The sequence below is a fragment of the Anser anser genome (assembly GCF_964211835.1).
Source record: "Anser anser genome assembly, chromosome: 3".
In the NCBI taxonomy this organism is placed as follows: Eukaryota; Metazoa; Chordata; class Aves; order Anseriformes; family Anatidae; genus Anser; species Anser anser.
Genome location: NC_139722.1, coordinates 6,116,017 through 6,259,629, shown reverse-complemented (window position 1 = coordinate 6,259,629; position 143,613 = coordinate 6,116,017). Strand labels below are relative to the sequence as shown.

The 143,613-nt window shown below is 42.0% G+C and overlaps 4 protein-coding genes across 20 annotated transcripts in view; 3 read left to right on the top strand and 1 right to left on the bottom strand.

Moving 5' to 3' along the window:
• The window catches only part of RCAN2 (regulator of calcineurin 2), an 81,899-nt gene extending 73,150 nt beyond the window's left edge, over nt 1-8,749 (top strand). For all 5 annotated transcript variants that reach the window (XM_083831776.1, XM_083831778.1, XM_083831777.1 and 2 more), the window contains one exon: nt 1,612-8,749. In XM_083831776.1, coding sequence (XP_083687902.1) covers nt 1,612-1,772 — 161 coding nt within the window. In that variant the 3' untranslated portion in view covers nt 1,773-8,749. The remainder of the gene's footprint in view (nt 1-1,611) is intronic.
• Nucleotides 8,750-9,332: 583 nt separating this feature from the next.
• ENPP5 (ectonucleotide pyrophosphatase/phosphodiesterase family member 5) lies at nt 9,333-21,068 on the top strand. Its single transcript, XM_083831749.1, has 4 exons — nt 9,333-10,456; nt 14,061-14,951; nt 17,985-18,161; nt 19,729-21,068. Exons 2-4 carry the CDS (start codon nt 14,066-14,068, stop codon nt 20,100-20,102), a joined length of 1,437 nt encoding a protein of 478 aa, XP_083687875.1. The 5' UTR covers nt 9,333-10,456; nt 14,061-14,065; the 3' UTR covers nt 20,103-21,068.
• Nucleotides 21,069-26,964: 5,896 nt separating this feature from the next.
• Nucleotides 26,965-33,376, bottom strand: ENPP4 (ectonucleotide pyrophosphatase/phosphodiesterase 4). Of its 2 annotated transcripts, XM_083831757.1 has the most exons (5): nt 33,273-33,376; nt 32,388-32,492; nt 31,015-31,876; nt 29,937-30,107; nt 26,965-27,709 (listed from the first exon to the last, which is right to left on the bottom strand). In XM_083831757.1, exons 3-5 carry the CDS (start codon nt 31,832-31,834, stop codon nt 27,345-27,347), a joined length of 1,356 nt encoding a protein of 451 aa, XP_083687883.1. In that variant the 5' UTR covers nt 31,835-31,876; nt 32,388-32,492; nt 33,273-33,376; the 3' UTR covers nt 26,965-27,344. The 2 variants fall into 2 exon arrangements, with proteins under 2 accessions (XP_083687883.1, XP_083687884.1); XM_083831758.1 differs by lacking the exon at nt 32,388-32,492 and having other exon boundaries at nt 33,273-33,362.
• A 3,059-nt stretch (nt 33,377-36,435) lies between these two features.
• CLIC5 (chloride intracellular channel 5) lies at nt 36,436-118,398 on the top strand. 12 transcript variants are annotated; one of them, XM_083831771.1, is made up of 10 exons: nt 36,437-36,826; nt 40,102-40,256; nt 40,559-40,797; nt 41,475-41,587; nt 43,717-44,138; nt 85,545-85,654; nt 85,980-86,105; nt 87,473-87,579; nt 106,740-106,921; nt 109,391-118,398. In XM_083831771.1, exons 5-10 carry the CDS (start codon nt 43,803-43,805, stop codon nt 109,556-109,558), a joined length of 1,029 nt encoding a protein of 342 aa, XP_083687897.1. In that variant the 5' UTR covers nt 36,437-36,826; nt 40,102-40,256; nt 40,559-40,797; nt 41,475-41,587; nt 43,717-43,802; the 3' UTR covers nt 109,559-118,398. The 12 variants fall into 12 exon arrangements, with proteins under 12 accessions (XP_083687895.1, XP_083687897.1, XP_083687893.1 ...); XM_083831767.1 differs by lacking the exon at nt 40,102-40,256 and adding an exon at nt 39,889-40,054; XM_083831768.1 differs by lacking the exon at nt 40,102-40,256 and adding an exon at nt 39,889-40,054 and having other exon boundaries at nt 43,710-44,138.
• Nucleotides 118,399-143,613: the final 25,215 nt, after the last annotated feature.

The following is a 143,613-nucleotide window of genomic DNA, read 5'->3' as shown; positions in this document are numbered from 1 at the left end:
CCTTCTATATTTTAAGCAAAAATGCAACGTGTTCTCTCGTCCTCTAGTCCCAAGCCAGCCAGTCTTATTTGGACCGAGAATTTTTCAGCATAAATAGCGTGTGATGACAGTCTGCGTGTGCTAATGCGGACCTGCAGCACCTTACTGGCATGCGTTGCTCTGCCACAAAGCCGGGGATAAATACAAGTCCAAATTAATAACACGAGCAAACTGCAAGTGCTTTGAGGTAGGGAGTGCCATCTCACTTTCATTGTACAGCACCTAGTACTCTCAGTTCCTGCCTGCGATGCAGGTACTGGGAGCTGCTGTACCACAAGTACAGGTCAGCTAGATATATCGGGACCTTCCTCTGCCTGCAAAATAATCTGCCTTCCTCATCACAGACTATTTTGCAGGCAATATGCAGTGGCTTTAGAGCAGCCTTATGAAAAAAAAAACAAGCTGCCAGGTATATATGCGGTCATTGTCAGCCTATCTGAACTTGAAGCCAGCTTGTGGGGCTGGGAGACGAGAGAGATGACAAATAGTCCAATTTATAACCGCGCATTACCTGGAGTGGTTTCTAGTTGTCAGTGTCTGTCCCTTCTGAAAGAGCAGTTCATCCTGTCAGAAATGTTAGGACTTTTTTTTTCCTTTCCAGTCTTAATTCCTTGTAATTTAATAACCAGTACCACTCACATGCTGTGTACAGTCCGACACGTGTAGTGCCAGCTGACTGAATGCTGGCTTGAAAGTCCCGTGTCTGATCCTCGTTTTCCTTTGTGTATTTATTCAGGTAACCTCGTTGCATCTGTTTCCATTTAAGACATACTCATCTTCCTCCTTGGAGTGCTGGGTGGGACTTCAAGAAGGAACGTAGACAGTTTGAAAATCTAATGTACCGTTTAAGCATTTAGCCTGCAAATGAGCATTTACAGAGAGTACTCTGATCTTATCTATAGAGACAGAATTTGTTAGAGCCCCAGGTAAGGAGCCTTGAATCTCTAAATCCATCTGGTATCTGTATATATATTTATTTGTGGAGATCCCTTTATAGACAGCTACATTGGACCAAGTTTTGATGTTTCAGTCTGGAGCTGACAAGCTGCAGAATCCAGTGGACCTTCAGGTGTTACTTGAGCAATTCTAGACCGAAAGAGAAAAAAGTAGCCCCACCCCAGCAGGTCTGACATACGGCTTCGGACCAGATACATCTGAGGTTCAGTTCTAGTCCCTCTTCTTACCCATGAACTTCAGCTTTCTCTCTTCTCTTCATGCATTTATTTCTAGCGCCATTGGCCATTACTACTGGTGCAAAACACCACTGTAAACACCAGTGGTTTTTCACTTCTAATTGGTTTTCACTGGGCTCCTTTTTGCTCCATGAGTCCCAGCCTGTTGCTAGCTTTTATTATTTCAGACCAACAGCCAGTGCTTGGGGGCAGGATCCCCAGAATCTGCTGTGACAGTAGGTACGATGTAGCAGGTGTAATCTAGCCATGCCTGCCCTCACCTACGGGTAGGAGCAGCACACGAACATCTGCCCTACGTGGTGGTAGGAATCTGAAAGTGCCACGATCTGTGCTGCTGCTCAAACTGTTGGCCTTTGATCTGTTTTTCCTCTGCTTCCAGGAGAGAAATACGAGCTGCACGCAGGAACGGAATCCACTCCCAGTGTGGTAGTGCACGTCTGCGACAGCGACATGGAGGAAGACGAGGACCCAAAGAATTCTCCAAAGCCAAAAATCATTCAAACTCGGCGCCCTGGTCTGCCACCTCCTGTATCTAACTGAGCCTCTCCAGCAGAAGCAGCACTTCTCTCCTCCAGCACAGCTCTTGTGGTTTTTCGTTTGCTTTATTATTATTGTTTTTTTTTTTTTTTGAAAGGCAGCCATCGCCTTTTGAGTACCAGGACATTAAGCTCATGGAAATCCCTTCTCAGTAATCAAGCCTATGTAACAAAAGGGCTAGGAAAAAAAAGAGATCTTTGTAATATGTAACCATATCACACACCAACTAATAGGTTTTCTGGAAAGGACAAAACAAGGCTGAAGCAGGGAGGGGTTCAGTCTGAGGATTTTCCACAGCTATAATTTGCATGCTGAAACGCCACCACCAGAGAGATCGGTCGCGGCGGGTGATTAGGCTGGTATCAGGCTTGATATTGAAACTCCCACAATACTTGCTGCTGCCCTTCATCAAGGAGCCTGCTTCTCTGCCCTCAGTTCCCCAGCAGACCTCAGTTTTTTTTTTCCCCTTTTTTCTTTTTTTTTTTAAGGGGAGTGAATTGTTTTTAATCTAGCAGTTTGGTGGCCTTTCAACCCCCTGGATTTTTTTTTTTTTAAGGAATATTATCCTTGCAACCTTTTTAGAAACAGAAAAATGCCCTCTTCCACCAACAGCTGTAGAGTGAACCGGTCCTTAATGGTGGTAGGGATGTGACACAGAGCTCTCTGGGCTGAGGGGAGAGGCAGCAGCTTGCTGAAGGGTTTGGTGTCTTTCAGCCTTTCTCTCTAAGGAGGAGGGAGACAGAATATCAGTAAGGATTGTCATTTTATCTTCCGTAAAGGTCTGAGTGGTACTTCTCTCTGAGTTTAAGGAAGAAAGAGAACCTGTCTGCTCATTTAAGATGGGATTCATTGCTCTCTGTCATAGCTGTAAGTTCCAGTAATGATTAAGGCTGAATGCTTTCCTAGTGGTGTGTTGAATAGCCCTGAAACGTAGTAATTACTTGTACATCCCTAATAATCAGTCCTTTCCCCTCCCCGTTTCCTGTGCTTTAAAGCCCTTCTTGAGCTGTATGCAGTTTGGGTTTGTGGAGGTGAGGAGAGGTTAGTTGGTGTTCTTTTGTTTTTCTTTTTCTTTTCTTTTCTTTCCTTTTTTTTTTTTTTTTTTTAGGCCAAAGAAAACAGGACCATAATTACACACTTGAAATTAGACTGCATGCAATCGAGTCCCCTTTTTTCACTCTGTCCTGCATGTTTCTTTCACTTGCAATGTATACTGGGTTACAGAAATTGTTCTGTGTTTTCATCATGGCCAACGGCAGACAGATACTGGATTCCCTGTCTGGTAGACCTTCCATGATGATTTTTTTTCATGTGTATTTGTCATTTTGAGAACATATTTTCTAGACATTTGAGCTCAGATTTTGCATATACTTAAGCATGCGCTTAATTTATGCACATGAGTAGTTCCACTGAAATTAATACTGCAGAAAATTGAGCATATGTGTAAGATACAGTGGGATTTTTAAGCTAATTAGCTGCAGCTGTACTCCCGAAAGTGACTATAAAATGGCACAGTGAGATTCCAAGGTTTAAAGTCTTTTACAAGTTAAAATAAGCATATAAATCTTGGAAGCTCGCTCTAGGATTGGAAAAGTCAGCTTAGGCTCCGTAATCAAGATTTTTCTCATAAAACCTAACGATCAGGGTCCCGAGGGAGGGTTCCTTTCCCTCCTTAGTGAGGCTACAAGCTGCGGAAAGGTCAAGTCACCCTTGTCGTGGTATTTATTGGCTCTGCAGTACTTCCAAGAAGAAAAGTGTGTTGCTTTATTGGTGGCGACGGGAGATGCCATTCTCGATCTTGCATGGGGAGGACATTTTGAGAAGTAAGGACTTTCCATTCTCATATAGTTTATTCTCTGACCACCACAGCCCCCTGAAATATTCCTGTTGAAGTTAGTGCTTTACTTAGCGTGTATCTATAACGTGATAACTGTTACTACTTTATGGACATCGTCGTGTGTGTGTTACACTAATAGAAGCACGTTAAATACAGCAGAGGCTGAACCAAAACGGGGCTTTAGTATCTCCATGATATCTGAGTAAAGTTGTCTTCAAGTATCTCCTTAGAGGTGTCACTTGGATTATTTTTCAGTGCTGCACTTAGAATTGATTTAAATAAATCATCTGTTACTGATTGTCCTAGGACTCGAATTTGATGTTCCTATCGAAGATACCTTCAGAGGCCACCTGCGGTATTTCAGGAGTAACACCACTGTCTGGTTTGAGAACATACAGAACGCTGAACTCCATTGGTTTTAGACTAATGCAAACAGAGTAAGATCTAAATGCTTAAGATTTTTTTGTTGATACATGCTGTATGAAAGAAATTCTTGGCCACATCCTCAACTGATGTCAGTGACCAGAGATCTTCTCCAAAGTCGATACTTTAGATTTTTTACATGTAAAAATGTCAGGGCTGAATCTAGTCCTTATATCCATGTACTCAAACTTTGGAGAGATTTGGTTCTGAACTGTGGAATTTGGCCTCCAATGATGTAAAACTACACTGCAAATAAAGCACTGGGTCTTAAATGTTCTTTCCCAAAAGTGCATTTACAGACAGGTTTAAAAACAGGTCTGATTCAATGACTACTCTTCATAAACTATGTAGCACTACCCAGGAGGGAGCAGAACACAGCTTTATTGATTAAAGCACAGGAACAGAAATGCAGTTACAAGCCTGAAAATGCAGAAGCCTGTTGTAATAATGATAAATGTTTATATCTCACCGTTATACGGTTAAACATGGTCATCACAGATTATTCCACAGTACCTAAAAAAATTATGGCCCTATCCTAAAAGTAACAGCATTTGTGACTCTCTTAAGAGCACCTGGTATTTTGCTAACAGCTGTTTCTTGTCTGGTACGAAAGGCTTCCTTCAGAAAAATGCTGACCATCTGGGAAAACAAATGTCCTATTTAATTCAGTAATTCACAGACACAGCCCCCGCTTCGGGGGGAATCTTCTCCTGTGTAGCATCCACCAGCTCTGTCCCTGTGACTTGCACTTTTCCTAGGGTGTCCACAGAGCTGAAGTACTCTCCTGTAGCAATATAAATGGGAGTGAAATCTGTGTTACATTGCAGCCTGTGGTGCACGGTGACATAGCTGACATCTCTTTAATTTCCCTTCCCGAGCCTGGGCAGCGATGTGCTGGGGCCCTCTGCTGGGTGGCTGCTGCTGCTGGCTGGAAATGAAAGCAGGAATTACCAATGACTTCCTCAGTACAGCTAACAGCACGGAAACATTTAAAATGCACGGAGAAAGGGCGTGTTGGAATCTGCTTTTTCATTTTCAGATCAGAAGGATACGGAATTTCTGTGGCCTTGATTTTTGGACGTAAGCTAATACAACACCCCCTTCCGAGCCCAGCTGTACGACTCACCTACACTTTGTTTTCATCAAGAAAACACGGCAAGAGCATCCCTTCCTCAGCCTTAGCAAGAGTACAGGCGTATTTACTGTAACATCCTTTATATTCTAAAAATGTGCCCAATAGATAAATTGCAGTCCATTTCTTTAACAGTTATTGGCTCTAAATTGTCTTGGGGGGGGTGAAGAGGTTGTTTTTATTTTGCTCTTTTTCCCCCCACACTCAGCAGCAGCGAAAAAGCTTTCTGCAAAAAGACTGTTCTTTGTACAGAGTAAGTGACAGCCGTCCTGCAAGACGCGAGTACAGTGGTACGTCCGAGCACTGTGACAAATCACGTTAGCTTTTCCATTACGGTGTACATACTATCGAAGTATTCTATTTAGTCGTGTTTTATAGGAGTGTTCAAAAGCTATTGGCTAATTAACCACTTTTACACTTGTATAATTCAGAGCTTAGTTTAAAAAATAAATATGGCAACAATATTTTCGTGTTCTGTTTGTGCTGGCATTTTGAAAAGCAGCATTTAAAAGACGTAAACCACGATAAACTGACTAGGGCGATACATGCCACTGCCCTCTTAATTGGTAGAACTGAAATGGCTGAAATGTTTGACAGAGGTCAAACTCCGTTTCAGTTGAAATTAAAAAATTAGGGGGCAAAATAGCCCTGTGATTGGCAGGGTCTGCCAATTCCATTTTAAACTGCTGCAGTTTCACTGAGTCGTGTGAACTTGCACTGGTTCGCTGTGGATTTGGCTGGGTGTATGCTAACAAAGAATACAGCATGGTCCCGGGTGAGAAAAGCACATCTCTGGCAGACAAAGGGGCTCTTTCTGTGCTAAAGAATGATAAATACAGTGGGCAGGAGTGTTTGACTAAGGAACATGGCATCCAACTAATGCCGAGGCCGTGGGAAAAGTTCTGTTAGCATTAATCATTATAAAAATTGGAAGTGACTCTTTATAGTGTCTTGTGTTAATTTGTAGTGGATCTTCCAAACGATTGGAAAGCAGGAGATGAGTTTGTTGAGTAACCCGCTCATGAAGTTCTTATATTTGATCTTATGACGACCCGCACTTAGAAAAAAAAAATAAAAAATCTGGGTGTCCAGCTGAAAAGACCCAGTTTCTCCAGGGATCATTATTCATGACTCTGAAAATTGGATTTCTTGAAGACGTCTCATTGGAAATGTAAGCCCTAAGCTCACTGATTCCTTTTGAAAAGACAGGCCTTAATATGTGTTTTGATTAGAACAAGTGTTAATAGTCATCTCTTTATGGAGTCCTTTAGAGATAAAAGGCACCATAGAAGGCCTGATTATTCTTCACGTTTGAGCAACAGATGAGTTTTCCCCAACCACTGTAAGGTTCTGTATCGGATGGGACTGAAATCTTGCATTGCCTACGTGCTGATCGTGGCTTCTCTGTCTTGCTTGGCACTGGATGCAACACCTGGAAATAAGTTTCAAGGCTTCACTTGTATGCAGTAGGGAGCTGCGTGGCCAAAGGATCTCAAACAGCTTCAAGGAAATTATGGCTGTATGCGTATGGCTTCGGTACGCACTTAATTTGTACCCACAAATAGGCAATATTTATTTCTACTGGGCATTTGGGCATGCAAGTGGTAATGTGCAACCTAATCCTGCGTGACACCGAATAATGGGAGCTGGAGGTATTTCTCCCAGCTGCAGCAGGGGCCTGGTGCTTGCATGGCTCATGCCTTGACTGCTTAACAGCTGCAGCTCTGTAGACTTCATTACTGGTAGCGTGGCTATTGCTGTTCCTTGTACAACAATTTATTTTACTTATTTTTTGTCCTAAAGTTAGAGTCAAAGCAAGAGAAGTGGTGAGTTCAGAATGTGTTGAAGGTCCGGACTCCACACTACAGCTCTGTAATGGGGTCTGTAGTTATCAGCTCACCTCCTGATGATCAGCCCAGCTTTTTCAAATGGATTCAGCAGCTCACAGGGGCTGAGTCCTTCATTATTTTACTGCCCAGCGATGAAATCTGTAGGTAGGACTACCAATAGACTTACTGAAACAGCTTGCTTGTAGGGAAGGCAGTATCTGTCGTGGATCTGGGGGACTGGAACCAGCTGTCTGTGGATGAGGGGAGACAAGTAAGCTATTACAGATACCCTGATCAGAGTGCTTTTAGATTGCCTCTTCTAAGCAATCTTTACTGAATTTAGTTTTGCTCCTTCAATGTGCACATTTTAACACTAAGCATTTAGCCACTTTTTGCTTTCTATCATTTATTAGTGTGAATTTAAGACCTCTGCAATTCCTCGATTCCCCTCTGCCCAAGAAATCACATTTAGTTCTGTTGTACCACAAAGCAAAACCAGGTATGAAGTCCTAGACAGACCCTCACACTCATCCTCGTGCAACTCTTCTTGAATAACTAGTTGTGTTAGAAAAAAGACCCAAACCAAACCAAACCAAGATGTGGCTTTTCTTGTTTTAGCACATCTGGGAGGAAGTTCAGCGGTTTTCATTATTCTGGGCTCCTCTTAAAAGGAAACTCTTTTTCTAAAGTGAGCTGTGCTCTATTTTTAAATACATTTAGACTGCTGCATTCCGGGGTAAAATTACAAGGGAGGAAGTGTTGTAAAAGCTCTTTCCCACATGCCTTTTGACATGTCAGGTGTACTTGGCTTGGAGGGGAGGGGAGCTTGCACTGTTGGAGGCAGAATAGCGGCAGCACTCCTCATGCAAAGGCAAGAGCCCCAAACTGTCTTCACTGCAGAGATGCTCGGAAAGCATTTAAAAAACAACAACAAACAAAAAAAAACCACCTTAATTCATCTCTTCCCCCTTTTGTCAACTTGTTAGTTGCTACACAGAGCTTCTGGGGCTGCGGTATGAGTCATCTGTGGATCCTTTTACTACAGGATTGGGCACTGGTGCAGTGGCTACAAATCCTAGAATCTGGGACATTTGTCGGTGAGATTCTTGCTAGAGTAAGGATGAAAAGTGCTGAGCAGCCTCAAAGTTAATGGAAAATGAAGGCATTCAGGACCTTAAGACAGAATTCAGGATTTAAATCCATGTATTGAGAGCTGTATTAAGAAGGGCCCATTGCTGTCCCTGAGCCAGGGGCTTCCTCGCTCACCTCAGTAAGAGTATCCACCAAGGATTAAACTTCTCTATTATCACACACCAGAACAGCAGCCTTGTTTTAATAAATCATTGTAACTGATCATTAATCTCGTACGAGAAAGTCGTGTCCGCATTAGTGTCAGAGAGATGTGTTCTCTTCACTGTTCGGTTAATGGAGGTGAATGTTCTGAATCCATTTTGGAGCAGTTTTTGTTCAGAAACTTTTGAAAGGAACGTCATCTGTAATGACGGATGGGTCCTTAAGTGTCGACTTGGCAACTTGTCCTACTGTGGGTAGCTGCAGAAATATTTCATGTATGTTGTTGTAGACTTAAAAACATTAATCATGTTCTCATTCAAGTGTCTGCATTTCTGACACAGATGTGACATATCTGTATATATTATAAATCAATACTATTTTTAACCACATATTTTGTACAAATATTCACATTAGCTCTGTACTTCAGTGAAAATCTATTATGGTATTAAACATTTTGGTGGAATTAGCAGACTCGTCTATGCTTTATTTTCATTTTGTAAGTATTAAGCGGATGATTTATTTCTTGCATCCAAGACAAGTACTACTATTTCCAGGTATTCAGAACAGTACCTTAAATCCATATAGACCTGTACCTCTAGTGACTAACTCCAGCCACTGCCGAAGTGTGCAGGTCACTACTGCAGTGTCCCAGACCCCTTGATCCGAGTGATGGAAGGCCAGAATTCAAGTTGAACTGACAGTGAATGTGAGTGCTATTTTTCCTAGTTAATCAGAGCAACAATGGGAGACAGCACACTGCAACGAAATTTCAATATACACGGTACACACAGGTGCAATTTTATAATGTCTTTTTCCTTTTTACCCCTTTCTCTGAAGCTTCTGTTGTCAGATCACTGTCAGGAATCAGATGCTGAGCTTCATGCAACAGGTAAGGGCTAATTCAGTTTCCCATGTACAAAAGCCTCGTGCATACAGCTCCTGCCAATGCAAGCAGCAGTACGTATTTACAGTTTTCTACTAGTCTGCCTTGTATCTTTAGCAAAACAACAGCAACAAGGAATTAAATATATATATATATATTTAGAAAACAAAAGATTCTTGTCCCTTACTGTAATTAATTAGAGCTGGCTCTAAGTGGAGGAAGGTATCAGCCTTGTTTTAAATGATTAGGTACAATGACCAGACATTGCCACTGCCCCAGGCTTGAGCGAGCCCGTTACTGCATAAGCCTGGCCAGCTCAATCATCGCAAGTTCATGAAGCCAAGCCCTAACTTTACACAAAAAGGAGGGGGAAAGCCAGAAACTTACCTGGATTACAGCCCTGCATGCAACCCTTTTCTGCCACGTTATTAATAACGGAGCATTGGAGATCAGAAGCCTCCAGTAGGTTTACCACCAACAAAAAAGCAAGTTCATCCTGTGTGGACTAGTCAAAAAAAAAAAAAAAAAAAAGACTCCAAACCACCACAACAGCAAAAAAGTGTCTTCTTTGCTTGTTTGCAACTAGAAAGGCATATAAATTAAGCAGTGCCAGCTATAAAGTGGTTAAGAAGTAGCATGTTCCTACGCATGAGTGAAAGCTATAATAGTTTCCTACCACCTGCCATGAAGCCACATCCTGCCGTGAAGCAGGATGAGATTTATGTGCAGATATGCAAGGTGTGGGGTTTGAACCTCTACATAGTACAGATCCTCAAATAGTAAAGATGGTATACCCCTTCAGTTCAGTTTCTAGAGAGATTAAGAGAATAAACTTATTTTCCTCTACATTCCAGGGCATGGTTATGGGTCTTGAACATCACAACATGGGAAAAAGTATGTATCTGCCTGAACAAAAATAGCAAATTTAGAGCCTCAGAATATAAGAGGAGAAAAGGAGAAAAAAAAAAAAAGACAGAAAAACACCTGGATTAATTTTTTTTCTTTTTTTTTTTTTTTTTCCCCAACTGAAGAAGCACTTGCAGACATGCAGAAACTGAAAGCAAATTTTACTTCTTGCATTTACAGTCAGTTCAAAGTACAGCTAGCCTGGGTTGGGCCCTTGTTTACTGAAAGTAATGCCATGGGACGTCCTGGCACCGTAACCCTCAACTTCCCCGCCTTTGGCCCTGTGCTGGCATCACACAAGTCTGGGCTCCTGAAAGCTGGAGAAAATCGGGACGTGAGGACACAGCAGCGCAGTGCGGCCAGGCAAAGCTGCCACTGCCTTGGGTACGGCCTGGCACAGCAGGCATCTGCAGAGAGGGGGGGGAAAGACGGAGTCATGGGGTGAAGGCACTAATTCGCGCACATGATGGTGAATGACAGGGTGCTCCCTGCTCTGCCATCTTGGCAGGGCCCCAGGGCTGCCACCCCGTCCCCTGTGGCAGTGCCAGAATGCTGTGAGCTCGTATCAGGGCATGGCTGAGGCTGGGCACACCCCTGGGTGCCCCTGTCCCCCCCTGCCCCAGCAGGGTGCCCAGCCCCACGGCCCTGGGCTCGGGGAGCTCTCCAAGGAGCAGCCCCCGGCCCCTCTCGGGGCAGCCTGTGCCAGGGCTCCGGCACCCGCCCGGCCCAGCAGTGCTGCCTGAGGGGCAGGGGGAGCCGCCGGGGCTCCGGGCTGGGCCCGGGGCCTCTGGGCCCGGCCCTGGGCACCGCCGAGCAGAGCCCGGCTCCGGCCTCTCCGCACCTCCCTGCGGGTCCTGACGGCCATGGGGGAGCTCCCCCGGAGCCTCCTCTGCTCCAGGCCCAGCAGCCCCAAGGGGCCTGAGCTCCCCCAGGTGCTGGCACCTTGAAGTGGAAAGCTCGGAAGTATGGCCCCAGTTTCTCTTGTGAGGGGTTAAATTTGTGCCTGTCCTTCCCTAGACTTGCAGCTCATCCATGAGGACTTGCAGCTCATCCATCCAGTAGGCTTCGTGGGGCAGGGGGAGGTGAGGGCAAACGGGCCCCAAGCATGTGCGCCCCGTCCTCTTGGAGCTCCAGCTGAAAGAAGTCCTGCAGGGAGTGAGACCGGGCAGTTCTGTCTTGCAGAGGCCAGTGAGGTTCAACATGGCTAAGTGCCGGGCCTTGCACTTTGGTCACAACAACCCCACGCAGCACTACAGGCTTGGGGGAGAGTGGCTGGAAAACTGTGCAGAGGAGAAGGCTCAGGGGGTGCTGACTGATGCTCACCTGAACATGATCCAGAAGTGTGCCCAGGTGGCCAAGAAGGCCAAGGGCATCCTGCCTTGTATCAGGGATAGTGCAGCCAGCAGGAGCAGGGAGGTGATCATCCCCCTGTACTCGGCTCTGGTGAGGCTGCACCTCGAGTACTGCGTTCAGCTTTGGGCCCCTCACTACCAGAAGGACATCGAGGCCCTGGGGTGTGCCCAGAGCAGGGCTACGAAGCTGGTGAAGGGCCTGGAGCACAAGTCCTGTGAGGAGCGGCTGAGGGCACTGGGGGTGTTTGGTCTGGAGAAGAGGAGGCTCAGGGCAGACCTTATTGCTCTCTGCAACTGCCTGAAAGGAAGGTGTGGGGAGCTGGGGGTCGGCCTCTTCTCACAGGTAACTAGTGATAGGACTAGAGGGGATGGCATCAAGTTGTGCCAGGGGAAGTTCAGGTTGGAAATGAGGAGACATTTCTTCTCAGAAAGAGCAGTCAGGCATTGGGACGGGTTGCCCAGGGAGGTGGTGGAGTCACCGTCCCTGGGAGTGTTCAAGGAAAGGTTGGACGTGGTGCTTAGGGACATGGTTCAGTGGGTGACATTGGTGGTAGGGGGATGGTTGGACCAGGTGATCTTGGAGGGCTTTTCCAACCTTTATGATTCTGTGATTCTGTGATTCTGTGATTCCGTTGCCTTTGGGTCTGCGGTGCGGGCCAGCAGCAGGAATATGCCTCTGAAGGGTCAGTTTGTTCTTAGCAGGGTCCAGGCTAGGATTTCAGGAGACATACCAGTCAGGGCATGCATAGGGGGAGAGATTTATCTGGGGAATGAGAGCCAATGGAGTATATCTTGTGTTCTACCAAAATGACAAACACTTTTCCATCTTTGTAGTAATATCCAGGTGCCTGTTACACTGGCTTTTCATATTAACCAGGGTATGTATGCACCCAGAATATTCATGCAGATTTACTGGGTAGCACACTGGTGTACTGAGTGGCACAGTCACTGGTTTCTAGCTGAATTTCAGTAGTGACTGGTTCAAAAGGATTACTGACAAATGGGAAATTCAATGGGAACTGTGTGTAGTATGAGTAAAGTTCATGTGCAGGATTAGATAGAACAGTATCTGGTCTTGTGGTTAAATGATGCTGCTGAGCAAGAAGTAGGGAACACACTTTTCATCAGCATGAAATTTTAGGTTAGTTATGGATAGGGAAATCCTCCTGCTTGAGTGTTCTTACAGGGAATATGTCCTTGCTTTGAGTTAGGTAACTGAGTTTTGAAAAGAGCGTGTTTGGAAAGAGTTGGGGGAACCTGAGGCAGGAAATACAACCCTTAATACTGGGGTGGAGATCAAGTTAATTGATACGAAATTATGTATCGGACTATATCATGCTATTAGATAATGAATGCCAATCATAGATAAGATTAGTCAATATCCTTGAGTCACATGATAGGAATTAGTGCTGCATTTCTATCTAGGGAGCAAATGCTTTAGGGTACGGAGTCTAGTGGTCACCGTCCCCCGCAAAAATTTGCATCAGTGGTCTTGTTACCTGCCATACTTTTCTTGCTGCTTTTGCCCTCAGCTAGTAGTGGTGTTTGACTGGAATGGATGAGCGATGAGATTTATGCTTGCCTGAAAGATGTAGTACAGTGGTAAGCCATCTAAAATACTACTGACCGTTTCAACCACTTCTTCCCAATCCATTCGGAGACCGAAGTGGTTAATTGTAAGAACTTAAACTGCACCCTGACTTGTATGACTTGTGTACATTCTTGTTTGTACTGCTATCTGTACTGCTATCTGCAGTAGGGTAGGAAGCATCCAAACTAGTTGATCATGAAGAGCCCGGTTACACAGGGAAGCTACGATCAGGTTAGAGATGAGATAAAATGTTGGGAATATGATGTTCATGCTATTTGCTTGTCTAACAAACAGATCTGACACCTTTTAAGCTGCAAAATCCTTTATTTGCTATACTGTTGTATCTGAAATGCAAAGCTTGCTTGCTCACTTCCCCGTTATAAATTGTACCGCACACACTTGGAGATCCCATACAGGGTGTTGGGGCTGAGAAGCTGGAGTGGCTTCTAGCTGGGAACCCCTCCCTGACAGGAGCTGTGCAGTCAGCGTGTACTTCTGCTCCTGCCTGCCGTGTTACCAGGTGATGCTAGCGTGCCTGCTGCCGCACTTGTGCAAGAGAAGAAATGCCCCAAGGTTTTATATGAGGGTTATAAAGTTCTGGTGGTAATGGACTTTGGTATTCTCAAGGCGAGAACTGCCCCTGTTTACATCTTAAACTTTTTCAAGCAAAAGCTTTCTCGTAGGACAGTTTCTCACAACTTTGGATACGGAAAATACTTTAGAATTGTCAAGTGGTAAGAGCAGAAGTTCTGGTATATCAGGAGCATGGGGAAGAAAGGAGGAAGATGGGTGGTGGTGGTGTTCATAAGGAAGTTTCTTTGTGAACTGTATTTCATTCAGCAAATTATAGTGTCTTACTGTTCCATCTCAGAAATTAGGATATCATTAACTGTTAAATAAATGGTCTTGTTCCTGTTTGGAGTTCCCAGTGTTAGTAAGGCAAGCGGTATGCATATATAAGGAATATTTTAGCTAATCATTCTTAAACTGTCATGGCTTTGACAAACAGGTCAATGCAAATAAACCTTCTGTATTTACCCGGCAGGTGCCATGTTGCCTCAGAAGAGGGGAAGAACACGTTCCAGCATAGCCATGAACTGCTGTTGGAGAGTCCTGGTGACTTGCTTACTATTTCTTCCAAGTGCTTTCTCTCTCCAGCCAGACCATCCCAAGGTGTTGCTGGTATCTTTTGATGGATTTCGATGGGATTACATCTATAAAGTCTCAACTCCCAATTTTCATTACGCCATGGAGAATGGTGTTCACGTTAAACAGGTCGCTAACGTGTTCATAACGAAAACGTATCCTAATCACTATACAATGGTGACAGGTCTCTATGCAGAAAGCCATGGTATAGTTGCTAATGAGATGTATGACCCTATTCTGAATGAAACTTTCTCTGTGAACAACATGGATAGCTCCATTCGGGAAGGTGGGATCTATAATTCCAAGTTCTGGGAAGAAGCCAGCCCGATATGGGTAACAAACCAGATGGAAGGACACAAAACCGGAGCAGCTATGTGGCCTGGAACGGATGTGAAAATACATGGAGTCTTTCCGACCTACTACATGCCCTACAATGAATCTGTTTCATTTGAAGACAGAGTTGCTAGGCTTATCGGCTGGTTTAAATTGGAAGAACCCATAAATTTTGGTCTGCTCTACTGGGAACAGCCTGATGAGATGGGCCATGTTCTGGGCCCAGAAAATCCACTTATGGGACCGATAATTAGTGATATTGACAAGAAGCTGGGATACCTGATGTTTGAACTGAAGAAAGCGAAGCTGTGGAATGTGGTAAATGTCATAATCACGAGTGACCATGGGATGTCACAGTCATCCTCAGAGCGGCTCATTGAGCTTGATCAGTATGTGAACAGAGAGCTCTACCGAGTCATTGACCACTCTCCTGCAGTAGCTATTTTGCCAAAAGAAGGTAGGAGCTGTAGCACTAAAATTCTCAGAAGGAAATATTGAGCATTAGAACTTTACAGGCTTTTTCCTTAACTGAAGTGATAGTAGCAGCACTGATGCTGATAGGGCATCACCCTTGAACAAGGAGTATTTGCAGCATCACTGCCTTGTTATTTTTGATAGCTCTGTCCAAAGCCTGGATTAACTTTCTAAAATGGAAAGTGAGCAAATCTGCGTGTGAGTAATACTGCCACATATCCTTTAGGCCTTACGAGAAGTAAGATGATCTCATGGTGCTATCAGGGATGAATGGCATTCCGGATGAGTAGCCACAGAATGTTATGTGTCTTCCCTTTCATCAAGATGCTAAAGCCATAGATGAAGAACTAGATTTATAACTCAGACAGTAAACTGAGACCAGATGGTGACCTTCAATCAATAGAAAGCCTGTGTTAGCTATTTGATTGATACTTACAAGCTATTGCAGTTCACTTCAGTATTTTTTTCCTCTTGTCATGCTGAAGAGACAGTTACGTTCATATCATTTTTACTCTGATAATGTTGAACAAGAGTACTGGTGGAATTAAAACCAGAAGTCTGGTTGCAGTCATTGAAGGATTGCTGAAGTGCCAGTTGTTTGTTTAACCTTCCTGATGTAGAGGTGCTGCTCTTTATTTTGATTCCAAGTGATAAGACGAGGGGAAATGGCCTCAACTTGCACCAGGGGAGGTTTACGTTGGATATTAGGAGAAATTTCTTTACTGAAAGGGTTGTGTAGAGTTGGAACAGGCTGCCCAGGGCAGTGGTTGAGTCCACATCCCTGGAGGCCTTCAAGAAACATGTAGATGTAGAGCTTAGTATCATGGTTTAGTGGTGGACTTTAGTACTAGGTTAGAGCTTGGACTAGATGATCTTAGAGGTCTTTTCCAACCTGAATTATTCTATGATCAAAAGATATGACCGTGTGGGGCTAATGCATTAGCCCGGAGAACATAGGCAGGGGCACTAATTTGGAAGTTGAGTTATAAGATGGCCTTCTGAAAAGGTGTGTTTTAAAATTTGTTTAACATTTGCATCACTAATGGATAGCATGCAGCATTTAATGCACCAGCAGGGAGAGTACTTTGTGAACTTAAGTGACCTTTAAATGCGTAAACAAGTGCCTGCTGCTGTCATTTTTAGTTTGAATAATACTCCTTTACTGATGCAGACTAAAATGTCAGTGTGGGAGTCTGCAAAATGAGATTCATTTGCAGCCTAAGCACACTTGTGTGCTCGTAGCTGGGCGCTGTTTCTCTCGGTGGTGACAGAAGAGCAGAGTTCGAGAACTCCATCCTAGTGGATGCAAACTTGGTAGTGCTGACCAGGATGTTCTCACTACCGAATAACGGAGCTATTGTAAAAGTAAAGGTTAGTGCTGAAGCATCCCTAATGTGGTAAATGAGAACTTGATGCATAACCTGATTCTCCCATCCAGTAAAATGCTTTTTTTTTTTTTTTTTAAGAAAAAAAATGAAGTATCTCTTTAAGGAGCAATTAGATGACAGAATAGTGTATAAAAAGAGAAAAACAAACCAAAACAAAACAAAAAGCTATTTCAATGGATTTCAGAAATAAGCTGGATTTGTTTTTTGCCCAGAGGTTCAGTTATCTATTATACACTAACAGTAAGCAAGAATTAGTTTTGAGCACAGCTCAAATTGCTACTTTCCGCTTTGCTAACCATGATTTTATTGTAAAACAGTACGATTCATTCTCACTTTAACTGTGAAAATACTTAAGTACGCAGGTCTGATTTTATTTTTCAACACAGTTATTTCTTTTGCGTTGCTTAAACCAAGGGAATGATAAAGCTTAGTAAGACATTCAGAAAAATTGTGAATGCTTAAAAACGCAGAGATTTCTGCTACTTTAACTGTCTGGCTGTGTATTTTTTCCCCAGGGAAGTGAATTAAAATAACCATTTAACCATCCCAGTGTATTGGTCTGTGCTGAGTTAACTACTTGAATGTTTGTGAGGGTGGTACCAATAGCACAGGTGGCGATGCTGGCTTTTTCTTGCATCGAATATAAATATATTAATTCAAATAACTAAATTAGTGTAATGACAGTTCTTATATTTTGGGCTTCTCTTCCTGATTACTTCATTCAGAGGACTGGCATAGGTAAACTAATTTTGTTACTGATGTAGTCCTGGAAGTACGAGAACGGAGTCCTTTCCTCATTGCTGTAGCTAGTGTCTATTATATCAGAATTTATGCTGCCTCACTTTGGCCTTTGTTGTGTTTCTTAAGTTTGGTGATTCTCATTTTATGCCAGTTTGAGATAAGTAACCTTACACATCAAACTATTTTCAGTTTACAGGGTGCACAGCTGGGTCTGAAGGCAGGACTAGCTAGAAATGGTAGGTCAAAGTGACAGGATGGGCCTAAATCCCACTCAGCTGCTGAAAACATCCCTATGGGTCACAGGGACAATGCGGATGGCTTACAGCCCTGCTTCAGGCCTTGAAGCACTGCAGCTGGTCTGCAGGGAGCAGCGGTGAACTCAGAGGTGTGGGTTGTGCATGGGTGTAGCTCAAGGTGTTTAAATAGCACACAGCTGAGGTTCTGTGCTGATATGCAACAGGCTTTTTGCTGAAACCACTGCACAATCCTCGGTGGGAATCTATGCTTAAATGTTAGGGGGCGGGGGAGAAATTTGCACCAATATACAGATTCCTGGACTTGTTTTTATGTTCTGGCTGTGTCTTGGCTTCTCCTTTCTGTGTGCTGGCATCCCAGCTTGTCCTGCTGCACCCTGCATGCTCACTGACTTTTACTGGAAAGCAAAGTTCAGAAAGCAGAAATAAGCACATTAAGAAACAACGTGGCACCTCTATTTGGCATTTTAAAGGCAAGGAAGTAACAGTACCCTTTGGGGAAGTATATTTTGTCCTTTTCTTTCTCCTGACAGTTGTGTTTAAAGTAGTGATGATTTCAGTAAACATATTGATAGTTTTGTCTTTTTTGTTTGTTTGTTTGTTTTGTTTTGTTTTGTTTTTGTTTGTTTGAAGGCAAACTCGATGAAGTATATGAAGCTCTGGCCAATGCTCATCCCAACATGACTGTTTATAAAAAGGAGCAGATTCCAGATAGATTCCACTACAAACACAACCATAAAATTCAGCCAATCTTAGCTGTGGCTGATAAAGGATGGGAAATCGTATTCAATAAGTCCGATGGTTTTCAGTGTAAGTATTCTGTCTTTACAGTGTTATCTTCCTAGTCGGAAACCTTACATAGTACTTTCTCTCCCAACCTCAACCAACGCTTTTTTTTTTTTTTTAAAGAGTGGGAGGAGAAATTACAAAGCTAAGTATATATAATTTATATAGTTATATAATTACGTATTTAATTTATAAAGATAGGTATAAATACATATTTTCCCTGATGGGGTAGGAAGCACACTACTGTTAAGGGGGAGGGAACTGGACTTAGTCTTTCAAAAAGTTAAACTTAATGAGATAAGATCATTCATGTGGTTTAGTGACCACATAACTTGAGGTCTTCCTGTGAGATCTAGCAGGCTGATGAGCTCTTTCTGAGAAAATGAAAGAAGTTGTAACGGAACTTGTCGAGGACGAATAGTGTCTATTTGGGAGTACTGAGCTATTGGAGAAAGGTTGGGTCGGAAATGCAAGAATATCTTCTGAAAGCCCTCGGCTTTTGTGGATGTCTACACTTAGAGCAGCCTTGTTCTATTTCTAGAAAAAGTTGATAGATTTGGATATCTTGACACTGTACAGCCATTTACCTTAAAGATTAATATGTCTTCTAGGTGATTTTGAGGAGAAATAAAAACCACACACACACACAAAAACAACCAAATACTTCACCGTCACATTCTTCACCTTGGGGTTTTGAGATTCATTGTAGTTGGAATGGAGACAGTAAGCTGTTAACTTTAGGTAGCTGGAAAGGATTGATATAAGTGTCACGGGAAGGCCGGATCTGTGACATGTTACAGGGAATACATACCATTTCCACTGAAAAGCTGAAAGAACCTTGTCCTTAAATGTGAACAAAGTGCTGAAGATGTCCAGTGACGCTCCAAATAGTCAAGTTTCTTAAGTGGTTTCACTAGAAGTCCAAGAAGAGGCTTCCAATATTGTTATTACAAAGTTATACAAGTTTTTAACTGAAATCTGTTTAAACTTTGCTGCTGAGGTTATGAAGCTTGAAAGACAACTGAGTTTTTCAGCTGCTCCATAGCTGATGAAAGCAGCTGTTTGTTACTGCACAGAGGTTTCTATTCAGATGTTTTAGAGCCTCTGCAAGGAAAAAGCACTAGAGATCCATGAACTTTTTCCTTGTTGATGGGCAGGCGGTGCACAAAACTGGTTGGGGTGTCCAGATAGTCAGGACCTCCAGTCTGTCTGCTGCTGAGTCAACCAACCTCTCTCTGCGTAGACTTTTCGAAGAAAACTCGTCCAGTTGCAAAGTGAGCGTTTTTCCTTGACCAAAATTGAGGATAGTTGGGTGTAGGATGCCATTGAAAGTACAATTACTGCCATGTGAACATTGTTTGTTTATTTTAATAAGCTCTTAAGTCTCTTTTAAGGCGTCTTCTGTGTATGTTTCTATGACCTGATATTTACTAAGGGATATTTGTGCTGTTGACCAAATTTTTCTATTAAACCTCTGCAGGAAGAAATGAGGATGGATGTTCCTTTCCTGCATTATGCTAGTTTTGGGAAAAGGTTCAGTGCTTGCTTTGCAGCTTCAGAATATTGACCTTTACCTGTCTTTTATTTCTAGTTGGTAATCACGGATATGACAACAACTTACAAGAAATGCACCCAATTTTTTTGGCAGTCGGGCCTGCTTTCAGAAAGAATGTCACCAGAGAAGCCATGAATTCTACAGATCTGTACCCCTTGTTGTGCCATCTCCTCGGCATTACCCCCCTGCCAAACAATGGTTCATTCAACAATGTGAAATATATTCTTGCTGAAAAGGTTCCTGTACTCTCGGGAGCAATTGTCTATGCTACTGTTGTCGGAGTCTTTCTAGGCAGCTTTCTTGTTATGATTTTTTTTGCACTTCTTGTTAAGCGTTTAATCCTCGTCCAAGCAAGTACCATGCAAATGCAACATACTGAGGCTGCCCAGCCACTCTTACAATATTCATAATGCTTGCCAGTGGAGGCACGGTGAAGTTTTAGAGTAACGCTTGGTACTGTTTCTTGCTTGATGCTTAAAATAAGCTTGTACAAATAAAAACTAATAGAAGAGGTTCAGCATAAACACGCCCAGTAAAAGAAAACAGATGCTGATCCATTGGTACACTGAAGTACATACTAATGACACACAGAAAGAGTGTGTTTCTGTTTCACTTTATAAGCACTTAATCTTTTGGAGGTACAGCTGGGAAGCTGTATATGTAGGCAGACTTGTAGGAATGAGATGTTGAGTACCTCATTCTGAGCTGCTTTTAGGGAAATAACATCAACTGAAGTGCATTTCAGGCTCTTTTGTGCTGATTTAATTAATATATATAAATTAATCTCTTAGGTTCTATCAAGTCACTGAATGTGACTAGGTGGTATTGCCTTTAGCAATCAGCATTAAACTACTTGAATTTTTTTTTTTTAAGGTAAATGTAGAACTTTACTATTTCCACTGTCTCCTGTACACTGGACTATATTTTCTAGGCGTTCCTAGGAGGCTGGCAGTTTAAATACACAATACAAGCACAACAGATGTATGGGTCTTTTATATTTCTGGCATAAGAAATTTTTTTCTGAATAACGTTGAATCGGTTAAGGAACAGGCATGTGCAAGCTTGAGGGCTGTTGAGCTTGTTACTGGGTCTAAAATCTGATCTGTTACCAGAGACTACTTGCTAGGGTGAGCTTGGCTTGCTGTCTCGTGCTTTATCTGATGTGTCTGGGTGGGGCCTTAGAGTTTGATATGGTTAGGATTAAACGCACAATCTCAGGAATAGCCATAAAAAAACCTACTCTTAAAACTAAAGAAGCACACTTTGAAAGAAATTACAAAACTGGAGTTTGTTCTTGCAGAGGAATGTCTTTGCCAGGGAAAGTTGTTGATTATGAGTCAATAAAACTCTGAGTCAATAAAAGTATGTTTTTCTGAGTCTTTTGTGGGTGTTGCTGAAATTAATCTTGCCCCTGTTTTTAGGGTTGTGGGTTTTTTTTTGTTTTTGTTCCTTTTGTTTTGTTTTGTGAGCTCGCTTAGATGGTAGATAAGGAGCTGCTGGCTAAGGTACGTATGAAAGATGTGATATGAAGTAAGGGAAGCTGTTTAGTCATCAGATTTCTTTACAAACCGATTGTGCTTTCCTCTGAGTTAGTGTTTGTTTGTGTTTAGCTTCCAAGTACAATGCCTGCAGGAGGGAAAAAAAAAAAAAAAAAGATCTTTTAAAATTCACAGTAATATTCGGTCTGTTATTCCCGTAAAAGCAATGTATTGCTTTATCCGCAGCATCCAGCAGAGGGCAAAGATGGGAACCTCTTGGCCTTGGAGATGTGCTGTGCCTAGCTAATGCTGTGCCTAACCAGCTCAGACGGCAGCTGGCAGGGTTGCCAGCAGGCCTAGGAAGATCTACAGCAAGCTGAGTGAAGTCCAGAGTTTATTTCGCTAAGCTTAATTCCTGACTAAACGAATGGCATCCAGGTGAGTTCAGAAGTGAGCGTACTGCCTCGGTGGCAGTTCTGCAGTGCCACACGACTTACTGCTCTGCTCTCTGCGGCGCAGTCATCTCTTGGTTTCCTCTGCCATTTCAGGACACTTGCACGGCATTCAGCTGTCTTGCAGACATGGAAAGTTTCCAGAGGCCAGAGCTAGGTGCAGAGAAAAGGCTTGAGGGGGAAGGGAGTGGATATGCCAACCTAAGGTCAAGCTGTAACAGCAGCTTTAGGAAGGCAGGAGCCCCTGGTGTGGGGATGCGAAGTGTTTTGTACCTTGAGCTAACTCATCTCTGCAGTTCTGCTGTTACTGTTCCGTGTTCTCTTTTGTTTTCTTGCCTTGCCATTTTCCTACGAAAACACCAAAGGGAAACCTCTGGGGTAGCAGTGCCTGACATTGGAAAGCTGGCCCTTACTGCAGCAGCCCCTTACGTAGGCCTTGGGTTTCGTTTGCTGACACCAACCAAAACTGAAGGATCAAGTTGAAAACTGGAGGCAGTAGTGATGTTCTCAGTAGTTTCTAGGGAGGTTTGGAAAGTCTGAGTAGCAAACCTAGATTTCTAAATTGTTACTAATCCCTTTCCCCCACCTCCTGTCCAAAATGGATGGCAGTTGACTACATTATTCTTTATTTACAACTTGAAAACTAAATACAGTGCAAACTCAGCGTGTGTTTAAAGACAGATCGACATTTTGATGTTACGGGAGTATCAATGAGTATTGGAGATGAACTTCCTCTCGAGGTGTCATAAGCCCCCCATCCTCTGTAGCTTCTTCAGTCACCCTGTTCGGGGCCCTTCGGAACATGCTGCTTTAACAGAAATTGCCTTTCTTGCAGTAGTTTCATAGCAATGCTTTTGGCAGATGTGAAAATAACCGCATTATTTTCTCAGAGACATGTATTCAACTCTTTTCTTACTGTGACAGGTGTAGTCCTACAGTCAGCCAAGGTGACCCTTGATTTTAAGGAAGGGGCAAGGTCAGCGTTACTCAGCCCTGCTGGGATTTATTCACATGACAAGAAAAGCAATTGGTTTCCACCGACAAAGAGTTTGGGAAACACGATATTCAAAGCAGGCTGGGACCGCAACCATGAGAACTCTTCTCAGTTTAACTGCCCTGTGCTGCTCTGTAAAGCCTTTCTTTGAAGAGGGTAAAATGATAGCTTATAGGAAACCGAAGGGAGCCGTTCAGCATTCAGGTATTTCGGTTTAGGTTTAAACATGTTCCCTTCATTGTTTTTTGTGTTTGCAGATATCTCTTTTGTAGCTACCTTGTGAGGATGCTTGCCCAGACAGTGCTGAACACTGTTTTAAGCTTGTGTCTGTACATTTAGTGAAATTGAAAGAACATGTGATACCACTGGAGAAAAACACCAACTTTTCAGACTTGTGATGTGAGATTGATTCTTCAGGCTACCTTTTTGGCTGGGGAGGACGTGGGGTTTGGTTTCTGTGTATGTGATACTTCTTACGATGTATGAACACGTCGACTGGAAAGTGGATATGAGTATAGCGTATACCACTTGTAGCTTAAGCTTGGGGACTGAGAAGCTTGCGTGCATGATATTGTCCGTCACTATTGACCTGTGAAGCATACTTTGAGATGCCAAATACTTCTTTCCTGCTCAGAAATGTTGAAGTTGAAATATATCTTTGTTGTAGTGCTACTGAGCACTGAGTACTTGCTCAATTTAAAAACAATGTCTTGGAGAAGAATGAACTTAAATCATATGGATCCCAAATATTTCTTCTACTCTGCATAGCATATGTCTTCATTAAAAATAACTAGAAGTGTAACAGGATTTAAGAATTTTTGGTCAAGGTTCTTACGCAAAAGACTCCCTTGCTTCCTACCTTGCTACTGAATATAGAAGTAACAGGTATGTTACCAGTAGCAGTAATACATTTTTATTTATTTTTTAAATCAAGAAATTCTTCCAAGCTGCCTTTGTAGAGCTGCAGTAATACTGTTTAAAATAAATAACAATCTCAAAAAAAAAACAACAAAGGCACAAAAGCTGGCTTTTATAAAGCAAAGAGCTGTGCAACGTGACACTTCAGGCATGTGAGACAATCCTGAGCTGCATGGGGCAGTGACCAACACGCAGTTTGAGCCCTGCTGTTAATCTTCCCAGCTTAAGTTATCACCACAGATGCTGTCTTGATCCTACCTGTGCCGATGTATGTACCTTTCAAGAAATGAAAGGTCTGTAATACAGAAAGGTTATTTTAAGCATTTATTAGAAGTCAGAATATAAAAATTGTTGGGAGCACAGTGAAAACAGTAAATTCAATAGCAGAATTGCAAATGAATGGTATTTCCATAATGCAGTCTCAGTCATACTAAGTTAACAAATGTCTACTGCTGAGTTGTTTTTCTCTTCAATAAAGAATGGCACTCTGCATATTAAAGCAAACATTTGTCCCTGTGGTCTGATCTTTGGAGGTGTAGAATCGTACTGCTTATGAAAATAAGCCAGCAACTTCTGAATTTATCATAAATTTAAACTTTTAAACAAATTTTCTGGACCTAAAGTCATTTTAAATCAGCTCAATCCTACAGCTGCGGACAAAAACGACACCACTGCAGAGGGATGGGTGTTTTAAGGCCTCTACATCCAGTGCTGAGACTTGGTTTATGGAGGTCAAGTAAAGAAATGGAACATCAGTCCTTGTAAAACGTAATTCCCAGCAGTGAGCCTCCGCTTCAGTGCTAGTTTAAATTCTAAGAACTTCCCCTAATTTAATAAGCCCTATATGAACGTAGCTGAATGCATTTAGCAAGCCGTTAATGTTACCACAAACTGTTGTGGGATGTCTCCTTTATCGCAGCTTTCAGGAAGGGGGAACCACAGCTGCTTCTGTTGGTTTGAATTTACCATTCAGAAAGAAACGAGCAGCTTATTTTCACAAGCAGTAATTTGTACGGATTTTAACTGTAAGATACTAACAGCTTTTTAAAAATGACCGTATATACATTACATTTGTCTCAAAAGAGAAAGGCCACGTTCAGGATTCTCTTGCTTTGTATGTAAACTCTCTGAAAAGCCTGGCTTTAGGGCTGGATGTGGACAAGCTCCTTTGAAACCCTCCCTGCCAGCAGCAAAGAATTGCACTAGGAAGAGTACTCAGCGCTCCCACAGGCCATATTTCATCTTCGGGATTGAAAATAACAAGCAATGCAATTGGAATGGTTTTATCCTATTTCTTGAGTAATTATTGAAGCTCTCTGACTCTTCCCCACTGCACACTGTAAGGCTTTATTCTCTGTGATAAATGGCAGAGAAGTACAGGGCAATAAGGGTTCCTGCTAGCTCGTGCTGCTCACGTTCTGGTTTCAGAGCTCAGTTGTCTGCAGCAATTCCTATTGATGGGTGAGCTGGAGCAACGCACTTAGACCTCATTTCCTCATCTGTTACAGCAGTTAGTGGAGATGAGTGCTACCCCCTGCACATTTACACTCCCAGTGATTAAAATCTGGGCGGAAACCTTGACCCTGGCCTGTCCTGGTGATGCACGTGGAGCTGAAAGCACATCGATGGCTGGGGCAGGAGGGAGGAAAGGAAGGACAGAGCGCAGCATGTGCTGTGCTAATCTGTTTTAGCACCTGGCAGAATAACCCTCACAGTCAGAGGACAGTACAGTTCAGTCTTACCAGCCCTGCCAGCAAGATGAAGATCATTCAGCTGCCGTGGCTCTCCAAATATAAGCAACACAAAGCATCTCCAGCACGTCTACCCCCCTCTGAGGATGGCAGCCTTTATTAGCAAAATTACAGGAATCTAACAACTCCCTCTGAGGTAGGAATTCAGGCATCCTCCCTTTCACAGCAACTCTAAGCCTGCACTCTACCCTGCTTAACATTCACTTTGTCCTTAGGCATTAACCTGGCTTCTTACTGTATGCAATCAATTATTTCGGATCTTCCAACAGGGACTAAAGCAGCAGCAACCTGTGTTTAATCCAGTTACCAGTATATTATACCAGCTGTCAAACATCCAGTATGCTGTCAGCAACAGTAGAGACTGAAAAATCTCTGAGGGAACTCTAGGGTCTGAGACTCTCTCAGTTCAGATTAATCTAGAGTTAAAAAAAAAAAAATAATGAAGTAGTAAGAACGGTTAGTTCAAAAAAGGAAAAAGAAAGCAGAATAGGTTCATTTTCGTATTTTGTGGTTAATCAATACAACAGAATCCTCAGATGAGAGGAGATGCGACTTTGTAAAACCTGAGCACATTTTTAACACTCTAGTTTATCTTATTTTCAGTAGGCAGTTAGAAGAAGCCCTGCCCCCCCAAGGTCCATACTTCCAATTCAGTTACTAAGAGTACGTCAGTGGCTAATACCAAATTGCATTGAATTTGAGTTTGTGAACAAGAAGCCATATTGCATGCTACCAGCTACCACAGCTCTCTCATTTCAACTCATCAGTTTGTAAAACTGTCAAACATGTAGGAAAAGGGCTTTGTAACTGTAGTTTTCTTTCTGGGTTAACGTTAACAATATCATTGCATGTTCCTTCCCCACTGAAAGATGAGGTACTGAGGTTATCTATATCAACCTGCCTTTTTTTTTTTGTGTATGGGTATTTACTAGACTCAGCGATTAAAAAGGAATCTGGAGGTTCAATTAGAATGATTCGCATTGGTCTTCAACAGAACTTTGATAAAAGGTCATCCTAACTCAGAAAAGAAGTTATAGCCTTTTCCTTTAAATTTCCAGAGTTTAAAACAAAAGTTTGGAATCCTTGCTTGATGACATTTTCAACTTGTTCCTTTTCAGGACATGACAGCCTTCAGAAGACAATCATCAGCCAGTACACAGGGCATTACCCACCTTTATTCTGTAACATATTCAGCAGTCTACGCCTGAAAAAACCTTTCACAGTGTTCAGAAGCAGCAATTTTACTACTACAGCCCATCAAGCTGAGTAACCCAAGCAAGGATTCTCAGATTAAATCAACATCCTTGAGATAAGCAAGTAGTCCTGTCTCAGCTCTCCTAGTGCAGGAACTGCAGAACTGAGTCACCCACAGACACACACGGAAGCTTCAGCATCTGCCCAGTGTTCTAACTGTTGGGCCACATACTTTATTGCTCAAGCTAGAAGTTGTCAGCATAGAAGTGACACGTAACAGTTCTTTCCTCACCGACTTCCTTTTTCCTTCTCACCAGTTACTTGTCACATTGCTGGCTTAAGGTGGAAACACAAGTATCACCTCTTCTCTCCACCCTTTCTCCCCAGATTTAAGAACGAATCAGAAGATAGCGTCCAAACTGAACTAACTTCTAACTCTCAGAAAAAAGATCATCTCTCCAATACAGCTACAAGAACACCAAAAGAAATCAACATTAATTTAAATTTAATACCAAAAATAATTATCACTTACAAATGTTAAAATTCATTTTGTCTAGTTCACAGTCTGGAATTTCATTTTAGAAGCATTCAAAGTCTTGAATGAAAAATTAAACATCTTTATTTTCTTAGTCATCTCTTCCAGCAAAAAGCCACCCGTTCAGTATTTCTTTCTGAAAATACTATTTTTTTTTTTTTTTTTACAGGACTACTATTCAAGTAACACACACAAACAAGTTAGCAGGTTCTGGCTGTACAGTATTTTACACAGATACCATTAAAGTGCATCAAAGAATGCTGTCCAGTGCAATGTTGAACTCGCCTGCTGAAATCACTATTAAGCAAGCGAGGCTCAGCTCTCTGCATGCTATCCAATTAAAGGATCATCATCGTCAGACTGTAACTGCAGTCGGGAAAACGGACGTGGAGGAGCTACTCTGTTCTTTGAGATTATTATAATGCAGGTGAAAGTAGTCAGTGCCATAAAAGCCCCAATAACTATCCCAATAGCTTCGGGGAGATTTATGCACCACTGGTCAGTGAGCAAGCACTTGGTGTTACTGAAAGTGCCATTGTGCGGCTGTGGGGTCAGTCCCAGGATGTGGCACATCATTGGGTAAATATCAACGTTGTTCATTGTGCTCTGCTTGTAACCCCGATGAAAAGCAGGCCCTCGAGCAGCCAGGAATGGATGCATGCTTGGGAGAGCGTTGTCATAGCCATGGTCACCTACTGGAGAAAGGCAAAGTCAAGAGTTAACATCACAGTTGCTGTTTGCATATCAAGTACTCCCCCCACCCCCAAAAGGCACGTATTTTAACCAAGGACTGATGCAAAAACTAAACGCAGCCCTTGGATCAAACGCTGAAGGAAACCAGAGTTCCTTCCCTCTTCCTGGCTCCCCAGCAGTCTTTTCCCATACCAGCCTTCAGCCACGTTCCTTCCCCACCTCCCCCAGTTAATCTCTTTTCTTTTTGCTCACTGACACTTCCAGTTTCCCCCCCTCACACTCCTCATGCTGAAGTTGAAAAGGGTGTTGCCACTCCACAAGTCAGTAGCTGGAATGCAAGCTTGCATTTCTTGGATTTTGGAGAGAGAGTTCCCCTTAAAAAGCACCTGTCTCATAAAAACTCGAACATTTTCCCCTTGACGGTGTTCAGTTTGTGCATATTAAAGTACTCTTAGATCATGCTTATCAGATTAGGTACCCAAACAAATCCCTACATAATCAACAGCAAAAACAGCCAAAGGATCGTGATGCCTGTGACAGACACACAACAGAACTTTGTGGCTACAAGGTCACCAGTACTTAGGCATTTGGTAGATTTTTAAGAAATACTGCGACATTTTGTGAAATATAAACAGGTAAAAAGCAGCCAGTCCAATTTCCTAGTAACACGCCTAATGAATGTGTTCTAGATGCCAAAAATTTCTCATAGCACAGAGTTTGAGTTACTGCGTTTCGGTTTATAGTTCATTTCTTAGTATCAGTTTAGTAAATCTGCCCCCAGAATTGTCTCCTTAACCACTTCACTAAAACGTTTCTGATCTGCAATGTCACGAGTCCTACTGCTTGAAGTCACACTTACCACTTTGGTATACTTTCAACATTCCTTTTTAACGTTTTGTACCATTGTGTTTGTTATTATGAAGACACAACTGCACCATTTCTCGCTTGCGATTAGATTAGATCTAATCTAATGAGATTTGATTAGATTTTTTCCTTCCGCTATTTGCTCATTTTGAACAGTGCTGTTGCAGGAGGACTCACGTGTACTAGAACAGTGTTGGTATCAGTACACTTGCCAATCATTATGCTGCCACTTTGTCCATGAGGACAATAAACACTTACATTGCCATTTAGGCTAAAACATCCCCTTCTTGCTTCTAGAAAGCTGTGGCTAGCAAAATTCTTTTGAAAAGTGACTCATTTCAACCAACACAGTACTGTTATTTCTAAATATACAGTTATTAACTATTTTTAGGTACATTACATTGAACCTAACCGTGAAAAACAAAGAGTTCTGTTAGCACTTTAAGGGGCTAAATGTTGTCAGTTTGAAGATGATTGCAGCAAACTTTGGGGGAAATTCAAATACAAGCATGTCTTACATCATAAACAGTACTTCTGTACAAATTATGAGAAAATTTGGACTTAAATGTGCAAAGGGCAGACAAGCTGGATGAAACTGGGAGTTTACACCACCCAGCACCCTGTCCTGACAGCAGTCATAACAGATAGCCTGGGAACCATGCAACAGCAGCTCTCAGCTGCTTAGAAACTCCCTGGAAATTGGTACCTTTTTATTTCATTTCTATTAATGGATTTCTCTTCCAAAAATTTGTCCAATTGCTTTCTGAACCCATATATATATATATATATATTATTATTATTAAAGCAGGAAGAAATGGCATAGCTTACGAATGCATTGTGTGAAGTAACATCTGTCACTTGTTTTTACAACATGCTATTTGGTATCTTCCTGACAGGAAGAATTCTGGCTTCTTTGACCATTATTGTTGAGCTTCTATTATTTCTAAGATTTCCTCCCATTTATTTTGTTCCCTAATGTGTGTACAGTAACATTAAATGTTTCCTCATTTACATTCCTTATATGTATGGTTTTATGCATAAGCATTTAAACCACATGCTGGTCAAAGCTTAAGATAAAGACTTAGAGTTACCTTAGGCAAGTTAGGCAGCAAAGCGTATCTCAGGCCATTAAGTTGAACTTAGCAAAGTGTTGGAGCCAACAGAACATCCCCTATAATCCTCATCTGTTAAAACACTCCAGGTTGAGGCTGAGAATGTTCTGGAAAACATTGCCTGAGATGGTCCTAAAGATGCACAGTGTGAAGACTCTACTCGCAAGCTAGGACCCGCTACAGATTGCTGGAATAACCCAAACACTTCACCAATGCAAGCCACAAAGAGCAAAAACGAGGAAATGATACTTACATTTTAAAAGAGACTCATTTTGCACAATTGTCCAGCCTTCATCTGCAACCAGGATTATGGGTTGAATTCTCTTATTATGCTGATAATGAAATCGTTCTGGAATCTCCTCTTTGAGATATGCTTTCATATGACTACTGCATTTTTTCAGTAAGTTGTATACATATTTTTTATCTGTCAAGAAAAAAAAAATGCATATGAAACAATTGGAAATTATGTCCTGCATAACGCAATTATCTGTCATTAAAGCTAGATCTCTTTTTCCCCCCAAACTACTATTTTTTAAAATGCAGAGAGTAAATGATTGTTCCATGTCCCTAGTGAAATGTATCAAGGTGGATTTCACAACTTGCTCCCATTTAAAGTCAGGCACTTTGTGTCTAGAACCTAAAATTCAACTCTGTGTTTCTGGAGAGGTGGGGAGTGGGTGCCAAATTCAAGCAGAGAAATCAAGAGAAAGCAATCACACACCAAAGTAGCCAATATTTTAGCCAAAGCAGTGAAAATAAACTTTTTGCTAATCTATAAATCATGTTGTTTGCTATAATTGCTTCGGTCTGGCCACAGCTGAGGAAACTGAGAAGACCGGCAGCGTCATGAGTCACACCTGTTAGTGACTACCCTGAGATACAGAAAACAAATTCACAGTATGAAAACTCAAGTTTCAGTCACAGAAACGGAAGCTGTAAAGCAACCAAAGTTGGTTTTAGATTTTTAGTTGGAAGTCTCAACAACGAGATATTTTATTCTGAATAAACCCGACGGTTTATTTCATGCTCACTATGAATTGCAACCTTATAGAATCCATGAGCAACAAGGGAGCAGGCACTCTGCGTGCCTAATTGCATAGGCAATTTGACCCAGTGCTCCTCATCCCACTGATTACTAAAGCAAAGTAACTTCTAAACAGACACTTTTTTTTTTTTGCTTTTCCATTAAATTACGTCCAAGTCATGCAGTATTAGGTACACTTGTCCTGCACAAGACCTGAAGGTAAGCAAGATTTAAATCTCAACATAAGACTTAAAAAACAAAAAAAACCCTCAATATACAACTTAAAAAAACAAAAACTACCACATACTCTTTTTTGGCAGCACTGCAGCAACTGGACTCTTGTCGATGAGAATATAGTTACTGCGATCAAGACAGCCATCCAGGACAATCAGCTTCTTTGGAGAACACGTGGCCATCCCATGATCACTCGTTATGATGACATTAACAGTGTCCCACAAACCTGAGGCTTTCAGTTTACTCTTAAGGAAACCAACATGATTATCCACTTGTTCTAATACTTTGCGCATGTTCTCAGTATCGTTCGGTCCATACTTGTGCCCGCTTACATCTGGTTCTTCCCAGTATAATGTAGCAAAATTGACTACTGGATCAGAGCTGTTCAGCCACGTAACGATTTTCTCCACTCTTTCCTTGAATGTTACTGAAAAATTATACTTCATAAAGAAGTGGGGGGTCGTATTGTTAATTTTTACATCAGTACCAGGCCACATTGCAGCAGCACTCGTCCCATTTCCCTGCTGTTGATTTGTTACCCAAATTGGAACCGCCTCATTCCACCAGAAGGGATCCGAATCATTGAACTGCGAAAACTTTTTCTTGGTATCCGCATCATACATGTCGTTAGCCACAATGCCGTGGCTTTCTTCATATAAACCTGTCACTATGCTGTAATGGTTTGGGAAAGTCTTGGTGATAAAAGCATTTGTAACTTGTTTTACAAGCACACCATCCTCAATGAACTCCTGAAGGTGAGGAAGATGATAGGTTTCCAAGTAATCAGCCCTGAAGCCATCAAAGGACACTAAGAGTAACCTGGGCACTGAATCACTGGGGTGACCACGACAGGTGACTATTCCAGACAGAAGCAAGGTTAGCAGCAAGCTCATTGTTGATGCTTCCAAATATTTCCAGCAATTAAGCAGATGCACCTGAAAAATGTAAAAAGACAAGACACGGTTCAAAATAAGCGCGCTGGAACCAGTTGAACTAGCCATACATCACGCACACCTTCCTCGTAGAGGTTAACTGCAGAACAACTGGTATAAACAACCACTGAGGCCAACAGAAAGTTTCCCTGCTGACTTCAGAAGTTTCCATATATTGCCATAGCTCCTCACGTATCAAAACAAACGAGCAGCGAGACATTTCTCATTGCAGACTAAATGAAAGAACTGTTTTCTCGTTTTCTCTTTTTTTTAAGCAGTTATTTCACCATTTTGTCTCCCTTATTACTATTCTGCACTCCAAGACAAACAACCTGTATTTTTCTCCCGTTCGAGCACAGGCACTAAACAACTTTGGCTCCACATTCAGGACTCCCGTTCACACATCAGTGCTCAGCCCAGAGATCCATTTCCTTTTTCATCCCCCCTTTCCTACCATCTGGAGTTGCTGGAAGGCTTTTAAGCCTTTCAACACTCCGACTGATTTACTGCTTACTCAATACAGGGAACTGCCAGGAGCTACTCTTCTGTTTTCCTTCTGAGCTGCTCTACATCGACCGTAACAGCATTTCAACCTGCTCTTTGTGTGTCATATGTCTCTCTAAAATAAAGAGCAAAAAAAAAAAATCATCATTAGTAACCTCTGCAGTGAGGGAAGTTATTTCTTATCAAGGAATTAAAGGTCAGTATGGATAGAGGGTATAATTTATGAGATTTTTCATTATCCATTTAAATCAGAAGACGCTGGCAGCAGAAAGGACATGCTCGAACTTCTTTCATGCGATGGGTGCTTGGGTCGGGGAGATGCAGGATTATTTTATAGGGTGTTAAAGAAGGAGGAAATTTGGGATTATTAACAAGAGATGTGAGATTGCCTTGCTCCCAAGGCGAGCCCCGCTCCCGCAGTTTGCTCCTTTATGGCATTTGCAGAAACCAGGTTGATCTGAGGAGGAAAAGCGCAGAACTTTCTAACCACAGCGATGTTAGATCCTCCAGGGACAGACGGATGGAAATATTTTGGGTTAACCCTACCACACATCTCCTGTCCTACCCCTGCTGTGCCCCCGGCGCTGCCTGACCCCACTCTTTGCCACAACACCCCACCAGCCCTACCTCCCCCGCACCCCCAGCAGCCAGAAGGTGCCGCAGGGCCCTGAGGCCACCCCTGGGCCCACCGGCCCCCCAAAATTTCCCCCAACACCGGGGGAAGAGCCCCTCCGACCCAGCACCGCCAGCTCAGGGGCACCCCGCTATTTTTGGGGGACAGCCCCCGAACACCCCGGATCCCACCCAAACGCCCCCAAATTCCTCCTCAACGACCCCCAGACCCCCTTCACCACTCCCCCCGGAGCCTCCCCCGGCGGTTTCGCCCCGAGCCCACCGTGCGGTGCCCGCCGAGCGGTCGCGGAACGGCGGCGGCCGGGGAAGGGAAGGGGAAGGGGCCGGGGAGGGGAGGGGCAAACGGCAGCCATCGGCGGGGGGGGGGAGGGGGGGAGAGCGGCGGAGCGCCGGGGAGGGCTGCGATTGGTCGGGGAGCCCGCTGGGGGCGGCTGTGATTGGTGGAGGAGGGGTGGGCGGGACGCGGGGAGGGAGGGAGGAATGGGGGGGGATGAGGCGAAGGGGATAGGGCTGGGGGGGTGGTAGGGGCGGGGGGCTACTGGGAGGGGTACTGGGGGCTACTGGGAGGTACTGGGAGGTTCAGGTTGGAAATGAGGAGACATTTCTTCTCAGAAAGAGCAGTCAGGCACTGGGACGGGTGGCCCAGGGAGGTGGTGGAGTCACCGTCCCTGGGAGTGTTCAAGGAGAGGTTGGACGTGGTGCTTAGGGACATGGTTCAGTGGGTGACATTGGTGGTAGGGGGATGGTTGGAGCAGGTGATCCTGGAGGTGTCTTCCAACCCTAACGGCTCTGGGATCCTATACTGAACGGGAGCTGGTAGGGGCTGGGGGGAGCAAGGCTGAGGGGCACTGAGGGGAATGGGGCTGGGGGAACTGAGGGAAGTGGGGCTGGGGGGGCTGATAGGGGCTGGGGGGAGCAGGGCTGAGGGAAGTCGAGAGCTGGGGTTGCTGAGAGGAATGGTGCTGGGGGAACTGAGGGGAGCTGCTAAGGGCTGGAGGGGCTGAGGGAAGCTGAGAACTGAGGCGAGCGGGGCTGAGGAGAACTGAGGGGAGTGAGGCTGAGGGGAGCTGTAAAGAGCTACGGGGCTGAGGGGAGCTGCAGCAGGCGGCTGTGGTGACTGGGGGGCCACGGCGTTCATTGTCACCCTGGGCTGGAGTGCCCATGAGGTGGGATGCAGTGGGTTGGGGTGGGGTGCTTGGCCGTCAGCAGTCTGGCATTATCCCAGGGTGCTGCAGCAACCCCCGGGCTGTGGGGTCATCAGTGCAGCTGCAGATCTCTGCTCTCCTCCATTGCCTCTCCCTTTCCGTCACACAGCTCAGAGAGCTGGCTGTTCATGCGCTTGTCTCTGCATGACCTCATCGTGCTCTCGTGACAACACCTTTTTACCCTAAAACCCAGAATGCATGCATAATGAAAGCATTACTGGATGTAAGTGCTGTGCACGCCAGGGCTGCTGGTAAGAAGGCAGCGTGCGGTGTGATGTGTTCAGGCCTGTTCTGGGTTCTGGTCAGTTTGCCTCCTAAGTTCAGGCAAGCAGTTTGCATTTTGTCGGTTAACCTTTTTGTTATGAGAAGTGATTAGTAATTCTGCAAAACCTGTTAAGTTACTGGTGCTGAATAACAATGAAATCATCTCCGTGTAGAGAGAGGGAAAATGTGTCCTTTAACAGAATACAGCAGAAATCATAACTCCGTTTCCAATTTCATCAAAAAAAAAAAAAAAGACGTCTATAGCTTCATAGCAGACTTAAGCAGAGGATCTAAACTGCATGCTGTTTGCCCTGCTAGCCTGTTTATCCTGAATGCTGCATACGTTTCAGCTTGTTTCTTCCCAATGGCTTTCACATATGTATGAGTTCAACAGGATATGCTACCTCTGGGTGCCAGCTGTGGCATGCTTTTAAAGTTGAGGCTGTTGATTTACAGGTGCCAGGAGAAAACTGCTGGACAAGGTGACATGCCTCTCTGATTCACCTTGATTCATGGAATGTATTAAGTGTGGCAAAGCACAGGATTGTTTAAAAAGAAAAAAGAAGAAAAAAAAAAAAAGGTAAACAGTGAGCCAGTTAAGACTTCTTGCAATTCAGATGTAAAGTTCAAGTCAAGGTTGTGGTGTGGGTTGTTTTTTTTTAGCTATGCTAATGCAGCTCTGTCAATATGCACACGATCACGTGGGAAAGGGCAATATCCTTTATCAATTACTGTACTGCATTTGCTTCTAAAAAATTATTGTGTGAGTGAATTAAAGGTCTAGGGAATACATAACATGCAATTTTTTAATTTGTCTAGTTTTGATTCAATTTTGTATAATTATGACTCAGGTCTTGTTACCAACTTTATTGAGAGATACAGACATAATCATCAAGGGTCATTTGTTGACCTAGTTCAGCAACATACTTACTCAGCTATTCAGTCCTCAAAGGTGTGAGTAATCTCTGTTTACCCTTTGAAACCTATGTACAGTATTCACCTGTAATGTGTCCAATTTGACACATCATAAAGGCAGTGTACCTTACCAACTGTGCGCTTCTGAAATGTGCTAGCCAACACGTCTCACATTTAATGCAGGTCTCAGTTCTGTGTACAGTGCCTACAGGAATTGGATTAGTTATGTATATAGTTATATTAAAAGAAGTAAAACTGGGAACTACCAAGATGGTTACCTTTCATCACCTTAATCCCTCTCCGTACTGTATTTCACCCCACGTTTGTCTACAGACTGTAGTTCTCAGCACTAGATGGTACTAAATCCTGCCAGATGCTTCAGATGGCAGCTTTTTGCTGCTGTAGTGGAGCTGAGCGGTTGCAGCTTGAAAACCATGATACACATTTGTTTGTCTTTGTGGAATTTACTGAATGACAGGAAGTAAAGGGTAGGCAACTACAAAATATTCTCAGTCTTTGGTTAGGTTTAGTAAAATATTTGATTTCCAGATGGGCAACCATATTCTCCTATTGGTAGTGGTGTGGAGGGAAAGCAACTCCTTTTTATTCAGGTGGAAACGTCATGTTGCACATGAATAGTTTGTGTACTTGTCTTCATTTTTTAAGAAAATGCAGGGCATTTTCATTACTTCCAGTTAAAATAACTGAAGTTGAATATTGAAAGAGAAGCATTTTCCTGTATTTTTCTATTTTTCCCCTCAGTTTTATCCATGACAAATCTCCATGATCAGTTTTTGCTGATTTACTCAGCTTGCTGAGTAGCTTTTTAAATCAATTACTTTTAGCATTTTGATGCACTTTATATAGCGGAGATGAAGAAAATCGTGAAGACATTTCATAAAACCATAAAAGCTGACGAAGCGACTAACAGCTGTTAAAGTTTATTAGACTCTCAGCTTCTAGTGCCTATTTCATCTGAAGAATAGGTTGTATATGGAGACTATAAACAAAATGAAGCTCCTAACCGCACAGTTTCTCAGACTGTCTATGGAATGGTATCCCTGAGGCTGTGTGGTGGGGTGATACAGAGCAGTGTGGTGTCACTGCCTTCTCTACTTTAGTCACTAGAGCCTCCGCTGTATAAAAGCTTAAAGCCTGGTTGCTGGGCTTCCTATGGGTGCTTAGTTTCAGAGGTAAACAGGGATGTTGAAATAATGCCAGATTTTAAAGGCAAACAAAGCTGTTTTCCTTGGAGCAGTTGCTTTGGGCAAATGAAACATCAATATTTTTAGGCGGTCAGGTATTCTAATGGAATTTCTAACTGTGGAGTTGGAGGACAAACCAGACAAAGCTTTATAAAAGGAACTGAAAGGCCAAAATTCAGGGTTTTGGAGCATCTGAATCAGTAATAATTGTTTAGGCCCTGCAGCAGGTAAGTTGAAAAATGTCTGTTGACAATGGCAAGGCCTGTTATTTTTAACAATGAAAATCTGTTTATAACGTGAAAGTTGAGTGTCTGGTGCAAAATAATTTTGTATTGTTTGTCCAGTTTCTCGTGGAGAAGTGTCTGTTTTATGCAGAGTTAAATTTGTTGGTGTGTTGGCTTTAAATAGGTCTGTTGTACAGTATTAGTAGCAAAGAAAAATCTGGGTGAAGGTAAATGACCATTAATACAGTGAGGTAATCACAGAATCCAGGTAATTGAGCAGCAAATGGATTTCTGGAGGTCTCCTTCAAGGACATGTTGACTCGTATAAAAAAACATGCAATGATCCAAGGCTTCTACCAGTCCTCTATCTTCTGAAATGTTTTTTTTTTCTGTTTTCTTCCTGTATCTTAAATAGAATAGAGATACTGCTATAGCTGCACATATCAACAGTTAAAATGAAACTGAAATGAAGTAAGTTTCACACGATGAACTAACTCTATGTGCACATAAAATACAGCTACATTTTCTGTGCAACTTCTTGTCCTCCACAATCATCTCTGTGATCTTCTTGGACATCCAAAGGTGACCATCCCAATGCTGGAGGAGAACAATGCCATACTGAATAGCCTTGTTCGTCCTTTTGAACCAACCCATACCCAAAAATTGTGGAGAGCTGAAGGTGCTTGGACCTGTTTTTCACAGTCTGTTCCTGCCATACACCTCCATGAGTGTTAATGGCTCTTGGAATAACTGGTGCAGGATCTTGTGGCTCTCATTCTTGTAGAGAGCATGGATCCAAAGTAGAAAAGTACCCTGCATGGAGACTTCCTAAGATTTGAAAGCTACCTAAAGGTCTTTGCCTCGCGTTGTTCAGTGTAAAATCAGTAGTGAATAAAACATTACATTTTGGGAACTGTAAAGAGATGAGGTGCTGATGACTTAAGAATAACATGGGACTGGAAATGTCCTTAGAAAGTTTAATTGGTGGTGTTTTCATCCAAGTATTCAGTGCGGTCAGGAGTCAGAATGAAGTGGTATGATTTTATTGTGATTTTAGTGTAATATGTCTGTAAACTGTAAACAATCTTCCTCCCAGAACCCACAGTGTAGCTGTGATAATGTATTGGACTGCATGTTGCAAAGCTGTGGGAATGTTAGAGCTGTCATAAATGGTGTTTTTTTGGAAAACCGGTGTCCTGAATGGCCAGGAATACTCATGAGTTTTGCAGTGAGTGCTGTCAAGTGCAAAGGGCCCTTACTCTTTGGATGCTAAGATCCCTCTGTTCCTACTGACATTAAAAAGCATCGTTTACCATCATCCAGTTTGGGTCCAGCAGTTTCCAGCAACTGTGCGTGTTTTGTTTTATTCCATTGTCTTGCCCCTCTTATGGCCGGAAGAAGATACTTTAAAGCAAGCAAAGACATCTCAGTTTGCTTAGGTTATCAAGAAAGATTTGTAGGTTCTTGCTTAGACTGTGTAAGTACCTTCACAGAGAGACAATAAAACTGAAGGACTCGGTAACTAAAGCGTGAAATTGTAGTGGGAGCCAGCTGGAGGTGACTTCCTGAGAAACTCCAGTGGAAGCAGAGTGCTGTTCCTAAGCAGGTCTAATAATTAGTGGAGCTACTCGTGGAACTGATGGATGGGGCATCTCTTGAAGCTTCCAGTACTATGGTGGTACGATGGCATGTCTAAAAGACGTACAAGTTAGTGGCTTAAATAAAGGGGTACCCAGGTAAAATTCTTGTTGTACTGGGAATTTAATTAGACAGTGTAATGTTGCTTTTTGCCTTTAATTATTAATCTATCAGAAAATGGGAGGTATGGTGTCGAGGGGTCTGATGTTGTTCTTACTGTTCCTTCTTCACATCATTCCCTTCTGCTCTGGAGGTGACCGATAACTGACTCTAGCAGTGCAGGAATTTCGGTATAAGCTGGTCTTCAGCTTGACATTTTCAAATAAGCCAAAGCTGGAGGTGGTTATTTCTGTTAGGATTACAAGGTGAGCAGATACAGTTTCAGTAGTAGCTTCAGTAGCTTCTGATTTTAACATGCTATTCTAAGTCTGTCAGAGATATAGTTTATCCCTGGGATAAAATGAAGATGGTCTAAGCAAACAGCTTAAATACTAAGAAATGTCTGTGTGTGTTTGGGTTTTTGAACTGAGCTCTCTGTATCTCTGCAGAGTGAATCTAGGTTCCTAATGTGAGTTTTGATGCCCACTGTTGTGCTCCCAAATGTAGGTGAATTCCAAGCTTGCTGTCTAAAAGACTGCTGTTTTAGGGAGCTCAGGTGACTGAGGATTTGCAGTACTAAAGACCATTGCCAGAATGCACTTCATCTTCTGACATCATTCATTCTACCATTGCGTTATAGAAGGAATCAGCAATGAACTTAATCTAGATGCTGAACAACAGACAAGTAAGCTTAGCAAAACCAAAGTTTCTAAAAATGAGACCTGCTAGATTTTACCGGTTGACAGTGACTTGCGTCTTATGTACGCTAACTGAAAGTTATGATCAGAATCATGTTAATGCTGTTTCTTCTTTTAAAAAGAATAAAGCTAGAGTGAAAAAGACAAAAGAAATTCAGTCATAAAGTGAAAAACAAAACAAAACAAAGCTTGAAAACAAATACTGTTGTTGCTCACGTTCTCCATCCTTATATGAGCTTTGCTGCTTATGGTTTACGTGGTTATTTCTATTTTTGCAAAGCAAGTGACCAGTGTTATCGGGTGGCTCACTGATGACACACGTAGTGAGTGGTAAGTGACAATTTGAATTACGGAACTAAAAGCAGAAATTATTGCTATGCTAAGTATCACGTTAATTTAACACCCTCTAGATTTGGGACCAAAGGAATTTGGGGGAAGGATGAAATTGGTGATCTCTCTTCTTTGTAATCTTCCATTCTGGTGGTTGTGGGGCTGGGACGGGTGCCCGGAGGGCTTCATTTTTCAATGGAGAATGGAGTGCAACGTGCTGAGATTTTTTCTGCTCTCTTGCCTCTGCAGAGTGCAGAATCATTTGCCTCATACGCCCTCCTTCCTCTCACTTCCCTGCAGGAGAGAGGTCCCTTTTCACTGCTGCTCTGCCCTACTCCTTTGCTGGAGATGAAGACCTTTTTGGCTGGGGACCGGAGGGAGCAGCGCGCAGGAGAGCAGGCCACAACGCTAGAGGCGTCCTAGCTCACAGTGCAGGCACCTCCGTTTCAATCACCTTCGTAATCAGGTAACTTCCAAATTGTGGCACTAAAATTCTTTCTGTCTTCCCTGCAGATGAAATGTAAGGGTTGTAAACCAGCAGCGGGTTCATATAATGCGATCTGAAACACACCTGGTTTTCACCTGTGTAAATTCTGGCTGGTGGCTGTGCTCCCTGTGGGACATTATCTCTGGCACAAGAGTGAAGTCTGGGACCTTGGAGCTGCGTGGTATTTTCCTTTGCTCTTGGTGGGGACGCAGGGAAAAAGAGAACGTGGCTAGCTCATGTTTTTGACTAATGAAATCAACACCAACTCCATTTTTTTAAAATATAATACTCGTATGTTACTCTTTTATTATATATTTTACCTGTGATATTTTATACCCTCCAGCAGGTGCTGCTGCATCCTGCTAATGTCTTTGTGGAGGAAAAAAAAAAAAGTCGTTCATTGTAATACCACACAACTGTCCTTTGCTCTTTGTTTTGCTCCTAAGGAGTTATGGGTGTGTCCTTATCCTTTTCTTCCTCAAGTGATTTTCCATCACGACTGATTAAGGAGGGAATTTTTATGATCCCAGAATGTTTAACCCTGAAAGTGCCCTGTGTGAGAAAGCTTTGAAAATCAGTAGGAGTCACTTATCGAGGCCATGCTCAGAAGACTTTGACCAGATACAGATGGAAATACAAGTGGATTTCTATAAAATGTGAAGAAATATGAGTGCTTTCTTAAAAGCAAAAAATATTTATTGAAAAAAAGTTATAGGTTCCTAGTAAGTTCTTTGATTTTTCCTAGCTTTCTTTCACTTCACATCTCTTTACTATAGTGACAAACTGTAGACTGTACCGAAAACAAAAGATGCAGGAAAAATTGTAGATTTATGAACTGGAACAGTTTTCTGGGGCAGCACTTTCTAAGCTCTGAGCTAAACATGGAGAAGAGTGCTACAACCTCAAAGGTCTGTAAGGTTATTACTAAAATAAAGTTTTTTGCCTCACTGACAACTTTGAGGAGCTGTTTTCCTTCTTTGCTGTTTGTCTTCCCTTGAGTTACAACTTGAATTTTGCATGCTAATGCTGGGTTAAAAGCATCTGATCTAAGAATCAGTAAGAGAAGCAGAAGAGGCTGGAGGTATAATTCTGTTTAATTCTTTGAGTCAGTGGTTAGAGAGCCCCAAATTGTTGGAAGACTCATATGACACAGCAGGTTTCTGGTTTTCCATAAAGTTTCTCTCTCTGACAGTGCTGTTGTATGTCTGCCATCCGTAAAGGGATGACTGTAGGTTTAGTGGCAGATCTTTCAGAGCCTGTCATTTAGGTATTTACTCCCTTGCTGCTGTGCAGGAGGTCCCACAGCTTGCTCCTCTGTGCAGTTCTTTCCTCTGGATTTCTCTTTCATCTGCTGCACGATTTCACTAATTCCACTGTCACTGGGACTTTCATATTTCAGATAAGGGAACTGGATTTGTCCAGGAAAGTGCTCTTGGGCCTCTAGCTTCCTGTAGGGAGCTGTGCACAAAGAGAATCCCGTAAAATCCCAATTCAGACTACATTTAGACAGAGGTGGTTTTTTTTTGTTTGTTTTGTTTTTGTCCCTAATAATACTGAATTTATGTTGTCCCTAATAATACTGAATTTATTTTCACTTGATAGGAAAAATCCTTCAACAAAACCAGAATTTAACTTCTGTTTTACTTAAAGCACCAGTTTCTGGATATAAATCATTCTACAGGCATCTCATAGTAGAAAAGTTAAGTCTGTAAGTTTGCTTAATGAACTAAATGTCATGACAGCAGTAATTCGAGCAGTAATTTAAATTCATTATTTTTACATTTTTATTGGTAGCCTAATAGCTGACTTTTAATGCTGGGAGTTTGCAATATGGATTACACAGCACACATTTCAGAATCATTTAGGTCTCGTGCACTCGTGAGCGACAAGATCTCATTGATCTCTGATGCTTGCATCTTTCTATGATATTTCTGGTTCCATATAGAGAATTCAGATTCTGCTGTAGTGGTTTTCCTCACTGTTACAGTGATTAAACACGGATGTGAGTATGATTTTGGTGCTTTCCAGATTATCTAAGAGCCTTGGAAGGTGAAACCAAGTTTAATAAGCTGAATTATTGGTTTGCTTTTGATATTTAACTTTATTAGCAATCTAAAAAGTTCAATGTAAGAATAATGACAGTAAACTACAGTCATAAATCTCAGGCAAGGCAGCAGCTGTTACTCTACCACGTGAAACAACATGCATTCCCCTGGTTGTTCTGGTTGGAGATAGATAGCTGGAATCACGATCTTTCTCTTTAACCTCTCTTCTGGTTACTTTTAGAAATCCAACGTAGCTGAGACAGTTGCATCTCAGGAAGTTTTAAGGATTTTAAGTGAACCCTAACCTCAACATGATGGGTCAAGAGAATGACCCCCGCCCCCCACTTTAGTTTTTTTTTTTTTTTTTTGGCTCAAACCCATAAGATTAAACATAGTTAAATTCAATGTATTTTCTTAGTAATCTGCATAACCAAGAGGCAGTAAGCATATAGGTAAGAAATCTTTAGACAGTAAGATCTGAAGCTCTCATAATTCTGGTAAATTCAGATCTAGGTCTTTTAGAGGTCAGAGCATCCTGTCCCAAAGCTGGTTGTATTCATCCGCTGAAGATTTTGTGGAGATTTGTGAGTGTCTCCATTCCTTAGAGAAAAAAAAAAGGTGGATAACTAGATTGCAAAAGTCAAGTGGAATTAACCCAACTTTGGAAACTTGGGTCTATGTTTTATAAATACGGAGATATGCAAGGTAAATGTGATTAGAAGTAATGACTTACTAAACTGTAAGTGTACGTGATAATAGTTAACACTTACTCAGTGCTTTGTTTTCCTAGACTTCAAGGCTCACAAGTCATTTACAGTTTGGGCCATAGTTTACAGATGAGAGGATGAAGGTGATAAAAAAAAGGACCTGGTTCAAGGTCCTAAAGTGAACCCGTGGCAAAACTGGAAAGTGTTAAAGTATGTTGTCTGTTTCTTCTGGATAGAGCATTTTATGATTTAAAAAAAAAATTGTTTTATTTATAATGATCATTCATGATTTGTTGATGATATTGATGATGTTTTAAGTAACCACTGAAATGCTGCAGATTGCTCATGTTGTTGAGGCAATTTTGCCTTGCTTTTCCTTGACGCTAGGCTTTAGTGTGTTGAGAAGATGAGTAAATGAGTGAAGTCTGCATTTCTACCTCCTTACACAAGTGAAATACTATGTATTTTTTACCATAGCTTTCTAATATTGTTAGGTGCTTCAGCTTTCTTTTCACTCTACTTGCCCAGGAGATAAGAGGAACAACAAAAAGTGATTCTAAAGCCTAAGATATAATTACCAACAGTCAGATCAAGAAAGGGGTTAAAAGTGAGACAACCGTATCATTTACTTCAGCGGAAGTGTAGTTGTTGATTTAAAGGTCTTAGTAAATTATTGTTGGAGATCTGTCATGTGTAGCAGAGCATTCAAAAAGCGTACCGCAGACTCTGCTTCCTCCTAAAGAGCGTTTATCTGTCAACATCTCACTTTAGTTGTAGTCTTTTAAGGTACCAGAAGGCAGGTAAACTCACCAGCCAGCAGTCATGGAAAATCAGATCTCTACCAGCATTGATCAAAATGTTAATGACACCAGTATCTTTGAGATTCCAGACTATGAGGAAGACAAAGGGGATCATCTTTACAATCATGTCGCTGAAGATCCAGCTTCTCCTTCTTCCACCACTACTGACGCAGAGATGATGGATTGTAGTCAGGAGAGCCCAGAAAACAGCCGCAGTAATTCTGTGGCTTCTCAGCATGAGGCTGATGGGGAGATTGGATCTTCCTCTGAACACAGCGCTGAAGATGACCACCCGTTCCAGGGGATGGATCCGATGAGCCCAACTCAGGAAGATAAAGATGTGGAGGACAGAACATTTGAGAACAACATTTTTTGTCCTCCGGGCTTCCAGTTGCGTCGGAGCCAGAGCAATTCTTCCAACTCTCCAACTTCCCTCAAGTTCCCCCATAGCAGTAACTTGAGAGAAACTGACAACTTTGAGGAAGATTATGAGATTTTCTTGTTTGTAAAGGTAAGAGCTTGGATGCTTTTCAGAGTACACTAGCTTTAAACCCCAAATCAGTCTGTGTGTTCTCCAAATCAGTAAAACATAGCTACCCACAGCTTTGTTCCCAAGTCTGCTGCCTGCTTGCTGCAGGAGGCCAAGCCAGTCTTCTATCTCTTACATCTTAAGATACAGGAAGAGAATACTTGTGTGGAGGTACTTGGGATTTCTGCAGCTCAACTGAAAGTATGAGTATGCTGGCAGTATTCTGGTTGTGGCAGCAATTCATTTATTCTGCAAGATCTCCCTGCCGTTACAGCTAGACTACTACTTGAACTGATTCAGTTGATCTGGTTTAACTGTTCCCCTGTTTTGCTATCTAGTAGCTCAAATGTCATAGTTATTAATGCTATAGATAAAACAAAATATATAGTTTAAATAAGGGCAATAAAATCTCCTGAGGTGCTCATCCCTGAAAGATGTCTGTCTTTTAATTCTTTCAATATTTAGATTTACATATTTTTGTGATTCGAGAACTGTTTTCAGGGTTCTTCATTTATGGCAGATTTAAAGACCAAGATGCAACACACTCAAGCTAACTTGTCCATAGCTGGAAATGACTAATGGAGAGCCAATAGCCTAAAGAGATACTTCTTTGGATTGTTTTAATGAAATTGATGGATGTTTTTCTCTCCCGATAGTCTTATTATTTAAAGCAGTTTACAAGTACAATCAACTACAGAAATATTGCTCTGGAGTATCAAGTGATTGAATAACGTGACCTCCAGCCTTATCTAGACTACCTCTAATAAATGCTTTTATAACTTTGAAAACATTCAGAGATGCAGAGTCAGCACTTACACTGATTAGTCTCTGTCAGAGTTCCCCAGTAAAAGAGGGACATGGAGCTGCTGGAGCGAGTCGGGGGGGGGGGGGGGGGGCACCAAGGTGCTACAATTTTCCTCTTTTCCTGGGAAAAATACTTTCCTTTGTTAAAATTATCTTGCTCTCAGTCATGCTGTTTTTTCTTTTTAATAGTTAGGTTCTTTATGTACTGGAAGAGAGATATCAAATTTCTTTTATTTCTTTTTTTCTTTCTTAAACTAAGCAAATACAGTTCCTCCAGCCTGCCTTCAAGCATGAGTTGGGATTTTGAGGCTTTGAGTGGATAGGTGTGGTGTGGGGTTTTTTGTTTGTTTGACCTCTTCCAGGCTCTCTCCAGTTAATCTATATATTCCTTCAGTTCTGGTTTTCAGGTACAAGTAGTGTATTTAGTGGTGCCAAATAAATACTACAAAAAGTGCCTCTTTAATTCATCATTTGCCCAAGTCTCTAGTCAGGATGCTTCATCTGCTATACTTCAGCATATTTATTTGTCCTTAAACATTTAGGATGACAAAGTTCATCTTCCAGCCCTGGAGTTTCCCCAGCCAAGGTTTCTGTAACGACCTAGACCATGCAGTACTTGCCTGTTTGCACGTAGCTGTAACTCAGCGCTACCGCACGGATTGTGTCTGCCGTTTGACTTCGAGAGCATTAGGTTTCTCTTAGGGATGTGACCTGACCCACCAGTGAAAACAGCGTGTTTTTGAAGGCAGAGAGTTACTCTGGTGTAAATACGGGGTGAAGGATACTATCACCAGTGCTTTTGCGCTCACACAGACAATACTGCTCCGTCTGTAACACACCTGCACCATGCCATGCAGGCGTAACATGGCTTTGTGGCTACCTGGTAGACCCTGCCATGGACAGGAGGCTGGTAAGCAATTAGGTTTTAACATGTAATCCTAGTAGGCATGCAACCTTTATTTCTGAGGAGAAAAACCGTGTTGCGGGTCTCTTCATAGCTTGATTTACACTTCCCTAAATTATTCTGTCCGTACGTGTGAAAAGCTGGCGAGTGGCGGTTCTGTTACAGATAACATCCAGCTCCCCGCCCATCAGTCATGAACAGAACGCGTGCTCTAACAGCAGCTCGCTTAATCTTTTGGATACAAGGGGTAAAAGTTGTTGCTCCTGACCTCTGCCAAACCCCCGCCTTGCTTGTGCACCCTTTCGGCCGGTGGAAATGACCGTGAGCCAACGTGCGGCCGCCCCTCCTGGGCCGCCTTCGGCAGCGACTGCGGCAGGGTACAGCCCAGTAACGTAGCAACAGCTTCAAAATAGGGACCCGCATTGTCTGGGAAATGTTACTGCGCAGTGATTGCGGCCAGAGCAAACACAAAGCACATATGTAGGTCATACTAAGAGAAAATTAAAAAGGGATTTATTTACTGGTTTCTTTTTTGGTGGTTTTTTTTTTTTTTTTTGACTCCCTTTTTGATGTTCAGAAAATAAAGGTTGTTATCCAAGCCCCTCTTGTTCTTTTCTTTTGAAACATTTTGTCCTTTGTTACGTTTTAGGAGAGGAAAATGATTGGATTTGTGGATTGATTACTTTTTTGCTCATGCAATCCCTGACAACTAGCATTGCAGTCCGCTGTTAAATGGCTTCTGTCCAGTATAGAGTAGTTTTTTTTATTTAATTGTTTATTGCAGAAACAATACCCAAAAAGCAACTCTACTGAGACTGATGTTCTACAAGGACGAAGTAATAGATAGTCCCAGCAGAGCAGTTGGTAACAATATATGTAAAAAAAGCTGCTTTTCCTCCCTGCTCCTTGTTTTCTTTAGATACAAAGGATTGGCTTTGGCTTACCTAACCTAACTTCAGGTGTCTGTAAGCTGTTAACTGTGTCTCAGCAGGGTGCCTAGGCTCCTTTTGCAACAAAAAGCTAACTGAAATAGTGCAGCGGGATGCTCTTTCGTGTGGCCAGGTGTAGGCACCAGCTGCAGGGTAATGTTAGTTGTTCTGCAGACTCCGTTAGTTGTATCAAGTAGTGGCCTAATTCAGTTTGCAGTTTTGGATGCCTTTTCCCTCCTGAGCTCCAGCTGCCTCTGCAGAAGGCCGTGAGTGTCCCACATATCCTTTCCCATATCTGTTTATGGATTTCTCAGCTCTCCTAAGGCCTCTCAGGCGGTGCTGGATACCAAGACTGAGGCAGCTGAATCAAGCCATAGACTCCTCTGAACGCAGCGGGGTGACCACCTGAAGTTAAGGAAGCTGAATGCCACCAGTTTAAATAAGTTTTAAAGCTTGGACGACCAGTTAGACTAGAAGCTTATTCTGGTAGTAGGTATCATTAGGTATTTCTCACTCTAATCAGTCTGGAAAAAAAACTCCACACTGTTTTTTTTTTTTCAGGCTATTTAATTTTCCTCTTTTTCTTTCAATGTCTATACACAGCAACAGTTGAAGTGCAACGGTGAACAAACATCGTGATGTTGGACAGTTCAGTGGACAGTGTAAGGGATAAAACCTCAGACATCTTAGCCTCTTTCCAAGACGGAGAACCAGCACTCTTTTTTAACTTTAGTCAACTCTTATCCTTTTTATTTATTTATTTATTTATTTTAACAGCAACCCCCATACATGTGTATTTCAACTATCTTTGTTTTATAGTTACTTTTTATTTTAGACACCAGCATAGAAGAGAAAATCCAAATGAGTTTACTAGGTTTGCTATCTTAGGTACCAGTTCAAATGTAGCTGAAGATTTTAGTCATGAACAGAAAACCTGTTTTGTGTCTTTGGATCATAAGAGCCTGCATCAGAGGGGAAATTTCCACTGTACCTGTATTTACTGGTTCTTTCAGAAATATTTTCAATGTCGTCTTATACACTCTCATAGCTGGAAAGGTACACCTGAATACGTTTCTATATCAGTGTTATTTTTTTTAAAAATACTTACAAGTGCTTAATGGCAAATGTTACAAACCTGTATGAAGCTATCTTCTATGGGGGAAGAAAAAAGGAAGAGGCATGTGTCTCATGAGTCATTGACATGTTATCTGCAGGTATGGTTTTCTTATTTAGACCTCCAGGTATCCTATCGATGAGTGATACAACTGTGGTTGACATTTTAATGTTGGTACAATTCTGATAATGTTGCCAAACATTGGTGAGCTTCATGAAGATATAACAGCACAATTAGAAATAGATGAGAAGTAAATTGCTTAGTGCGTAGGTCTGGTTTCAATATAGGCAAACAGTGTTTGAAAGCAGAATTTTGATTTGCAAGTTAATTGATTTTCTGTTGCAGCTTCCATGCAGTCACCTCCAAGCAGTCCCTGCTTGCTTATATGTGTAAAAATATGGAGTACAGAAAGGAGAAAATCTTTGCACAATCACCAACACGATTTTTTTTGGTTCCTGGTAATCTGAAGAAAATTTCATGTATCTGGAGGTGACCTTTTGGGATACAAAATTGAGTCCTTTTGTGCCACAGGCAGCCTCATCACATAATACATAACTCATAAACAGATAAAGGTCCGTCTGCAAGCTGAGTGCCCATTATTACTCATTTTGGAAGGCTGTTTCAGAATGTCACTGCTCTGGTGGCTTGACACCTTACTCTAATTTCCAAATGACATTTATTCATGTGCAGCTAATGCATCCTTGTTCTTGTGCCAGCATGGTCTAATAGCATTCCTTCTTTCATTGGGCACTTCTTTTGTCAGTTTAGGCTTAGACTTCCTCAGGTGTTTTGGGGCTAAACAAGCGAATCATTTATTTTATTTTATTTTTTTGGACAGCCACTTCTGCCAGTCATAGCAATTCCCTTCTGCATGTATCTTCTTTCCACAAAGGTGCCTCTTTTCACAGCTGCATCCTGTGTCAGGTTGCTTCTACTTTTATAACTAGACTAAACAAGAAGCAAAAAAAGATTATTTTAATAACTTCCTTGTTTAAGATATCTACCATCATTTAAGTAAATACATCATTCAATTTAAGTGAAATGTCCAGATGTAAACACATTAGAGTCAGTCAGAAGAAGCCTCATTAATTTCTTGGTGCCTTTCACAGTTTTTCACTTACCCTGACACCTGTTTTCCTTCCAGCAGCAATATATATATATATATTTTTCTAACATCTTTATGATGTTTCCTAGTCTGCCTACAGAGCACTAACAGAGCCTAATTTTCACTTTCCCGTTGGTGTGCTCACAGGTACTGGTCCTGAACTTTGACTTCATCAGGTTCAAAGGGCTTCTCTCTGGATCCTTAATTAAAATCCTAATGCAGTTGTTTCCTTGTCTGTCTTACTGCTTTTTAGGAAATCTTAGCATCTGTGTGTAGAAGCTCAGAGCTTTATCCCTGTAGCTTGAGGACTGGGAAGAAAACAGAAGGAGCAGAAGCTTATACATGAATATATGTGTATTTAATCTCTCTTCTGATTTCTGCCCACCTGCATTTATGCTATTCTTGGATTTATTTTAAAATGTATTTGAAAAAAATTTGGAAGTTGCTCTTTCTGAGGTGTAGGACACGATTTGGGATTCAGATGCTCTGGCAGGTAGGAGACCTGTGCCCTGTGCAACAGCAGCTTGGGGGTCAGGCAGGGTGCCCTGGGCACCTCACATGTCCCTAGGGGCTGGGTTTCCATGCTACAATCCCACCAACACAGCCCCAAATCACTGCAAAGTCACATTTCCGTGGAAAGGTCTAATCTAATATACCAGGGAAATATCAGATAACAAGGTGCGATACGCCCAGGCACCTGCCTTTCTTCTCTTTCCGTGGCGATGGGTTTGTCAGTACCCAACAAGCAGTTTCTAGTTACACAGCGCATAGCTCCTAAATGACATAACAAAGAACACCTTAGTAAAACAAAAGGACAAAAACGCAGGGGCTGATTTATTCATCCATGTATCACTCTGCAGGACCGCATTCCGCGCTGGGCTTCGCGAGGCAAGCTAAATTCTTTCTGTTTTCACCAAACGCAGGCAGGGAGCGTCTCTGTTGACTCAGCAGCTGCCTCCTGGTCCTAACTACTCATTTACTTCGGCGTGCGTCGCCTTGAGTAAACGAGACCACGTAGCCACCAGCACAAGTTGGGAGCAGCAAAATCACGGTCATCGGGCTCCTCCCCGTGAGACCGCGGAGAACGAAGTTTGGACCGGAGCAGGGTTTCTTGGAGGCATCGGGCGCTGATTGGCCCCGGGCCCCGCAGCTGATAACAGCTAAAAATAGCAGAGTATAAAAGCAGAGCCCGCAGCAGGGCTGCCCTGGCCTTTCTTCTGCGGCTGCCGGCCAGGGAGAGCCGGTGCTCCTCGAGTCCGGGCACACAGGTCGCCCAAGAGCGTTCTCTGCTGCTTAATTCCCCTTAACAATTAACTCGTCAAATAAAGGCGCATGCTGGGCTGCGTGACTCAGAGGGGAAGGAACCAAGTTCTAATTTTAAAACCAACAAAACGCACCAAAGGACGGGTTTTCCAAGCACAGCGGGACAGGTGGGCCGGTGGTAGGGCTTCGGGAGCGTGCTGGCAGCGCACCTGTACCTCTGTGTGCAGGAATGTTGCATGCACACACCTACCTGCACAGGGAATGTTCTCTAACTGGGGGATTCTGGATACCTGGATGTGTTTTTATTAGATTTTTATTTGGCACTAGTGGCATTGAGGAGTTCAGGAGTCTGTTCTCAGCCTGGCTGCTGACCGGGGTGGGGGGGGGGGGTTGGAAATCGGGTCACATTCTTGCATTTCTGTTCCCTTTCAAGCTTCATCTCTATTTCTTTTTAAATGTAGACAGTGGGACTGAGAACAGTGACTTCAGCAGCTGATGGCATTGCAAGAGAAACCTTTGGATGTCTGAAGCACTGTGCATAAATAAAGGAGGCAGATACCTGTGTGAAAAAACTCCCCTTCTATAGTCTGGCAAAAGTTATATGGAATTGAAAACATTGTACTCAGGGAAAGCATTAGGGAGACTTAAAAATAGGTGGCAGTATCAGCCCCATCAATAATAAATCATTCCCTCCTGGATTAATTCCAGTTGCTATGAGTCCTCCTCTGTGATTTTATGAAGCTTTGCAGTATGGAATTTGTATGAGTGGATTCCTGCTCAGTGCAACTATAGGGTGTTTTTTTTTCCCTCATCTATAATAGGTTTATAATATCTTGCAACCTCAACAGATGACCTGGCTGACTTGTCTTCAGTTTTGATCTGATACACTTAATTATCTGAAAAGGTCACTTATAACTGCCTAGTCATTTTCCCTAAGAACATTCAATTACCTTTTAATTTATGTTTTAATTGAGAGATCACTCATAGCAAACAAGGTAATTGCGGAGGATGCTGGTTTGATAATTCTGTAGAATAAAGTCTTTCTTTTGTGCTCAGGAAAACCAGCATGAGTAGTGCTGGTAGAAACTCCCATATGGTCCAGATACAGAACTGAGAGGAGTCACTCTTGGCAGCACACCTGACTTCCCCTTTCTGAACTCTTTGCCTTTCTTCTTTGAAGGATGTTTTTCAGTGTTAACCTGAATCCAAAAGAGAACCTGAGAGTCTCTTACAGCTGCCTTCCTCTGCAGGGGGGTTTAGGATTTCTCACAACATCACAAAATGCCTTTATGTGTATTTATGAGTATGTCTGGCATCCAACTCTCACTTGCTGCTTGGCTAGGTATGGATGGAAATTGCTAATAACGAGTAAAGGGCTCCATATATCATTGGCATTTTTCTAACTAATGTAGGTCTCCCAGGAAAAGCTAGTCCATTTTCTACAGAGTTGCATTGTAATTGTCACCAAGGTCAGAGAAGTGAGACTGGAATATCACAGCCAGCACCCACAGGCCCACATGTTCCTTATAAGAGTGATACCTGCCATACACATTGTGGAAATCTTGAGATTTAGGGAAAAGATAAAAAATTTTTGGAAAATCTTCCATTTAAGATGAAAAATCTTTCTTCTTTCAAGTTGGTCTACCCAGTATTCCTAATTCTGGCAGACTTAAATGAGACCCCATCACTGTTCAGACTGTGCTCAGAGCTGAATTTCCCACTAAGATTTACCTTCAGGCTTAAGCTAAGCTTGTTAAAAATTGTCACTACCTTCCTTCACCTAGGGATGTGATCTCAGAAGTCCTCATAACCTGTGCGTGGTGCTAATTGTCACCAGTGAAATCTAATAACTTGTGAGTGTCGCTGCTGAAGAGGGGTTCACATTGTGCTCAGCTAACCTCGTTGCTTTGATCTATGCTGTTGTCTGAGTTAACAGGGCTGTGAAAGGGGTCCTTAAGCAAAGAAAAAATAAAATGAGATCTAACAATGTCAAGACATTGAACCTTCGTGTAGAAGAAAGAAAAGACCGAACCACCCTTCATTCATTTCATAACAGCTTGAGGTGATGCACTAAGGAAAGTGAGCTTGATCACTGGCAAACTTTATGGAAACTTTAGCACAGAAGTACCCAAAGGTGAAATGAAAAATGAATGAGCATTTTCTAAGGAGAATGGAAGGGTTACACAGTCCACTGGAGGCTCAAGGTCAGCCAGCAGCATTTAACCCAGGCGCACAGCACTGCCATCGACGCGATGTTGACCTCTGCTATTTCACAGTGATCACAGATGGGTTTATTGGGGGGGCAACAACCAGAAGCCCCTTTCTTAAGCCAAATAGTGCACATGCCGTGGAGGATGCTGTAATGTGCTGTGCAGATGCGTGCACGTAACCTGCTGTGCAGGTTGGTTACGGCTTCATCTGGCACAGCTAAAAGTGAACTGCTGCCAGCACTTGAACCCCAAGGGAACTGGTTTGAGTCACGAGTAATTTCAAACTGAGTTGCTGAGGCTTCATCTTTTAGAAATAATGCGCATCGATACGGAGCGTAATTTCTGCAGTTAGCCAAATTGCTCGCTAAACAGCAGAGTGAAACACAAATGCATCCAAGGAAATCAGCAGCAATTGCGCCTTCGTGGGGCCTTGTTTACTGGGAGCAACTGAAACCCAGGCTGAGATCTGCGTGGCATGAACATTCAATTTCAAACCTTTTCTCTGTATATTCAATAATCAGGGTGGGAGCAGCGCATTGTGTGCTGGTCCTTTTCAGGGAATTTCATCCTAGTTGCATGTACATGCAGCAAATTATAATCAATTCAGATTTATTTCATAATGAGAAGTGCACCGAGAAATGAACAGAAATAATCTAAACAGGGACTTGCACTAAGAACACCTGTAAATTAAGACAGAGATATGTGTTATTTGCTCTGTTGCAGAGTTTTAAGTAAAATCACGTGGTTTTAGTTCTATGACAGCAGTGAGTCAACAACAGTGGGTATATCACATTTACCTGGTGTTATTTTTCTTCATAGCACTTAACATTATGGAGGACTTATTTTGAAAAACAAGGGCTGAGGATATCCATATTCCTTTTTTCATCAGCTACGTTATTGATGTAAGCTACAGATCTGGACGATCTGTGATGCTCTCCATTGTATCCACTGCAATAATGCTTTCCAGAGCTGTCTTGGTCCTGTATGGAAGAAATTTATGTTTTTTTAATTGAATTGATGGCTTGGGGGAAAATAGTAATTAAACAAACCTCTGTCCTCTAGAAACCTCTCTACCGAATGCAGCATTAGGAGATGATGTTGTACCTTTCGAGTGCCACTTCCCTGTGAATGGTCAGCTGTGACTGTCTCGATGCAAGTAGAGAGATCATTATCCATAATGAAATCCTCCTTCACCCTGAACAGCAGTGGGTTTTTCTCCTGAAGCTGCTAATGCTTACTAACGTTACAGTGAGGTTTGATACTGCATCCATGTGAAAACGTAATTACGTAGAAAAATCATGTCATGGAGCTCTCTTTGAGAAACTGCCATCTGAGCTGATGCTAGTGATCTCCCATTTTGTTAAGCAGCTCGGTTTTGTCCAGAGATCTTTAGGGCTAAAATCATGCATTCTCACCGTATGGTGAAGGACAGCTGCTGTAGCTTGTGGCTACAACAGATTTATAATGTCTAGGGGATGGCTGTAGAGGGGAATATCTAAAAAAATGCCATTTAAGGGGAATGCAAAGTTTTTCTGGCCCAGATTTTGCCACCTCATCCATTTCTTGGGACATTCAGGCTGTGCAGCTGTTGTATGGCTGTCTTTTGTTTCATGCCCTTGAGTGTGGCACAATTTAGAAGGAGGAACAAAATCACAGTTCCTCCTTGTTCCATCCAAACAACACGTTTGGAGGCAGTGTGCATCTCTGGAACTGGGGGAAAAGGTGTGCTCACCCAGCCTTGCTCTGAGGCTCAGAAGTGCTTTGAACATCCTCGCATGCCTTGTGCCTCTGGGGAGGCGAACAGTCCGACCCCAAATGTCTGAGACAAATCTCTTTTGATTTTTCTGAAGATCAAGCAAGAGCTAGATAGAGACGTTGTAATTCAAGTGAAAATTAAAGCTATTCAATTAATTCCCTTTATTTTTGGCTTCACAGTTTCTCACACGTTCGCTTGTTCAATAAATGCTATGTCAAAGATACCAGCATGCAATAAATGCAGTTGCAAATTACCGTAGTTCAGAACTGTCCCCAGAAGCTATATTTTCATAACCTGTTCACACATGCTGGATTAGTACCTGCACTCGCTGCTTGGTTGGTTTCCTTTTAGGCAATTAAACAGTTAAATAATTCCCAGGTAAAAATCGCAGCTCCCAATACCATTTACTACAGCTGCACCAAGATGTTGGTTCTTTTGTTACTCCATGGTGGAAGTTTATTCCCAACATAAAAAAAAAAGAAATCAAAAAAAATCATGTTTCTGCCTTCCAGGAAATGTTCTCTGTCATACAAGACTTGCAATTCCTTGCCCTAACAAGACGAAATGGGCAGCGGCACCACGTGCACGCCGCGCGATGCGCTCTGTGCACTGATCCTTCTTGGTAGCTCAGCGGCCTGTTGGAGAGCTCCACGATAGAATTACATGCTGGATGCTTGGCCTCTGATTCACCCCCTCGGGACAAATCTTTGCTGGAAGTGAAGCTTGGATCAGGCCTTTGAAAGCTGATAGTGGTAGAGTGCACCTACAATAGCGGTCTTACGTGGAGATGTGACGGTTCCTTTTCTGTAGCTGGCCTCTTCTTTTATTAATGGCACGGCGTGCTCATATTCATTTATATGTCTCATAAACCTCAAACAATAATGACTTGGCTTATGAAGAGTTCATAATTCGGTATCTAATGTTCTTGTAGGTAACTCAAAGCCTCTGCTACTTCTGACTTGCGAGAAAATGATAGGCCAAATTAAGCGACTCATTCTTCACAGCAAAATGAGAGTGTACTAATTATTTATCAGTATCTTACCCCTCATTTGACTGAAGAAAGAGCTGATTTTCGTACCACAAAATAGAGCCAAGTGGACAATAACAACCACTATAGTCAAAAAGGTTCCACCCAGATGTAAGTGATAAGTCAGTTTTAGATGACAGCAAAGCAGAAAATGCATGAATAGATTCCTGAACTATTACATATTTATATAATATACAATATATATATATTTCCTCCTACTCACTGCCTTCTACAATGGTTACCTTAAATCAAGCTTTTAGGATCTATTAAAAAAAAACACACCTCAGCACTTATATGAACAAAGACTCTGTTTTGTTCGGATCTGAGCACCTCCTTTGAGGAACTAAGTCCTGTTTTCTCCACCGTAACTCTCAGGAGTGGGAAAGTGTTAAGTGTTTCACAGAATGTAGCTGTAGTAACTAAAGACAATGCTCTACAGCAGGTCCTATGCTACAGAGTCCCGATAATCCTGTTCCCTGATATGTATCTTTGCATTCACTCCCATTTAATTAAATGGCCTATAATCAAAGAGGCTTGCTTTTAAGCTTTCATTTTGTCATGAACATTCAGGATGATGCTTTCTATTAGCAATAATAAACCTGAGCTGAAGCAGGGAGCCTCTTCTTGGGATTCCAGAGGGAGATTTTTGAAAATCAGTGTTTTTTTGAGGTGGGCTGGATTATTCTCTCTGTGGCCCACCAGCAGCATGAAGCTGATGGGGCCTGACCCGTTCCTACAGTACCTTAAATCTGGGATGAAATGAAAACAGCTTCAGGTTTTCTTATCTTTCCCTGGACTGCACAGTTTTCTTTCTACTTTGCTGAGCTTCAGTATAAAAATCCTGATTTTACAGACTAATTACAGCGCGTGACTAAACCCAGACAGTAATTGGGAAGGAAGGATTTAAATGTTTTGATATGTTGAGTCTCTGCAGAAATTGCTGCATCTGTAGCGGAACTTCCAGAGGTGCACGGCATGCACATCGTCTGAAGTGGGAGATGACACGTGTGTAGAAATCAGGCACTAATTTCTGTTATTTAATAGTTACAGTGGGATTTGTCTGGCCATTGTAACGCCTTCCATCTGAGGTTGTTACCCTGGGCTCCCTTTTTTACCAGTGGAAAAAAAAGTAGGCACTTCTAGGGCACGTTTCTCCATTCTAAAATAGACATCTAAATAGGCCACACAAATCATCTTTGTAAGTGCTGATACCTTGAATGCTGATTTTATTTAAACACTTTGTTTTCGCATTAGCAGTACTGTAGCTGGCAGTATTTTCTTCTTCCAGAGCTGATATATACTGTCCTGTGATATAAACTGTGCAAAGCACTTGCCAATATCCAAACAGTGTTTGCAGTGAGGCTGGAGCTACAGGTAACCTCAGTCAGGGCAACCCACTTGCCATCATTTTCAGGAGCCTTCAATAAAGGGAAATTACATTGTTGCATGAGATGCTAAAGCAAAACAAGTTTCCAGCAAAATTTATAGCCACGTAGATGATAATATATTATTTATGGATGCATTTCAGAGATACGGTGACTGTACTTACATATTTGGCTGACTTTTATAACTGTAATATATAATTACAGTGCAATGATTCTTTTTGCTACACACAAGTACACTTAGCCCATGTCCTTGGAAGTTTGCCTGTAGGCCTATGAATAATTATACTATAAATGTTTGGTAATTAATGTACCTAGTCCAAAAATTACATGTAAAAATTTGAAATCAAAGGAGTAATAACACTTAATTCTCTTATAGTTAACCTTCCAGTTATTTGAATGAGTGCTAATTAGATCTAAAAACCATAAGCGCACTTTTACGCTAATTACGATGTTGATTATGTTGTAATTACAGTTGCAGCAGCGTAACGAGGTTGTTAACCATTTGAGTGCTTCGGGGAGTGCACGCAACAGCTGTTGATAGGCATTCCCAGAGAGTTTCCCCAACTTGCCGCGGAGATGTTGGCCACTGCTTTCCTGGACCCGTGTCAAGCGCCTGGAGGTCAAGGGAGGGAATCAGAGATTATCGCGACGGCTGGCAGCTGGGAGCACTTTTAGGAAAGCCGACTGTTTGATCATGTCAGAACAGTTCCCAACAGCCCCGTGGGTGCCAGGAGGGGAGGGTAAACCTGTGCCGCAGCCACACGAGGTCAGTTTTGCTCCTGCCATGCCTGGCTCGCCCAGCGTGCGAGAGGGAGCTGCTGTGGTCCTGAAATGGGAGCACGTTTTGTAATTAAAAAGTCATGCATTGGGATTAAAAAGTCCCCCAAAGGGACTTTTTGAGGGCATGAAGGTGGCCGGTCCCTGCTGGCGGTGATGGCAAAGGCAAGGAGGTGCCGCCCGGCCCCTCCGCCCCTGGGCGCTGCCCTTCCCCGTGCCTTTTTGCCCTGTCAGTGCCCCGCGCCCCGTGCCACCTCTCGCTCGGGATTTGTGCCTGGTGACCTCTGAGTCACGCCGGGGTGAGGGAAGGGAGCGTAGGTGTGCCAGTTAGGAGGCTGAAGCCCTTTAAAGAAGTTTTCTTCCATGCTCCAGCGTGCCATCACACACCAGTCCCCACTCTGCAACCAGGGATGAGTCCAGCAATATTTGGCCCCAAATATTTAATTTTATTTTATTCTCCCAGGCCCTGTAGCTCTTCGTTGTCCTGCTTAACCCCGTTCCCAGTATGCAGGGCTTCCCAGCTGTGCAGAGCTCTGCCTTCCTGCACGCCCCTTGCACCAACACAGCATCCAGCCCACAGGGTGAAGAAATCAGGCTCCCTTCCCCTCTCCATCCTCAGCAGTAACAACATTAGGATTTCGAACAGCTGAGCAGCAGGACAAAACACCTTCAGAAGAGAAAGAAAACCACCCCCAGTGCTCGAAGCAAGGAGCCCAGCCTGCCATGGATCTTCCCTCTGCCCATCTCCCCAGTGCTCCCAGCTGCAGAATAAGGGAGGGAGCGACCGAAACGCGGAAAGCGGGAAGAGCAGAACTGTTTGCTCAGAGACCGATCCTGCTGTAGGTACCAGGAGCTTGTCTCCTCCCCTGTGAGTTAACCCCACCCTCTGTTTTTATGCTCCGGGCTATTTTGGGCAGGCAGTGAGAAGTGCAGCTCTGACAGATGAGGATTCTGTACCAGAGCACAGCAGCACTTGTTGCTCTGAAGAAGTACAGCCCCGCGGCGGGGACCGCTCCTCCGCTGCCTGCAATTTGCCTTTTATTTATTTATCCACCTGCAAACTTGCCTTCACCACCGGTTTCGAGTTTTATTGTTGCGAGTGATGTTTTGAAAGCTTGGCAGAGCTTTTTTTTTTGGAAGGGAAACCCACCCGCTGTGGGGCTGAAACCTCCTTTTGCCACTTAATAGCGGGCGATCAGCCGGTGGCCTTGGGGGTGAAAAATGACAGACTCTGTTCGTGCTAATGGGGAAGGAAAGGACCCTGAAATCGAGCTCTTTGTCAAGGTAAGCTGCTCTGTGAACTGGACACTGGTGTGGCTCTCGGATCACCTCGGCTTCTATTTAATGATCGAACTTTAATTTTCTGGCGCTGAGCAGACGCGGTGCTGTGACAGCCTGTTATCTCCTGCAAACATGTTCATGCTGCTTTCTTCTTCGTGACATTAGAATTAGGTAATGTTGCAGGAGAGCCAGAGTTCCTTGATTTTATTGTTATTGCTCTCCTTGTGAGTTTGTCCTGTTATTCTTAGCCTGCTGCCTGCAACGTGCTGGGTCCCAACCTCGGAGTGCCAGGATTTTTGTTAGGAATCCTGACTTCCTTCTCCATTTTTGGGAATTAAGAGCGAAGAGCTGAGGGGTACCACAGTTCAGTACCTCGGCAGAGGCTGTCAGGTCTGAAGCACTGACAGCTCCGGAAACACAAAGGGTAGAGCTAGGCTGGCAGACTTCTGATTATATTTCCTGGACTCTTGGTTTCTAAAGCCCATTCTGATTTTTTTTACAAGGGTGACTAATAAAGAAAACTGATCTAATGATTAAACACAGAAAAACAAGTGCACCCATTACATGGTAGGATTTTAGAGTACTTCAAACTGGGTATATCTGTTGGTCTTGGGCTAGGAAAATCTTTCCACTAAAGCCAGTGGCACAGTTCAGCCCCGTAACACAAACAACCCGAGTAATAGCAAACTTCACGCAAGCTGTCCCACTGGAGAGCTCAGATTTTTTGACGTTCAGAGCATGTTTTAAATCCTCTGCCCATGTCAATCCACCATGCCCATGTAAAACCCAGGTGTTTGGTCTCTCCGAGCCTAAACCATTGCTGGTTTGGATGGGATCATTATTAATACGTGGGAGTTATATCGGGCCCTTTGCAAACAGAGTACCAAATGATTGGGAAAGCAAATTCCAGCTCCTCCCTTCTGTCAAGCTGAGGGTACATAATTGCTTTGTACTCCCTGATGGATATTTTGGGCTATAAGTTGAAATGTCAGCCACATACCACAATGCATATACATCTTCCAAAAACAGTCATTTCAGGTGTGGCCTTTCTGACCGGGCCAGCACAGAGTTTTTTTTCCTTATCAGACAAAGATTTTACAAGAATTCCTGGCTCGTAACTGTCCGGTACATCCCTCGTGAGGACCTTAATGTGTTAAAAAGGACCTGCCTGGGTCCTGTACGTCCTGATACCTTTCCTCTGCAAGTTGTTTCTACCAAAGTGAGTTTAATGGAGAGGTTTGTGTGCTAAAAAATAGGTTAGTGAGATTTCCTGGTGCTTTGTCCTCACAAATGTGTTCTGGAATGCAAACCTGTAACTAGTGACTTGTTTTAGTGCCCACCCTATTTTGCTGAGGCTGATATGGAGGTTTGTGATACACGGTAATTTGACTAGCATCAGCTGTGAAAGTCAAGGCCACTTTTCAGTGTGTGAAGCTCTGGACCCATAAGTGAGTGGCAAAATTTTTACTGTAGTCAGTGGAGCCATGCCATCGCCTGAAGATTTATAACTCCTGAAAGAACATTTTTAGCAATGTGGCTTCCTGCATAATGCATGTTACAGTACTGTATAGAGACTCACATAAAACTCATAATTTGCTGAGCTGCAGCAGAAGAATTAATTGGTATCTTCCTGGAGACTTTCCGTTTGGGTTGAAAAATTGCAGTTCTTGAAGTTTTGGAAAGGTGCCATTAATTTAATTAAAAGTCTAACAAGTTGAATAGCAAAACACGTAACCAGAGTATTAAAACACACAGCTCAAAAGTTGAAAAATAAACAAGAAGATCCAAACAAGGCAGGAGCTAAAAGCTGAAAAGTAGGAGTGTTTAAGAGAAATATGAACAGGTGAAAACTTAGCTGGAGCACGAAATTTAAAAGGATAACTGGATAAAGGGATACTGCAGAGGAGGAGGAGGACGCCCTTGTGCTGTTTTAAGTTTGGGAAGAAGAGCAGAAAGGTGGCAGTTTCCAGGTGAGTATAAGATGCTGGGACGGGTGGCAAATCTAAACATCAAGGACCACACTCGAGGGAAGTACTAAGATCAGGCAGTGCTGGGGTCAGGGAGCATTTCGTCATTTGCTTTTGCAGAGCTGACATTTACTCGAGGGAAAGAGTTCGGCCGTGCACCCCTGAATGAATCCGCAGCCAGAAAAGAGATCAGTGAGACGATGTAAGACAGCGGGTATGGCCTGGAGAAAACTGAATCTTCTGCAAGCACAAATAAACCAGAACAGGCTGTTGTTCACCAGCCAGCGAGCCTCTAATAAAAGCAGTTGGTGTCTCAGGTTAAAAAAAGAGGTGTTACACAATTGCTCTATTTCCTTTTTCTATTTAACAAGCGGTAGAGCAGGAGCCGTAGAAAGACAAGCAGAGGGATGACTGTAAACAAAAGAGCCGTGCTGTAACCTAATGCAGGTCAGCTATCTCCTGAGCCATGCAGAGAGGCTGGGCACCACCGCGGTGCTTCAGGACACGGGCATTTGAGCCGGGACGGCAGAGGCGGGTTAAGCGGTTATCAAACCTATTTGTTATCATCCCCATTGATTTTACACCTTTTTCTGTTTTTCTAACGGTGCCCTAACCTGGATCTGGGAGGTGGTTTGCTCTTAAGGAGTGTTCCTTTCTGTTCCTTTCCCCAAATCTGGGCCGGGGCACAGGAGTGGGTAGATGGGGCTCCAGGCAGAGCGGGGAGATGCTGCTGGAGCCGAGTCCGCAGGTTGTGTAGGCAGGCCCGTGGCAAACACCGAAACTCTCCAGCAGCAAATCGCTCTCTGAACTTGTTTGGCAAGGACTTGGAAGAGGCTGCTGGAAAATAAAAGGCTTGCTATATAGCAGCGAGGGATGCTGGCAGCAGCGGCATTGGGGAAGTAAGCATCAGGAGGCAGTGCTTGCTCTGTGCTTAGCCCAGCTGGTTGTAACTCAGGTTAATTTTATTTCTTTGTATGCTGGAGAAGCAAAGTGCCTCTGTATAAATGACACCCTGACGGAAGGTATATTTAGCTTTTTTTGGCAGTCTCGCACCTGTACACTTGAATATAATGACTAAACCGAACTGGTGCTCTTTTGAGAGATGTGCAGCAATACCGACTATTAAATTGCATATGGGAGGAGCACAGAACTTTTATGGTTTCTTTTTGTTTGCTGTGTAACCAGGTGTTTGGATGTATGTTCCTTGCATTTCAGAGTTAGGGTGCTGCTTAATATCTGCAAAGTTAATTTGACAGCAGATTCGTCTTAAGTGTGGAAAACCAAATGTGATGCAAACAAGGCTCAGAAGTGGAACTGTCTGATTGCATTGCTCAGGACGAGCACAGTCTAGAGAGCAAACAAACCACAGAAATTGTCCAAAGTACATTTAATTAAATAAATCTTCCTGATTCTGAAATATCTATCATAAGATACATAACAATCCATATTTCTGATGATCAAAAGGCAGTAGTGTCATCGTGGCAGTAGGAGGACAAGCAGTGAGCTGGCAGACAGTTATTTCTGCAGCCAGTCATTGCTGTGGCATTGGGGTGGATATTCTGGATACGCTCATCGGACCAGGTTTGCAAGAGCTTTTGCTGAAAAGCTGCAAGGCTTTACTTCACAGAGCCTTCAGCTGCAGTCATGCCCAACACCCATCTACTGGAAATGTGGATGTGCTTTGAAAAGCACAGAGGGAGACCTGTTAGAGACCTTGAACTCACTGACTCATCCGTTGACCGGATGCTAATTGAAGGCATAAAGTCATAAACCACGCCAAACGCTCTCAACCTGTCCCACCCATTAGGAGCAGAGAGCGTTGTGCATGACCAGCCATGGTGAAGGTGTCCTTGCAGCGCCTCAGGGATACGGCAGCAGCCAAGGTAAGGCTCAGGGACTAACAGCGGTGATATAATTGTAAGGACTTCTCCAGACACTGTTGCTAGAGGCTTATCATAAAGAAAAGAGGTTAGTTTCAGTGTGGCCGTGGTCTGCTGGAGGAGCAAGCAGACATGCTGGGAGCCTACGAGCCATTTGTCACCTCCAAATGTTTCATTCTGAGGAGCTTGAGGAGTCTATTAGGAGTATGCTTAAAAGCACTGACAAGATTCAGCTAGGGGCGAGCCCTACTGTTTTTAATTATCTCCACCATAGGGTGATTTCAGACTAACCCTGGTCAGGATTTTGCTGAGCTGTTGTAAAGGAGCCCTAAAGGAAGATGCAGATAAAAAGGTTACTCTCAGTACAACCAGTCCCCATTATTAAAGCTTTTTGTGTTTTTAAGGTGATAGAGTCATTGAGATAAGAAAACTGGTTTTAGTTTCAAATTTTGGGGCTTCTCAAAGCCAGCAATGGCCTTGCAAACTGGGAGAGAGAGCTTGACGGGTTCCTTTTAACCTATTATAACAATACAAGCTCTGTAATTTATTTGATTCATAGACTGCCCTCTAGAAACTTTCTGACGATGACTAGGAATCCCAACCAGATCTGGAAGGCACAAAGTTCATTTCTGTTTCTTAAGATGCCTGGATATTTTACCAGCTGCTGTGAACTCAGCTTTTGTCTTCCATAAAAAAATCATTTCTACCTTTAGCGGAACTTTCTAGGTAAAGAGGAAATAGTAAAGAAAGAAAACTACCAGGAAGAATAGTGATACTGAAACATCTGGTTCAGCCTGTCTGGCAGTCCAAGGAGGACAATAACATATTTTTGGATCCTTGGTCTAGTGACTTGCCAAGCCTTTCATGTTTCAAGAGAGAAGTAGACAACCTACACGGCAGATACACAAGATGCATACGGTGCATGCAGTCTCTGACAGCTTTCAGCCATCACCCTGGCAGCTGCCCTGAGCATGGGTGTTATTATAAGGATCCTGCATTTCTTGTCTGTTCTGAGCTGCTGAGCAGATGGTGGGCTTCATAGGCCTTGTCTCCTCCAAACTTTGTTTGGTGAGGGGGTACATGAGCAGCAATCTTCTGTCTTCCAGTGTGCTGGCCTTGTGCACTGGTATCAAGGTTCCCAAGCCATACCAGAGTCCACTGGTAGTCCAGATATCAGCATATGTACTGGGAGGAAAATAATTTTAAAGCTTTGTTTGCACTCGTATACTTTTGCTTCATGAGCTCCGTGCAGATCTCAAGAATTTCAGTGTGATTCTGGCTCAGTTCCTTTCTTGCTCAGTTCTTTTCAAATCAGGGTTGACCCTGTTGAAGCCCACAGAATTTATATATGTGTAAAATGGGCAAAGACAGTCGGGCCTCCTAAGTCTGAATCACACTGTTTGAACAAGCAACATAACCCACTGCAGTAACAAGCAGTAACACACTGCAGCCCTAGTTAAGTGGGAGAAATGCTACCTGGGCTGAGACTTGTTTCTCTGGCCTTCCAATTGAGCATTTACCATAAAGTAATCTAAAGAATAGAGTCAAGTAAAAAAATCCACTTTGATAAGATCTAATTTTGCTTTAATTTTGTATTGCTGAAAAAGCATAATTCAATAAATTAAGAAATAGACGCTTAGCAACTGTTTTAAAATTGCAAGTTGCATATTTTTCCTTGTGACGAAGAAAAGCAATACTCTAAAGAAGCTTTAGCCTGAGTTATACAGGCCAGAGTCTGTGTGTCTGCGTCTCTGTTTTCTCTCTGAGCATTTGCAGATTTTGTCTTGTGCGAAGACAAGTGTCTCATTGGTGGGAATACTGGAGACAGACAGTGTACAGTTTAAGCAGGCCAAATGTACAAAAGGACTTGGCAGGGATATAATCACTATCCATGCCACCTTAAACCTAGGCTGGAACGCTTTTATGATTGATTGGGAAACTGGATCTCAAGTTAAGAAGGGAATTTCATCTGTGTCTCCTGCCTGCATACATGATCTAATCATTAGCTAAAGGTGAATGACACCCTTACCTGCCTTTTTTGCCTTTTTTCTTTTTTCCCCTTACAAAAATAGGCGCAACTGCTGGCTGTTTATTGAACTTGCTGGCATCAATGTATATGTTAGATGTGACCAAAGCGTCTGATTAAAATTAAACATTCAAATTTTTGTTGAGTATGCATGGACTTCAATATTTCCTTAAATACCTTTCTAAATTGAACCCAGAATTAGAACAGATAAGACTTTAGAGACATTCAGGATGGGTCATATCCCATTGCCATAAAATCCAGTGAAGCTTGCACTGCTGAGTTCAGCAGCAGCAGTTAGACCAGCTTGTGTCTTTGAGAAATCTCATCTTAAGTATATTTGAGATTTTGTTTAAACTCCATCTTCTATTTTTATTCCTTTTTTTTTTTTATTATTTTTTTTTGAGCTGCATAGTCAAATCAGGTAAATAAAGTGTTTTAATCCTACCAAAAAGAGCTGGTGATATTCATAATTGTTGTTGCCTGTACTTAGAAATAGCCATCGGTATGCTTTGGGCGCTCTATGTTTAGCTGCAGATAGCTTGTTTTCCATCTCTGGCAGCTGACTCTCTGGTCTCTGTGGTCTCTCTGGTCTCGTCAGAATCACAGGTTGGTGTGTCACAGTTCAGTGGTGACAGTGAAGCTCCAGTAAGTGTCCCCAGGAAAATTTTATCGGCAATATATGGCTCTGCTGCGGCTATTCCAGAACAGTAAATGTCACAGAGATCGGTTGACAGAGCATCCCAAAAATATACAGGGATCCTTTCCAAGAGAGCCAGTAGGAAGTACGTCTCTGCTCCATAGTTACACGCTAGTATCAGTTCACCTGGCTATGTCAAATATATTTTGATGGAATGCTGCGTGAGGATCATTTAGGATAACAAAATTATCATTACAGTAACTGTATTAGTTGCATTACTAGTACTACCTGTATTACTGGTGATTGTATGACATGTAATTCTTCAAAACCTGGCAGATATCAGTAAACTAATCCTAGCTATGAGAGGTATCATAAACACTAGTATTTCCATTTGGCAGCTAAGGGCTCTAGTGGAAGATTTTTCAAATTATTCTTTATTTAATAGAGTTAGACAAGTGCTAATTGGCAGTGAGTTTATGTGTTAGGGTTATAAATGATTAAAAGATGTCAATTGCGCTATTTTTCTCAGCAAAGTCGTACTCAAAGTCATAGGGAGAATCAGCTGGCATAAGGAAGGTCTTGATTTTGAGCAGGATTCATCCTATATCTTTTTGAACTAGGAAATCAGAGCAGGTGCCTGAAGTGCTGTAGTATGTACTTAGAAAATAGATTCAAGTGGTTCATTTGACACAGTAGAGTTTAACATGGATAAAGTCCAAAATAGATCCTCATTCCCATTCCTTCCTTGCCCCTTGCTTTGCCCATTTGTACTTTGTATTGCTGACCTGCAATAAAACTCATCTAGGTGTTATAACCATGGTATATATACACATCTGCAGCTGAGTGGCTGAGTGAATTTTTTTTTTTTTGTAGGTCTAATGAATTTAATCAGCATCATGTTTCCCTGGCATGATTTTTTATTTTATACTTAAGAGCTGAAAATTATTACAGTGCAAAAGTAATTCAAAATGTATTCAGTTGTGTTTTGAAGATCCAAAGTCAGTAATATTATCTAATCATAAACTCACAGAATGGGGTGGGGTTGAAAGGGACCTTAAAGCCCATCCACTTCCACCCCCCTGCCATGGGCAGGGACACCTCCCACTAGACCAGGTTGCCCAAAGTCCCATCCAACCTGGCCTTGAATACTTCCAGGGATGGGGCACCCACAGCTCCTCTGGGCAGCCTGGGCCAGGACGTCACTGCCCTCAGAGTAAAGAATTTCCTCCCAACATGTAATTTAAATCTCCCCTCTTTTAGTTTAAAACCGTTCCCCCTTGTCCTATCACTATCTGCCCATGTAAAAAGCTGGTCTTCATGGCTTCTACTTTAAGGTAGATTTTTCTGTAACTGAAATCTACTTGTCATTGCTGTTTGCTGATAAACTTGATAGCAAAGTTCACGCATACATGTGGAATGACTCCATAAAATGTTTTATTTGACTGTTAACTTAAATGACTGTAAAAGAGTATTATTCTGTCTCAGTAATCACAGAAGAATCATAGAATCACCTAGGTTGGAAAAGACCTTCAAGACCACCAAGTGCAACCATCAACCTTACCTACTGAGTCCCACCAGTAACTAATGTCCCTCAGTGCCAGGCCTACACATTCTTAAATATCTCCAGGGGTGGGGACTCCACCACATTCCCAGGCAGCCCCGTTCCAATGCATGACCACCCTCTCCATGAAGAAACTCTTCCTGATGTCCAATCTAAACCTTTCTGGCACAACCTGAGGCCATTTCCTCGTGTCCTATCACTTGTCACCTGAGAAAAGAGACAGACACCCTCCTCCCTGCAGCTTCCTCAGGTAGCAATAGAGGGCCGTGAGGTCTCCCTTAGCCTGCTCTTCTCCAGGCTAAACAACCCCAGTTCCCACAGCTCCTCCTCATATGTCTTGTTTTCCAGTCCCCTCACCAGCTTCATTGCACTTTTCTGAACACATCCCAGCAACTCAAAGTCCCTCTTGTAGTGAGGGCCCCAAACTGAGCACAGCATTCAAGATGCGAGCTCACCAGGGCCAAGCACATAGTGGCAGTCACTCTCCTGGCCCTGCTGGCCACGCTGTTTCTGATGCAGGCCAGAGTGCCATTGGCCTTCCTGGCCACCTGAGCACACTGCTGGCTCGGTGTCAACCAGCTCCCCCAGGTCCTTTTCTGCCAGGCAACTTTCCAGCCACTCTTCCCCAGACCTCTATGACTACAAGGGGTTGTTACAACCCAAGTGCAGGCCCCAGCACTTATCCTTGTTGAATGCCATGCCGTTGGCCTCGGCCCATCAACCTGGCCTAGCCAGATCCCCCTGCAAAGCCGTCCTGCCCTCAAGCAAATCAGCAGGCCTGCCTGACTTGGTGTGGTCTGCAAACTTTCTGAGGGTGCACTTGATCTCCCATTTGATAACTTATCTTTTTGAGTGTTTATGTTTTTAACCTGCTATATATATCCTTTTTTAATGACAGTGCTCCCTGGCTGATATATCTCTTTCATGATATAACATAAGATTCCTCCTCTATTCAGCTACCCTGGTGCACCACAGAAATTGTGTGGCTACAGTGTCAGAAGAGAAGGTGTGCTCAGAAAAGAGACTGGGACACAAAGCACCAGAGATATACTTGATTCTGTATGATAATACTGCAAAGTTTTGCCATGATAGAGTGGCCCCAAATGCTGATATTTTTGAATTTCCGTCCTATGAACAAATCAGTGTTTCAGCTCTTTATCCTAATACAGAGCAACAGCAACAGTTCCCACCAGGTTGAAACTCCTATTTTTATTTTGATCCAGCTCTACTCAAAACGTGAAAAGGTCCTGCCATGAACATTCTGCAACATAGGGTCAGTAATATCGCTAGGTTACCACCCAAATTCTTTTATTTACTCTTTTGCTCTTCTGCCTTCTTCGGTGACCTTGGACAAGTTTTTCAGGCTCTCCTGGTCTCAGTTCCAGCTCTGTAACACACTGATTATAGTCCTCCATCAGATGTGGAGGCATTGTGGGAGCAGGGAGTATTCTTTGCTCTTTCTCAGAATGGCATCCTGAATACCACTGAAAATAGAAATGTATGGTGGGATCACCTCTGTGATGTAGAACTGTCTCCAAACAGAGTATGTTGAAAGCCTTGATTTCGTGGACATAAAAGAAATCAAACCAAATGGAACTGGATGTGTGTCTGCTTTCAGGCATCATCTGAGACAAAGCTCCCTTCCCATCCACTCCTTCCAGCTCTCCATTTATCCTTCTCAGGGTCTTGTATCTTCTGTTGTGACTTCTATTGCAACCTCTCTGTTTTGTCTGCTCGTTCTCACAGGCATTCAGACTCATAAATTTATACCAATAAGTGTCTTAATTTTCATCATTTCGAAGTTGGTCCCCTGGGTCTCCTGGTTCAGCTTCTACCAGTGAAGTACCGTGCTTCTCCAATTTTCTTCCTTGTGCCTGATTGCCAAATGAAGTTGAAATAGCTTCTTTGTATGTATTTCTGGTAACCATGCGTAACACTCAGATAAAGCACTAAAAGAGGCATATTTCAAGAGGCTAATAATTAATTAATGCACCCGTGGGACTGTAGGAGTTAAACCTATCCCTGCTATAGCTACTTGAGCAAAAAAAACCCATAACATTATGGATGAAGTTGCCCAGATAGTGATAGTTTGCTCTTTTAAATCCTCATTCACAATAGTCCCTAATTTTATATACAGGGCAGATGACAGAAGACCATGGCATTTACCTGTGCATGCTCGATGCAAAATGTATTAAGAATGGTCGAAACATATATTCAAGGCTGAAGGTGATTCTCTTTTGTTTTAAATTCTATCACATTTGAATTTCATACACATAAAACTTGCAAGGTCAGTTGAGGGAGGTGATTGTCCCGCTCTACTCTGCGCTGGTCTGGCCTCACCTCGAGTACTGTGTGCAGTTCTGGGCACCACAGTACAAGAAGGACATTAAACTGTTGGAGAGTGTCCAGAGGAGGGCAGCGAAGATGGTGAAGGGCCTAGAGGGGAAGACGTATGAGGAGCGGCTGAGGTCACGGGGCCTGTTCAGCCTGGAGAAGAGGAGGCTGAGGGGGACCTCATCGCGGTCTACAACTTCCTCGCGAGGGGGAGTGGAGAGGCAGGTGACCTATTCACTGTAAACACCAGTGACAGGACCCGTGGGAATGGTGTTAAACTGAGGTGGGGGAAGTTTAGGCTGGACATCAGGAAGAGGTTCTTCACTGAGAGGGTTGTCACACACTGGAACAGGCTCCCCATGGACGTAGTCACTGCACCAAGCCTGTCTGAATTTAAAAAGCGATTGGACTGTGCACTTAGTCCCATGGTCTAAACTTTGGGCAGACCTGTGTGGTGCCAGGAGTTGGACTAGATGATCCTCATGGGTCCCTTCCAACTTGGGATATTCTATAATTCTATGATAAGGATTATATATAGGAATAGTCACAATAACAGTAAATTACTTTTTTCCTCTTCTTGCATATGTTGGTTTCCTCTGGACTAAGAAAAAATATCATGACTCGATTCTCCATTTGCCAATATTTCAGATATTAATATCTGATCATGATACTGGGGATGCAGTTTACGTGCAGAAGGAAGTTTTCTTGATTTATGTATTGCTTTAGTTTCCCTTTCTGTTAACCTTGAAGATGCAAAAGCCTATATAAAATGTTCTAGCTTCTGCTGCTAATAGAGATGTCTGAGTACAATGTTGTACTGTTTGGAAAAGGGCTAGTTGTCCCCATGGAGTGTGTGCTGTTGCAAGCTAGCAGTCGAGTTCAATGTATGATGAGCTAATGCATGGAGGTAGATGCTCCAGCTTGAAGACATTTGACAGCAAAGCTCAACTGTCTAAAATTCAGCAAAGATATATTTTAGCACACAGAGCTAGCATGTATCACACACTGGAAAAGATGTAGAGTAGGATAATTTTAAGACTCAAAAAGAACTTAAGAGTGCTGTCCTTAAGGTGATATTTCTCATTCATGTAAAAAAACAGAAATCCCTTGACTGCAGTATTAAATGTATCTGTAGGGGGCTTTTAAATATAGTGGTAACAAGTACAAGTACTATTAACAATTAGTTAAGGTCAGATATAGTGGAATTAGAAATAGGCTTATTAATAACTGTAAAAGTCATTAACCATTGGAATAAGACACCAAAGAAGACCGTCTTCTAGCTCAGAGGAAGACTACATATGATGTAAAGAAACGTATATAGTTAGAATCAATACAGGAATAAACATGCCTTAAAATCTGCAAACCAAGTAGTCATTGCTATGGAAGGTATATTGGCAAACCAGAGTAGGGCTTGGTTAAAGCACAGAAGAAAGCTTTGGTATTCTTTGCCACTGAAATGTGGCACAAATTTGGTCAAAGCCACTGTGATAGAAATAGTGTTCGGAGGCCACTTGCATGTCTTAAAGTATCTCTTTGTGTCCTGGGCACAATAGTATGATGGGATTTATTCAGGTGTTGGTTAAATAAGTGTTTATATTTCTCTGGGTACACAAGGGCCAGCCATCAGAGCCATAGAATCATTCAGGTTGGAAAAGACCTCTAAGATCATCTAGTCGTACCTTTAACCTAGTACTAAAGTCCACCACTAAACCATGCTAAGTTCTACATGTACACATTCCTTGAAGACCTCCGGGGATGGTGACTCAACCACTGCCCTGGGCAGGCTGTTACAGTGCTGCACAACCCTTTCAGTAAAGAAATTTCAATTTCTTCTAATATCCAACCTAAACCTCCCCTGGCACAAAAACCTAAATTTGCCCTGGCACAGAAGGGCATTTCAAGGGCCTTCAAAGATGAAACAAAGCAGATGCTGCCTTGGTCAGGCTCTGAACAGCCATGCTAGCGTAGGTCAGACCTTGTTGGCTGAAAAGTAGGAAGAGCTAAATTGGGAGCTTCAAGAGCTAAATTCTCTTTCTGGCTGTCCTGGAGCCATTCCCTAAGTCATGCCGTCTCCATGCCCTGGTTTCATTATCTATGAGACTTTTACACCAATGTCCATTTTCATCTCTAGCAGCACAGCAGCTTTTCTGGTTAAAATCACGTTCCTCCTTTTCTCTTTACATAGATTAATGACTGTAAAGCTACTCTTGCTTTGTGGTTTAGGTCCTCACAAAAAACTGAATTAATTCTCAGATCGGGCAGGTACCTCTCTATATTAATATTTCTCTTCCCCATCGCATTTCAGCACCCAAATAAACACCCTGAGCAGTGCCACCCACCACGTCTAGCTATTGTTTTGGGTGCTGGTGCACATCTGTACCTGTGTATTGTCCAAAACGAGTGGAATTTAGAGAAACCGGCCTCTGATGGATCGCTGCTATTGTGGACAGTGTTTTTCTAGATTGTGATTCAATTTGTGTGGGTCAACAGGCACGTTGTGTTACTGCTTTCCTTTTGCTTTTAGCTGCTGAATGAGCAGCTTACTTTAAACAGATACAAATGCATATCAGGGGAGGAAATTATTTTCTTTCACTGCCCTGTGTTTTGTGATGAGCCGTTGTTGCTGATTCGTTGTGCAACTGGAGACCTGTTTGGTTTGTTTGTTTGATCTGTAGTATTTTTTTAAACGCTGTTCCTGGATGAAGAGGGGTTGAATCACAGAATGTTCTTGCGGGTTGTAGGACCTCACTGAATGGCAGTTTTAGTTGTTTTACTGTGCCCAGTTCTTTCCGTTTTCAGGACAAGACAAAAAGATGCAGTGTTCCTACCTGCTTCCTTACTAAGCCTTGTTTCAGACTCCCTCTAGCACTTTGATCATTTTCATTTTCTCCTCTGTTGACTCGCACATTCAGTTTCAGATGAATGGTATATTTGCCTTAATTTACTGAGGTGCCTTTTATTGAACTGAGGTGCTCCGACTTTGGGATTTTGGTTTTTCTTTATTTTCAATGTCAGTAAATCCCACTCCCCAGTTAAGCTCTAGATCCAGCTCTAAATCTGTGTCTTGTTTGAGGTTCAAAACTATTTACCCTGTTCCAAGATGGATCCAAGAGCCTTTCCTGAGACTGAACAAATGTGAGCTTTTGGAGTTCATCTCATTTATAGAACCATAGAATATCCCAGTTGGACGGGACCCACAAGGATCATCAAGACCAACTCCTGGACTCGATGTTCATCATTTAGTTGATCGTCAATGCAGCTATGCATTTCTCTGCACACCTCAGAGGTCACACTTCTCACTACTCAATCCATAAAAAAGGCAGTCAAACCTGGATGCAGGAAGACTTGTTTTGGAGTGGGAATTTCATATCTGTCCATCTCAATGATGAAACCAGCATCCCTATGGCATGCGCCTATGGGGAAACCTCACCCTCTTCCCTGGCGAGTAGGAGCTAGGCCTGAAGGTCGCAATATTTATTTCAAAAGAGATGATTCTGCAAGAATAATAATAGCAATAAAAAAGTGCTGATTGCACACAGCTACTTGGGTCCAGCCTGTGTGATCCTGGGAAGGATGCGGTCAGGAAGGGGATGTAACCTTGAAATGATGATTTTCTTTTCCAGGGGAAGGAGATGCTTCTTTTCCCTGACCTTGGCTGGCATCTCAGCCCAATTTGCACGTGTCAGCATCTTGCTTCAGCTTGCACGGGCAAAAGTGCTTTTTTCCTAATTAAACCCTGGGCATCTCTTCCACACTGTGCACCAAGGATCTGGGGGAACATTTAAAGAAATAAGACATATCCAGGACTGTTGAAAGTGGTGCAATTAGTAACAGTCATGTTGTGCCTCGCTGTCAGAAAAAGGGGTTTTGTGCTAACTGATGTTTGTCTATTCAATGGAAATGGGTATTTATAGGATTTCTTTATATTTGGTGTTTTCCAAGAACCACCAGTGCACTTGGCATTTCACATTCTCTCTTTTAGAGGGAATTAGAAGTAAACATGAAAAAATGGCTAATTCTTCTGAGCTTATTCAGGTACTTGAGAGATTTGGGTCTTGCTGTGCTCAAATATATATAAAAGGATCAGAAATTCTCTCAGCAAATGCTAGTTTCTCAATTATCTCATTAACTTGGACGTTCCAATGAGCTTTTTGTGGTGGTTGCTTGGTGTGTGTCGTTCAAATGGCGTTCTGCAAATTGTAGTAATCAAGGCAAACAGCTCTCTGACAGCCTGCAAAATGGAAACCTCTGTGCTCTCTTTCCTGGATCAACCAGGAGCCTAGGATGGAACAAAAAGCTGCCAGGGAAACTTCTTAAATGTTAGCGAACGTTTTCCTGTAGAACACATGCTAGCATCGAGAAGACACTGAAGGAAGAGATAATGGAGAGGAGAAGCTGCTGAGAGAGACTCTAAAAAAAGTCAAGAAAGTGATTTTTTTATGGAGGAGGAGACTGAGGAAGAGAGATGTTAGTAGGAAGAGTTTGCTGACTGCTTCTGAGTCCGACCATGCATGACTGATCCTCTTGGAGAGAGGTTCTCTTGGAGCATGAGGGGCCTAAGAGGGGGGACTCAACGATGGTGAGCATAAAAACTGCCAACACTGAGAACAGACATCACGGCCAGGGATACCAGAAGTGGGAGGACAGGAAGGAATGAAGAGGTGCTAGGGAAATTGCAGTGGCATAAGTGAGATTTTTGTACCAAGGGAAGAAAAGGAAGAATTATAAGATTTTAAGAAATAACATTTAATTAAACTTCATTACCTAAGTTTTTCTTTTATGATGGATAATAGGATAAAATGAAATTAGAGGAAAGTCAGCCTGAGCATCAAGTCAAATTGTGTTTTGAGAAGGCTGTAAAAGAAGCATGCAAGAAGTTGTCAAAGCAGCATTTCAAAATGATCCAAACTGCAGACAGAAGTTTTAAGAAATCATCCTGCACTGAGATAATAAGAAATGTGATCGTAATTCTGCTCACTGATCCAGCAGATTTTCCCTATTTGCAACAGTCATCATGCATTAGTTTCACACCTCCATAAGATACTTGTAAATAATACTTCCAATAGCTCACACGCTTATTCAGACTTTCTCAGCAGTTTTTTGGGAAGCATCTCTGTTATATTCTTGAGTGTTTGTTATTGAGAACACAAATTGTTCTGCTTCGAAATGAGTAACATTTGCTGGCTGTTTGGGTCTGTGTCCTTCTTAGGCTTTTGTTTTCATTGCAGGTGTTTACATTTACAAACTCAGAACTTGCTGTCTGTTTCTTGTTTAATGAAATATTCAGGGAGCATTGCATTCCCCTTCTCTGTAGATGGCTATCAGAAAAGGCTACCTTGTAGAGTAACAACCCCTTTAATGGCTAAATTTGACTGTATGTAGTATAAATGACGAGGAGAACAAATACAGCAGTTTGGGAATGTAAGAAATATTGAAGGTGAAAAAATGTTTCCTAAATACTAAACCCTGTAATGATTTCTCTGTGAGTAGCTGGAAACCAGAAAATTTGTTTATATTGTATTTGTACCCACACAACTTCAAGGTTTGGTCCAAATGCTTGCAGCATCATTTTACCACTAAGTATTTTACTGAAGATATTGGGGGTTGCATCAGGAAGTCATGCTGAGATGCAAACACCAAATCAAATTCTAGCTGGAGCCTGCGATGCTGCTCCTTTGCAAAGAAACTTGATCTGGTTTCAGTGAAAGTCGTAACCATTGCTCCCATCTCAGATGAGGTTTGTCTCATACCCTCTGCAGCACCGGTAGCTTCGGAGATGCCACAAGAGGCAGGAGGACCGAGTCCTGCTCACTCAGAATAGCTCTGCAGGGTTCCTGATGGCTCTTCCCTCCCATTCATTCAGAAGTCACCAATGAGCATATTTATATGATGCAAAATAAGATACAAAATAAGGCCATCGAGGGCAGATTATGGCTGGCACGGCAGTCAGCTGGTTCAGCAGTAGATGCCCTTATCAGAGGCAGCCCTCCATTCAGCCCTGTATTTGCAGGGGCTGCAAGTGCCTCTCTCTTCTAATAGCACAAATAAAGTCCTGGAATTTCAATAAATAATTCAGCCCTGGATCTGATTTCAGGTTCAGCATTAACTTTCAGCACCTGGCTGCTGTTATTATTTGTTAGTCTGATATGCTGCTTAGAGGCATGGAAATTTGGCTGCAATTCATCAGCGTTTGCAGAATGTACTATATGACCAGATTACCATCCCAGGCTCAGAGATTTTTAACAGACATTCAAATTCCAGATGTGCACAGATTTAATTCTTACAAGAACAACTGCAAGCAGGATACTGGTACTGGCGTGGGAACTGGAGGTCTTTGCACAGAGCTTTCTTTAAAGAAATGACTCCTATATTTGCACCTGATCTCTACCAGAAACATTAATAATTTTACTATAATTTGCATTGCCCATGCCAATTTCTGACAATGACCTAGCTCTCATTTTATTTTCTACAAGCTTTCCTGGGAGAATAAATTTTTTACATCTCTAATCAGCTCTTGGGATATTGAATCATCAATATTTAAAACAATCGTAATTGGTGCTCTACGAATACCTAAAACAGATTCGTTCCCAGTTTCTTTCTCCAGAGCCCATAAAACCACTTGTGGTTTTATTCACTTATTAGAAAGCAGCTGGTGAATCTAAAATATGATTCTGCTTTCACTGAAATCAGTGGATTATCTTTAGTAGGAATATTTTCTATGAATATTGATTATTATGAGAGCAGAATTAGATTGTCTATATTCCATTAATAGCTCTGGAAATGAAAGGCCAAAATCAGAATATGGCCCTATAGGCATATGCTTCCAAAATGTAGGATCTGCAGGCTGTATGTGCAGAGCACGAACAGCCATCCAGTATGAATACATTGCAGGACAAGTTTACTCGTCTTAAGGAAAGGGTTTTTTTTTTTGCCCAAAGTGCTGACATCTTCCTAGGAGATACAGCCTGGTAGCCACAGTAACCAAGCAGTAGCTGATGCTTGAGCATCTCCATTGACCTTTACTAAAACGGTGACTATTTTCTGAGCACTGCACTGGCCTGATCCTGTGACTAAGATTCCTTCCACCAGTTAATCCCACATACAGCAATGCAACTGTTGGAAAAGATAAAAAAAAAAAACCAAAACACATATATAAGTGATGGGGTAAGTTAGTTATCTTCAGGAGTATCTTACAGATGGGAAGTCTGTGGTCGACTTCAGTGGGAGCGAGAACTTCACCCTGCAACGCAAACATAGACCACTAGAGGGGATTTTACTACCACTCTATGTCTAGCATATGTCTCCCCCGGAAAACCTTTTAAAACATATGTTCTAGTTCAGCCACAAGATGCTGGCTACAAGCTGAGTGAAATCTATGGTTTGTATTATGCAAAAGGTCAGGAAAGATTATTATAATTGTCCCTTCTGGCCATTAAACCTGTGAGTGAAATTCTGGTCCCGTCAAAGTCCCCGGCAAAATTCCCATTGACTTCACTGGGGCCAGACTTCATCCTGTGCAGGTCAGAGGAAGGCAGAATTCTGCACCACCTAGCTCTGAGAGCAAGAACAGCTTTGTTGTCAGGCACGAATATATACTGTTAAAAAGCATTTTAAAACATCATATGCAACCTCCCTGCTCTGCACCCAGATGAAATAAATCGAGACCAGTTTTCACATCCTTTTTTTTTTTTTTTCTTTTGATTTCTTCAAAGCCTCCACTAATGCAGATTACACAACCTCCTTAGAAAGTCTGCTTTGTGTTTCACTATTCATATAATTACACTGGATATTTTTTTTCCCTAAAGCTTTATTGCTGCAATTAAGCAAAATAATAATCCTATACTCTGTGGACATGAGCAACAGTGGATCATCATCCTCTTTGTAAAACAGTCTTCTACGTGCTTGAGGACTGTTATGTTGTCTGATGCTCCTAGTAAGACATCGCACATACATCACATTATCAGGTTGCTGTTGTTTGTGGACGCATATTCTGGTGATTCATACTGTTTGTGATTTACGTAAAACCTCCTTCGCTGTTCCCCATCCTGCACTTGTACACTGGATTTTGCTCTTCTTACGTTTTATACCTTGTAGTTTACTTCACTAAATTCCATTTAAGTGACTTCAGACACTTTGTTCCAGCTTCTCAGTATTGGTTTGGAGTCTGCTCCTCTCCTGGGAAATACCAATAATCCCTCTGTGCTTGTTGCTGTCACAAAATTTCGTCGGGCTCTCTCTGTTCCTTCACTTTGCTGATGGAAACATTAAATATGACTCATCTTGTCATAGACCTTTACGGTAGCTCTAGTTGTTATGTGTATCTAGACTAACAGAAAACTTTATTATTATTATTCCAAAAGTATTTTTTCAACTACTCATACAAGCACTTTGCAGAAATTTTATGCACATCCTATTTCCCTACCTTCCTTATGAAAATATGATCTGGAGCTTGCGTTAGAAACCTTACAAAAGTCACCTTCTAGATACGTGCCACGTCCTTCCTACCTACTGTGCTGGATACCCTGTCAGAGAACAAAATCTGATTATTTTAATGTGATTTGTTCCATATAATATTATCTTTTCTTACTATCTCTATATCACATTTACTTGTGAGCTTACTCTTTAATCATTTGTTCCAGTATCATTCTATACATTAAGCTTACACATTTGGCATTTCTTGAGTTTTAACTCTCATCCCCCCCCTCCCTCCTCATGTTATCTCATTAATAGTTGAAGATGGATCCCAAAAAACCAAAGCTTTTAAAAAACACTCACTGTAGTTGCATCCAACAGCTAATGCGGGAATACAGACTTGTTTGCCATGACCTTGGTGAGTGGTGGGAGCACAACTGCTTTGTTAGGTTGGAGAAGCTCAAGAAAAAGTGTAAAGGATGATTTGCTTTTTGTCTGTCAAGCCAAGAAACATATATGCAGTCCACTGTGTCCAGATGCACACAAACTTTGTGCATAATCCGCTAGTTTGAAGCTGTGATGAGAATGGCAATTTTGGTTTCTGAAGAATTTCAAGATTTTGCTCTAAATTGCTCAAAGTCTAAAAAAACACGTTTTAAAACATCCGCAGCTTTACTGAACAGAAGCTGTGGGTTTTCTGAGGGGAGGGAAACTGCAATAGTCTCAGTAATTTTGAAAGGAGATTTTGGCTGGTGGGATGAAGGGAAGCCAGGCGCTGAGAGCTCTCTTTCAGCCTCTCATGGTCCCGGCACCCTGCCTGTCCTGCTGGGTCGCCAACACCAGGACACTCGGCACAGTGATACGGCCAAACCTGGTGTATGTCTCCACCAGGATTTGTCAAATTCTGGGCGTCCTCTTCAAAAGAATAGTGTGTCAATAGAGACTTGCATTTCAATGCTCTCGTGTAATTATTTTTTTTTCCCAATTGCTCAAGAAGCTCATAGAAGGGATACTCCCAAAGCAGATCTAGAAAATTGTTACTAAGACTTTAAAAAACAGCTATTCCTTCTGGGTGGCTTGTGGCCCGATTTTCCATGTGTAGAGAGTTGATACTTGTGAGAAGTCAGCCACCTTTGAATTGTCTCGCAGCATCTAAAACTGCTAGCCCCTTTGAAAAATTCAGCTTGCCTATACCACACATCCCTTAGCTGGTGTTTATATACATTTATACAGCAGAGCATTGTCTTGCAGGAAAAAAAATAAAAAAATTAAAAAAAAAAAAAATTCCCTAGTTCAGAAATTGCTGTATATTTTTAGGTGTAGGAAGTTTCATTACAGGTTCTACTTCCTTTGATTATTTACAATCAATTTCTCATAAAGGTGAATGCATGCAGTGATAGGTAAGGGTTCTACAAATATAAATGAGAACAAAATAATTTCTTTGTCCAGGGTGTTGGACCGGTCCATGCTTTTCTATTCTGTCGATATTTGCCAAGTCATGGGCCTTAAGTACTATAAAAGAAAGCAGGAGAGGTGATGGAATAACACGATTTTTTTCCCCATACTGAGGCTATCCACCTGTGACCAGGCCGTTGTTTTCCAAATCCAACCTGCACCCAGATTGACGTTCCCAGACATCACAAAGGTTATTTCAAAGCATAACACGTGCAGTGGCCAGTGGCTCCCACAAAGCCCTGAGGAAAACCAAGACCTCTCTGTGCAAGTAGCAGCTCTGCTACCAGCACCTTGGGTGATGTGGCAGGTGGGAGTGCTCTGCCCCAGGTGGGTGGACCAACTGGAGACAATTGTTCTTTAATTACAAACATCCTAAACCATCATGAAAAGATCCCTAGAAAGAACCTGGCCTATATGATCCTGTCCTGCCCATGCTGAAGTTAATATAAATATAAAAGGTTGGAAAATAATGATTTACCAAGCCTCCAGACCAACACCCATGGGGATTCCAACCTGCAATTCCGTCACCTGAAAATCCCAAATGTCTTAAGAGGACAAATGCATCTCTCCCAAAACCGCAGTGACCTGGAAAGTGCAACGGCACTTTCCTTGGAGATCCTCAGCTCTACTGACGTGCTGCTCAGCCAGTTTGAACGGCGTGGAACAAGCCAGCTCCCTTCAAGTTGGCCAGCAATGCAAACCAAGTTAAGCTTATGTGCATCTATAATGTATGCCTGTACATACGCCAAACTTGGACGACATTTTGGCTGGCTTTTGGGGAGCTGGCTAAAGATATTCACCACTTCCTTTTTGTTTTGTTACTACCCTGACAGTCTTTCTAGCAAACGCTCTATTTTTATTTGACATGTATGCACATGGTCCATTTCCATGTGTGTGTGCATAGGAATATATTTCTGCTCCAGCTTGCCCTCACTTGGAAAGCTGCTGCTAGGAGTTTCTTGTAGCAAAATGAAATTTCGGAAAAAGTCCAATGAAATTAAAAAGCTGCACGGCAAATTTATTATTGTTATTATAGGCTCCCATTCAGGAAAATACTTAAGTATGTGCTTAAGTCCCATTGAAATCATCAAGACTTAAGAACATGCTTAAAGTCAAGCGTATACTTCCTCTGAATTGGGATGTATTTCAGCACATGCTTAAATGCTTTCCTGAACTGAAGCCACAGTCAACAAGAGTGTCCTGTGATGCACAGGACTTGCACTACAAGATTTACTTCTTACTTGAGACCTACCAGTGCTGCACTATGAGTATACACTTTTTAGCTCGCCTCTCCGTTGGTGGCACTCCAAATAGCTTACTGGCTTTTACATTTGGACGAGAACTTGTGAAAGAGACTAGAAACTGGAAAAAAAATGAGCCTTGCTAAAGCAATACCTTGGCTTCTCTGATCTCATGTTGCAGCCAACAATTTTTCCCTACAATGGAGATTTGTGCTATTGTGTGTGTGGTATAATTACTAAGACAGATTTTTTTTCTTTTTAATGGCACAATAAATAGGATATTTCCTGGCCTGCTCTGCATTTCAAATAGGATTTTCACTTCCCCTTTGGGTTCTGAGCGTAAGGAGAGTAAGTGTCAAAAGGCAGGCGCTTTCCCAATTCTAAAATAGAGAGAGTGCAATCATGTGTAATGTGAATCTAGATTTTGATTGTAAGGATGATGAAATCAATTCTCTCCTTAATCCTTACTTGGAAACATTTGGGTGAACTAGCCTGCCTGCTTTTGCTAACTTGTTATAATCCTTTTGAAAAAGAAATGTATTTTAGTGTCATCAAAAATATCTGCCTACTTTACCGGGGAGTCCAACAGAGCACTGGACAGAACGGTCTCAATGCAATGAGAAATTAGAAGAGAAGGAAAATAGATAAAACCAAATGTATTCTGTTCCTGGAGAAAGCACAGAGGTTTCCAAGTTCGTTCCAGTGCTGCCATTTTTAAGCTAGATGCTTAGTCGTTATTAATGACAGTATGTTGATATAAAGCTGCTATATTTGGGAAAGAACTGGAAACAAAACCTTTTTCCCTCTTAAGGTTAGGTATAATAACATACAGTTGCCTGTATGCATTGCAGTCACTCTGCATCTACCAGTTGGAGTATTTTTGGAACCAGTGAGGAAGTTTATTACAGTTATTTCATTTAAGGGAAAGTAGTAACTTGAACTTGAGAAGAGCTCCCTGTTCATGTCGTTCAGCTATGCTGTGCAGTGGTTGGAGGCTCTCAATATTGCTGCTACTTTTCAGAAGTATTTGGCACAAGCTCATCAAATCACCAAGACTTTTTTTCTCCCTCCTGAAGCCTTCTTTAATTTTGTTCCTTGGTGATGTGTTGGTACATCCCCCGCTTGTGCATACAAATATCTTTAAGGTTTAATTACCTTAAAGGTATTTAATACCTTGTTCATTCTTGTCATCGCTCAGACAGAGGCAAGCAGCTGCTGTGATGCTGGGGTTTTCCTAATGTGATTACACTGAGTTCCAGGGCAGGACCTTGCATCAAATGGTGCGTAGTACCTAAATGTCAAAGACCAAGTAGAAAAGCATCCTGTTTGGTAGCTAAACTAATAAATATAGATTTAAGAGAAGCAACAAGAGCGGAAAGTGATGTTTCCAAGATGGAGCAAAAAATCCTCCAGCAATTCTGCCTCCACAAAGTCCAGACTTTTCTGTTAGTGGGGTCCACATGCATCCCACCTAAATTCAAATACACATGAGACTTAGTCGAAATGAAAGTGGCCAGATTCATCTTCTGGATGTGCTTCCCTGCCTTGCCCAGAAGGCCTTAGGCATCTCAGAGAAACTTCAGTGGGACGAGTGTTGGCTGAGGGGTCTCACCCAGCAAATCCTTGAATCCATTTTACTTTTCCGTGGTCACTCTGGGAATTTGTTGCCTGAAAATGTGAAGTGTTTCTCCATAGGGAAAAGGAGGCAGCGCTCTTCTGCGGGAAAGAAGAGGCTCTGAAACCCTTTCACAGCACTAAGAGTTACAGTGCACGTTTTAAAATCTCAGTTTCCTTGATCCTGGCACCCACAGAGCCTCAAGTCTATAGTCGATTGCAGTCATTGAATCAGCAATATCCAGCGTTACTGGCAGGGAGGGTGTATATTTCATCAACTTGCTCCTTTCTCTAAGCGGCTGATCACTTTTGCTGTGCCTCAGGGAAGCTACAAGAGAGAGCTTTTGTGCTCATTTGTGAGTAGCAGCGGGGATAAACGGTGTTTCTACAGCTTGTCAATTATTTGTTCTTTTCTTTCTGTGCACTGTTTGAGTTCTTGATCTTGATTAAGGTATTATTTAATTCCTGCATTTCTGAGCTCTTAAGCTGGGACAGACACATAATAGGTTTGCATTTAGTCACTACCAGGGTGCTTTAAGCAAGCTGGTTTTCTTTGAAGGTGAAAGTGACTAAGCCTGGGAAGTTCTCTGTTCTTTCTCCTCTCCTCCTAGTAGTTAATAGACTTCACAGGTAATCTCAAGACACTCTGATAAGCCTTTGAAGTTATTACCCACTAAGTTTTTGCTCTTTCTGAGTGCCGGGCATTGAATTGCTGACTGCTGTTAGAAGCAACGAGAAAGGATTCACAAAACCGACAGAGCCTTGCCTATAATTTTTGCAGACAAGAGCTGAATTTAATGGATAAATTGTGTTGCTGGGGAGATTTTGATTCTGTTCCCTCCTCTGTCACCAGTTTGCCTTGTGATTTGTGGTAGCATTTTCAGTTATGCCAGTCACATGAGATCTAAACCCATGAGTCAGACTCCACCCAAATCATGAGCCTGGCTTTCAGATCCAGGAGCTTTGAAAAGAGATCATACCATACTGTGTCTTTAGTTTATCTTTCGTTTCTGGAATTTCCTCTGTGTATTCCCAACATGTCTCTAGCAATTAATGTTTTCCACTCTTTTGGAAGTGTCGGGAAGAGGTTCTGACCATTTGGAGCTGTTGAAGGCCTCATTTGACCTACACAATTACTTTTGGTTTTGATCTCCAAATGAATCTTATTTCTTCCAGATTCCGCATCTTTTGTCCTCAGTGATTTCTGCATCCCTTAGCCTCACATGACCCGTCACTTCTGTCCCTTCGTTGCCATTCAGCCACTCTGTCCCACCTTTACTCCTCTCCAGTCTTGAGGGGCTTTTTCACCGTTGCCTTTCAGGATGGAGGAGGTACAAAAAGATGCAGATCTAGGAAGTCCTTAACATTCCTATGAGAATAAATAATTGGAGAGTGCAGGGAAATAGCTTCTCCTTCCTGAAAAGGTGAAATTTGTTACTTGCAGCACAAGAAGTAGGTGGTGAGGACAGGCAAGAGAGTGCCTCCATGCAGGAAGGAGACCTATAAGACGGTTAGAGCTTTGTGGGTTACTTCAACACTAGACCCATTTGCTCAGAAGGTATCTGCAGGACTTGGGAAATCAGGGTTTTATACTCACTTTGAAGGGAGTCAGGTGACAAGTGAATCAGACTCAATGGAGTTAATAAGACAAAGTAAGTCCAGAGAAGACGGATTGAAGATGGATGTGAGATAGGAGTCAACTCTTCTGTCTGCACAATTTTGCTCTCTCAATCAGTGGTCAATCTGTTTTTCCTCAAATTTAAGGTTTGTAATATATTGTTTGCAGACTCTGATAGCCAACTCCATTATGAAGGATATGATTAGATTGAGATGGTGAAAAAGCCAAGGGGAAATTTGGTGTTGTGCCACTGTTTTTCCCTATGGCATTTGACTCTTTTTAGGAGGGCTAAGAAGTTGCAAGCTCTTGGCAAGTGTTTATTAAGCCAAAGCCAAAACAATAAACGTAATTTCACAGTAATTATTGCATGCAACACTGTGGTGCCTGGTATTCCCGTGGTAACACTGTCATTGTTTTGCCATGAAATTCGGAGAGCAGAGCTAACTATTTAATTAATAAAGTTATGCAAAACTAGTATATTCACACGCCAGGCAGACAGAAAAAAGCATCTTCTCTTGCTCGTCTCATACCATACCACTACTTTATCCACAGTGTTTGAGCGTTCTTGCATATGCCATGTGCCAGGCATTTGGCTGATCTATAATTTCATGTAGAAGTGCAGCCAAACTGTACCCCCAAATCCAAATATCTCTAAAGTCTGAGTGCTTGAAACTGAATCTGAAGCCAGAGAAAAACTCTTTACATAGCCCTAAACTTTACAATGTGCTGTCTCCAAGCCTTGAATCCACACTCTCTCCATATTTTGGTGGATGGGAAATCTGGAATTTGTTTTTAAACCCAGAATTATCAAAAGCTGTGTTGAAGACATGAGAAAGATTCATGACGCCTACTCGAAAATCTTTCAGCTAAACTTTTCCTATGCAAGTTGTAGCAACTGGACACATCTCAAAATGTTTCTAGCTAGTCTGTGAACGTTTCACAAAAGAGCAGTAATTAGAAGTGATTCCTTCTTTAAGATAGAGAAATGCCACTCCACAGCTTGAATATTAATAAGATACAATTTATGAAAGCAAACAGAGTAATATAATATTTTCTCCAGAGGAAAAGGACATGTATTTGCTTAGCTCTTTCATCAGCCATTTTCAGACACACACTGCGTGCATAAAATACAGTTATGCAACCCATATGGGTCAACAAAGGAAGGTTGGTTGCTTCACCAGGATTATAAGAATCTTTTAAACACAATGGTACCACAAATTAAAATGGAAATCTATCAAAACCATTATCGTCTTGAAAGCTTTGGCCACAAGCATAATTATTGTAGAAGGATGTTGTCCTTGGACACAGCTTTGGCTCAGTTCAAATAGTGTTATTTGTATCCCTCTATGGCTTAAAGTCAGAATTTGCATGGCTAAAGACCATAAATTTTTAAAGGAAAAAAAAACACAAGCTGTTTCCTTAGTACTAACACTAGCAGTTTTTTATTGTTTTGTAGTGGTTTGTAGGCAACTCATTAGGTGCTAGAGATAGGAACAGACTGAATGTGGCGGCTGAAGTCTGCCTTGAACTTTGGAAGGATTCAGATGCAGATTTCTGTCTGGATCCAGTTGTTTGTGTCTGAGGCTCTTGCTTTATTTGACATGAACAAGAATGAGTGAATGTTAGGCATGTTTGGGTTTAAATCCACTTCCAAATGTCCCCAGTTTGGATAGTAAAACAGAGACCCAGTGATGTGCAATCCACAGACTTAGAGCAGAAAACCTGTCCAGAGTTTTCTATCATGTCGATGCAGCAGGCAGTCCTGTAGAATGGCAGTAACTGAACACACAGTGAACATATGGTGAAAAGAATATACAGTCTTCTGGATGTTGCTTACCATAAGTAAAGGACACATCTAGAGCCAGAGTTGTCCCCAGGAGAGGCACCAGGTTGCTTTCTCAAGCTCCTGCTGAAGGCTGACTCCTGGATTAACTCCATTATCGAGCTGATGATAAGCTATATAAAATAACAGGCACTGTAGGTTATTCTTGAACTAGCTATTCTTCTTTCAACATCCAATTTCCATCTTGAGGGAAATAAATGACTAACGTATTTGAACTCTATTTTTCTTCTTTTTCCATCCCTCAGGCTGGTATAGATGGAGAAAGCATTGGGAACTGCCCGTTCTCCCAGCGTCTCTTCATGATCCTCTGGCTCAAAGGAGTTGTGTTCAACGTCACCACTGTTGACCTGAAAAGGTAAAAATTGTTCGCTTTAATTGAAAGTAGTTATACGATCCAGTGTTTTTCCAATAGAAAGGCCGCACCACGTTCAGTCAGATTGGTGTCTGGCTTAGAGAGCCTGTGGCGCACAACAAAATAGTTGGGATTCAAGTCTGTTATTTCTTTTTGCACTTGTGGAATGTTTTTATATTAAACAGGGCGTTCAGGGTACTTTAAAGTATTCTCACCACAAACTGCTGAAGAAGTAGAAGGGCAAACTGATTTTGCAGGAACTGTAAATATCTGCGCAGCTACCTGACCATAAAGATTGGTGATTCCATGACCTTTTTTCTCTCTGCAGAAAGCCAGCTGATCTACACAATCTGGCTCCTGGGACCCACCCACCTTTCTTGACTTTTAATGGAGAAGTCAAGACAGATGTTAACAAGATTGAGGAATTCTTGGAAGAGACTCTTGCACCTCCAAAGTAAGAACTCGGGATTTTTTCAGTCAATATTCCATTTCCTAGGAATGAAAGATGTCCTAAGAGGAGTTCCTGAAAAGCACTCCCTCCTACAATCTTTACTTACAGGAGTAATATTTATTTATGAAACTTGCTGGCTTCAGTGAGATGACTTCCATGTGTGAAAGTTACTTGTATGACTAATAACTGCAGAATGTTTTCTCTGTACACATTTCAGGATGCCCTTGTATGCAGAATTAAGGAGACCAATGCTAAAAAAAAAAAAAAAAATTTTAAAAAATATTGTAGGGGTCTGGTGTCCACATTTTACAGAGCTAAAAATAACTTGGAATGGATGCAGAGCATTGCCACACAAAATATCTGTGCCAGTAAAAGTGTTTTATCATTAAAAACTGAAGGCTTCTGAGCTGTGTGGTGTATTAAAAAGGTTGGAAGGGGAACTGACTGCAGAGTACAAGGAGCTCTGGAGTCAGAAAAGTGCTCATTAGTCTCATCAAGAAATGACAAGAGCCCATGACTGGAAATTATAACCAACCTAATTCAGATTAGAAATAGGGCACAGATTTTTCAATATGTATGAATAAGCACTGGAACAAACAACTGAGGAACATGTCAGATTCACCAGATATGCCTTAGTTAGTCAAGCATTTTGGACTTAGTACAAGGATAACAGAGAGAAAAGATTGCTGGCTTGTGTTTTGGACCTTAAAATCTATGAATCAATGAAAATATTCTCAGTTCCTTATGGAGCATTTTACCTCCGACTGAATGAGCAGCTATAGGGCCAGTCATGAGGCAAGAGATCAGGTACTTAAGCTTTCTGTAGTCTAGTCCAAGACCACCGAAATCAGTAGGAGTCGTTAGTTCATGTTGATCTTTCAAATCAATATATCCCTTTGTGCCAGTTGTCTATAAAAACAACAATTCGGAGACTGAAAACTTTATGTTCCTTCACCTGGCTGATGCTAACATGCCTTGCTATTACATCCTGGCAGACATTTTCAGCACAGGGAGCTAGACATGACTGCCATTCATAACAGAGGGAGCTGGCTGCCAGCCTCCCCTGCACCTTTCTGGAAATTTATGCTTCCTCCTGATTTAAGGCCACTGTATCTTGGATGGTGGTCACATAAAGCATAAAGTGTAATTACCTTTGTCCTGAAGCCATCCCTGTGTAACTACCCAAATCTCTGCCTTGACAGATACAGATATCATTAAGAGGGTCTTGCCAAGCTGTTGGTTTGAGATAAATGACAATGCTAATTGCTGTTCCTCGTAAAGGGCTTTTTAAAAATGTCTTCTTTTAAACTGTATCTGTAATCATGACTATACTGCTGGTAACACGCTGTGACTCTCCAACCTCCTTTCAGATATCCCAAGCTGGCTGCTAAGCACCGGGAATCAAACACTGCTGGAATCGATATCTTCTCCAAATTTTCTGCATACATCAAAAACACCAAGCAGCAGGATAATGCCGGTGAGTAGAGTCATTACCAAATGTGCTGGGGAGTTTTTGTGCTTAGAAGCTGAATAATTTTGCTGTTTTCCCCTCATTTTATTGTGAACTGTGTTAATGACATCAGGTGCCACTGCTGCTCAGTTTGAGACGGTAAGTTCAGATGTACTTCACATGTCCACAGTCGAATTAATTACATCTATACCAGTGAGTAAAACAAGGACAGAGCATTCAGCAGTAGGCAAACTTCTCCACCAGAACAGGATCCCACAGAACTACTGGATTTGGCTGGTGGCTCACTCTAACGCCTCTACTCGGGCCAGGCACTACTTGGAGTGCTAGTTGCCTGGGTCCAAAATTGTGACAGCAATAGACACAGCACTAAAAGTTTAGCATTATTGGTGAATGAATGAGTGAATGAATGGAGAGCAATCTGTGCCTTTTTACCCTGCATAATTTCTTAGATATAGGCATTTACACCAGACTCTCCTCCCACTTATCTCATGGTTATGTTGTGGTACTATAGCTCATTTGCTGATATAAACTGAGTCATATTGGGACAGAAAGTAATTGAATGAAAGTGAATGAATTACAGAAAGTAACTGAATGAAAGAAGTGGCTTTAAGAAATATAATTGCACACTGTACACTCCAGCTTTCCCTCATACATTTGTGTCAAAAGAACTACCCCCCCCCCCCCCCCCGAAGCTGGATGCCATGCATATTTACACGCATCCTACACTCTCTTCTTAATGAAATCACTTTTCTTCTCCACATTCCTTTCCCTTCAGAGAGGCACAGCTCCAGCTAGTGCAAGCTCCTGTTGCTCCATGAAAGCGAATGGATTTACACTGCTATGTCCCTTGAGATGAGCTAGTAGAAGACTTGCAGTCACTCATTGACGTTCATCTTACCTTGTATTACTAATTTCACAGAGATCTAAGGCGTGCTAAACACCATGCAGTCATCACACTGTTCAGAGAAAAGTAGATTTTTCAGGTTCCAGCTCTGCCACAGATTTCATTTGCGCGATTATATTTCATTGCCTGGGGCTGACTCATGAGATGAAAATGGGGAAATGATGATTTATGTCAGATAAAAATCTGCTCCTTAATATTTTTTGTGTTTTTAACAGAAGGATATAATTATAGTGCTTCATTTCGCTGGGATGCTAAAAAGTTATTTTTTTGTCTGCTGCCAATTGGATGCTCAGCTAACCTCTGTAGGAAGGCTTGTAAAAAGAAGATAAATTAAGAGTTAACTTAAATAGATGTTACAGTTAAAATAAATATCTTGGCCATTTACAAGGATTTTTTATGGTCCGTGGTGCAATTGTAAGCCTTAAATTCAGCTGTGCTGTCCCTTGTATTCTAAAACCGTCACAAGTATTTGTCCACATGTAAAATCCTGCTGTGTTGCTTCTCAGTGACTCTGCGAAATGCAAATCCCCGGACTTGTAAGGGCTGGCAGCTCCTGCTGGTAATAAATGGCAGTCCTAGAGGTGTCTGGATCTGGCTGTAAGCAGTGCTGGAATTCAAGGTTGGATATCTGCTACTGTGAGATAAAGAATCTAACCCTGCAAAGCGCTCCTGGTGGGCTGTCTGCATTTGTTCTAGCTCCAGTGTGATTAATGGGAGCTTTCCCTAGTTCTGCCTAACAAACTTGGTTTAGGTACGCTTGCAAAGAAAATGAAAATCCTTCTCAAAGGCAATTGAGCATACCAAGGTTATAGGGAAAAGAGATAGTAAGCTGCAAGACAGCAACAAACTTTGTTCCGTGTAAACTTCCTCACCGCATTTTGTTGCTGGTTCATGCTCCTGTGATAGCCAGGCACACACTGGTACTCAGCTTTCCTCTTTGAAGTAGAGAAATGTTTTTAGCATATTTTTTTTGCAGCTGGAGTGCTGAAGCACAAGGAGAATAAAGCTGAAATGAGCAGAGTACCTACGTGTTCTTCGTAGCACTGTTGTGAAGTGCTTGTGGACCTCTGAGTACTTGAGTCTGGGAGTGGAGATTTATGAAATCTGGGAATTAGACCTCAATTTTAGCAGAGTAATTGACTTCCATTTTTCAAGGGCTGAGCAAGAAAAGTGTTTCCCTTATCTCAGGGACATTTTACCCACTGAAGTATCCTTTCCAGTTCATCTGAACCTACAGCAGTTATTCTGAAGGCTGATTTGGATGGTAGATAGTGAGCTAATTAAAAGCTAGCTATCTTAGATTTCTTGGGCTGGAAAGAGACTATGTGCAAAAAAAGAAATGAAAGGAAAGGATCATATCACTGGATACATAATTCCTAATGCAGCTATTTTGGATGGGTATTTTTTAAAATTGCAGCAGCAATCAAAAAGGGATCTGGAGCTCTAGCCTTGATCTGATATATGCCATTTTGCGGAAGGTTCTGGCAGCTTATCCTCCCTATATAACAGCAGAAATAATTATATATTGTTCTGTAAAAACAGAAAGCAAGTTCTAAATATATGATATATGATGGTATATAATACATGATAAATGATGATATAATATATGTTACGATATATGGTAACATAATATGTGATAATACTATATACTAGATACCATATACTAGATTCTATATAATTAGGGAGAATGTCCCTTTTCGTATCTCCATGTGAGTAGGTAAGGTCCACAATGAACAGAGGTTGCTAGTTGTGGCTATTTCCTATACACAGCAGCTCTCAAATAAAGGTGATGGCATATGTCTCATAGCCTTCCTTTATATTGAGTCCTAGCTTCAGCTTACTCAAATTTGTGGGTTAAACTGGAAAGCCACACCAGTGACTGGGACATATGTTGCACATGATTAAAATAGAAGAACACTTGTCAATAAAACCAAAACAGAATGGAGACCCCAGACCATTACATCAAAAATAATTCTAATTGTTTTTGGTTGGGAATAGGAAAGTGTTGGATACCAAGTGTCCTAAATCACCAAACATCAGGTTGTTTAAATTTTAGTCTCTTAACTTGGAAGTCAGGGTGGTGAATTCATTAAGGTATGGGATATCAGGCTGGGAATTTGTAACATCCAGTGATCTCTAGCTGCAAGAAATGTGGTTAGGTAAAATTATATATGATCATTCTTCAGGGCATCCTGGTTTAGCAGAGATCATGACGTCTAAGTAATATGAGCTCTCACTACAGCCTGTGGCTATGAAATCTTTGCCGAAAAGTGGTGTGAAGTGGTTGGGATTATTAATGAGATTCACACAGTAGGAGGATACTGGATGTGAGAGTTAATGAGAACCCAATGCATGCCAAAGATAAGCCCAAACTAGTGTTTCTCTCAGGAGGGTTTACAGCTAGGGTTGTGCAACAATTTCAGACTTCAAGTGATGCCATCACTTGGCTATTTGTTGTGGAGAGGTGGTAAGAAGACACTGATAACAGAGTCTGTAGCCTTTAAGTGCCTAAATGATTTTATTTTATTTTTTTTTTCCCTCAAAGGGGAAATGTCATGAAAAAAATAGGATTTGTAATTTCTTAGTTTAGTGTTTGAATTCTTGCACGTAAATGAGTAGACACGATGATACATATGTTTGTTTGTTTCTAAGATTGTGATACCCTCTGCTGGCAAATATGTGAACATATAAAGCAGGAAGCTTTACAATCAAGGATGAAACACCCCCTTGACAAACTAGGTTTCCTTCTGCCAAGATAGTTTCCTCCTACAAATGTGACATTGTCAGAAGAGAAGTGCTTCATAATAACCTATGGATTTTGACAAAATTTTCAGGGAAAAAATTGTATTTTTCTGGATGAATTTAATTTACTTAGAGGTAAAATGTTTTAAAATCACATAGAATAATACTACTTCGCCCACACCCTTCCTTCCTTCCTTCCTTCCTTCCTTCCTTCCTTCCTTCCTTCCTTCCTTCCTTCCTTTCTTTCTTTTTCTTCCTTTCTTCCTTTCTTCCTTTTTTTTTTTTTTTTCTTCTGTATTCTTGCAGTACTTCATTAGCCACATACCATTATGTTTCATGTCTGGCACAGGAACAGGTGATAACCTTCTTGTGTAAGGCTGCATGGCAATATGTTATTGATCATGATTCATTCACTTACCAAAGGTATTTGGCAGCTAGGCTGCCCTGATTTAATAGCTCCCTGAATCTCTGATGCTTTTTTTCCATCTTTGTTTTGCTAACTTTTCTGTCTTATAATATAAAAATGTTGAAAGGGCTGGCTAGGGCTGTAAGCCCAGAAGCAAACATGCTCATGCCATATCAAAGTCCCACCACTTTTAAGCTTCTTGAAAGGGAAGGAATTGATTCCAGATTCTCAGGATGTGGCAAGCTGTGTTTAAAGAAAGTGTGTGCATTTATTATTTCAAGTCACTTCAATTACAACAGGCTTGATTCCTTCCACCCCCCATGTCACTCGATAATTTTATAACAGGCCTCTCTGAAGGAGTGATCATGTCATCGCAGGAATAGGTCGACATCTGGCTTGGATAGCACAACTGGGTTATTCGGTCCTCCAGCCCTTGCCACTGGACTTGGCCACTCAAAATTATGAGAAGTGCTCATTCACTTCATGGCTCATTCTCCTTCACGGAATAAAGCAGTGGCAGTATTCTTCAAAATTATCTCTTCCTCAGGTTCACATTGCTCAAGTTTGCATGACAAATCTGAGACTTTTGGGCTGCTTTGCAGCTGCGTAATATCTAGGAGGTCTTGTCTGAGCACAAGGAGAAAAACCGAGGTCCTGGGAGTTTGCTCTGGTTCCTTTTGTTGATGCTGAGCAAATCACTCAAGCTCTGTACAGTAACCAGGGTAGTAACAACTTATCTATTCATCCGAGGAGGATGCAATTTAATTAATTGGAATGCTGTGTATGTATTCAGTATCCTGCTTATTATTTTTCTTGCAAGCCTGTATACTGCAAACCAAGGGGACAGCCTGTAGTAACCACCCATTAACCATTCCGCCTCAAATTCTAAGTTCTTTGGCTCATAGAATGAGCCCTTTGATTTCATTTATGAGCTTAAAAAGTTGTTCTTGAATTGAGTTCTTAGGGGGCACCAGCTCCAGTGTGGGTGGGCGCATTCATTAGTGGTACGGAAGGATATTTCACTGTACAGCTCTTCAGAAGGCGCTGAGCTGGGAGACCACCAGCATGATTTCGTGCACAGGAATTTCCAGCCGTCTGACCAGAGGACTCCACGTGTCTGGTTTGGATTTACATCAAGAGGCCAAAAATAAAAGAGCATTTAAATCATTAACTTACATGTGATTAAATGCTGTTCACCTCTTTCAGTAGCTACATCACACTCTGTGGTTAAGCGCGTGAGGTGGGAAATGTCTCTCTTCATGTGCTGAGTGTGTGTGCATACAGTAGGTATGCAAACATGGACACGGCTGGGATTGAGGCTGGCCTACATCAGTTTTAAGCTGCTGTGACTCTGTGGAGTTACTTCTGCCGAGAAGAGTCAGACCCACAGTATAGGTAGGTGCACAGGCTGGACAGTGTGCTCTGATCCTTTCTAGAAGCCATCACATACCTCCTTAAACCAGCAGAATATTAATTCAGTCCAAAAACCCACCTTGAATATTTACTGCAGCGATGGATCCATGGTGCAGACCCTTTGTGGTGAGCTCCTTGATGCTGTGGGCCAGCCTGTGTTATCCCAACAAACGGGATCTGGTCTGCTCTCCATCACCATACAGGCATAGGGGAGCACAGCATCTTTCCCCAAAGCATCTTCTTGCCTGTTGGGGAAGGGCAGCAGGTCGCCTTGCTTCCTTCCAGCCTGGATTTTCACGTCCAAAGAGGTCAGGCTGTAGCCGTGACACAGCTTGTCCCGAGCCTTTGATCCTTCTGTCCTTTGCTGTGCCTAAAAGCTTCAGCCTCTGCTCAGCAAAGTTCTTGGCAAAGCTCCTGTTGATTTTAACGGAGCAAGGTAAAAAAGCTGTTTGAATGCCCTTAGATGGATCAGGAGTTTCCTTCAGCAGGAATCTTGGAGCAGGCCCTAATTCAGGACCGATGTTAGTGCTTTACAACTTTTGCATAGATTTTCAAGGTGCCACATAAATATATAGGTATATATATGTGTCTGTGTATCAACTTGCCATTAAAATTTTTCCTTCTTCCTCTTTAGCTGCAGAATTTCACTTTTCCACCACAAACTCCCACACCTGTCCGAGACCCAGCATGAGCCATAATTTGTCCTACACTGTGACGATATTAAGTTTTCTGTCATGCAACCAGGATGGACTAGAAATAGCTTTTAAAATCATTTTAGGGAGAAGGAGTTGCTTTGTGATGGGCTTTCTAGCTATGGAATGGCTCAGGATGACAGATCTTTAACTGTGGCATTTTGACGGACAAAAAAGCTATTTTAGAACGTTTTAAACAAGTTTTTATGGCTCCCTCTGAGCTGAGTACTGTTGGGTTCGCGGTAACTAAAGTGCCTGGCAGCTTTACAAAACCAGTCCTAGTATAAAAAAAATACCCAGTCTTTAAAACATATGTAAAATAGCTTTTCTGCAACATTTGTGGCACATAAAGTACCGAATACATGTTGGTGAGTGTGATATAAAGATTTTATTGCCGTTCATTTGGGATGACCCGTATAACTCACTCATGATATGTTAATAAAACTGTTCTCCACTCTGTCTTTTGTAAAAACACACATATAAAGATCGGTAAAATAGTGGTGATAGCTCTGTGCGAACTTGTTAAGAAGTGCAGCAAGTTGCACTCAGCGTCCATCCTAAATTGCTTTATCTCCATTCTGCCCAGTAATCAAAGACCAATTCTAAAATGCTCAGAAACAGCATTTTACAGAAGTTGTTTGCTGGAGAAATCACTTTTTGAAAACTTCCCTCAAAATTATGCTGGCTGGTGGCCCAAAGCCATCAATATTCTGTCTGGTACCAGTGACAGGTTTAAGGACCGATATCTTTTGACCTGCCAAAACTAAGAACTGAAATTTTATGCCATTGGAAGGAAGAGGTTTTCAGTTTTTCAAAGTGATAACAAACCGTCGTCTTAACCTCAGAAGTATGTACCTTACTAGGGAAAGTTTCTGAACTTTCCTATCATTTAGTTTTTTTTTTTCTTCCTCTAAGACCTTTCAACTTAATTTTGCTAATTAAGGCATGAAGATTTCCTGATGGAAATGCGAAAAATAATATTTGAAGCCAGTAGAAGACTAAAACTCTCTGTAAGTCCAGATGTGGTCAGACTGCAGGACCTCCAAGGCAGGGACTTGGTAATGCTGATTAGCACGCTTAGCTGCGGGCTCTCTGGGAACAGTAAACATTTACCATTAATGTACTCGCAGACATCATTTTCTGACACATCTGTGCACGCATGTCGGTGTAGCTCTGAGAGCACAGCATGCCATATGGAGGGAGAGAGAAAAAAAATAGAAAGAAAGAATATATATATTTATATACATATGTGACAGAGAACATGAAAAACCCTAAAAACTAGGTGACAACATGTGCTGAAGTCCACAAAGTTAATGGTGTGCTCAAATGACGGCATGTTCCCGAACATTTGCTGAATCAGGGCCTATATGCACAGGCCGGGCCTGGACTGAAATCCTTGCAATGGGAACAGTAGTTGGCAGATGCTCTTCTTTAAGAGGGAATTATTTCCCCTGTGTGTTTGAATATTCCTCCAAGTGCTGCTGGCTGCACTGGGATTCTTTGTTCTGTTTCCCAGCCGAGCTCCCTTGCTTGCACACAGGAGCGGTAGCACAGCTGGAAATGGATTAGAGCAATCTGGCGGCAGCAGTCCTGGGAGGAATTAAGTGCCTCGCTGCTGGAATGGGAGGCCTAAATTACATTATTATTTAGGATTCGGTTTTAACTTCATTGCTCTGCTGTTTCGCACGGGTGGGTAACTCCACCAGTTGCAATATACTTGGTGCATCATAAGCATGCGTCAAGATTTCAGTGAAGTTATGGCATTACTCAGTAAAATATCCAAATCTTACGTGAGCAAATGTCTAGAATTAAGCACCCAACTGGTCCTACGATCCCAAGAGGGTACACAGGCTTATATTTAGCAATGGTAGTGTGAGCTATCACATGACAGAGAGCCCAGCGACTGGCTCCCGATTTTGCTGAAGTCAGTTTGAAAAACTGTTAGTGACTTCAAAGGGAGAAGGATTGGCCCAGAATCTGTTTTTCCCAAAACATATTTTTTGTTTTATGCATGCAAATGTTCTTCATAAAATAAGTGGGAAGAGAAGAATGAGACAACTGAAAATCAGTGTTGCTAATTTTCTTTATTAAAGGAGATCTTAAATAGTTGACATTTAGCTTGAAAACAGTGCTGGGAAAAAAAAAAAAAAGGTGACTAAATGAGAATTGGAGACACAGTTCTTCTCTAATATCCAGATTTTTTTCTGATTGCAAAAATAAATAAATAAAAAATTCAAAGAGTTTGAGGCTGGAGGGACCTTTGTTTTTTTTTATTAATGTCTCTTGCAAAGCACAACCCAGTCAGTTTTGCTCATTAGCAAATATGTTAGTATTTCAGTCCTTTACAGTATAAGTTGCTTTGCATTCGAGCAGAGAACAGGAGAAACGTAAGTGTCTTTGATGCACAATGCCCCTCCCAGGGAGGAATTTATTGAATGAGAGCTGCTCAGGTGATGGCAATAGCTGGTCCATATTTTGCACTGCAGAAGGTGAATCCCTGGTGACTCAGACAGTCAAAGCTGAAAAAAAAATATTCTGAACCTTAACCTGGAGTCAGGATGACCCTAAAAGTGTGAGGAAGGCATCTATGCAGCAATACTTTATCCCTGAGTTGAAGGCATTGGTCTGCCTAATCCAAAGTCCATCTGCTCCCCTGATACCATGATCAGGTCTTGAGAGATGAGATTTAATTACAGTTACTGCCTTACTATTGAGTAGCAAATTCTCTGAGTACAAGCAACCCAGCTCTGTCCTTGTTCCAGGACATCGGAGATGACACTAGGGATGTAAAAGCACCTAGGCTGTGACCTGCCCATGCAGCGCTATCCCCCTCCATCCCATTTTCTCCCATTTTTGCCAGAACTGGATTAAAACTACCTTTTCTTAGTCCCTTTATAAGCACCCCAAGAAGTTAAGTCTGCCTCTGCTCCCTCCTCGCTTGTTCCTTAAGCAATGCAGTGCTTTGGCAATGTGGAAACTGAAATTTGTCCAGCTTCCAGCCATTAGACCTCCCCATGCCTTTGTCAGCAGAGCTCTGCTCACATTGCTCACTCACACCTCACAGATATTTTGCCCGTGGGTGAGTGGCTGCACACATTTAGCCTCCTGGCCTTCTCTCTGATAAGCCGAACAAATAAACTCTTCAAACCTGGCATTTTGAGGCTTGTTTTCCAGTCCTTGAGCACTATATTTTTGTTTTCCTTTGACCTTTCTCTGGAATTTCCAAAACCTTTTTTTAATCGGGGTCTCCAGAACTGGGAAAAATGTTCTTAATACTTGTCACAACAGGGCTGTTGCAACAGAGGGAGTATGACCTCCCTACTACTGCTTGGAAATTTTTTTAGGCATCCCAACGTAATTTAATCTTTTTGCTACTGCTCCTTTCAGAGCACTGAAGTTGAGGCACAATCGCGATGATCCCAAAGTCATTTAGTGGGGCTTGAAACAAAAATATCAAAAGCAGAGAAATAGTGGAATAAAATAAAGATGAGTCATTTGTAATTCTCATCGTCTTTTTTTTTTTTTTTATATCTTAGTAATGATTTTTTTGAGCACAAAGGACACATGAGAGGGAAACAGCAATGCCTAGCCAGCAGAACCTGAGGATACCAGAAACATTAAAATAAAATTAGTTGAGGCTGAGATCTGCTAAGTGAACAGCGGGATTTGGGGACCCAATAAGCTTTAAAATTTCATTCTCAGATTCTGCTGGCTAGGCATTGCTGTTTCCCTCTCACGTGTCCTCACCGCTGTTTAAGTGAAATAGCTTAGTTGGAATTGTTGGAGTACAACTGGGATTATCCCACTGTAAACAAAAGGGGACTTTATTCCACTATACCTCCAGGATTTAAATAAATTAATCTTAAAGTTGGAAGCACCAACAGCCTGTAGAACAATTTTCTTTGCTTAAACATTAGAACACAAGGGGTCCCCACAGCACTGTCACTAAAGCCCAGTTGCACGCTCTACGAGAAGCGAACTTTTCCCTTATTTTAATGCAGAAACATGTAGCTAATTTTTCTTTGTCAGTCCCCAAATCATCTTGTTTGCTCTGTGCTAGTAAACCAAAACTTCACACTCTGAGTAAACACACAGTATCTTAAAAATCAAGATACCAGAGTGATTATCTCATACTATAACTATATGGCTTGATAATGTGTAGGGATTTTTTTCTTCTTCTTTTTTTATTTTTTTTTTCAGGGTTCTGATGCAAATCAGCTGCTGCTTGTCTGCACTTGGTTTAGGGACACCTGCACAAGACTAGCATTGCAGAGGTCAGGATTAGGCCCTTGGGGACATGATCTAGAAGAGATGCTTGTCACTTACGTGCTGCTATAGGGTTACGATGATTTGTGAAATGCAAGTTAGGTGCTGCCCTTCCTGGGGCACTTGTAGGCCAGTAGTTTTACATTCAGTTGCTTCCTGCCCTCAGGGTCGCTTGGACTCCTAGGAGACTTGTAAATGAACCTTGCTTTTGGTGTCACCCTAACACCTGGGTTTTCTTCTTAAAAAATAACATTTGAAGGTGCTCCAGTTGTGTTCTTCTTGATAGCATTACGAACATTATATTTATTTCTTGACTACACATTAAAACTAAGAAAAGGGAAGGAATAAACCTGAGATTTAACCTAAAACTAGAACCAAGTCAAAACAAACTTTCTAGAAACTTGAGAATTACATGTTTAGTTTTCTTTCTGAAAACGTTATCAATACACCTGTTTCACCAGGTTTAATCTGGGAGTAGGATGGATGCTATCACAAAAATGGGATGATGTCTCTTACTTTTGTTGTAGTTACAGTTTATTTCTCTCTAACCTGAAACAAATATTCATGGCTGGTGCATTACTGCTTTTACCAATGTAAAGTTTGTGGCTGAAGAGTTCTGTCATCCTTATTTTGTACATGGGAAGTAGATAGAGAATTTAAATCATTTATGTAAGGTCATGTAGAATAGCTGGGAAGAAAAGACTTGAACTCACATCTCCCAAATCCAGGTTACCTCCTAGCCCGTGGATCATCTTGCTCTGGCTGAGGGAAATTTACCTGGGGAGTTGAGGTTTCTGCTCAAGTATATAGCAACACGCTTTTTGTGGATTTTGACAGGTCTGTCAAAATATCCCAAACCTTTGGGATGAAGCTCTGATTGAGCAGTCCACATCCTAAAGGTTTGTAGATGGGGTAGGGAGGGAAGGGAAGGGAAATTCCTTTAGTGTTGCCTTTTAACATTATCTACATATCTGCCTTGGACAGCTAGGTTAGATTAGATACCTAACATTTAGATAGCTAAAGGTAGACAAGGTGAGTCGCACCCATAAGTACCTCAATAGATTTTCAGTGTCTGGTTTCCTAAGGTTGCTTTGGTTATCTAATGGCTGAATTTCAGCTCCATGTTCCCCTGAGATCTGGCTGCAGTGCTCTTGGGGTTTAGCAACTCCATTTCTCTCAGTGGACCTAGACAGAATGTATGGACCAATATACATGGAAAATATGTGCCTATTTATGCTCAGTTCTCCTCTGTGTACACAACAAGGTCTTCATTGATTCATTAAGCAAGTGGAAACAGACAGGAGGATTGCTACTTTTCAGCGTGGGCATTTACCTTTATTGTGGGAACATGCTCAAGTCTCTGTTCTAGTGAATATTGAATTATTTATCTAGAGTGGAACATCTTTAATAGCAGAGGTGACTCACCCCAGAAACTACCTTTGGCCCAGAGTTAGGCATCGAAATGGCTTGGATACATGGGAGCCACACCTCCATCCTTCTCCTTATGGTGACTAACCACTCATTTGCCTCTCAATATAGATCCTCCTTAGAGCTGGGGATTTTACAGGGCAGAAATATGCCTGGAAATTGGATGTTGCAATGCTCAAATTGGTGATGTACTTGCCCTTTGGGGTGTGAACCCTAAATATCTAAGTAACTTTAAAAGAATGGTGGGTATTATCCTAACATCACTTAGGTGAACAGTGAAATTATAGTCAAAGGGTGGGATTCATCTTGCCCAACTTCACCTTCCCGAAAGTTAGGTGTCTAGTCTGAGCTAGTCCTTTAGGTTTCATCTACGATTCATGCAGCAAGAAGGGCATGAGTGGAGTGAGTCACCAGCTTGCATCAGGTGTTGGGCAGCTGGAGGCAATTGCCCTCCAGAGATGCTTAGGACCTCTGGGCAGAGAGGGAGCCTATAAAACCAGCTGAGATGAGACACCTGTCTTTTAAATGGCTAAACAGAGGAAATCAAGGCAGCACTCAAATCTCCAGGGTTGTATTGAAATCACGGGGAGAAATATAAACTGTTCGTTATGCAGTACGGTGGCAGTAATACATATTGCAGTCGCAGCTCCTCCATGTGAGAAGGATTAATCTATCCAGATTAAAGTTACAATACTCTGTTGAGCCTGCCTGAAAAAATGAGCAGGATGTAGAAAAAAGGGAGTGAAAATATGAGTCCTTGGTCTTTAATCAGACTGTCAGACTAGTAGAATGATATTATTTTCTTACCTTAAATTGTTGTTTCTTAGCTGGTTTTCCTCTCCTACCAGAAAACAGTATTGGGTCTCATATAATATCAAATTCTGTGAATCTGGAAGTGATCAGGAAAGGTGGTTTGTTTTTTTAAAGGAGAAATAAATCTCAGATTGTTTGTGTGAGACTGTGAATATTTATGTACTGTTCCCTCTCTTCCCTCATTGCATATTTCACCAAGTTCATTTGCGTGTGTTACAGGATAAATCTTACTGGAGGGCAGTGGAAGAAAGCAGTAAAAAGAAAAAGCATCAATCAGTTGTCCAGGGTAGCAGCAGGAATCGTTGTTCATTTTTGTACATGGATCATTGTTTGTTGAACTTGCCTGGGCTTGACAATTAAGAAACTTGCAGCTCTGCTGAGGTCAGTCTCAAGTGATTTCAGATGATAGCTACAAATGCCATCATATTGCTGGACCTCAATGACTTTGAAGTCGTCGTGTCACTGTGCTTTCAGTGGTATTCCCTTATGAAGAGGGCCACATATATTTTACTTTGGCTTGGACAAAATATTTAGTGATAAAATGTTTATTTAACAAAAAAATACCGCAGGAGGTGTGGGTATTCTAAATTATGGTCAAATGTGAGTTGAATGTGGTGAATAATGACTTTTGAAAAAAAAAAAAACCAAGTATTTTCTCCTAATCTTTTTTGAAACAAAGGTTTCTTCCTTTTCTTCCTCTTTTTTTTTTTTTTTAATTTGGAAATAAAAATTGAAAATTTTTAATTCAAAGATTATCAACGTTTGGAAAGTCATGCGAAAATGATTGAACATCTAGGCATGACTTAAAAAAACAGCCTAAAACACAATTTTATTTTTGTTTTTATGTTTGGAAAATTTATGTTGTTTTTCTTTAAGATTGTTTTAAAAATGTAAGCAGTCTTGCTCTGTTTTAATGTAGATCAAATAGCTTTTATGTTCAATTTGACCAAAGAATCAATTGTTCTTATTGCTTTTATTGTGCTGTCCATGCTTTGCTGTAATAACTAGCAAGTGAAATCCTCATCCTGCAAATTGTTCCACTCAGACACGTAAAACAGGAGTCATCTCACCCAATTTTAGCTATTTTAAATTTAGGTGGCCAGTCTGCCTGTTCTCAAAAGAGAGAGCAAGGCTCCTCTGGTGGTAATTCAGCTTTTCCTAGGCTACTATTTTAAGATGGAATGATTTGCCTTCCAGTGGCTCCTTCAGGCCACAGAGATTGGTGTTTATGTGCTTTGTCTGCTTTGCTATTTCTCCTCGTCCCAGCATTAAACAAGGAAGGAAATATTTGAGTTCAAGGAAGGGGAAGAAGAGTCCTTGTCTGACCTCTGCAAATGCAGTGGGTGTGGATGGTCTGAATCAGTTTTACTTTTTCCAAACCATTTTTCTTTTACTACTTTCTAGTTACTTTCCATTTTGCTTCAGCCTTATTTGACCCATAGAAAATAGAGATGGAAACAACCTACGACGCTGGAAGTTTTATGGCCACTATTATTCAGGAGGTCAGATTAAATGATTGTAATAGTCCTTTTTTGGCTTTAAAAGCTGCTGGAGAAATCCTAACCCCACTGAAGTCAACAGCAAAACTTTCACAGGCTTCAGTATGGCCAAAATTTCACCTAAAGTATCTACTAATGAATCTTTGAATCTGGCCCTCCCCCTGACTTGCAGGATTGCTCTGTGCATTTACATTTTCCAATGTTTTGTTCAGTTGTGGTATAAATGTTTCAAGACAGAAGGATTTCTCTTTGTCCCCTGGAAATAGTTGCACAGGCTAATAGTTTAAGGAAGTTTTTGCTTGAAGAGTTGAATAACAGAGCCAAATCTGGTCTTGGTTGAACTGGAGTAAATATGGAATAGCTTGTTGACAATGTGGAGTTACTCCTCTTTTATGTCAGTGTAACTGAGAGCACAATTTTGCCAATTATTAGCTTTTGTTACATTATTTGTATTTCTGTGCATGTCAGGATTTGTTAATCTCATTGTTCAACATCAAGTAACCCTTTGCTGAAAACAGAGCGTCATTGTGAATTAGGTATCATCAGCTAAATTGAACCTCACCCCATGCATTTGACAGATGGTAATACATTCATTAAGTGTTCTGTGGTTGCTTTGAGGTTGGAAAGTGCTATTTCTCTGGCTTCTAACTCAGAATTCATAAGGAAAGACGTATAAAAGCATAGTTTTGAGGAGACAAGGAAACTCACAGCGCTTGTGAGGTGTTTTTTTTTTTTTTTTTTTTTTTGCTGATAGCGTTGTTCACTATTGCTGGGATGACACAGCAGGACTGTGACTGATGTAAGTTGTCTTTGGCTGCATAAATAGCCCAGAACACAGCAGTGAAGGGTGAGAGAGGGGATTCCACCACGGATTTTGAATATCCACAGGTAAAACTTCTTGGAATTTGAATTTATATTCAATACATCACTGTGGAGGCAACACATTGCTTGTGTCCTTTTGCTTAGCGATTTCACTGGCCAGAAAGATGGTTTCTGTGAGTTCAGATGTTTGCAGGTGTTGCAATAGTAACCTGATGACAGGGCTCCTCTTGCAGGGCTGGTCACATTTGGGATCTCTAAGATCACAGTGCGAGTCTACAGGGTGGGGAAGCAATTGGAGGTAGAAATTTCAAAAGCAGCAGAGAGCCACATTCTCAGGCATAGTTCCACTTGGTGTTGTAATATTGAATCCTCCACCCTGACATTACCAGCACAATGCAAGGCTGAGATTAGCCGCTTCAGGAAAAGTTCTCCATACAGCTGATTTAGGGTCACTCACACCAAGAACAGCAGGGAAAAGAAGACTCCACTGACTACAGAGGAACCTCAGGGTCTTCAGTTCAAAACAATTCATTTAATTTACACACATTAGGGAAGATTAACCCCAACAATTGACTTGGATGGAGCTTCAGCTCTTATCAACCAACTTGTTCAGTTCTTTAATGATGTTACCATGAGGATAAATTGAAAATTAGCTGTCTAACCTCTTCTGAAATTTGTTGTGGGTAATATATTCACAAATGGAAAACTGCACATTCTTTAGTTAGTCACATCTTTTTAAATGTCTTCATTCAGTCTAGTGTTGTGACTGGTATTCACAAGGCCCTGGTGAATGCCTGCTGCTCTCTGTGCTCTCAAAGAAGACAATATATACTTGTCCAGATTTTCACAAAATATCCATGCTGTGGCAGGTTCAGATTGAAATCTTTCTTCTGCTTGGTTTGCTCTTCAGTGTGAGCCCAGACAGCTCTTCTCTCAGCAAGGGACCCAAAACCTTCAGAGCTGTAGGATTTTTTCGAGGAGGATATTTCTCAGTCTCTGCTCATGTTTTTTTCATCTTTAATGGAGTATTTTAAATATTGACCAGATAAGAGAGCAAATGACAGTTAGTTTTTCAGGATTTTACCTGTTAGCAGCCCTAAATGATGATCCATTGAAATAATTTGTGGAAAGTGCAACAGTTCCACAGGAGAGCCACACAGATTATCCAATACTCCACTGGTGGGATTTAGTCTTGAAGGTCTGGGCTGACCACTTTGAAAAGGCATTTGGACCTCAGTCTTCCACTTTTCAGAGAAATGCTCTCCCTATACCATTGTTAAAAGCTCAACTTTTCACAAACATTATTATTATTATTATTCAATTTATTTGGTAAGAAATAAAAAACAGACCTGCTTTTGGTACCTCTCACTTGTGCAAGTCAGTGGTGAATTCAAACCTATGAACGAGTTCTCTCACCGATACCAATATGAGACACTTCACTCTCTCTCTGAGATGTCAGGCTCATAAGCCTCTTGCTTCAATATTTTCAAGATTCTTTTATACATCCTGCTATTTCAAGTGTGGCTTTCTCTGAGCACCTTCTCAAGGAAACTAAGCCTTTATATCTATTACATAGATAAATCTGAATGTGATGGGGTGCCTCGAAATTAGGATTAGCAATGTGGGCATTTGCATACGGATTTCAAAAAAAGTCTTGAAAAAATTTCAAGAAATTTTTAAAATTCTTTAAAAATTCCACCCTGTGCGCCTAAAGTCCTTTTGAAATTGCAACTTTAGGTTCATAATTCTCTTAGCTTTTCAAAATTCTGTTAAGAAAGGCAGTTCTCCCTTGTTCGCTGCCTTTCTATTTTGTGGCTGTTCTGGGACCTTTACTGAGATCAGAAGAGTTTTAATTAATTAAACAGGGTGTTAGGCATCAGAAGTAGTATTTCTTAATTATCAAAATATGAGATGGTCCCACCTATTAGTGGCTTCAGTGGGAGATCTCAGGATCCTGTGGGTTCCAGCAGAGCCTGTGAATGAGGTCTCAGATGTGTTGAACCCTGCACATATGCTTATTTCTGGCCTAAAGCAGTTGTAAGCAAGAGCCAAGTATGAATTCAGATAGATGTTTTTCCCACTGTCACAAATAGGCTCCACTCCAGGCATTGTTTTTGAGACAACCATGACGCATTTTGATGTATCAGTAAGAGGGGGGAAAAAAGCCCTAAAAAGTTCCAGAAAAAGTTACATAAATCCATGTTACCTGTTGCTCCTGTCTTTATAAACACACATAACTGACCCCATGGACTAGCATGGTGCATCTAAAGTAGCATTTCCACTGGAAATATTGCCCAGATCACTCAAAGAACTGATGATCTTACTGGGTAAAGGGGATGCTGGAAAATACTTAGAGTTAAATCAGTTTTCTAAAATCTGAATGAGCAAAATTGAATTCAATTACAGTAATTTGATTCCATTGTCTCTAAATGAATTCATTGTAAGAGGATATAGTCTGGGGCTGACCAAGAGAAAGAGATCTATTCAACAGGTGTTACGGGTCAAACCAAGACGAGATTGCTAAATCTTTCGAGTGCTGCCACATGGGGTAATATTACACGCAAGGCAGTTACTACCCTTCAGCAGAAGTTGTGTGGTGGAGCACAGCTGCAGATGATTAAAGACACCACTGCCAGGATCTGACGGCAGAATGTCAGTGTCAAAATGCAATTTGAATTGATTAAATAAGGGATGGCAACACTTTTGTTTTATGGATGGCAGCACTTCAGTCGCTTTAGATGCTCTGCTTTCAGAAATAAAATTCTTCTCCTCCCTGCTGTGTTTGTCGGGGTGTTTTCAGCTGGATTGCAGTCGTTCCTCTGGTCAATCAATTAAGCCAGGATTTGCCACTGTGTCTAAGAGTCAGCCACAAAAGAGCTGGTGTGGTTCCCTGCTGCTTGGCCAAGAGGCTTCAGTGGGAGCAAGACATCAGGCAGCTTAATCTGACTTCCACCCCTGGCACAAGGTTTAATGGATGTCAGGGCAGCAGAGAAATCATGTTCTGTGGTGTTCGGCTCCTGCTCTCTCCATGGCCCCATACGTGCCGCCTTTCCCTCCATGCCAAAAACACAGGAGTGGCTGACAGCAGAGCCAGCAGAGCTACCTGTGCCAGCAACCTGCCCTGCACGGGGCAATTTGAACGGCAGCCCTTTGAAGCTCACGTTGTGCTCCATAAATATATTTATCTCCCTAGGCTTTGTAGTGCTACGCCGCATGAGTAACTCGACACATTGAGTAGTCAGTCTCCCTGAAGTTTAAATGGCAGTAAGTTACTCAGAGATACAAGATTTTACAGGATTAGGCCTTAAACACTGACTCCGGGCCAGGTCTGCAGCAGGTATAAATCACGGCAGGTAATTTTCACCAGCTGAAATTCTGGCCTGAAGCCCATGAGTCATGTTGTTATTTTTTCACATTGTAAATTCATGCTGTTTCTTATTTATATTGCTTTAGCAGTTTGGGGCACTTGTCAGGGGCCAGGACCCCATCGTGCTTGTCACCCTTCAAACAGAGATGCAAAAGATCCTTCTTGCCCCAGGGTGTTTGCAGTTTAAATAACATGTAAGCCTGGGTACAGTCAGTGTGTACAGTTCAGTTTTCTATAAGCATATTGTTACTATCAGATTTTTCTACTATCTTTCTAGTAAAGCACACAAACACAAATTCTGTGCCCAAGGTTGATTTTTTCTAGTAAAAATTTTACACTCTGCTGTGCATTATGTCTAAGTGGAATTTAAGTCTTGAATGCCTTAGAGCCAGCAGCAGTGTGTGATAACGTCTTAGTAATTGAAGTCCAAAGTCCTATCTCCATTGTGGCACTCCTTCTGAGACATATCAAAGAGAGGATTTGCACCTAAATGAACCTGAAGTAAGGGGAATCTTAATGATGGCTAACTATCTCATCTGCTCTGTCTAGCTTTGTATTTAGTTTTTGTAATATTGCTTTTGTTTCAGTTATAGTGTATCTTATAGCTCTATAGAGTTCAGGTTAGCATCTTTGGAACTGTTGCTATTGCCTTTAACTGCCCTGAAAGAGTGTTGAGTTGTAAAGCTACAACCTTTTTGTGTGTGTGTGTATTTGTCTTTTTTATTTTCTTGCTGGTGCCATGGCCACTGACAGTGAGTGTTTCTAAATAATTCTCACTCTCCCCTAACCACTTACTCATTACTTTTTGGCATAGCCCTTGAAAAAGGTTTGGTGAAGGCTCTGAAGAAGCTGGATGACTATCTGAGAACCCCACTGCCGGAGGAGATTGATGCAGACAGCACTGAAGAGGAGAAGGTGTCTAAACGCAAGTTTCTGGATGGCGATGACCTGACCCTTGCTGACTGCAACCTTCTGCCCAAACTCCATGTTGTCAAGGTAAAAGGTGCCATGTGATGGACAAAGAAGCCAGGGAAGTTCCCTGGTTCATACATTATGAGGTTTTGTGCTACACACTATGTAACGCCCAGGTATTTACTCACTCTGTACTCCCTAGCATGGGTGAGCAAGTACACAGGTTGAGAAGCAGAACTTGAAACACATTTTCCTCAGTATTTCTTGTAGGTTCACCTAAGCCACTTGGTATTTAATACATGGGGAAAATGTCCCATCACTAGTTAGTAGCAAAGACAAAATTAAGATCTGGGTATCATGTCTCTTTATTCTCACCCTGCTGCTGGTAAAAGCCATCTTTCATATTAATTACTTCCCATTATTCTTAAGAGAGATGTCAAAACTTTAGTCAGTTCCCACCCATTTGTAACTTAAGAGACATTCCATCTTTTGGTGGAATATTTGTTCCAGCTGGTGTTTCACACACAGAAGTTAACAAATCAAAGTCAACACTGAGATCCAGGTTTTATGATGTCCAATGGTCGCTGGTACAGTGCAAATGATGTACATCATCCTGACTTCCAAATGTTACGTTTATTTAATTTATCAGATTACATGTTTATTTAGAATAAAGCAAGTACCTGGCAGACCTTGGCAAGCAAGAAAGCTAGGAATTAAAGCCAAGTCATGCATCTAATTTGGCTTGGTGAGCCAAAATATAAACTGAGCCTGGAAGCTGACTGCACACATGCAAAAAGAAAAGAAAAAGGGCATAAGTCACCAGGTAAGAAATGTGATAATAACCTCACAGGTTTAGCTCTTTTTCTTTTTGGCTTATCTTCATTGGTGACTTTGGAGTCAGACAATGCAAAATTACTGTGTGGCCCCTTAATGGCTCCTGCTTCCTTGTGATAAAATGAAAGATGTCAAAAGAGAATTAAAAGACAAGCATAACCATAGGATATTATCTGAAAAGTATTTTACAGATGGAAGAAAAGGGTAAACTATTAGGAGTTTTTCTTTTGATGAAAGATGGGTGCTGGAAGTTGTGAAAATCTTTAGTTGCTCTGCAGGTTTTATCTTCCCCATGTGTGTGTGAAACGTCACTGAAGACAAGAATGCTTAATTAAATGCAGTTCAGGACAGCATAAGGCCTCATATACCAAGTGGATCCTGGTAATAAAAACAAATCATAGTCATTTCTGAGAACATGACTGTCCTAAGAAATCTGAGATGGAAAAGAGCTCTACCATGTGCTTTAAAAATAAAGGGGAACTCTGTGGCACATATGTATGTAATTTATGCTCAGGAACAATTTTATACTGTCAGAAAAATTAGAGATTGGAAGCACTCATTAAATCAGCTAATCCATCCCTTCCTATCAGCTAGTTCATTCTGTCACCACAGGATTATTCTATACAGTATATTCTTACAGGAATATTGAAATGTCCCAACCCAACTTAACCAGCCAACTAGCTTTAAACACAGATTAGTCCCATTGACTTCAATGGACTATACAGGTGCTTAAAATTAAGTATGTACTTTAATATTTTGCTGAATAAGGGCCTGAGTGTTTTTAGAAATCGAAAATTTCCCTTGATAGACAATTTCCGAGTCTAACAAGTCTTGAAATAATCATTTTCTCCCCCAAGTTTATCCTAATAGTCCTGTTTATAACGTCTGCTAAATCATCTTGGTTTCTCAGTCATGGTACCCATACCACCCTGAATATTTCTTTTTCAAGAACACAGATAAAGCCTTCCAGCAGCTGTAGGTGGTTATATCCTCTGACTTCATTGGCCAAATAAAATATATTAAATATATAAAAAATATAAATATAGTAAATATATAATGTAGTGTAATGTTAAATATAATCATTAATATTAAAATGTTATGTATTAATTGTTACTAATGCCTTTCCCTAAATGTATTGTTTTTTTTTGTTTCTTGGTTTGTTTGTTTTTGTGTTTGTGTGATTCAGCTATAAAATCCCTTATTTGGCATCTCAGAGTTAAGAAGTGATGCACATAAAGCTGATGGAAAACACTAGAAAATAACACAGTAAAATTAATGAATTTTAGGTACCATGAAAGGCACAATTTGTTGATGGTTGCCAGGCAATTGTATTAGAGTGTCCTTATGCCAAGTAGTATGCAAGACACGGGATGACCAATGTTCACTTTTCAAGCTTTTATATTATAAGCCCATGTGTCCCCAGGCATATAAAAGAATCATAGAATTATAGAATAGTTTGGGTTGGAAGGAACCCTTAAAGATCATGGGCAGGGGCATCTTTCACTAGATGGGGTTACTCAAAGACCTGTCCAACCCAACACTTCCAATAACAGAATCCACAACTTCTTTGGGCAACCCGTTCTATTATCTTACTACCCATTTCTCTCTTTTGCTGTTAATTATACTACAAGAAAGAGTAAGAAACTCTCTAAAATGAAATCCGGAAATATATTACCAGCAGGATTTTTTTTTTCTCTCTCTCTTTTTTCTTCATTTTAGATTGTTGCAAAGAAATACCGCAACTTTGAGTTCCCAACAGAGATGACGGGCCTTTGGCGGTACCTGAAGAATGCATATGCCAGGGATGAATTCACCAACACCTGTGCAGCAGACAAAGAAATTGAGCAAGCCTATGCAGATGTGGCCAAGCGGCTTAGCAAGTCCTAACTGACCCCAGCAGCGGCTCAGCATCCCTGGGGGATTCCCATTTTACAGACACTTCTCCTTGTTGCCTTAAGATATATTTTATCATTATGCTATCTGGTTGGCATCCCTATGACTTCACCTGTTCAAGTGTATTGGTCAGGGCAAATCTGCCTCTCCCTGGGGAAAGGAGAAGGCAGCTCTAGCATGGAGGGTGGAGACCCTTTGAAATCTGAACCTACAATCTGACACAACTAGTATTACTCATAATCAGTATTGGAAATGAGTCCACTTTATTAGTTCCTGTTTCATGTTGGGGTATATCAGCACCTGTTTTCTTTGGAGTTTTGAAAATATGATATTAGCTGAAATATCAAGCAAGTCAGCTAGGGACACGTAGAACTGGTTCTTCTGCAGGCTATTTCAAGGACGCTTTTTTCCAATGCTATTGAAATTCTTGAGGCAGGAACAAAATATGAGAGAGGAAAAAAAAAGAGTTTGACCCTAAAAGAGTAATGCTCTTAGCAGTTATATTTAAAAAAAACTCTCTGAATGCATTTTTTGTCTTAGCAGGCCCAAGAGTTTATAGGGTATTTATTTTTAACTTGGCGCAAGAGGGGGAAGCCTGAGTGAATATGTCAGACTTGCAGATGCTACTTTGCATAAAATTTGCATGATGCTGCTGGATCCAAAATTTTAAAGTAAAAGAGAGTGAATGAGCAATTGAGCAGGCAGCCCTTGGAAGAGTGGTGCTAATGCCAAAATGCCCAGTGGATCTGCTAGTTGGTAGAGACAGCACTAACGGGGGCAGCATATTGAGTCAAGCCCATAGCCAGAATTGGCACAGCTAACCAAACCACGTAGGATATCATCGTCTTGACTGTACAGCTGCCAGTTCCTTTATACTGCTATCTTGGGAAACGTGCATAGGCAGGAGCAAGCTGTTGCTGCATTCGAATTCCAGACAGGGGAAGCACTTTTCTCGCTTTGGGCTCCAGATGGGTCACCTTCAAGCACTCATCATCTTACCAGGGAGCTGTACACATTGATAGCCTCAAAGAGGGCAGGCTGAAGCAGAGAGGAGGCACATTTCCAACCAGAAGGTTGGCAAGCATACTAGCAGAAAGCCACGCATGATGCCTTAGTCCCGCTCCTCCAAGGTTCAGCCACTGAGGTTAAATGATTCTGGATTGGTTTCTGTAAACTGATTATTTTGTCCTATCTGGAGCATCTGCCTGAAACAATCTGCTTTGGAGAGGTGATTATTTGCACATTACTGTAGCAAATCCAGAGTGACAGCTCTTTTGCATAAAACCCTCATGCCCTAATATGTATCATAGTGTACATGGCTCTCAGTTTTCAGTTTGGGAACATTTACGATTGCTTTCAAAGACGAAATAAAGCTGAGCTCTCACCTGGTGTGGCTCTCCTTTTGATCAGAGCTGTAGAGAGCTGTGCTGGTTTGAGGGGACCCCCAGACTGGTGAGCTGAGACCATGGGGAAACCTTACAAGGAACCTGTTTGCAGCCAGAGAGCCAGAGGACTGGAGAGAGCATGTAAAGCCAGCCTCTGCTGTGTGACAGCGGTGATGATCTGAAGCCATCCCATTGCTTTGGTGAGACGATTCCAGTTTTCACTCTAACCTAGCTGGGAGCAGGGCGCTGCTCGTTGACTCTGAAGATATTTTGTGGCTGACTATTGTTTTGCATGCAGTGATCAATTTGTTCTGAACTTTCCAAAACCTCCGGAGAAAATCCATGAACTCCCAAGTCTTCCCCTAGAATGGGTCATTGTAACAGCGGCTAGACTGGAGGGCAAAGGCTTGCACTCTTTAAAATATTGCTGAGAAATCAGCTGGCTCAGAGAACACTAATAGCAGCCAGAAAAATCTAATGAGATTAGAAGTGTCTGCACAAGCACATGTGGCTCGTTAAAAACATTTCTTCATGAGTTTGGAATTATTTGTGATTTTTTTTTTTTTAAGTAAGGCAATTATTTATTTATTTATTTTAATCCACTCGTTCTTTTCTGTCTGTCTTTTGATTTTTGTTTTCACTCAGCATGCTGGGCAAGATGGCTCTGTCAGTTTAGCAGAGTGCTATTAGCAGTGCCGTGCAAGTTTGTTTCAAGTGAAAAGTCTGCTGTCTGATTGATGGTCACCGGGATTTTTTCACTGTCAGTATGATTTGGCGAGGAGCATGCCGAACAAAACCTACATTTTTCCTCAGTTGTCATTCTCCAGGTTTGCGCTTCAGTTAGTGGCTTTGCTTAATCACAACGGCAGTGATCTTTGAATGAGGATGCAGAGGCAGACACAGCTTCTTGCTCTGTGTTTACTGCATTTAGCACCCTAAAGAAGATTGTACAAACACGTAGCAGATGCAGGCAGGGTAAATGAACCAGTTCAGTGGCTGTCCTGATTTCTTCCATCTCCAGATCTTCACCAGTTTGCTGAATCCTGTTCTGAAATGCTCGAATCTGTCTTACTTCAGTTTTGCTAGAAGAGGGCCAAATCACAATCAGTTGATCTCAGCAACCTCAAATTACATCTGTTTTTTTAGAATGATATTTAAAAATGGTTCGGCTTATACCAAAGAGAAAATGAGCTGTTGGCACAATGAGCTTTTTGTAAGATGGTTTGCCTTAAAATGTCTTAAAATCTTTTTAGGATTTAATTATAAAACCAAAAATCCCCAAACTACCTTCCTTTCAATCAGTAATATAAAACCAAAATATTTTCACTTTTCTAGCAACACCACACACACAAAACATCTGGACAAATGTATTGATAGAAACGAGAAGGTAAAAATTAAACTGGTTTCCCATCAGCTACAGTGCCCATTCTGTGGTAATTCAAGTCTCACTCTGCATCCTAACTTTACATTTTATTCATAACTCTATTATAGGCTGATGCAAGATTATGGACAGGTTCAGGCATTCCCTGACCTTTGTTTGGGTTTGAAATCCAGGCTCATGCTTTTAGATCTGTAACTTCTGCTCACCTTTGTGCTTTTTGGCTTCAGCCATAGTCAGAAGCAGGAAATACTGGAAATCCTACATAGGAAAGTGTTTTGCTAAGATTTTGAGCCCAGTTCTCAAGACTGAGGATCCATCACCAGTGAGGTTTTAAAGGGCTCCAGACTCCTTTACGCAGGGTATTTTTGGTGACCTTCCATTGTATTTAGAATTATAAGTAATAAATATTAATCATACAGGATTGTATGTCTACATTGGCAAGGCAGCATTTCTGAAAAGAATCTAAGTGACAAGACAGACATTGCAGATTTACAATAACTTTGTTCATAAATTTTTTGCAAGATGTAAAGAAAGACATAGTGCAGAGGGGGAAGAAGCCAACAATGTGGATTTAATCATCTACATTTCAGAAATGCAGACCAAATGTCTGTAAAGATGTCCATTTCATCCAAACATTTCTTAGATATTTATTTCAAAGCTCCCTGTTCAGTCAATCCAACACTCCATTCATATTGGAACTAATATTGATTTTTCTTCTATTACCAGTGATATGGGAGTGCTAGAGGATCCTATATACAAGTTATTCTCATTTTTGTTAGACTTTTTGAATTGCCAAGAGGTCATCTTGCTGTACAGGTAAGACCAAGGGAGTATCTGTCTCAAGACTTTACAAGAGGGCTTCTGACAAGCATTTTTTTTTTCCAGTAGAAATGTACTAGGGAATATAGAGCTATGGGTTACAAGCTCTTGTCCTGTGTCTGCATCAGCTGAAAAGCCACTGCCAGGGAGGAATGGCAGTCCGTATCACAACGAAGCTAGACATCTTTTTTTCCTGCAAGACCAGCCGAATTGGGCACAGTATTAATTTTGAATATGTATTTATTTATTTAACCCCCAGCCACCTTTCCTCCCCTCTTGTCCCTGATGAAAGTCAGCTCCAGGCTATCCACAACCATTCTGCCATTTCCTTGCTGCTAACCAGGGGAGTGCTCATGGGTGGGCACACAGAGAAACTCATTTTAGGGTAACCCAGCCACCTTGTAGGATGATGTCCAAAGTCCATCAAAGGCTCGCAGCCCTGCTCCCACTACTGCCCCAGCAGCAAAGGTGAGAAGAAAAGAGAGTCCCCCTTCCTGGAACGGCCAGCTTTGGCTAACTAGCTGAGTTTAGGGTATTGCTAAAATGTAGGCAGTGGAAATCTCACTCATTTAAGGTCATAGAGGCACGTGGAAACACTGACTTTTTAGAACAAATTGGTGTTTTAAACAGGAAAATAAATGCAAAGTCTTGTGTCCTCCTTCACGTATATTCTTTCAGGCATTGGGAAGTTTGCAGTTGTTTATTATTCTGCTAGATGTATTCATTATTCTTGAATAGCTTTTCATATTAAGAAATAATTTTCCAGTACGATTTTGCCTTTCTGCTCAATCTTTCATCTCTTCATTAATTTTTGATGACTGCAATGACCTAATGATTCCAGAGGAGGCAGGAAAGCTGTGAGGCTTATACTTGTTGAGAAGTTGAAGGAGGTAATGATTTTTTGGAAAAAAACAGTATTCAAAGCATTTTTTAAAAAATCTGTCTTTTCATCTGGGATACTTTAACCAAGAGTGATGGACTGTTTATTCTGGACTGCGATTTTCAGCTAGGACCTGAACAAGTCACTATGTTTAAGGTGGCTTTGCCTATGGATTTTCCCAGGATACATAGGGATGTTCCCTCTTGGTCACAAAATGTTCCATTTCCTTGGCCAGGAGGGCTCTGCTGGTTTGTTTTGGTGCTAAACTATAACACTCCACTAACTCCGTGCTGGGCAGTGACCCCTCCCGGGTCATGTGCAAGGCAAGAAGAAAGCATCGATCTGCTTTATTTCCTTGTCCCATGTCCCAAGCAACACTCCAGCCCTAGGAAAGCACAGGAACCTTGTCCAACGCTGGCTTTCAAAGCTTGAAACGTGTGACATGAAGGTCTGGAGCCCCCTGTGTAGCTCCTCAGGCACTCACCACGCAGCGCTACAGGACTCAGCAGCGTTTCACATCCCACAGCGATCATGCAGCCTGTCGTTACCCTGCTGCCCCAAATCATCCCCCTTTCACCATTCATCGGAGAGTTGCTAACACTGAAAATACTCCAGAGGGATGAACTTGCATGTGGCGTGCTTTGAGCTGGGCTCATCAGCTAAGCAGCTCTGCGTGATGACATTGTCACAGCTCAGCGGGTCGCTGCCAGGCGGACCCCCACCCCTACTGGGCCATCGCCCTTTGGATTGGTGGCATTTGGGTAGGAAAAGCCAGCGTCGAAGCTGCTCAGCCAGCGATGGTGCAACCACGATGAAAGGCTTCAGTGCCACCTTTTGCTGAGCCCAGCTCTTGGGCTGATGTGTGTTAGCAGCTCAGCCGGGGCCGCGATCCAGCGCTAATGAGCGTTTCTAGCTTGCAGCATGTGAATAGGGACTGCTCATGTGTTTAATGTTAAACATGTGCCTGCCTGCTTGGCTGGATGGCGGCCTAAAAGACATGACAGAAAAGCCTATATTAACGAAGAGCATTATTATTCCATTTCCTTTGAAATCCAGTGGCAGAATTCCCAGTGGGGGAATTCCCAATAGGAATTCCCAGCAGAGCCCAAGGCTACATAAGCATGAAGCCGTTTCAAGCGTGAAGATGTCCTCAGAGAACAGAAAGCGCTCAAAGAGGCAAGGAAGCAGCAGTGATATACGGGGTCTTATGGCTTATACGGGATCAGGGACCCAGCTCTGTCCCAGCTTCAACTGGGGGGATGCTGCCAGAGCTGCCAGGCTCCGTTCTGGTTTATCACCGGGGCGCTTCGGAGCAGAGCCACGCTGACAGTGTGATGCCAAGGCATGTTCTGCTCTACCTCCAACAGCACTCCCTGTGGTGGTATCCCACAGCATAACGATGCCTCCGCTGTGCCTGCCTCACTCTTATTATGAAGTGGCTTGTCTAAAGAAAACTAAGAAGGGTAGGGGATTTTGTGTTTTTATATATATATATGCACAGAGTAAAAACAATCCAAATATGCTTTAATGGCTCTCAACATGATACTGTCAATTCTCACCACAGGGTGGAATTTGTTGGTAGAAATTAAATTAAATTAAATTAAAACTGAAAAGCTTGGCTATTGCTAATGGGTACTACTGGGAGCCCTAAAACCAGTTTGCAGTGTAGAACCGTAGCAGGAGTGAACATCCTTTAATTCCCAGAATCGCTTGAGTTTCACGGGGTCATTTCAGCCTATTCTGCTGCACTGCTGAGAAGTTGCTCTTTCTCTGTCTCCCTAGGTCTATAAACTCTGAAGAATTTGGGAAATAGCTATGGGCACCACATTAATCTTTTTCTTTTCCATTTCTTTTTTTTCCTTTTTCTCCATCAAATTAACTACTTTAGTTTGGAGGTAAGCAATAAGTAAATAGTATTGAAAACAGCAGATTTCTCAGCTTTTTTCATTAAGGATATTTTTAAGAGTTTTCAGGAAATGAGTGGTTATCCCCAGCTTTGGGAATAAGCTGTGGTATAAAACATAAAGAAGTGTGATTCTGACCAAATCATTTAAGCAAGGAAGATTACAGCTTGTTTTAAGGAGTATGTTTAGGAGTAAATGAACAGCATAATCCAGATACTGCAAGAGGGATTTAAAATTCAGTTCAAATCTCAGATTTTGGGTATTTTTATTTTTATTTTTTTGATTATTGACTGCACAACAGTTTACTTCCATGTAAGCTATATCTATTTATATGTATAGACACTTTATTATTTATCTGCATTATTTAATCCAACAGTGCTCTAAAAGTACATTGGGGTGGAAGGTGGCATAAAGAGGAAAACTACTCCCGAAATGGCACAGTTGTTAGCTGGGCATTTGGTTCTGTTCCCACTGGAATAAACAAGAGCCACACCACGGAGGTGTGCAGGAGCAGGAGCACAACCACACAGACCCAGATATGCTGGCTAACCCACACCAGCCACATTTACCTGCAGCACAGCCACCAAATCAACCCAACATCAGGAACTGCAGCGTACAAGGGCTCAGGAGTGAGTCCAAGGAGCATCTTTATCATCAGCTGTTTCCCCTTTATAACACTCCAGATCTATTTTCTAAGCATGGGGAGGCACAACAGGAGCGTGCTTCATTCTGTCCAAATTGTATTGCTTGGGCAGGAGCACTGAAACACAGCTGTGGGCCCTCTGCCTCTCACCCCACGCACCCAAGGTGGGCAATTTTGGTACGGTGACGTGCACCCTGTCCTGCTTCAGCACTTGGAGACTCCTGTGCCGAGGCAATAATCTCCTGCTAAACTGCTCAGAAATGTTCCCTCAGGTATCCTGAGCTCCCACCCTGCCTCCCTTCTCATTTCCAGTGCCAGTTTGTGTCCAAGCCTTTGGTTGCAAATAAACCCGGAGTATATGGCATTGTTTTGTGCTGCGAATTACTGGGCTTTATTAGCAATAGGAAAACGTGGAAAAAAACCCTAACCCCCCAGCCCAACCCTCTTTCCTAGTGCAAAACTGACTGCTTGTGTACATGGCTGTGTTTTTGGAGGTTTTGAAGCAATTCCCTTCATTCCCTTCTTGCTTTGGTTTCTGGGGAACAGGTCCTCATCTGTGCAAATCCTCATAGCGATGATCCTATCTTCTCCTTTTTTTTTCTCCTTAAAAAATTGTTTTTGAAGAGTCCTGCTCCATATTGCTTAGCAATTTATGACCTAGCGATTGACAGATTTATCTTCCTAGTCTGACTGTTTCCAATTTTAAAGCCTGAAGATCAAAACCAAGTTGTGTAGTGAGATTTGAGGGTGAGCAGAAATGCTTTTTTTTCCCCCTCAAAAACCACTCATTTTCAAATCCTGACTCATTTGTGGCACAATCCTGGTTAGTTAGAGGGGGGCTGAGATAGAAAGGGAGGAAGGGGAGCCCACTGTACATGCTACTGTCATTCCACTGAGAGAGTAGGAACAGTCTGGAAGTCCTAAGAGGTGTATGGACAAGTTTTCCATCTTGTGTGTGAAATCAACCTGTACAGTGACCTGAATGGCCCTAAACGGACTCGCAGTTGCTTAAAACTTTCAATGACATTAAGAAACAAAATCTGGGATGCAACATCTTCAGGGCATGGTACAGACAAAAAGTAACTCAACAATACTAAGATTTTTAAGTATCAGCCCAGCCCCCAGTTCAGGGCTGGTTTTCCTCCACCAAAATGTTAACAATCTCCAAAACACCTAACTGTTGTTGGATCTGCTGATCTGCTGGGAGGAAAGCAAAATCAGGAACTCTTAAAGACTGTGGAAAGTAACTGTGCATCTAGTGGTCTACATCAGGTAAGAAAGACAGGATAAATCCCTTTGCATACTTGTGATTTTCCATCGAGGCACATCCTATGTTAATGGATAATTTTAGATCAGACTGTAACCTTTTGGGATAGGAACTATGTATTTCCTCTTTGTATGTACAGCTCCTAGCACAACAGGACTCTGATTAGAGCCTTTGTGTGCTGCTCTAACACTCATAATATATATTAGGAATGATGTAATTAAAATGTCATTGCAGTTTGCCTTTAACATTAAGATTGTGTGGCTGTATTTTGTCAACTGTGAATGAATTCAATGTCCTTTTTATATAATAGGTAGCATATTTTATTATTGAAGAAACAGTTGAATTTAATTTTTAAAATTAAATTAAAAAGTATCTGCTCGTTGTTTCATTTTAAGCCTTTGGATAAATTAGCAAATATTTCTCGTGTAACCTTCAAATGAGTATTTGTTAAATGAAGAAATCCACCTTCCTGAATCGGAGCTGTTTGTAATCCTATATTCCAAGAGTGATCGGCACTTGAGAATTTGAATAAAAGTGGTCTATTTTCTCATTGGGTTATTCCTGAACTTTTGTTTAATTTGATGACTTTAATTTTATATGATTATTATTTTTTTAAACAGGCAACATTCCCTTGATTCTAGAAGTGGCTGCAAGAAAAGTGTACCCACAGCTTGAATGTAGCTATACTCATCAGGGGATCCTAAATCAGCTTGGATAGAAATAAAGGGAAAGAAAGCAAGGACAAGTAAGCTACATCTATTCTACAAGAAGAAACAGGGCCAGGTGTAAGCTTTGTGCCGTGCATCTGTTCTAGAAGAAGAAATAGGACCAGGTATAAGCTTTGTGCCCCAGACACTGATGCCATATAGATCATATCCCTGGTGGTACTATGTTGGTCTGGACCAGAGCACTCCCCAAGCACAGCACAGAGGATATGAGAGCTGGCAGGGTTATAGCACAGGTCTACAGAACAATGGATCATGTGAAATGGGCTATTATTATTCAGTTTTCCTCGTATCACAGGTTAGGAGGTCCTGAAGAAACAACCAGGAAGCAAGTTTAAAGCAAACATAGCAAAGTACATTTTTGCACAGTATAATTAAACTTTGGAGCTCTGTTCCAGCTGGTGCTATGCAGATCAAAATGAATATGGGGTTCAAACATGAATATGACAACTTTATGAAGAACAGATCCATTAAAGTTGTTAAACATGAAAGTTTGGATGAAATGTCCAGGTTAAGAAGTCCCCAAGTACCTGGGCTGGGAGGAGGTCCAGGGAGAAGTATGTTTCCACTTGCCTTGTTTTGTACATTGCTTCTGATATTACTTATATTGCTTCTGCTGTGAGGCTGGACACAGCTGAGGTAGGGCTGGCTGGCTTGGCTCCAGATTGGCTTCTGATGTTATGATACACAAATGTGTAGTATTGCAAATTTTATTGCAGCACAACATTTTGAATTTAGCTTCCACAAAGCAAACCACTTCCAGAGAGGCATTAGATAGAGGCTCTGAGCCTCTCCTAGTAAATGACAAGCAATCACCATCCATCTGAAACAACAAGAGTTCCTCACCCCACAGCTGCAACTAGAAAGGAATGAGTAGGATTCCTCCTGGTTTATATTTCAACTTTTCTTCTCATCATCAAAGACTGTACCCAGTTGGCCACATCCCTCTAGTGCCACATCTCTCTTGAAGTGATCTGTCATATAAAAATGAGAATTTGTTTCAAAGTCTTGGAACCCAAGCTGCTAAGTGTTGGCCTCATGTTCCTCCTTGGCTCATTGCTGTTGGAGTAAGCCCAAGGATGGCCAGGACTGCACGCTCCAAAGGATAGTGCCAGGAGCCCCAGCTCCTAGGGTTCATCACACTGATCTCACACAAAACGTCCTCCATACTAGTGTGTTTTCAGTGTTTATTTCATTAAAAATAGGTAGCTACAGCTCTCATTACATGAACAAACCTGACACTGCTCTAGGTGACATGTTACAGTAGTGAATGCAACAGATCCATTAAGCCTTGTGTTAAAAAAAGGGCGTTTCTGTGTGTGATTGTGATTGTAGACCTGAATGGTGAAAAACAGGGTGAGTAACAACCTGAATCACTCATTATTTTTCCCATCTAATTTTATCATTCTTTGTGTATCTGCTCTGCACAAACCAAAGCTTCTCCCTTTCCACAGCAGACTTTTTATGCCACCGTCCATATTTTTGGTCATTTGGGCTCTGACGGCTTCCTTCTGCCCAGCTAATCGCTCTGTCTGGCAGGGATTTGTTCTGCTGTCTCTCCATGCTTGCCACATGAAAAATAGAGTCCTCAGCAGGCTCCACCGAGCTGCTGGCACCTCTTCCTTCAGGGATGGGCTGGGGGGAAGTTTGTCAGTGAGGGTTTAGTTTGGTTTTTCTTTATTTTATCTCGATACCTGCGGTAACACTCTACACATCCTGCCAGACACGCTGCAATCAGTCCAGTCTGCGCCAGGCAAGAGTTTAGACATTTCAGGTGTCATCCATCCTTCATATCTTGTGCATGCCTTTCTTTCGTGAGCCCAGCAGATGCCTTTAATTGCCAGCCACTGCTTTTGGCTCTCCAAGAAGTAGAAAAAGGAACGATGGAGTCCCTCTGGCGCAGGATGAAACAAAGGGGCCCAGCAGTGTTATGACATTTTCTTGCACTGAATTGGGAAGAATGGGCTCTTTCCTCCCGTTAGATAAGCACAGAAATCTTAAGCAGATGCTTGCAAAAACATCAAACAAATATATACTTAAAAAAATAAATATAGGCTATACCCACATGCCCCGTAATCTAGCCAATATTCAGCCACTGCTAACAGCATCTCGGCTTTCCCTTGTGAAGCGTGGGGGAGAAGGAAAAACCCGCAGAATGGTGCTCAGGACTGCAGCTGGCTGCTCCAGCACCCACGTCCCAGGGCTGATGGGGACGATACGAGGAGCTGGTGGCTGGTCCACGACCCACTCTGCAGCTCTGCAGCTGGAGGGAGACACAGCCCCGTGTGTTGTGTGCGCACCCCAGGGTCTTTCATCTGTTGAAGCGTCTTTTTAAATAAGCATTGTGGAAGGCAAAGGGGAATTTCATGCCATAGGGAAGAAGGTGCAGCAGTGTGGAAAGACCATATTGCCAAAAAAAAAAAGAGGTGTTTTCTTTAGTGCTTCAGTAACCCTTCTGCTCCCAAGTTGTAGGGCAGAGATAATGGGGGGGGATTTCTTCTACTTCCCTTGTGTAGGAAAACCACAGGTTTGGGGAAGTATGTTCAATGAGAAGTGCAAGAAAGAATTTATCACAGGCCAACCCCTTCCCTCAACCCTTTGTTAAAAGAACATTAAAGAGCATTAACAGTGCCAGGGGAAGCACTTGCTAGTTAAAAACCTGCCAGAGCTCGGGTCTCCTGTGCAATCCTCATTTGCCCCCTCGCACATAGGGGTTGTGATACCAGCTTTCATCTGCTCGTGTACTGCATCCCACACAGGTTCTGCCCATTGGAGGACCACTATAAAATGGTAATGTTATTTGTTTTCTCAGCAACGTGTGGTGCTGGACCTTCTTTATCTCTTATTACTCAGCCTATTAGGAAGGTACTCAAAATAGTCATGGTGTTGTGTGTTTTCTGCAGCAGTGCTCTTGGTAAGTGCTTCTCTTACACAGGACAGGGAGAAACAGTTTTAAACTAAAAAAGGGTAGGTTTAGATTAGATATAAGGAGGAAGTTCTTTACTGTGAGGGCGGTGAGGCTCTGGCACAGGCTGCCCTGAGGAGCTGTGGGTGCCCCATCCCTGGCAGTGCCCAAGGCCAGGCTGGATGGGACTGGGGGCAGCCTGGGATGGTGGGAGGTGTCCCTGCCATGGCAGAGGTTGGAACTGGATGGGCTTTGGGTCCTTCCAACCCATTCTATGGATTTGGTCTTAGAGGTCTTTTCCAACTTTAACGCTTCTATGATTCGCCAACATTCATTAGATCTCTTCATGTATCCCTAAGGGAGAAGGATGAGATGTCACAGCCTGGGAACCAAGACTGAGAACCTCAGATAAGAGTTTTCTCTTTGCTTTGGATGCTCAGTTTCACGTATGTAAGTCATCACTTCTCATAGCACATTGCACAACCCAGCAGTTTCAGGGTACTGCTACACCAGGAAATACAGTGTGCTGGGAATGCTCCTGATCTCTGGGATGAGCTGGCACAAAATGACTCAGAATGGCACAAAACCCATACTGGTTTTACCCTCCTAAACTGGATGGCTGCCTGTGAACTGCTTGTCAGAAACAGTCCCTGGACAAGTGGAATCTAGACCATGCTGGGGATGGATGAGGTTGGGAGGGTGCCAACTGGCCTAAGCCAGGAGGACTTTCACAGTCCAGACAGAAGTACCTATACATTTATTTATATGCACTAGCTATACATATAGTTATATACACTAAGCTCGGTGTGTTTGACTTTACACACTTAGTAATATTTTAATGTAGTTTTTCTTTATGCATACACAAATGCATACATCTGTACATGTGTGCACACAGATGTGGTGCCATCCTTCCCTCCAAGCAGCATTTTAATTTGGGGTATCTGCAATGATCACAGAAAATTGATGCAGTTGATATGTGAGATGCCCCAGGGGACCAGCTGGCTTTTGCCACTCGTCCTGGGGAGGTGATTCACCACTCTGCAGAGATTTGTGCTGCCATACACCCCTGGGCAGGAAAACCCAATACCTATTGCCATGGGGCATGATTTCCAGGGAGAGCCCCGTGGCTGTCGCTGCCCATGGGATGCCCTGCTCTGCATCCAGCCGGAGCAGCACTCATATTTATGGTGTATGGGCTTAAATCTTTATACATAAAGCAGCAGCTTTAGCTTTTCATTGTCAGCCTGGATGTTGAACTAATCAGAAAGGGGAGCAGGGAAGGGTGGGGACCGGAAAAGAGGAGTTTGTGGAAACATAACGATGTTAAAGAAAAACCTCTGCTTGCTGTCAGTTAAGTCTCTCCATTAGTTACCTCTACCATTATGGATTCATTTTAAGATCCAGACTTCAATATACATAACTTTAAATCACTAACATCCTTCATGGCGCTGTGATTTGCTGGTTCCATATGTAGCCTCTTGGCCCATTGCATTGGCACAGGTTCAATTCTTGTTCTTCTTTTGGGTTACGGTTTCCTTTCTTTGATTGGGGGGGGGGGGGGGAGTGGGATAAGGAGGGGGAAGAAGAGGGAAAAAGCAAAGAAGGGATGGTGACATCGAAGGCAAGTGATGGGGGAAAGGGATAGAATGGCAGGAAAAGAGAGGAGCAAAATGAAAAGGAAAAATAATACAGAGAGAAACAGCTTGAGGTAAAAGTAAAGAAACAGCGGGGAAAAAAATAAAAAGTAGAAAGAGGAAAACACTGAGAAATGCTGTTATTTGCAGCCATCCTCATCCCACTGCTGTTAGCAGTGCTGGGACACTGATGAGCAGGAGGAGAGGGCTGATGCAGCCTTTTCTGAGTGCCTGCGACAGCCCTGCCGTGCTGCTGCTCGTCCTGCTGCAAACAGGCTCAGTCCCTGCCTGAACTTTATAATTAAGCTCCCTGAGATTTTGCTCAGGGTCTGGGCTGACAGCTGTATTGAATTTTGGTTTATTGTGTGATTTATCAGGGCCGTCGATGGGCGTTTGGATGATTTAATGCTGCAAAAATACCTTGGAATGCGACGCGCAGCAATATCTGCATTATTAATAACAATAATAATAAAGATAAATGTCCTTCCCCAGAGCTTTTGATGGCCGTGCCACTCAATTTAACATTTTAACAGTGGCATGTGGCCTCTCCGTGGCACCTGGTAACGTCTGATGGATTCGAGCAGGCAAAGAAAAGGTTATTTGTCAAACGCTCAGCCCCAACTGTATGGTATTTTGAAAGCTCCAGGTCAGAGCAGCCTGAGCCGCATTCCTGTCCCTGACATCCAGCGAGACTGAACTTTGTCATGTTATTAAGCTGTCAGCAGCACTGGGGCGTTATTTAGATTTCTGGTGGGAACTCCTTGCACATGCTTGGGGTGCTCTAGTGGGATTATATCAACACCATTGTAAAACACACACAAATGAGCTGTGCTGTAATTACCACATGAAGATCTCGCTTGGCTGGGTTAATCAGCAGAGAATGGAAATACCAGATAAACACAAATGGGCCACCAGGATGTTTATTCCAGTGGCAACAATGCCATTGTTTCCTACAGACACCAGCCTGATTCTGGGGCTCCTTTGGCAGCCAAACTATGGGCTGTTGAGCATCTGCGCCGGACATGGGGGAGCAGCATGGGTCTCTGCTTCATCAGGGTTCTACAGGCATGGCTGGCAGCACCGGGGCTGGGAAGATGCAGAAGCACCAAGGGATTTAGATGATGTGATATTTGCTGATGTAAAACCCAAGGAAACCATATTCTCAATGTCCCTGCACTACTTCTGCCCCAGGATGTACTTTGTGTGAGGCTCTTGTGCCCACCAGGTAGGACAGAGGCTGCTTTCTGTGCATCTCTCCCCGCGATGCTCTCTGGATGTGAAGGGATAATGACAGCTTTATCCATTCCAGCTGCCTGTTGGAAAGGGCACGTTTGGGAAAAGCAGCTGTCTGGGGAGTTTTGTTCTCTTGCTTTGCTATTCAGCAAGTCACATTTTAATCTGCTTTTACTGCTCATTCTTCAGGGAGAGGCACAACCTGATTTAAACTGGCGGGGGAAGGACCATGGTGGCACCAACCACCCCAGGCAGAGCAGAGGGCTGAGATCACCCCTCTCACGTCCTCCCCTCCCTGCCCAGTAAATCAGGCCCCTTTTATTTCGGTGGCACCTGGGTGCTGCAACCAACGCCATGGACGGAGGTTTGCTAAGCAAGCAGCTGAGCCCATGGAAGGTGTCCTTGTCGCAGGGGTTTGCTACAACCTCTGCAGCTATGCCCACAGATGAAGGGTCGCCTGAGATCTCCTTACGCTGATGCTGGTAGCTGTCTGGAGTAGTTTGGGTGAGAAATGAGGATGGTTGTGCACAAGCCTGACAGACTCTGCCAGCAGCTGCTGGCAGAGCACTTGGTTATTCCCTTCCACCAGAACAACTACGGGGAAGCATAAGGGATAGTGATGGATGGTGAATGGGTGGGGAGCACCAGGATTGTTTGGCACCGCCACCTTTGAAAGAGGGTTTCCACACAGCCTGATATACTGTTATAATAATATAGCAATATAATAATGAAAAAAACATAAAGCTGTATGTCAGTAATATAATATGTGCTTGAAATGACTGTACAGCTCCCAGGAATTTGTGATCCAGCTGGGAAAAAGAAGTCTTATTGGAGACTCCATTCACTGAAGAAGGATTGTCCAGATGATGTTCACTCTTTGCTCACATTGACAGGTTCAGCCCTCGTGTTCTGGTCACTAATGTATGAGGAATAGAATCATCCGAGCTTTCCTATTCCTGCCATAAATAGAGGGGATTGCAGGGGCTCCATTGAAAGGACAGGGAGAAGAATTATCTTGCAACTGGTGAGTTGCAAGAGAAACCTAGAGGCAGTGGGCTGGGAAGAGAAAGTAAGAGCCCTGAAGCATGCTGTTTTCTCAGGGTCTTTTTACCATCTGCTGGGTCTATATGAGAAAAGTCTATGAGACCCTTCTCTGAAAAGTTCCCCTCAGAGAGGTGTCCCTATTTTCACTCATTGCTGGGACCATGTAGGACAACAGAGATGGAATAATCACGACAATCTCACTGCTATTTCATCTCTCCTGCTACATTTGCCACATCTTTCTGTCCCATGACCCATGTTAGCTTTTGGCCTCCCATCTGAGGTCTACCATGTTCACCATAAGGGCTAAAAAATGCAGTTCATAAATAATATTAGCCAGCAACCCCTTATCTCCTCACAGCCAACACTGTGACAGCAGCCAAAGGCACAAACATCATGGAGCTACTCCTCTCCTGCCTTTATCTACACCTTGGTGAGGGTGGTGAGGTCCTGCTCTCTCCCAGAAGCATCCCGAGAGCAGGGATCCCAAGAGCTCAGCACCTGCATGGACCTGGCTGGAAACCCCTTGCCGCCCTAGTGCCTTGGGGCTCCAGGGGCACAGCTAATTTTAATCATCACTTTTGGTAAATTTGGAGGCACAGCTCATAGATCTTCTGCATGTGACTCATCAGTTAGGGGCTCTTCTCAACCACATCTATCTCAGATGAAAGAAATTTTTCAACCAAAAGGAAATTCTCATTACAAAATGAAATCTTGTCAAAATTTTCCATATAAAATTGCTGGTTTGGAAACGCTCTCATATACCCACCAAAATAATGAATCTTGATTTTCTAACCAGCATGCTGTCGTTAACTATCTCATTTAAAGTCACTACTTGGAAATGAAATCACATTCTTGAGTAAGATGACAGCTCAAAAGGGATCATTCCTTCCAGAGCACAGAAATGGTCTACTTTGGCCAGCAGTCCTTGTTGCCTTGTGTCCCCCCACCTGTCTTAGTCATTTGCTGTCCTCTGACACATGGGCTGGATGAACATCTTCATCTGTGTGTGCCATGGCATGTAACAATGGGGACTCACAATTTACTGTTCGTGCCTCTGGGCACAGATGAAATATGGATGAAGAGAAGGAAGAAATTATTCCTGCTTCAATTTCAGAGGACAACACAGACAGCCCCCAGCCTATTTTCGTGGGTGCTCAAAGCTGGCCAGGCACAACTTGGATGGTATCTTTTTTTTCTTTGACTCACACTTGAAAAAACACATGGTCACATACTTACATGTAAATACAAGCTTGAAGTCAATGGGATTGCGTGGTCTGTTTTGTACTTGGTGCATGTACTTGAAGACATGCTCTTTTGGTTTAATGAAAAGCCAAAATCAGGGAGAAGGTCAATGCCACCAGATGGGGGTGATACAGCAAGAGAAGCACCTTCATATATCTCCATCCTCTGAACAACACCTTTACAAATCAGGTCTTCTTTAAAGTGTCCACCACTGGGCACAAAAAAATAGTGAAACCTAAATAATGAAACCTAAATAATAACCTGAATAGTAATACCTGAATAGTAATACCTGGATAGTAATAATAACCTGAAAAATAATGATATGTAGATAATAGAATTTTGAATAAGGAGGAGTTATGCAGTGATGAATTGTTCGCTATGTAACTCACATTTTCCTCATGGATTTCTGAATTGTCTTAAGCAAGAAAATAAGAAAATAAACACCTTTATTCCTGATATTCCCAAGGACTGCATGTTTCACATATTACAGCAGAAACATTTCTCACCTTCATGCTCACTTTCTCTTTGCCATCACTCAAGACCTTCAGCAGCCTCAGAAGAAAAAGCATCATATATATAATTTGTTTTCCTCATAGCTGCAAAACAAAGTATTTAAGAGAAAATGTAGAATTCACTTGGCAAAGAGAGTTGAAAATGTTCCCCCACAAAAGGGAAAGTATCATGACATTTGAAAGATAATTCTTCCTGGGACTCAAGGTTTTTAGCAGTGATCTGCATCTGTAGACTTTCCCAAAACACTCTATCATCAAATGATTCAATGTCATCATCAAAGAATTTTTGGCTACTCACTTTACTTTAATAATAGTTGAGAAGTTTAATGAGAGGAAAGATCTGCATAGATTTCTTCCTAAACTGGATGAAATCCTGCCTTTTTTTTTTCTTTGCTTTTTTTTTTGGTAGTATTTCTGCTCAGAGAAAATTATAGCCTCTGGTGCCAGCGATGTGCTCTGTATGTTTTGTTTATTACAGCGGTTTTAACTGGAACCATGGGTGAGGGAGTATCATTATGAAATTCTTGATACCCCTGATATATTTGTACAAACATAACTGTGGGCACCGAAGGCAGTGGAGGAGATGACATTTTCAAAGTGTTTTCTCCTTATTTTAAGCAGCTGCCCGGTCACTCAAATGTGGTACGTGCCCACATGCTCTCTAGGCAGAGTGACCAAGGTCCTGGTTCAGAGGGGACATCTGACCTTGGGTGTCCGACCCCACCTGAGGTGAAACCAGTTTTCTGCAGCCCCTTTTCCAGCCAAGCTGTGGCTTGGTGGCGGTCCCTGTGTGGCCATCCCCTTCTTGGTCCTGGCCATCCCAGCGGCAGGAGCGTTGTGAGGAGATGTGTGGCTTCTCAGGACAGCCCGGAGATGTACAAACTGGTGGTGATTACAGGCTGTGGTAAAAAACACCCAAGTGTGTGGGTTACACACTTCAGCAGGATGCATGCCTTGTCTGGGGGGGATTAAGTGGTTGTCCCACATGTGAATGCCAAGAGTTGGGTCCCACAGAGCTGCTAATTCGCACCGTGCCAGCAGTACCTATGGAAACGAGCACTGAGAATCAGGCCTGCTGGTGGTCTGTTTGCAATGATCTATATTTCTGTCTCTTTATTTACCTTTTTTTTTTTCCCCCTATATTTCTTTCTCTTTATTTACTTTTTTTTTTTTTTTTTAGGAACCATTTGAAATGCAAGGGGTCAGGTTTTCTAAAGAGCTGGGAGCTGAATTTCTTCCCATTTGTTGTCTACAGACTGGGCCAGAATTTCCAATAAATCCAGCCATTAGCACTGGGTCACCCCCACCAGGTAACCCACTCTGCACAAACCTCCACTCAGAAGGACTTTAAACCCTCTTAGAAAGCTGGCTGCTGAAAATCCCAGCTCTGCTTATTTATCCTAGTCTGAACCATGAAGATCAATTAGTTGATATAGGTGTGGAGGAGGAGGGAGCTGAGATTTTTATTTATCTTCTTGTACTGTTGCATGGCTAAGGGCTAAATGTTGCCTCTGCAGAGCCCAGTGCACCTAGGTGTGACCTTGCAGAGCCAGGTGCTCACACCAAACCTTTCAGGTAGGCTTCTCCTCACCTAACACTGGCCACCCCAGAGCAAGGTGTCCCTGCCATCAGTGACATGAGATGAGCACCTCCCCAAAGCTTGTTGGCCATAGACATTTCGCTTGGATGGGAGGAGCCACCTTCTCTTCCAGAGGACCAACTCCTTACTCATTTAGCTGTAGGGTGGCTGAAGCCAGGTGAGAACAACCTCACGTGGAGGTGAGTGGGACTGCAGGTGTGAAACACTGGGCTTGCACACTTTGCTGGACTGGGGTCTGGGCAATCAGCAGCTGCTATAACCAACACCCAAGATTGTTTGCGGTTACCTACATGATTTTTAAGGTCCCTTCCAACCCAAGCCATTCTGTGATTTTACTGAACCACCCCTTGGAAAGAGACAAAACTTCACTCCAACCCCAGAAGGGCTCCTTTCATTGCAGTGCCATACATCCGCAATTAGGAGATCTGAAAGGACACATTTGTCCCTTGAATGGTAGAGGTAGCTGCCAGCAGCATGTAATTAGTAGGAAGCAAACAGGCAAAAACCATTAACATCCCCTACTGGAGCCAAGGGAAAAGCTCTCATTGACATTGCTGCACATCACGACTAAGCAGGATGAGGGCTGTGAAGAAAGAGCCCTGCACACCAAAAGGTAGTTTGGTTTTACAAGCAAGGAAGGGAATAACCTGCAATCTACAAGATCCTTGTTGGGCAGCACAAAAAAAAAATCTCCTTTCATATGCACAGGTGGAATTAATTTAGACTTGTTCTAGTGCAAAAAAGAACAAAATTCAACCTGAGCCTTTCCCCTCCTCTCTCATTTTCCCACTCCGTCAATGTGCATAAAAATGAGCCCCACTCTGAATTTAGGGCCAAGTTGAGGTCCACACTCTGCTAGTATTTGGGAAATGTTGTTTATATGGTTGGGTCATCATCTGAGACAGAGAAGCAGAGAGAACAAAACACTCAAGAAAGGAAGGAAGTCAGTAAAAGAGTGATTACTCAACCCCGGGATAAATTTAGAATAAATAAGTGAATATCTTGTTGACTCAAGCATCTTGCTAGGGGTACTCCGAAGGCAAAATATGAATGGAGAAAGCAGTATCTTGGGAGAATAACAGTGGTTTTGACTATTTTGGTTAAACTGTGTCTTCATATTACTGCTGCTGTGTTTGTTGTTGTTGTTGTTTTAGTTTTTGTTTATGTGTTTGTTTTTTACCAGAGTCTCTCTGTCTTCACCTATGCTGATGGATTAAACAGTGCCAAGGGGCATTTTCAGGTGCACCCTTTTTGTTTTATCTGCTGCTAAACTGCCTATTTTTTTCCTGGCATGCTTTTTCTCAGCAGAGCCCAGTTGTGAGCTGGGAGCTAGCAGAGGCTGGAGACCATTCCCAGTAGAAGCTAATCACTTTTGGAAGCTTAGGGAGTGGGTATGGACAGCCAGTGAAGGGTGCTAGTACAGCCTCAGTGTGTATGGTCAAAATTAAGCAAAACGTTTAAATATATATCCATCATGAACAACCAGAGGCAGATTTCTGGAAGGTGGTGAGGTGGGAATTCATATTAGGGCTGAACACAAGGACCCTCCTGTCCTGTCCCTCCACTGTGCTGACTCTACTGCGTCTGACCCCTGTGTGAGTTGAATCAGCCCAGTAAGATGGCAGTAAATAGTGCATTTGCACACTTCTTTGTTGGGTAAATATTTTGTCGCTTTAATGAGCTGAATTGACTCAGGAAAGGGTCAAAGAAAGCAGCATGGAGCAAGAGCTGCAGGGCCAGGGCAAAAGAATGGTGGACCTGAGATCCAGCACCATGAATGATAATGAGAGGAAGCTCCAAGGGTCTCAGTGGGTGTTAAGCTTGGTCCATGAACATCACATTGAGCGTGGGGAGATTCTGCCTACAGGGTTCTATACCTTTATCACCTGGGATTTCTCATTCACCAGGTCTATTTTGTTGTGTATTGCCTTTCTCATTCCTTTTACAGTCTAGAAAGTATTCCCACCTCTCATCTCACTTCTGTGTTGTTTCTTGACCTATATTTCCAAAGGGAATGCATATATATTTCATGAATGTGCAGTCTTGCATGTATGTTGCTTTTGCCAGGGATGATGCTCAAACCAATTCTGTAACAGAAACTCTTTCATATGTGTAGCAGGGAGGAGATAAAAGTTCATTAAAAATTGTAACTCTTGGCTTTTAGCAGACAAGAACACATGAAGAGTTTTAGTATCATACAGAAAATCTATTCTAAGGCTATATCCTACATATTTTAAGGGATTTTCTGTTACAAAAGTCCAAATATGAAAAAAAGAAAAAAAAAAAGACAGAGAGAAAAAATCTTGTTTTCAATAGTTTCATGGGCATTTCTTATCACAATGAGGATAGGGAAATATCAGATCTCCCCATGAGATACTACCAATTCAACCAAAAACTACCAAGACAGGGAAAATAAATCAACACATGGGGGCTATTTAACACACACACAAAAAAACAAGAATGAAGAAACCCAGGGAATTAGGAACTAGAAAATTAAGAATTATTGGCAATATGTATTTTAAAAGCAAAAGGAAAAGGAAGAAATAGTTTTTGTTTTTGTTTTAATTAATAATTAATATTTTAATAAGACATGAATAAGGTACATACTAGAATACAGACTATCTGGAATATATCTCCAGCTTCTTCTTTAATGAGTCATCCATGGGACAATGCCACCTACTTAAATTTAGGCTGTGTTTAAAGATACATCACAGAATGGAAGTAGATATAAAGTCACTGGTCTCCTGCAGTTGTATCAAGGATTTGACTACTGATGAAAGCTGAATGAGTTTAAGTAAACTAGTACAACCGTGCACAGTGGGAACAGAGAAGTAGTGCATTTGTTTCCATAACCCATGCATTGTTGTCACTTATGCATTCAGTTGCAAAAGAAGTATTTTTATTTGTCCAAGGTTTAATATAAAATGAATATACTTCTAGATTTATTTATTTATTTTTTTTAATAGGTAAGATGTAGACAAATCAAATGTGTCAGCCATCCAAAAATGGAGAAACTCCTTAGGGGCACCTGATGGCTTAAGAATCCCAAAATGTCAGTCAGAGTCTTTCACTGTCATTTGGTTGATTATACTCTACCCCATGTTGATACCACATGCCTACACACCACATGTGCCTACCACACCAGAAACATTTGACTGATTTTTATGAAATAAACACTTTCCATGAAGTTAGTGCCTTTACAACATGGATAGTCCAAAGGAAGATTGTACTTCTTGGTTTTCTTTCTGCATTTTTGAGGGAAACAAGAATCATGAATTGATATTCATACTGGAAACACATGTCCTTCCCCCATATGTTTCCTCATCTGCTCTCTGCTCCTGTTGCTGTTCCTGAGGGTGGTCATCCAACCTACTTGGACTGCTTGGACTGTTTTTGTTAAAATGAGCCCTCATTTTGAATTGCTCTTTAGAATTCCCTTCTTCTTCTCACACGATTTCAAGGGCTTTCCACTTTCTTCTGTGTGTTGTATCTGTAAAAATTTCTATTCAGGGTTCACGTTTGCTGTGAGCAGTTCTTTCACAGGCTGCTTTCTTCTTGTAGAAAAGAAACATTTCATTGGCAAGGTCTGAGTTAAAAGGGATGGGAGTTGATTGGAATAAAAATGTTCTGCTTTGAAAACTAAACCATATGAAATAACAAACAGCTCTGATGGAATTTGTAGTGATGGGTCCAGGTGAGATTGATCCTGGCCGTCTACCCTGCCTTCCTATTGGGGATCACCATCCTGCTCTTCTACTCACAATCTGGTGTTTTCATGCAAAGCCACCTCCAACGGCAGCATTAGTTCATATGTTGGGATGTGATAGGGCTGAGGAGGTAGAAAGTTCATTGTATGTTAGCTTTGAGGTGGGGACTAAGGCAGAGGTGATACAGACCACAGCAGGTGGCATTGCCAATGGCCATCCCTTCATGTCTGAATCCTAGTTTTCCACCTTTCTACCTACCTTTCCCACTTGTACCAGTGAAAAGAGTCAAAATATGCCCAAATCCTACATTCAGCCCAGGCCATAGCCACACAACATGCAAGCATGCTGATTGTGTCTTGGCCATTAAGTAGGGTGTTAAAGCTATCTATACAGATCTCATAACAATATGTCTCAGATCCTTTCTAGGCCAGGCACAACAGAGAATCATAATGTTCATTCACACTCCTTTCAGAGGTTTCATATGCCCGCCCCTCAAAAGAGTGGGGAACTAAGAATTCAGGGAGAAGAGCTGCCTCCAGAGGGAAAGCACGATGTTCTAGCAAGGCATAGCGCCTGTGGTTCTGGCACCAGCAGAGCTGACAGCCGCACTTTCACCAGCAGATCACTCAAGGCAATGGAGAATTCAGTTCAGGGAGAATTCAGGGAAATTGCTGTTTTAATAACAGGGCAGGAGTTTTCACCCACCTCTTTCACCCTAGCCTGAATGCTGCAGAGAGTAGTTATCTGTGTGAACTGGCTTCCTCAGTCAGTCTGAGTCATTTTTCTGAGTCTTAAGTTTTAAGGGATTTTTTGTGGCTACACATTGACTATGGTTTTGTCGCTGGCATCCCTGCAGGAAATTCAGCCCCGCAGTTTTGGTGTCAGACTCAGCAAAACAGCCCTAGACTGAGTGGGAAGAGTTAGACCCTCTGGGAGAAAGGAGGCAGCATGAGGAGAGGTTGCCCTGTTGCCCTTGTTATTCTAGTTTTGTGGATAACCAGAAGGTTACAGCCTTCAGCGCTTATGCCAGGCAGAGCTATTTTTAATTAAAAATAAAACCAGGAAGTGTTTAATATGGACAAACCAATAATGGGCTGTGTCACTGACAAGTTCTAAAAATTGTACTGCTGAGTTCTTGTTAAAAGACAAAAACATTTCCTCCCTTCCCTTCCCTTCCCTTCCCTTCCCTTCCCTTCCCTTCCCTTCCCTTCCCTTCCCTTCCCTTCCCTTCCCTTCCCTTCCCTTCCCTTCCCTTCCCTTCCCTTCCCTTCCCTTCCCTTCCCTTCCCTTCCCTTCCCTTCCCTTCCCTTCCCTTCCCTTCCCTTCCCTTCCCTTCCCTTCCCTTCCCTTCCCTTCCCTTCCCTTCCCTTCCCTTCCCTTCCCTTCCCTTCCCTTCCCTTCCCTTTTTATTTATTTACTTATTTTAAAGTTTCAGACATGGGCCCAAATATTTACAAGTATTTCTCTTGCTAAAGACATCTGCCTATAAACTCATGCAGAAACTGACAACTTAGTTTTGGACACCAGTACAAAACAGACTTCAGATATAAATTGGGAAGGGGTTCTTCAGCAGTATCTTCCACCCTAACTGACATTGTCGTCATCTTACAATGTATTTATATCTTCTTGTGCCCTCCAAAGATATCAAAATATATGTGGTAACCCATCAGTGATTGAACTGGAATTAACTGGAAGGAATTGACTCAATAGAAAGCAAAAATTAGTGTGATGAAAGAAACAATGTTCTTGGCTGGAAAGAGGTTACCAGATCTGTTTCTCAAGAATTGCCCTTGTCATTAACTTCTTCTTAACAATGAGCTTATTTTATATGGTCATTAGTTGCTTTAGTACAAAAGGCTGATGAGATTTGCTAATGATACAAGGAGAAGGAGTGAGGTATTGTGCAGGGAGAACTGATGTCCTGAGGGTAAGAAAAGCGGGAAAAGGATGATATTCAATACAGCGAAACACAATGATTTCACTTTAGAAGTAATAATGGGAGTTTTTGCTAGAATATCTAAAGCACCAAGTGGAAGCAACTGAGCTGGAGAAGGCATTGGTTTATTAGCTGATAGCACATCATTTCTGAGCCACCGATGTGATGAAACCAGAGTAACATGAAAGTGTTCCCAGGATGGAAGACATTCACAGCAAAGAGATTTTAACACTGTTGTGTAAGATCTTCAACACTGCCTACTTTCTGGGGACCCATTTTCAAGAAAGATGGAGCCAGCTGTGGTGTTGACAGGGCAGATCAGAGGGTGAGCAAACCAGCTCTGTGAGAGCAGACTAGAGGGATGCCACTAAGTGGGCTAGGCTGGGGTGCAGAAACAGCTTCACCACGTTTGCAGGAAACTTTCTTCAAGATGCTATCTTTCACCTGGGATGTGTCCGGATCTGAAGTACCTCCTGCAGAATTTTGGAGGCAGATCTGTGGAGGCAAATCTCCATGTAGGCTCCACTCCATTAATACGCTTTGATGGAAATGCAGCAGCAACTTTCTGGCCTGTTTACCCTGCAGTTGTCCTCTTCAATGTGCCAGGAAAGTCTTCTGTAGCATCTGATACCAGTCACTCTCAGAGACGTGACAATGGTGAGATGAGCAGCTATTTCCAGTTTGGCAGCCTGGCAATTTTTTTTTCCCTGGGAACTGGCAACTGCCCACATACACGGAGCCACTGTGTAGGAATCCATAATTAATGTCACATTTGCTCTACCATCAGTCTAGACACATTTGTCTAAACTATTGTTTTTAAAAAAGAAATAAAAATATAAAAAATGTCAGTCCCGAACAGACAGGGAGTAGAGAATAAATAAAGCCTGGCAGACTCTTTTGCCTTTGATCACTTTTGCTGCATTCCTAGTTGTCTTTTGTAGGGCTTAGGCATAGATTTGAAAAAAGTGATTTCCTTTACCCACTTTGGCCTTAGAGTTGCCGTATGCTAGCTGGCATCCCACAACAGAAGTAAGGTTAGAGTTAAAGTATCCACTGTAGCTAGAGTTTAGCAGAGCTATGTTGTAAGTTACTTGGGCATTTTTCTTTCTTTCTTTCTTTCTTTCTCTCTTTCTCTCTTTCTCTCTTTCTCTCTTTCTCTCTTTCTCTCTTTCTCTCTTTCTCTCTTTCTCTCTTTCTCTCTTTCTTTCTCTTTCTTTCTTTCTTTCTCTCTCTGCCTCTCTTTCTTTCTCTCTCCTCTCTTTCTTTCTCTCTTTCTCTCTTTCTTTCTTTCTCTCTCTCTCTTTCTTTCTCTCTCTCTCTTTCTCTCTTTCTTTCTCTCTTTTTTCCATTTTGTAGATGCCAATTTCTGTCTATGAAGTATTTGTCTTGACTCCCATTATAATAAACTTATCAGTATGGTTAATGGAGCCTGGATTACAGCTAATTTCACAGAATCACAGAATCTGTGATTTGTGTTCTGTGATCTGTGATCTGTGTAATTTGACCAAATGTTGGTAATTTGACCAAATGTTGGTGTCTACAGCAAAAAGAACCTCAGTGTAAAAGTCACTGGCTGTTGGCATTGACCCTCCACTGACAACAACAGGGATCCAGATGCCCAGCACAAATGTAGGTATGTATCTTGAAAGCACTTTGGGCATGATTCACCCTACCCTAGATGTCTTCCATATAAATAAACCATTTAGGTGGGGACTCCCAATTGTTAATTTGATCTATAAGCTAGCAAGTCTCTCTGGAAAAATGACCTATTCTCACTGTTATAACTGTCTACCAAACTTCATGTAACCTGTAAAAGTTGCTGACAGTGAATTTTTTTCTTGAGATGGGTGTGTAAGAATGACCTAAGTATTGAACCTATTCTTTAGAGATCATACCTGCCTATTTATAATATTTCAAACTTCCTATCAACATATCACCCCAAAGCCTTTTAACTAGATGTAGGAGAGCTAGCTCTTGTTTTTAATGCATCCATACATTTATGATACCCTCAGACACCCATAGTGTCTGAGCATTTAACAAAGGACATAACATAGTGAACTGCGATAATCTGTGTATTTACTTTCTCCAAGTTTTCCTTTTTATTTCTCCGGTAAGAAATACTACTGTAGAAAGTTCCCCACACAGCCTAACTATACTCCTGTAAATAAAAGGTAAAATTATTATTAAATTTAAGGGAAAAGAGATATACTAACGTCAAGTGTACATTAACATCTTAAAGTGACTATAACACAAATAGTGTAAAATCAGGGGGAAGTCTATCATAAGTTTGTGCACAGTTTGCATGGCTGAATTTTTTTTTGTTGTTGTGTGGCAACAGTCTTTGTACATTTCTGTCTAAGAGCATGGGTTATCAAAGATAAGTGAGAGTAAGGAAAATTTTAATGAAGAGAGATGAAGGAAGAAAGTCAGGAGAATAACTGAATTGCAAGAAGTATACTGTGCAGAGATAATGTTTTCCTGATGCAAGTAGCCTAGACCACACCTAAAACACTGGCATAAAAATGAGGATCATTTGGAATAAATTATGTTTTCCCTTCTGTAGAAATTTTAATAAAAGTAGTGATTCAATTCTGTTCAAAATTTATACTTTGTCTGAAGACCTCAACATTTTTCAAGACTCAAAGACTGCAGAATTTTGGGGCATTTTGGGGGGAAAACAAAAAAAAAAACAATTAATGTGGGCTCAGTACCATAGAACTGTTGTAAGCAAATGTTCGGTAACCTTGTTCATACTATAGCTCCAAGACCAAATCTCAGGGAGAGTGCTGAAAGGCCAGGGCGTATCTCCTAAAGCTCACTACACCACAGGCCTAAAAACATACAACTTTCATCCAGGCATTTAAACATCTCCCCACTCTTCTCCCTCACATGCACACATGTGTGCTGGGCTCCTGTTCCCTTTCCCTAAGCGAACATCAGCAAGCAAACAATGACCTGCAAGTCAGTTGAGAAATGAGACATACAATTAGCAGTGAAATCAGAAACAGCTGGTGCAACTGAACGGCTGTTATTCTGAGCACATGAACCTGAAAAGATACTGTTTATTTTATAAGACAAACAAAATTTCCCTTCTGTTTGATCTAGGAGAGCATCTACCATTGGGAGCTGTCCATTTTCATTTAGTCTTTCTGGTGCCGGGGCCAACTGCGCAGAGTTATAAACAAAGAGCAGAAAGTATCACTTTCCTTGTTAATTTGACAGTAAACAGTACTAATTTGACTGTGCAGCTGTTTATTGATACCACCCCCACCCCAACAATTTAATATACAAAACGGTAGCCAGTGCACTGGGACTGTACTGTTTATAAAATTCAAGGAGCCAGAGTTGCCACAGTCTCGTGTTGTAAAGCAGACATGAGGAGGTGCTGTGATTTGTGCTTTTTGCCTTGCACCAGGGCAAGTTATGGAAATGCATTCCTGAGATCAAGATGAGCAATTTTTATTTTTATTTTTCCATTGATCTCTTCAATAGAGTGTTTCCAGAAACATTTCTTAATAGCTATTCTGTGATTTCTGTAAGGTCAATGAGAGCATTACCATTTACTTCTGTAACATCTGCTCAACTAGCTTGCAATATCTTGACACAGAAAAAAAAATGTATTCTGTGTTTAATTATAAGACATTCTTGGTGCTAAAATAGATGAAATGCTGTGTTGTATAAAATAGTGATTGGCAATGTTTGTGCAGGGAAAAAAAAAAAAAGTTGACTCTGAAGTTGCTCCAATGTTATTGTGAGATAAAAATGGAGGAATGGAGTCATGCATAAGCATATTGATTTGCTTACAAAAGCACACACATCTGGGACAGCAGGAGCCAGGCTACAGCCTTCACCATCAGCTTGGGAGAAGAATGTCCTTAGACCATCTAGCATAAAGGGACCATGAAGGCAATCCCTTCAGTCTTCAGTTGTTTCCTCGCTAAACACCTTCTGTTTAACATTGTTCTTTTGCTAAGATTTTAATCTTGTGCTGAAACGCTGAATCCACACAATATTCCCAGATTCTTGTCTAAAACGTATTAAAATTGTGGCATTAGGCTAGCAATCAGCAAATACTTTCTTTTAATTTTTCAACATTTCTACAAGGATTTATTGCTTTACACATCACATCTTCAGGGTTCAAATAGTTGTCTGAAAGTTGCCGGTAGATGGATTTTGGAGCCTGCACTATGCTAGCTACTACCACTTTCTCTGCACCACAATACCACATTCTTGTGCCTCTCAATTCATAAAAAATTGTACATGCTCTTGTGTACTGGTGAAAGCTGAGTGCGCTTTGCAGCCTCTCTTCTGTATTTTTAAGGGCAAAATTAAGAGAATCACAAAAGGATTCATAGTTCCAAAGAGCACAAATATTGGTGAAGGATTTTATTATCTCCCCTTGGTCCAGGCTGGTAAGGTTTATTGGTCATTATTCCCAGTTGTATTTGAAATTTGTGGACTTGGTTGGTAGATAAGGGTCATGGAGGAGAACGAGTAGTTACTCCCATGACATTTTAAGAGTTCAAGCCCTGCAGATTTCCTTCAGATAGCAGAGAATGTGAATGAGGTGGAGAAGTCCTAAAGCAGCAGTAGGCCTCTGATTCTGTGCCTTGCTTTCTGGATTTGAAGGTATGAGTTTATCAAACTGGACTCTGACAACAGGCTTGAATGGAATGTTTCAGCTCTAGACATCACCAGCAATGGTCTGGGGCCTGTAGTTCACTTCAGCCACCTCTTTCCTGGTAAAGTGAACACAATGTATATGTGCATAAACTCACATTATTTATTTATTTATTTATTTTAATTTTAATTTTAATACATAGGTGGTTATTTGCTGCTAGTTTATTGGCAATCTTTCCAAAAGAGAGTGACTATGTTGTTATAATATCTTCTTGATTGTGGGTGTTTTGGTCCTTGAATATTGTGGTGAACAAGGGGATCACAGTGAATCACACCAGGGCTGGACTGTTGTGACATGTCTTTCTTAAGGAAAGAAAGGAGGCTGAAGGGGGCTATTTGCAGCCCATGACAAGAACTGGGGAGTGTGGGTGGGTAAAGGGTAACTTTTCTGGTGACCCCATGAGCAAGAAAACACCAAGCTGCCAACAAAGGTCATGCTGAGGAGGTGGCTGTTTTTGCAGGAAGGCCTGTTTGGGAGGGTGGGGCTGGCACTGAGGACAGCCTTCCCTCATAGTGGTGGAGGCTGCAGAGGCTCTCGCCAGCCAAGGAAAACTTCCACCTTTTTTTTGTTTGTGCTTGTGGTTTTGGCCTGGAGCTACCAGATGCTGGCAGAGATCTTCAGCATCCCCCAGGGCAGTAAGGGAGAAATTTTAGGGAGATGCCATCTTGCTGGCTTTATTTTCTTGACAATAACATAGGCATGAATTTTTTTTTTTTTTATTTTTTTTGCATGTGGCCACATCACTGTGACACACTGCCAGGATGTAAAGCATTGTGCAGAAAAGTTGGTGTCACCATCCAGACAATACTCAGCCTACACAGTTGACATGCAAAAGGAGGCAATGTGGGCTGTCACATTTGAGAAGTGTGAGTAGTAAAAACACAGTTATTCCTTGCCTCTGTGCCTTTGAATGTTTTTTAGTAAGAAGTTTTTGCTTTTTCCTTTTCTTTTCTCTTACCTATTTTGTTAATGCTTCCTTGGAGTCCTTGGAGTGATGATTGATGCCATATCAGCCTTTTGGATGAAGGATTGTTTTAAAGATTGAAATGAATGCTTGGAAGAATTCATACCACTTGATTATGCCAAGTTTTGATTGGATCACTCTCACTTGGCAAAGATGGTGATATCAGTTTTGACTTTTTTAAAAATCACCGTTGCCCAATTTTCAAAGTCAACATTTTTATAATTAAAAATATATGTATGATTTTCACTGAACTGAAAGGGAATTTAAATGTATGCATAATACTCTTATGTGCATTGATGATTTAAGGTGTAACAGAGAGATGAAAACTGCTTGCCACCAAAATACAGTTAAAAATCCACAGAATTCAGAAGAGCAACATAGGTGAAATATTATGAATTAGCAGCAGAAATAGTATGACTCCATTTGAATTGAGACTTTTCAAAGAAATTGAAAGAAAAATGTATTTTATGTTCATACTTTTCCAAATATATATATTAAAGTATTTGAAAAAGCATCCTGACACTCTTCTTGATTTTCACTGCATGTACAATTAAGGACTGCACGAATCTGATCTGTGATTTGTTGCTCATAGTTTCCTCATCTTATGTAGCTGCCGAGATGGTGCTGAGTTCTTCTGGGTCAGGATATTAAAATGGCATCCCTGGTCATACAGCCGAGGAACACTGCTAGTGCTCTGTGTGGTGGTGTGTTTCAAACAGATAGGGATTATATACACCATGGATATGGTTGTAATAGTAGTAGAAAATTTAGAAATGCTGCTGAGAATTGTTGTTCCAAGTGAGCCTGAAAGACGTCTTCTCCTCATTGACCTTGGCCAAGCTTGTCTTAGCTGGAAATACACTTTTCCTCCCCTTCTTGGGTTTGTATTTGGGTGGCACCACTAGTAGCTGTGCCCAGTGATGGATCTTGTATCTAACCGAATCCTGAAGCCAGTTCATTTTATGTTTCTGTCTTTTCCCTGTATGATACCACAACTTGAACAAGGGAACATATGTTTGAAAGGCAGAAATTTGCCTAGAGCCAAAACTTACTCCATACTGCCTACCTGCTGTTTCCTACCACTTCATGCATCACTTCATATCCGTTAGATGGAGGTAAGGAGCAGTAGCAGGAAAGCCAATGAGTGGTCAAGGCAGCGGTCTCGCAGTTTATCTGAAAAAATCACTTGTGGAGCCCAGTTAGTAATAGCAAGCAAGAAAGAGTAGTCTAGCTCTTCTCTGTAAGTCACGGAGACCTTGCACATCACTTTCCACTCCTTTTTCTTCTGTGTATGTTGGCCTGTCTGTTGGCTCCAGATATGAAGAGCAGCACTTGGACTTGGTGAACTTGGCTTGGGTTTGGCTCTCTCTCCAGGCTTTCAGAGGAGCCAAGGCCCATTGAGCATTTACATGACTGGGGTCTTAAAGATCTTTGTAAATGATAAATTACATAGTTTTAAATACTTTTGTTGTCCTGGCTTCAGAACCCAGTTTGCAGGTTTCCTGAGTTCCTGCAGATGGCAACTGCAAGAGAGTTGTCCCTAACTCTAAGTTAACATCTAAACTGTGGGATTTAAGCTTCAGGGAGCTAGGAACAGGAAGGGTCTTCTCAGTTGAAACTAATTGGATCCATGCTCCGATAACCGTGCCTGTTTCCAAAAGGGTATAATGATTCCAGCCAGACTGTTTGCTCAGTGTCAGTCTGAATTTAACTCCATGCTACTTTGCTTTATTTTAATTTGACATTATTTTCATGTTTATTTTACCTAATAAGTGAATCATTTAACTATAAAAGACTCATTTTGGAGGGTTAAGGGTGGAATCTGGAATGGGTGAAGCTTGGAATAACCACTGACCTGCTCGATTATGCTGGAGTATGGCATGAGCAATGATGTCACATCAGGGAGGCAAGCCAGACACGTAGGGGTGAACAAGCCTGCCATTCTCCCTTCCCCATCATTGGAAATGTCAGTAGACTTGCTTGAAAGACAGATATGGTTGAGTTTATGATACAGATACACCGAAGTCTCCACCAATCGGAATGCACTGATGCTATTGTCAAATTTCACTTTGAAGAATGGATTTTGAGAGAAAACTAATGGCATTAATGCCGTGAAAATACCATTTCACTCAGTCTGCAATATCATGATATAAATGAAATATGAGACTTTGAAGGTGGCTACTGATTAAGTAAACCTCGCCCAAGGGATACACAGTTTGTGATTCAAAATATTTATTTTGAAACTAGTATAAACTGTGAAAATCAATCCCTTGTATTTTTCTCAGACTATCTTCCAAAATAAGTTTTCAGTTGAATTTGAGATTCCTTTACAGTGATTTGAATTATTCCTGATTTGCACTGTTCTGAAGGTATAATTTAATAAGATATATTAATGTCTCCTGACTTTAAGGGAATTTGTTTCCTTTGTTGTCACTTGTGATAAGATCTCATACAACTTCAGAAATCTACAGTGAGGATATCTACATCTAATATAGTCACCTGAGGTGTCTTTTGTAACAAAAGGAAATAAAAAGATCTCTTGGAGGCTGCTTCATCTGGCTTATTTTTCTTATCTATATCTGGAAGAGACATATCACAACTTTAAAACGCATCTCTCCGTATTGACTATAAAGGGAGTCCAGAGTGACTAGCTCTGTGCAGAGATCTATAATTTAGGTTTCCACCTGTGATCAGGTGAACTTGGTCCCTGTGGTCTAAAACTGAAAACTTTGAAATGGTGTGATCTGGCTGGTACCTCACAAACTATTGCGGTTTACTCCATTATGCCTGTCTTGGGGGACGTCTTGCCTCACCAAAACTTAAACTTTCATGTGGCTACCCATATTTTCCCGAAAGGCATTCACTGTTGGTCTGAAGATCTTGTACACAGTCTGTACTACTTAATTCAAGAAGTAGACTTATATTTGGATCTACTAAACTCTCTTTTGTTTGACTGAGATGAGGTTACTGAATGATCCAGATCACTTTGTATTGTGGCTCTGTCTTCATTTATTATTCACTTGGAAAACTTTGTGTAATCTGAAAATTTTATTAGCAACATTTTTTATACTTGTTTTCAGAACAATGATTAGAGCACTGAATGACATGGCACATTATACCAATCCCTGCAGGATCCCAGTGGATGTACCATATTCAAAACTAATTTCCTGTTGACATTCCTATTCCTGAGATCTGCTGGCTAATAATTTCTTAAACCGTTTAAGATATGTGCTGTTGAGACTGTGCAGTGGTCATGGTTGAAGAAGAATAACAGCACAGTCAATTGACCTTGCAAGAATGGACGTATCTCATATATGTTGGCAGATAATACTATAAGATCAAGTGTGTTATTTCAAAAGAGAATCAGGTTAATTTGAGCTTACTGACTGGCACTAATTACACCTTATTCCTTAATCCTTTACTTACCGAATCACTTTTCTATAGTCCTTTGATTTTGCCATGACCTGAAGTCAGATTAATCTTAGCTATCTGATTAGCTGTTTGCATCATCTCACAATTTTGTCTTGAAAACTTACACATCAGTCTTAATTCCACCTTCTGGAATTCTCCTGAACTTCTATGGATAT

What these genes read in the sequence shown, in the direction of transcription:
- CLIC5 (XM_083831762.1), top strand. Translation starts at nt 43,650, where the DNA reads ATGGAAAATCAGATCTCTACCAGCATTGATCAAAATGTTAATGACACC. An exon ending in CAAGCAGCAGGATAATGCCG is followed by an intron (nt 87,580 to 106,739) that starts GTGAGTAGAGTC and finishes TTTTTGGCATAG; the next exon opens with CCCTTGAAAAAGGTTTGGTG. An exon ending in CCAAACTCCATGTTGTCAAG is followed by an intron (nt 106,922 to 109,390) that starts GTAAAAGGTGCC and finishes TCTTCATTTTAG; the next exon opens with ATTGTTGCAAAGAAATACCG.
- ENPP4 (XM_083831757.1), bottom strand. Translation starts at nt 31,834, where the DNA reads ATGAGCTTGCTGCTAACCTTGCTTCTGTCTGGAATAGTCACCTGTCGT. An exon ending in TGCAGTGCTGCCAAAAAAGA is followed by an intron (nt 30,108 to 31,014) that starts GTATGTGGTAGT and finishes TTTTCTTGACAG; the next exon opens with ATAAAAAATATGTATACAAC. An exon ending in AAATGAGTCTCTTTTAAAAT is followed by an intron (nt 27,710 to 29,936) that starts GTAAGTATCATT and finishes GCCTTTCTCCAG; the next exon opens with TAGGTGACCATGGCTATGAC.
- ENPP5 (XM_083831749.1), top strand. Translation starts at nt 14,066, where the DNA reads ATGTTGCCTCAGAAGAGGGGAAGAACACGTTCCAGCATAGCCATGAAC. An exon ending in AGCTATTTTGCCAAAAGAAG is followed by an intron (nt 14,952 to 17,984) that starts GTAGGAGCTGTA and finishes GTTTGTTTGAAG; the next exon opens with GCAAACTCGATGAAGTATAT. An exon ending in TAAGTCCGATGGTTTTCAGT is followed by an intron (nt 18,162 to 19,728) that starts GTAAGTATTCTG and finishes TTTTATTTCTAG; the next exon opens with TTGGTAATCACGGATATGAC.